The sequence below is a fragment of the Nymphalis io genome, chromosome 1 (assembly GCF_905147045.1).
Source record: "Nymphalis io chromosome 1, ilAglIoxx1.1, whole genome shotgun sequence".
Classification (NCBI taxonomy): Eukaryota; Metazoa; Arthropoda; class Insecta; order Lepidoptera; family Nymphalidae; genus Nymphalis; species Nymphalis io.
Genome location: NC_065888.1, coordinates 3,465,845 through 3,578,127, shown reverse-complemented (window position 1 = coordinate 3,578,127; position 112,283 = coordinate 3,465,845). Strand labels below are relative to the sequence as shown.

The 112,283-nt window shown below is 32.9% G+C and overlaps 13 protein-coding genes across 29 annotated transcripts; 8 read left to right on the top strand and 5 right to left on the bottom strand.

The window, feature by feature from the left end:
* The first annotated feature begins 855 nt into the window (after positions 1 to 855).
* On the top strand, positions 856 to 19,987 carry LOC126781451 (sodium/hydrogen exchanger 6). Of its 7 annotated transcripts, XM_050506444.1 has the most exons (17): positions 856 to 1,287; positions 1,548 to 1,703; positions 1,862 to 2,022; positions 2,576 to 2,791; positions 8,489 to 8,562; positions 10,492 to 10,635; positions 11,463 to 11,566; positions 12,370 to 12,572; positions 12,869 to 12,980; positions 13,356 to 13,515; positions 14,085 to 14,136; positions 16,019 to 16,048; positions 16,478 to 16,546; positions 16,872 to 16,946; positions 17,954 to 18,139; positions 18,242 to 18,325; positions 18,530 to 19,987. In XM_050506444.1, exons 1-17 carry the CDS (start codon positions 1,059 to 1,061, stop codon positions 18,566 to 18,568), a joined length of 2,094 nt encoding a protein of 697 aa, XP_050362401.1. In that variant the 5' UTR covers positions 856 to 1,058; the 3' UTR covers positions 18,569 to 19,987. The 7 variants fall into 7 exon arrangements, with proteins under 7 accessions (XP_050362401.1, XP_050362409.1, XP_050362413.1 ...); XM_050506452.1 differs by lacking the exon at positions 16,478 to 16,546 and having other exon boundaries at positions 18,691 to 19,987; XM_050506456.1 differs by lacking the exon at positions 16,872 to 16,946 and having other exon boundaries at positions 18,691 to 19,987.
* Positions 19,988 to 20,176: 189 nt separating this feature from the next.
* On the bottom strand, positions 20,177 to 21,456 carry LOC126781533 (metallo-beta-lactamase domain-containing protein 1). Its single transcript, XM_050506463.1, has 4 exons — positions 21,077 to 21,456; positions 20,807 to 20,971; positions 20,537 to 20,650; positions 20,177 to 20,423 (listed from the first exon to the last, which is right to left on the bottom strand). The coding sequence occupies exons 1-4, from the start codon at positions 21,168 to 21,170 to the stop codon at positions 20,218 to 20,220; spliced, it is 579 nt and encodes a 192-aa protein (XP_050362420.1). The 5' UTR covers positions 21,171 to 21,456; the 3' UTR covers positions 20,177 to 20,217.
* Positions 21,457 to 21,666: 210 nt separating this feature from the next.
* On the top strand, positions 21,667 to 36,100 carry LOC126781429 (aspartyl/asparaginyl beta-hydroxylase). 4 transcript variants are annotated; one of them, XM_050506410.1, is made up of 17 exons: positions 21,667 to 21,807; positions 21,934 to 22,046; positions 22,130 to 22,318; positions 22,513 to 22,622; positions 23,045 to 23,317; positions 23,562 to 23,852; positions 24,428 to 24,566; positions 25,582 to 25,706; positions 27,214 to 27,319; positions 30,449 to 30,526; positions 30,689 to 30,930; positions 31,048 to 31,399; positions 31,770 to 31,867; positions 33,884 to 34,118; positions 34,540 to 34,645; positions 34,745 to 35,455; positions 35,697 to 36,100. In XM_050506410.1, exons 2-17 carry the CDS (start codon positions 21,995 to 21,997, stop codon positions 35,845 to 35,847), a joined length of 3,258 nt encoding a protein of 1,085 aa, XP_050362367.1. In that variant the 5' UTR covers positions 21,667 to 21,807; positions 21,934 to 21,994; the 3' UTR covers positions 35,848 to 36,100. The 4 variants fall into 4 exon arrangements, with proteins under 4 accessions (XP_050362367.1, XP_050362373.1, XP_050362381.1 ...); XM_050506416.1 differs by having other exon boundaries at positions 21,705 to 22,046; positions 23,045 to 23,160; positions 23,197 to 23,317; XM_050506424.1 differs by lacking the exon at positions 23,562 to 23,852 and having other exon boundaries at positions 21,707 to 22,046.
* Positions 36,101 to 36,289: 189 nt separating this feature from the next.
* Positions 36,290 to 39,533, bottom strand: LOC126781517 (sodium/potassium-transporting ATPase subunit beta-1-interacting protein 4). The gene is made up of 5 exons (XM_050506462.1): positions 39,334 to 39,533; positions 38,934 to 39,071; positions 38,766 to 38,846; positions 38,097 to 38,349; positions 36,290 to 37,870 (listed from the first exon to the last, which is right to left on the bottom strand). The coding sequence occupies exons 1-5, from the start codon at positions 39,385 to 39,387 to the stop codon at positions 37,224 to 37,226; spliced, it is 1,173 nt and encodes a 390-aa protein (XP_050362419.1). The 5' UTR covers positions 39,388 to 39,533; the 3' UTR covers positions 36,290 to 37,223.
* A 297-nt stretch (positions 39,534 to 39,830) lies between these two features.
* LOC126771643 (ubiquitin carboxyl-terminal hydrolase isozyme L3-like) lies at positions 39,831 to 40,905 on the top strand. Its single transcript, XM_050491649.1, has 2 exons — positions 39,831 to 39,969; positions 40,041 to 40,905. The coding sequence occupies exon 2, from the start codon at positions 40,047 to 40,049 to the stop codon at positions 40,737 to 40,739; it is 693 nt and encodes a 230-aa protein (XP_050347606.1). The 5' UTR covers positions 39,831 to 39,969; positions 40,041 to 40,046; the 3' UTR covers positions 40,740 to 40,905.
* Positions 40,906 to 41,217: 312 nt separating this feature from the next.
* Positions 41,218 to 48,276, bottom strand: LOC126770888 (major facilitator superfamily domain-containing protein 12-like). Of its 2 annotated transcripts, XM_050490508.1 has the most exons (9): positions 48,127 to 48,274; positions 47,547 to 47,618; positions 46,752 to 46,959; positions 46,469 to 46,553; positions 45,802 to 45,990; positions 45,089 to 45,386; positions 44,586 to 44,736; positions 43,699 to 43,826; positions 41,218 to 43,078 (listed from the first exon to the last, which is right to left on the bottom strand). In XM_050490508.1, exons 2-9 carry the CDS (start codon positions 47,587 to 47,589, stop codon positions 43,023 to 43,025), a joined length of 1,158 nt encoding a protein of 385 aa, XP_050346465.1. In that variant the 5' UTR covers positions 47,590 to 47,618; positions 48,127 to 48,274; the 3' UTR covers positions 41,218 to 43,022. The 2 variants fall into 2 exon arrangements, with proteins under 2 accessions (XP_050346465.1, XP_050346457.1); XM_050490500.1 differs by having other exon boundaries at positions 41,219 to 43,078; positions 47,547 to 48,276.
* A 2,006-nt stretch (positions 48,277 to 50,282) lies between these two features.
* Positions 50,283 to 52,275, top strand: LOC126770839 (GPI transamidase component PIG-T). Its single transcript, XM_050490441.1, has 3 exons — positions 50,283 to 50,574; positions 50,653 to 51,939; positions 52,007 to 52,275. Exons 1-3 carry the CDS (start codon positions 50,418 to 50,420, stop codon positions 52,225 to 52,227), a joined length of 1,665 nt encoding a protein of 554 aa, XP_050346398.1. The 5' UTR covers positions 50,283 to 50,417; the 3' UTR covers positions 52,228 to 52,275.
* A 3,850-nt stretch (positions 52,276 to 56,125) lies between these two features.
* Positions 56,126 to 62,883, top strand: LOC126781318 (ankyrin repeat domain-containing protein 12-like). The gene is made up of 7 exons (XM_050506253.1): positions 56,126 to 56,171; positions 56,985 to 57,123; positions 57,476 to 58,817; positions 60,955 to 61,059; positions 61,335 to 61,512; positions 61,926 to 62,064; positions 62,160 to 62,883. The coding sequence occupies exons 1-7, from the start codon at positions 56,126 to 56,128 to the stop codon at positions 62,881 to 62,883; spliced, it is 2,673 nt and encodes an 890-aa protein (XP_050362210.1).
* A 757-nt stretch (positions 62,884 to 63,640) lies between these two features.
* LOC126771593 (ras-related GTP-binding protein C) lies at positions 63,641 to 66,530 on the top strand. The gene is made up of 8 exons (XM_050491569.1): positions 63,641 to 63,821; positions 63,927 to 64,060; positions 64,151 to 64,379; positions 64,490 to 64,585; positions 64,698 to 64,916; positions 65,146 to 65,288; positions 65,774 to 65,922; positions 66,205 to 66,530. The coding sequence occupies exons 1-8, from the start codon at positions 63,819 to 63,821 to the stop codon at positions 66,375 to 66,377; spliced, it is 1,146 nt and encodes a 381-aa protein (XP_050347526.1). The 5' UTR covers positions 63,641 to 63,818; the 3' UTR covers positions 66,378 to 66,530.
* A 1,597-nt stretch (positions 66,531 to 68,127) lies between these two features.
* LOC126768250 (phosphatidate phosphatase LPIN3) lies at positions 68,128 to 96,495 on the top strand. Of its 4 annotated transcripts, XR_007669227.1 has the most exons (17): positions 73,945 to 74,132; positions 78,431 to 78,767; positions 82,746 to 82,978; positions 83,584 to 84,072; positions 84,584 to 84,679; positions 85,911 to 86,293; positions 86,381 to 86,525; positions 86,600 to 86,792; positions 87,105 to 87,223; positions 89,755 to 89,984; positions 90,521 to 90,642; positions 91,937 to 92,085; positions 92,755 to 92,893; positions 93,184 to 93,399; positions 94,100 to 94,203; positions 94,632 to 94,762; positions 95,244 to 95,392. XR_007669227.1 is itself a non-coding variant. In XM_050486271.1 (16 exons), the coding sequence occupies exons 2-16, from the start codon at positions 78,579 to 78,581 to the stop codon at positions 95,389 to 95,391; spliced, it is 2,955 nt and encodes a 984-aa protein (XP_050342228.1). In that variant the 5' UTR covers positions 68,128 to 68,283; positions 78,431 to 78,578; the 3' UTR covers positions 95,392 to 96,495. The 4 variants fall into 4 exon arrangements, 3 of the variants coding, with proteins under 3 accessions (XP_050342228.1, XP_050342220.1, XP_050342238.1); XM_050486271.1 differs by lacking the exons at positions 73,945 to 74,132; positions 94,632 to 94,762 and adding an exon at positions 68,128 to 68,283 and having other exon boundaries at positions 95,244 to 96,495; XM_050486263.1 differs by lacking the exon at positions 94,632 to 94,762 and having other exon boundaries at positions 95,244 to 96,495.
* Positions 96,496 to 97,645: 1,150 nt separating this feature from the next.
* LOC126768399 (mRNA turnover protein 4 homolog) lies at positions 97,646 to 100,265 on the bottom strand. The gene is made up of 4 exons (XM_050486431.1): positions 100,098 to 100,265; positions 99,370 to 99,614; positions 98,715 to 98,963; positions 97,646 to 97,918 (listed from the first exon to the last, which is right to left on the bottom strand). Exons 1-4 carry the CDS (start codon positions 100,123 to 100,125, stop codon positions 97,706 to 97,708), a joined length of 735 nt encoding a protein of 244 aa, XP_050342388.1. The 5' UTR covers positions 100,126 to 100,265; the 3' UTR covers positions 97,646 to 97,705.
* A 1,099-nt stretch (positions 100,266 to 101,364) lies between these two features.
* Positions 101,365 to 107,070, top strand: LOC126768316 (14-3-3 protein zeta). 4 transcript variants are annotated; one of them, XM_050486359.1, is made up of 5 exons: positions 101,365 to 101,507; positions 103,966 to 104,301; positions 105,081 to 105,204; positions 105,624 to 105,787; positions 106,126 to 107,070. In XM_050486359.1, exons 2-5 carry the CDS (start codon positions 104,002 to 104,004, stop codon positions 106,279 to 106,281), a joined length of 744 nt encoding a protein of 247 aa, XP_050342316.1. In that variant the 5' UTR covers positions 101,365 to 101,507; positions 103,966 to 104,001; the 3' UTR covers positions 106,282 to 107,070. The 4 variants fall into 4 exon arrangements, with proteins under 4 accessions (XP_050342316.1, XP_050342293.1, XP_050342300.1 ...); XM_050486336.1 differs by lacking the exon at positions 105,624 to 105,787 and adding an exon at positions 105,359 to 105,522; XM_050486343.1 differs by lacking the exons at positions 101,365 to 101,507; positions 105,624 to 105,787 and adding exons at positions 101,624 to 101,789; positions 105,359 to 105,522.
* A 1,437-nt stretch (positions 107,071 to 108,507) lies between these two features.
* Positions 108,508 to 110,881, bottom strand: LOC126781310 (uncharacterized). The gene is made up of 2 exons (XM_050506241.1): positions 110,746 to 110,881; positions 108,508 to 109,470 (listed from the first exon to the last, which is right to left on the bottom strand). The coding sequence occupies exons 1-2, from the start codon at positions 110,879 to 110,881 to the stop codon at positions 108,572 to 108,574; spliced, it is 1,035 nt and encodes a 344-aa protein (XP_050362198.1). The 3' UTR covers positions 108,508 to 108,571.
* Between the last annotated feature and the right edge of the window lie 1,402 nt (positions 110,882 to 112,283).

Genomic DNA, 112,283 nt, shown 5'->3' with positions numbered 1-112,283 from the left:
CTACTATACTGAATATGCCCTTATCTTTAAGATGTCATATTGTATGGACTTCAAAGTAATGAAAAGAAGGTGATAAAAATAATAATTCTTAATATACTGCGTCGTAGCTACTAATGCCCTCCAATTCGACAGCAGATTTATTTATTATTTTTTGTTCAATGCAAACATAAAATAGAATATAATTTAATTTAGCAAAATATAATAGGTAGGTAATATAAAAGGATTGGGTAGGAAGGAAAAATAAGTTAGGTCAGTCTCATCATAGCCCAAATTGAGAAGCCAGTTGGTCATTTGCATTTTACGTTGGTAAGTAGTAGTAGTGTAGTAAGTGAGTGAATATTGATCATCTTATTTATTCTGTTATATAGAATCGAGCTCAAGTAATTATATTGTTGACTTGTTATAGCTGATTTCAATTGAATGGTCCGGTAAACCCTATCAGTTATGCGTTTGTTAGATGCAAACTTAGAACAAATTATAAGGAATATTTTTATGCTTCATAAGAATTTTTTAAAATTCAAAACAATCATACACAATCTCAATCATATCAATCCATAGTTTATATTTTACACTTACCCTCCAAAATTAAATTAAAAATATAATTTAAAAAATCGGACCAAAAATATTAATTGATAACGTAATAAAAAGTATTAAAAAGGAAATGCTATACAAATTATAATAAAAATATCATAATTTTTGTATTTCCTTATAAAATGGTTAAGTCATTGCAGCATTCATGCGTTGTGTCATTTTGTCACTTATTTTATTCTGAACGCTACTTATTGTGTTGACGTGACTTTGAAACAGATGTCGTTGTTTGTTTTTCAATGTTAGATATCTTCATAACTTGTCAATTTGACAAAATTTAATCTAACAGTATTTTAGTTACTACATTTTAAAGACGTAAACACAGTATAAAGTATTACTATCTGCTCAATTTATTTTACCTATCAATTACGTCAATGAAGAAATAAGTATCGTGCTGAAAGAATAACTAGTAATGAGACTTCAAAAATCGATTTTCTTCTAGGTGTGATATTATTGTTCATTGTGCAAGAATGAAACTCGTAATCGGGTCCGTGCCTCTTTTATTTTATTTCGTTAAATCATGTCGAGCATCAGGAGCAGATATTGCGCTCGATGCGAAAGCTACTCTTTTACATCGTATAGACAGTCTTAACTTGTTAATTTACACCTGTCTCCTAACGTTAACAGTTTTAACTATATGGGTATTTAAGCATCGTCGTGTAAGCTGGCTTCACGAAACTGGTCTGGCGGTAATATATGGTAAGCTATTTAATTTGATAATATAATTGCTTAAGGTTGTAATTAACTAGTCATGTGATTTTTAAAAATGGTCATTAAAAACTCATCCTTGTGCGTAGATCGCAGTGATACTCTAAATTATTTGATATTTATTTATTATCTTTCTGTGTAGGGTAAACATTTTTATCCTACTTTTAAAAAAACAGATGCATTCAAGTATCCTTCATAAAATACTAAATAAATTATTGTTTACCTATTGACGTTATTTTTTTGTACCTTAGGTCTTATAGTAGGAGCAATCATTAGATATGCAGGGAGTACGAATCAAGTCACATACCTTGATGCCCACCCGGAGCCCAACGCCAAGTATAACTTGTCTGTACCACCGGATATTGTGCGCTTCCACTTCCCTGACAAAATCCAAATATCCTCAGGAGGTACATCAATGGCACACTTACTTATACTTTATATACATAATCATACTTCATTATAATTTATTTAATTATTAATACTAGTTGTACTAATAATATTATCTCACTATATTTTACTACATATACTTTTTCTTATTATTAATATCATTTTGTTGATGTTTTAGAAATACCTGTACCAAATAAGACATATGCATACAGTTTCCGAGGTGAGATAGTGAATTTGGAACAAAATGAAATCGACCTAAAGGCAACATTCGACCCTGAGATCTTTTTCAATATTATTCTACCACCCATAATATTTCATGCTGGTTATTGTCTTAAAAGGGTAAGTGTTATAATTTAGCTATTAATTTATTTTGTCAAAAATTTATAAATACAAAAACACAAACTTTGTTTCTTTGCTGGTTATTGGTTTAATAAGAATATTTTACTATCAGAAAACTGATTAACAATAACAATTATAGATGATAAGTCTGGTCTAGATGATAAATTATTTATTTATTATTTCAATATGATTAGTATTTTATTTTTCACTGCCATAGTTAAAAAATCTAATAAAATACTATAGAACTAACCATAAAGTAGTAGTACATTAACTAAAATTAATATACATTATTTAAATATTTTAATTTATTGATTTCCTTGTTAACTGTGCACAACAAATGTGATTAAATAAATTACAGTCATTTGACCTCCAAATAACTATATAACCCCTTTGTCAGTTTGAAAGTTGAGTGATTAATTGTAATTTTAACACAAGGAACATAATATCTTAGATCCCATTTTTAGTGGGTAGAAAAAGAAGAAGTACAAGCCACTCTTCACGCCAATGACTCATGAAAAATAAGTAAAAAATAATGTATGATTATTTATTACAGAAATACTTTTTCCGAAACTTAGGTGCAATATTGACATTTGCCATGGTTGGCACAGCTCTCTCCGCTCTAGTCATTGGTTCCTTAATGTATGGTTGTGTGCAACTGATGCCGGCGTCTCTCGCAGCCAGCTTCACATTCCTGGATACGCTATATTTTGGTGCATTGATTTCACCCACCGATCCACTAACTGTGCTTGCTATATTTTCACAACTCAAGGTATGTTTTATCATTATATAATGTATATTTTATCCGTGCAGTGACGGAGAAAGAATACATTTCACTGCCCCTCTCTTTCCCATGGGTGTCGTAAGAGGCGACTAAGGGATATCTGAGCGACCATCTGCTCACCTGGTGGTAGGATGCTAACATCCGCCTGGCTTGTTACCACCGTACGCATGGTGAAAAACTCGTGAAGTGGCTTGCAGCCGCGTTTCGAGGTCAGCCAGCGTACAGCCAGAGCCCGAGCGAGTATTGCCGCGATGGGTGTTGGTCCGGTTGGAGACGGCTGTTGAACCAATGCCGGGGGAAACTGTATTGACCTGCCGGTCAGGGAGACCCGAAGAAACGGCTGTTCCGCTGGCCGCCCGTGGCATAGTACAGGGGCCCGAGCGTGCCTAACCAGCTCGTGAGGCTGCCCCACCAGGCCACGCATAATCTCGGGGTGGACCGTCGTGCCGGTTGGTGACCGGTAGGTGGGGTCCCGGCGGCCACTTCCGGGGGGGTTCGGGGGCCCTTCCGTCCGGCGGGTCAGTGTATTTTTCCTTTTGGCAACCACTTGGGGAAACACGCCTCCACACTTTGCCCATCCCTATCGTGGCAATACATCGCTCGCTTCACGTCTCTTTTCCATTTAATTTCTCCCAAATAGCGCAACAAAAAAGAAATAACGGTCGTACAGCGGTGCTCACCCCCACCATACCCTCGCTGTTTGAGGTCGAGTTCTCTAACATCCGAGGACTCCACACTAACCTCAACGCTGTCCACCACCATCTCGAGACAGCACGGCCAGCAATGTTGTTTCTCACGGAGACACAAATACTCCGTCCTGCCGATACCAGCTACCTTAATTATCCCGGCTACACGCTTGAAGAATCCTTCAAAGCGAAAGCCGGAGTATGCTTGTTCGTCAGGACGGATGTTTGCTGTCACCGACTGCGCTGCTTGGAGGACCCCTCCTTCTCCATGTTGGTGGTACGTGTGGACCTGGTTCGTCAGAGCCGAGTCTACGTGTGCCTCTACAGATCCCACAATGGTGACTTGGAGACAAGCCGACTATTTGACCATCTTAGTCGGGTGGCAGATGCTGCGCAAGAGCAATTTCCTAACGCGGAATTGGTGTTTTTGGGGGACTTTAATGCTCACCACGAATCCTGGTTGAAATCCCTCAAAACTGACCATGCTGGAAGGACTGCTCATGCTTTTGCTCTCACACATGACTTGACCCAACTGGTTGATCAGCCCACCAGGATCCCAGACATTGATGGGCAAGCACCTTCTCTACTGGACCTTCTGCTGACTTCTCACCCGGTAGAATATCAGGTTGTGGTTCAGGCTCCTCTTGGCTCTTCGGATCACAGCCTTATTTCTACCAGAGTGCCACAGGCCAAGCTGCCGCCACTAGCGGTATGCAAACGTCGCGTTTGGCACTATAAGTCGGCGGATTGGGACGGTATGCGCGATTACTATGCGTCGGTCCCTTGGAAGGAACGTTGCTTCAGTGGGAATGACCCGACAACTAGTGCCGCTGCTGTTGCTGGCGAGATCATGCTGGGAATGGAATACTACATTCCTAGCTCAGATCTCGTCAGTAGGAGTACGCGTAACCGTTGGTTCACTCGTGAATGTGCCGATGCTGTATCAGCTAAGCAGGCGGCATATCGCAAGTGGATCAACGGCTGCATTAGCGGGGCATCTAACATTGACTCACTGAAAGCAAACTATAATAAAAATTCCAAGTCCTGTAGAAAGGCATACACGAGAGCGGATGCACAGCGCATTGTACAGATTGGTCATGACCTTGTTTCGCATCCTAGGGGCTCCCGTAGCTTCTGGCGTCTGACCAAGTCTGTGCAAAACAACTTCTGCCAACCTTCGCTGCCACCGCTCAGAAATCCGGACGGATCGCTAGCTCACAGTCCGCAAGAGCAAGCTGATCTCCTGGCTAAACTCTTTGCCGACAATTCCGTCATCGATGATTGTAGTGCACTGCCACCTACAATACCTGCATGTGGCCATACGATGCCTGACATTAAAATCAGGCAACGTGATGTGCGTGCGGAGCTGCAATCACTTGATGTACGGAAAGCTAGCGGTCCCGATGGAATACCAGCCATAGTGCTGAAGAAGTGCGCAGCGGAGCTGTCTCCTGTGTTAACGCGCCTGTTCCAACTTTCTCTCTCTTCGGGAAGTGTGCCGGAGGCTTGGAGAAGAGCTAATGTGCAAGCGGTTCCCAAAAAAGGGGATCGGTCTGACCCGGCAAATTATCGGCCAATAGCTATCACCTCAGTACTTTGTAAGGTGATGGAACGGATTTTAAACAACCAACTGATCCATTACCTAGAAGATCACTGTCTAATTAATGATCGTCAGTACGGTTTTCGACCAAAACGGTCCACAGGTGATCTTCTAGCGTACGTAACACACCTCTGGGGTGAAGCTATCGACAAGCATGGAGAATCGTTGGCTGTCAGCCTCGATATCTCCAAGGCTTTCGACAGGGTCTGGCACAGAAGTCTTCTCTCCAAGCTACCGGCATATGGTCTGCCTGCTCAGCTATGCACCTGGATTGCCAGCTTCCTACACAAGCGTAGCCTTCGTGTTTTAGTAGATGGTTGCGCTTCACAATTCTATGTAGTGAATGCTGGGGTCCCCCAGGGATCTGTGCTATCTCCCACACTCTTTCTTTTGCATATCAATGATATGCTCTCCCTTGGGAACATACATTGCTATGCAGATGATAGTACAGTGCATGGTGGATACCACGGACGCGCAGTGGCTGGGCGGGCGGAAACTGAGGAGAGGCGGGAGAATCTTGTCATTGAACTCGATAGGACGTTAGATCTCATCGCCAAATGGGGCTCTGATAATCTTGTTGAGTTTAATGCCAAGAAAACACAGGTATGCGCTCTCACGGCGAAAAAGTCAACATTTTCCCCTCTTCCCTCCCTCTGTGGTACTCCGCTGGTGATGCAAAGCAAAATCGCCATGCTGGGGATTGACGTTCGCTGCGACCTTAGTCCAAGGGATTACATCGAGGCTGTTATAAAAACAGCTTCACGGAAACTCGGAGTTCTGAACAAGGTGCGGCGCTTTTTCACGCCACAACAACTGTGCCTGCTGTACAAAACACAGGTACGGTCTTGCGTGGAATATTGCTCGCACCTTTGGGATGGCTCCGCTAAGTACCTACTTGAGGCCTTGGACCGGTTGCAGCGACGTGCCGTACGCATTATTGGCGACGTAAAGGTCACAAACACCCTTGAACCTTTACAATTGCGTCGTGAGATAGCAGCACTGAGCGCTTTCTATCGACTGTATCACGGCGAGTGCTCTGAGGAATTATTCTCTCTAATTCCTGCTTCCCCCTTCCTTCTTAAGTCCACGCGGGCTGGTTCTCGATGTCACCGCCTAACTGTGACATCAATTCCATCGCGAACAAAGAAATTTGGCAACTCCTTTCTTTGTCGCACTTCCAAAAAATGGAATTCCTTACCAGCTCACGTATTCCCCTCCTCTTACAACCTGGGTTCCTTCAAACGAGGCGTGAAGAGGCATCTTGCGGGCCGGCAAGGCGAAGGCGGCTAGTGCAGAACGTTTTTCCCGTCTGTACTGGCCGTCGTCGCGTTTGGACTCTACTACCACTTACCATCAGGTGGAGTAGAGTCATTTGCCCTCCCGGCGATATAAAAAAAAAAAAAAAAAATGTTAAGAATTTTTATATATATTAATTTTAAGTAATATAACAAAAATTGTTTGATGAATATTCAATACCTTTTTAGAAAATTCCCATACTAAATATACTCATAATATTTTAAATTGAGGTTTGGCTGAAAATTCGACAAAATTTTCTTTCTATATAATACTTTATTTGTATGTATGTATCTTATAAAAAATATCCTAGCAAACATTCGGTTCGGTAAAATTTTTACCTAGCCTTATATAAAGACCGAAAATTTGTATGGGGTAAAGCCAATTTTTGGCCTAGTGAAATATGACAAATTAAATGTTGTTTACATTTTTTTCTATAGACAAAATTAATTTGATACATTATTTATAATTATTTTTTTATATATTGACTTGTAATTATTATTTTATTGCTTCGATTAATTTAGATTAATTGAACGTAACATAGAATGGGGAAGACCCAAAAGAGATTATTGAATATTATCGACGTTAATTGAATTTAGAAATCAAGCATAATAATACTAAGTAGTACAAATTATTAAGTAGATAAAAAATCATTTATATAATAAAACACAAATATTTATAGGACAACTACAATATTGAGATATATAAAGTATATAAAGTATATAATGACAAAATTTTATATTTTAGTATAATATAAAACATATTTAATAATTTAATATATAAGAAACTTTGTTGGTTAAGCGTTAATAATATTTCGTGTTTTATTTAATATAATTATAACGTTAGTTTCCAAAATAAATAATAGACCAACAGATTTTATCGGTTTTAGCTTTATCCTGAATTAAATTTTGAAAGTACTTATAAAAATCAGTAGCAGCGTTTATGTCTGCAGTGTCATTTCCAAATAATCAGAAAATCTTCACTAACTACTCCTATTTTAGACTATTATACACTCGACTTGAGCATTATTAGAAGAAGACTCAATAATTCCTAAAATGTATCTTAAGGCGTTTTTATTGGATTTTGTTTAATTTCTTCGAGATGACTTTAAGTGGTTTTAAGACAAACAATCAATAGTCCTAATGTCTACGAGCTATTGCATTTTACAGCAGTTTAACAGGTTCTCTATCGTTATCATATTATATAGAATTGGCAAAATAAAATACGTCTAAGACATATTATTATCTGTCAAATGTGATAAGCACAATAATTATATTTACATGTAAATGCTATCTAAATTCGTTATAAAGATAAAAAATTTAAGTTAAATTGTAGGTATTATTTCGTTTATTAAATTCCACAAATAATAATTGAATAAAGAAATAATGTTTTTGCAGTAATTTTGATAATAATAATTGTTATAAAAAAAATATTTTAAAAGATTTCTGATAAAAAATTTAAAGATATTTTTCCGAAAATGAAAATGTTATAATATTGACTTTGTTCCTTCGACTATAATTACAGTATACACAATAAGATGAGACTATACCATTAATATAACAGATAAAAGATACTTAAAAAATATGAATGACCAAAAATATCTCTATCCTCTTCTATACATATAAAAGAATAACCGACTGGCTTATCAACACCCAGCTTAAACTACATGAAAATTCGCATACAGGTTCTTTTTACACAGTTAGACTAAAGAAGTATTTTTGAAAATTTCACCCCTATGTAGTGATTAAGGGGATGAAAGTTCGTATGAAAAATCTTTTGAAGAAAGAGTTATGGAGAGTAATATTAAGAGTATTAGTAGTATTAGTATTTAGCAATTCTGAATTATGACGTGAAGAAAATTTTGAATGAATACATCTTGAAGCTAACGTTTAAAAATAAAATGCAATTGCAAACAACATATTCATTAGTGAAATTAATACATTATTTATGAATCTTGAAAATAAACATTATATGCGATTAAATAATATTATAATTAAGAAATATATTGGAAATGTATTTCCTATTTTATAGTAATATAATGTTTAGTGAATTAACATGATAGACACGACGCTAAATTTTATATTGTGTTTTTTGTTTTTTCATCAGGTGGATGTCAATCTGTATGCAATGATATTCGGCGAGAGTGTCCTCAATGATGCAGTCGCACTTGTACTCAGCGGGTAAATATTAATAGTATTGTACATACATCTATACCGTAACAGCCTGTGAATGTCCCATTGCTGAACTAAAGGCTTCCTCTCCCTTTTTTGAGGAGACGGTTTGAAGCTTATTCCACCACGCTGCTCCAGTGCGGGTTGGTGGAATACACATGTGGCATAATTTCAATGAAATTAGACACATGCAGGTTTCCTCACGATGCTTTCCTTCACCGTAAAGCACGAGATGAATTATAATCACAAATTAAGCACATGAAAATTCGGTGGTGCTTACCCGGGCTTGAACATACGATCATCGGTTAAGATTCACGCGTTCTTACCACTGGGCCGTCTCGGTATTCAATTCATACATCTATAAACAGTTATAATTAGCTCAAAGGCTATAATTTTTAAAAATAAAACACATCGAAAATGTCGTGTGTTGAATCACTTTGTATCAAATTTTCATTTCTCACACATACAATACAAATATATAAACCACAGATTTTAGTTGTGCCGACAGGGCACTTATTATTTTGCCCATGTCACGTAGGACGGACAATAATCGATTGAAAATTTGAAGACAATGTAAATATATATATAAATGAATACAACGTGAAACCATTCACTTGAACATATGAAGTCATTCATTCATTCGTTCATTCATGTTATTGACTATACTAAATAATATATTCCTATTATTTTCTGTGACAAAAAAGTAACCAGAATAGATTTTTTTAATACATATCTCGCCCTTGAAATGCTTTATATGATTTCGTACAAACGGTTTCAGTAACTAAATTAAATATAAGGAAAGTCTTATAATAAACTAAGTTAATAATAGATTACGTTGACCAATAGCAATAAAATTGTGGTTTTCCGTGTGATAATGATTATATATTTGAATATATAAAAAGCTATTAAAATGAAATTTATATTTAATTGACTATTCAAATGAAGTTGAAACATTACTATGTAAATACGATATGTTTTAATTCACATAGATTTTTATATTTGCACCTTATCTTAATACATTATATATATTTTTTTCCAAATTTAAATGAACGAATGTTTCAAACATTGCTATGTAAATTCGACATGTATTAATTCTCAAACCTTCTACTCAAAATGGACAGGACGTCATAGCCCAGCAGTGGGACATTAATAGGCTGTTACTGTACCTACTGGTGGTAGAGCTTTGTGCAAGCTCGTCTGGGTAGGTACCACCCACTCATCAGATATTCTACCGCAAAACAGCAGTACTTGTTATTGTTGTGTTCCGGTTTGAAGGGTGAGTGAGCTAGTGTAATTACAGGCACAAGAGACATAACATCTTAGTTCCCAAAGTTGGTGGCGCAATGGTGATGTAAGCGATGGTTAACATTTCTTATAATGCCAATGTCTATGGGCGTTGGTGACCACTTACCATCAGGTGGCCCATATGCACGTCCGCCTTCCATTTCTATAAAAAAAAAACTTAATACCTAATATATATATTTTTTTTCAAAATTTTGTTAATACGTTAATTGCATTAGATGAGTATCTATGAAATAATTTTGATGTCAAAAAATATTATACCAGTTGAATTATCTTTCATAAATTTATTTTTCATTAAATCGAATGTAATTTTTATATAGATGATAAAACGCCGATAAAATGCATTTGTTTGAAATCGTTCGAAGGTTTGAATGAGTAACTACTTACTGGGTTGTTGACTATTTAATTTTTCGCGGTAGAATATACATTCCAAATGGGGGATATATATAATGATATTGAATAACAAAATGGTTGACATACAACTCAGTTAATTTAACTATAATAGTTTTTGCGTGAAAAGAAATTAACAAGGCAATTTTAATATTTTGCCGCCACTTTTTAAATCGTTACTTTACAAATACCTTACAATGGTGTTCTTACTCGGTTTTCTATTTGTTGTCCTTTTTTATTTTTCAGTGCCATACAGAACTATGAAAAGAGGTACTCGACTGATGGTGGATTTGAAATAACGGCATTCCTAGCAGCAATCGGAGACTTTATCGGAATATTCAGTCTTTCTCTCCTCGTCGGCGCTTTCATAGGCTGTCTGACTGCATTGATATCCTTTTTAAATTATTTTATACCTTAAATATTCTCTATAACATAAAATTAGAAAACATTTTCAATCTCGAATATTTTCTTTTTTAACCACAAAGTTAAATATAAAATACTCGCTCGCAGGTAGAGGAAAACATCGTCAGGTAACCTGCATGTCTCGGGTGAAACTTTTTCTAAGTCCATTCATCAAGCCAAGGAGCATTGTGGTCGAATAAGCTAAAACCCTTCGCTTCAAGAGGAAAGGAGGCCTTAACCCAACTGTGGGCATGGGTGGCTGTTGTAATAACTTTACTCAAGTCGGTTGCTCTTATTTAGCACCCTTTAATCATTATACAGTTATGTCATATTAATGAACTTAAGTCTATATTTTTTTTAATGAATGCTTTTTAAAATAAATACTATAATTTTATTTGTATGCGTTCACGCTTATTCGATTTATTCGATATCTATTATTATATATTGATTGCTTATAAAGTATATATGAAAATTGATTTATTTGATAATAATAATAATATCCTGGGACATTAATCATACACGGCCATCTGGTCCCAAACTAACCAGAGCTTGTACTATGGAAATAAGACAACTGATATACGACGTATACTACTCTTGTTTTGTAAATACATACTTATATAGATAAATACACCCAGACTCAGGACAAATAGACATGTTCATGTACACAAATGTCTGTCCGGGGCGGGAATCGAACCCAAAACCTTCGGCGTGAAAGGCAAGTATCTACCGACCACGCCAACATGCTCGTATTTATTATATAATATACATTTTCAATTATATAACGATTCAAATAATTCCTTAACGTATAAACACATGACCAAGTTCACGCACGTCCGTGATTGGCCGCTGCTGGAGTCCGCGTTGTTCGTGCTCATGTCGTATGCCGCATTCCTCATAGCAGAAGTTTGCGAATTAACGGGTAAATATTACGAAGCATTTTTGTTTTGTTTGGTGGTTTAGAAGTGAAAGCGTGACAAACAGACAGAGATACTACCGATAGATGGCGTTGTACGAACAGAAGTAATTCCAAAAGTCCTAAAAGTAATTGTAACTCTGCAAAGTCATGGCTAAATTCTTTTTCTTGCCGATAAATTATTATTAAGTATTTTTCATCGGTTATGTGTAGTATATATTTCTTACTAATATTTTTTTAATAAAATAAAGATTAATTGATCTCAATAAAGCTCGTTTAGCTGATTTATACACTTTTCTGCAATCAAGTACGATCTATACGGGTAATAGATACATTACAGTCAGTCAATTACCATCAGTTATAAAAATGTCTTATTCAATTAACTTTTCGATAATCTTCCGACAATAAATGGAAATTTTACAGAATTACATATAGTGCAGTCTGAATTAATATAAATAAAAATTAATATTGATAACAGAAGCTGTTCATACATTACTTACTACAGCGTTAAAAAATTACCAAGTTCTTTTGGGTATCTTGCTTTTGGAATGGTAGACGAGCATATTTGCCGCCGTCAATTTACCACCCACTTTTATACGTGAATTCTTATATCCCTATAATTACACTAGCTCACTCACCATTAAAAACGGAACGCAGCATTATAAAGTATTATTTTCTGTCGGTAGAAAATTACCAACTACATACATAGAAGACCCTACCACTGGTAGAACAAATATATAGTAATATTATATATGACAAATGTTGTGTTTTTTTTTTTAATTATTGCTATGTTATCTTCCAATGTTCAGGTGTCGTTGCGGTGTTATTCTGCGGTATATGTCAAGCGCATTACACGTACAATAATCTTTCGTCGGACTCTCGGAACAGAACCAAGCAATTGTTCGAGCTGCTCAACTTCCTCGCCGAGAACTTCATATTCACATACATTGGTGTATCGATGTTCACTTTTCCGAAGCATCACTTCGATCCGTGGTTCATAATTGCTGGCTTCGTATCCTTTGATAAATATTGAACTAATTACGCTTACACAGAGCTGAAATATTTACTATATACCAATTTATTTTATAACTTCAAAAAAAGGAAAAGTTTTCCATGTTGTCGGTTTTTTTTTTTGTATATTTAACCAGTTAATTTTATCACGTTTCCGTTAGCAATTCATTTTATTATATTACTCAGGTAAACATTATTAGATAACGATATTTTAGTTTAATAAATATTGCAAGGTACTAAAGGAAGATAAACCCACAATGTCACATTGTTATAAAAATTTTCTTAACGTCATAACAGCTCACTTCGACTCTCGGTCGTGCGGTAAACATCTACCCGCTGTCGTTTCTACTAAATCTAGGAAGGAAACCACCGATCCCCATGAACTTCCAACATATGCTTTTCTTCTCGGGTAAGTCGACGTTGTAATGAAACATGCATTTATTTTTATGAAATAGGTAGACGGACGCTCAAACGTCACCTGGTGGTAAATGGTTACGCTAGACTGTAAGAAATATTTACCACTTAGCTCCATCGCCAATACGTAACCAACCTTGGGAACTAACTGTTATGTGCCTGTAGTTTCACTGGCTCACTCATCCTTCAAAACGGAGCACAACAGTTCTAAGTATTGCCGTTTGGCGGTAGAATATCTGACGAGTGGGTGGTACCAACCCGGACGGGCTCACTTAAAGCCCTACGACCGACTAATCGCCATAAGTCAAACGTGTAAATCGACCAAGCCTGACGGTATCGCGGCCGAGACAATAAAGTCGACCGGTGGCAGGTCTGCGCGGCGCGATGTCGTTCGCGCTGGCCATCCGCAACACGGTGTCGGAGGCGCGGCAGGCCATGCTGACCACCACGTCGCTCATCGTGATCGCCACGGTCGTGCTGCAGGGCGGCGCCGCCTCGCACGCGCTCGCCTACCTGCGCATCCCCACCGGGTGAGTCGCGCCTCCTCGCTCCCTACCCACACTTGGAACTATCTCGACGGACTTTTGCAACCGTACGCTCCATTACTTACAAATTCAAAGATAATTGATATCATAAAATGTACACATTTTAAAGCTCCGTCATGTAATTTAAGTAGCGTCCGAAAGATTTTTATAAAAACCTCGAATTGGTCTTTATAAAAATAAAACAAAAAATCACACAAATTGATGTAAATGACTTCCTCGATTACACTTAAAAATCCAAATGAAACAATAGAACACATTTAACAAATCACAAGTCGCATCGATGATGAATTAATTACTTTACCTTTCTATCCACCAACGAAATGGTTTTCAATTCTTTTAACAACGCTGTTATAGTTAGTAATCTCCTAACTATATCAAATAACGAAATTTCGCTAAGACCGTCTAGCTATTCGTAAACCGCGATGCGTTTCTCGTTTCTTACTCGTTTATCCCTTGCATCAGTTTCTCTGCAGACTTTCAACCACACTTATACTTCTACTGATGGAATTAATTATTATATATATATATATATAAGTATATACTTGATTTTACAGTCAAGGTCAAAACGACGAAAGCGAAGCCCTGCCCTACCGCGACGTGAGAAGTGTAAGTAACTTTATATTTCTTGATTATTTTATTTCTAAAGCATTTTATTCACTATAAAATTGGTTCCAATGCACATATTATCGATTATATTAAATACCACAAGTAAATAGGATTTCGTATTTATAGTTATTATAATATTCGGTTATAAGAAGTAGTGGTTTTTAAACGTGTTTTGGGTAAATATATAAACACATTTCAGCTTCTAAATCGGTAGTTTATTAACACTTGTAATATCGTTTGTAATTATCATGAGCACATGTATGTCTTTGGGAATAGTTAGTTCGTAAAAAGAAAACATTTTTAGTGATATGTTACTCTTAAATTGTTTTAAGATATAATTTTTGTTTTTTTAATTATAATGACAATAACAAGTTGAGATAAATTATTCAATTGAATGGAATTGGAAAAGGTAATTGAAATTGTTTAAAAAATAAAATTAAGTTAAAAAATTTATTTATATGAATATTATATGTATCTGTTGAAACGGTTATAATAAAACGATTACATATTTGGTTTCAGAAATTATATTATACAAATTGCCATTGTTGCCATTGTTTGTATAATATAATTTAATGTTACTTGACTGCCTCGTTGTTGTAGTGGCTTGATGTAAGGCCGCAGACCCGGAGGACCTGGATTCGATTCCCATGTCGGGCCAATACAAAAGTTATTGGGTTTTTCTTGCAAAAAATTCTCAATAGCAGTCCGGAGTCTAAAAGTTGGAAGTGTGTATACTCCCGTGCCTCAGAAAGCACGTAAAGCCGTCGGTCCTGCGTGTGAACTCTCCGGTCGTGTCGGATTACCGTCCCATCGGGTTATGAGAGTTAGGGAATAGAGTGCGCCTGTGTTGCGCACACACTTGTGCACTATAATATCCCTTGCGTAGTTGGCTAATCTCTCTTGAGATTGGCCGCCGTGGCCGAAATCGGTCTGGAGGACATTATTATTATTATTAATGTTACCTATAACCTATTGAAATCACAAGAGGAGTAAACAGAGGCAAATAAAAAACTTTATGTATGTATGGATCGCTAACAAATGTTGTTTTGAATGTGGGAAAAAATTTAAGAGGATATAAGTAATTTGTAGTGCTTGCAAGCCAATCGCATGGAATGTGTAAATTTAAGGTTCCTTTGATTGGAATTTGAGTGTAACTTATTATTTATTCAATTATAATAATTAAAAACAATAACAATGCTATTATTATAAGATGAAGTTAAATTACATTGAATATTTTATCTCAGCTTGCTATGAAAATCCATTTACACGGTACATAACCACTGTCTACTATTAAAGTGCTGACTTCCTTTGCTTTTTTTTGTATGTCGCTTTCGAATAATCACTCTTCATTTCGTTTTTTGTTTGTAATAACGTTCATACTTTGTATAAGTAAACATCTATCGTGTTAAAACATATTAATTACGCTGTTAGTCATGTAGTGAGTTTTTAAAAATTCATTAATAGTAACGATGAAATATTATGCACATCCAAATGTATATAACCTCTTTATAAATTTTTTTTTTCTGATAAAAACAAAAAAAAAACAATAATAATAACACGTATTTTTTATTATGATTATAAAAATATTAATTTAATTAAATAAATAATGATGTTAGATAAAACAGGGTTGCTAAGCTATTTAAATTATGGTCGACATTTATATGAAATTTATTTATTTTATTTGAACGTTTGGAAGTGTTTGATATGTCAACGCTTTCTTATTAAAGCCTGTTTTTTTTTTTTTTAAATAAAATTGTTTCGATTAATTTAACCGTTGTAATAAGATTCATTTTATCGCTGATCTTCAATGACACAGGTTTTAATATTAAGCGAGCTAAATACAGGTTTCGCGCATGTGATTAATCATATATTATTGTGGCAGCTCTACCAGGCCACGGACACAGGCAGACCGGTACGTACATAATTATACACGTATCATGGCTTTACGTGTGCCATTCGACCGCTTTCATTATCCATGTAACAAAACTCAAATAAATTAAAAACTTATTTGATTGTGCAATAATAATCAATCATTAAAAAAAACATACTACGTATACATTTTGTTTACAAACTAATTTTTGGGACTTACATGTTAATATTAATTGCTAATTTTATTATATGGTGGTATGTATCGTATCAGATATAGATATTTATTAATATCATAATACAACAACTTCTCACAGAGGACATTTATATTTTTTAATCGAATCTGTCTTTAATCTATGCTTCCCAGTCCTATATCATTTATATTTACATATATACAAATAAGATGTATGTGTTACCCTTCCCTGAACCTTTAATACCTTTATTGAGACTTATGGATCAAAATATTTGTTATCAGCCAGCTGATTTAAGTTACGGCCTCCAAAACATGGACTCCACTAATTCACCCAGTAGCGACAGGGCATCTGTAAGGAAAACCCTTATCTGCATGTCAATTATGCCAACTATCTTAACTTAACCCTCCTGCAAATTACTAACAATGGCATGACGACAAAATAACACTAACAATTGGTCACAGATTCTATTTTTAATAATTTCATATGCATGGATATTGCAACCAATCTTTTTTCTATAAGTGACTATAGTGCGATATATTTTTAACTAAATTTAAAAATAAATACATTTTGGAGATCAAAAAAGACACTTCGATCATTACTCACAATATCACATCTAATTTTCCGCAGTTTGCATGTTTATCTTTATTTTGTTTTTTATTTGGTTTCAATGTCTAGAACGGCCGCATGGTAGTTAAGTGGGGCAAAGACGAAAATGGAGTGATTATGCCTTGGCAACTAAACTCTTACGAAGTATGTAAATTCTTCTTTCTTCAATTTACTCAAGATATAGCAAACGGCATGACGTTTAATGAAACACAAATGCATGCTAATGCTTACTATACTTAACAACATAACTCGTAAAAATTAAGTTGAAAGGCTATAAGATGGAAATCTTGTTTTATTAAAATTACTAATTAGTATCATTATTCAAATCTCACACGGGTGATGTTGTTATATATAGCACTCTTAGAATTCTCAATCGGAACGAGTTGTGCAGAAATATTCAACACAGAGACATTAATAAAAGTTACTAAGATTTAAAAGAGAAAACCATTGTAGTAACAATAACTCTGTTGCTTAGTGTTATGTTTAAAATAATTCCTTTAAAAAATATAAAGTAAATCATTCACTATAAAAATAACTTATATTCGTGTTTCTGTGAATTGAAATGGTCACAACACGGTCCAATTGTCTAATTCTGATAACAAAGCTTTAGGGTATTGGCGACTTATTTATCTGAATATATAAACAATGTAATAACTTTTTTTTTTAATTTAAAAGTTTCGTATAATATTTTATCTTTATTCAGACCATACGAGGTGATCCAAAACGAATGATAATCGTAACTTTTTATTACCTATAAATGTAGTATAATAGAAAAACAAACGACGATACTCTTTTTTTTTTTTAATTACTACTAAACATATTTACACTCTGTCTTGTTGGATATACTATGGGAGTGTTCTTCGGTATTCAAAATTCAATGTTCATATTTGATAGACGTTCTAAAAACTTCGAAAATCAGCGACGATAATAAGACTAAAATATATCAACAATTAAAAGCTATAGTTGTTGATTGACATACTCGTTATCATTACTTTTCGATCATCGTTTGTACAAAGTCATATTTTGTATTTACAAACAAAAATAATTTCTTCTCAAGTAACAATATTCAACTTAAATTTATAAAATATTTTTAAATTTTCGAAACTATATGTGATAGGATTTTTTTATTGATCTTCTATATTTTGCATCAGGATACTCCACATAGCGGGGAAGGCGGGGGGGAGAAGGCCAGACTCGCACGTCTCTGGGGCGCGGTCGACTCAAAGTTACTCAAGCCTTTGTTGACACATGCGCGGCCACCACTGACGGAGACGCTTCCAGCTTTTCTGAGACCGCTGGCCAGGCTCTTAACAACCACAAGGCAATACACGCAAGGGGTAAGTTTAGGACATACCAAATTTTTATTTTGAAATAAATTTTTTTGTACAATTAATTCTTAATGTTTTGTAACCACATTTTATTTATATTTTATTATTTAGGATAACAGCCTCAGAAGAACCGACTCAGATTCTGACCTATGTATTGATGAACCTCAGCCTGTTCCGACAAGTATTGACCCTCAGGTATATCTATAATTAACTTTAATTCGACAAATTTACAACTGAACTCATAACCGAGCATATTTATATATTTCTTTTTAAAGACCGCAAATCGTACGTCGTATGTTTTATATATGTTTATATTTATATATTATATACCCCAAAGCCCAACTGTTTAGCTAATTTTAATATTTTAGTTACACTGTGTAATTTTTTTTTTGGTTGCAGCTATCTTATAACATACGGAATGGATATGGAAATGTATAAGCGTTGTAGCATTAGTGATCGTCGGCTGTGATTTAAGGTCTAGAATTGTAGATGTACATAGACTACATCGTATTTTGATTTTTTTAATAGGAAAATTTTGTTTTTTTTATTATTGCACGCAGCAACTTTGGCCCGGACTTGTGGATACAAGAATCTCAGTAGAAGGTATCACCGGCAGTAACATATAATATTAAGTAGTTAAAAAATTCTAACGCTCTTTGTGCCACGATCTCCTAATGAAATGTCTTAATGATTAACGAATGATGCGATGACGTCAGATTGTATAATGTATTTTGCTGTTCTCGGATTGATGTAGCTACAATGTTAAGGGGTCCGCGTTAAGACTAGTGTAAGTAGCGGCCACGCCTACCCTTAGTATTTAAAGCTTTTGTAATTTTTTTTTTTGTATTCTTAGTTGGTCATACGTACAAGTTGCAATCCTGTAACTTTGCACCAAATCTAACATGTATATTAAAATATATACCTATCCACCCCACCAAACTGCAATCGTGTAAAACTTCTCACTTAATATTTTTATGGTGTTTAAAATCAAACCAAAATTAGTGTAAACAAATATTTCTTAGTTATTAGTATTTCGCTTTTCATGTACCTTAATTAAAATATCTGTAAAACTTCATCCGTAGTATATGTGCTTGTTTGTGATTTATACATTTAATGTCTAATTATAACGCAATGTGCTAGTTTGATTCACAAAATTTAGCTTCGTAATTCAAAGTATGAAATTTATCTTGATATGAAATATTATATATAGTTTGTCTTGTAAAATAAATAAACACATAAATATCTTTTCTTACTTAAATGTGATGGTAACAATATTATGTGCTACCTCCATTAGAATAAAGTTTTAAAAAACATGAGGTGTATAAATATATTTTTTTATTTAAAATTCAACAATATTTGTAACAATATATGCAAATATATAATTCTTTCATAACCATCATATAAAAAAATATTTTCTCAAAGCTATATTTATACTTACTATATTTATTTAGCTATCGTCTAGTCTTTTAAATATATTTCTTTAAATGATTTTTTTAAACATTCAATAACTTTAATAAATTGGCTCTCCATAAAATGGGTCTTCATAAGTTGCTATTAAATGGTTGTAAAATAGTATTCGAATTTATTTTGTTAACATTAAATTATTTTGTAAATAATATCGGAAATTTATAATTGGTCTGCGAACCTGTTAGGAAGACTATAAACACTTTTCATTTTAAATGCAACATTCGATATGTAATTTTTCCTAGATATAAGAGTTTGTAAAACACAATCATTGTGTTATTTAGCTAATTGCTTACGATTCTTTTATATCCTCTAGAGATGTATTACACCGAATTTTAAATGGAACAAAGTGATTCTTATATATTACATGTAATAAAATTTGATTCTGAACAAGTGTTTTCATTCTTATCCTATGTGAATTAGCACTACTTCCATTTAATGTAAAAGATTTCTTATTATTAATTTTTCTCTCTCTCTCTTGATCTTTAAAACATTTTCCAAATACTAGAAATAAATCGAAATTTGTATAGTAATCATCTTTTTTTTTGTAATTTAAAAAGTAAGGTAAGTAAAAGAATGATGCAATGAAATACATTATGGAAATGTAATTTTCATAAATAATATTAAGGCTGATCCTTAATAATTTGTTGTAATAAGGACTCCCTAATTTTATCTGTAACTTTAAACTTTGGTCCATGTCCTGGCACAATCCAATCTGCTAATTGAGCTATTTTTGATCTATTTTTTCTTTGCTGAATATGATCTTCACTACCTGCATCAAGCCAAACACTTGGATTTTCTATATCCTCAAGTTTTTCAAATAAATCACCTTAAACAGATTAGCACCTATTTTATTAATATTCATTAAAATATTTTTTTAAAAAAAGAACAACATTTTTGTCTTTGTCCTCAACATACATAGATTATAAAAAATTATGTCACCTGTAATAGCAACAGTTTCATTTCCACTATTTATTACCAGAACTGTGACATCTGAAAGTGTATGTCCTGGAGTTGGAACTACTTTCACATTATCATTTATTATAAACTCTTCACCTGAAAAAGAAGAATACTTTCAATCAATTTACTTTACTTAAATTTAGGCTATAAAGAAGATCCCATATTAAATTTAAAATAAGGCTTAGTATATGTATATACTAAGCCTTATTATATATATAATAATAAAAAGGATCATAATAATTAAATAATTACCTTCCTGAAAAGGATGTAAGTAATAATTGTCTTTATATGATACACTAAAACCAACAATATGTTTTGCTTTTAGGAAAAGATTATTATTGCCTGTATGATCTGAATGTCCGTGTGTGGATATGACATAATTTATATCTTCAACAGAGAGTTCTTCTTTACTTAGAGCTAGAAATAAAAATGATATTAAGATAGGCAAGCTACGTAAAATTTTAGTAGTAATAATCCTATAATTTTTAATAAGTCATTGATTAACACAATGATCTTACTAACCAGAAACAATTTTATCTGAGTCCCATGGTGTCATAGTATCCACTATTATGTTGTTGCAACTTTTTATAAGCGTACAACTACAATTTGCGCTCATTTCCAGTTCGTTTTTGAGATAAGAATACCCAACACTACAATGTCACACATAGTTTTAACTGAAATTATTTTATTAACAGTTATATGATACTATATGACCGAAATTTCCTTTTATCATTTAAAAGTTTTAAGTTATTCAATTGTAGTCTATCCACATTTTTATTAGATGTCACACGTTTGTAGTAGCTGATTTTCTTAATTTTAATTTGATGAAAAAATTATTTAAATTACTAGTTTAATATTTGTGATGTGCTTATGCAATGCCATTGGAATGTTTACAGTTTTGTTATTAACGTGATAACCTTATCATTTTGACATTTGAAGCAAGCCCCAGACAGCAGTTAATGTCAAATGACAGAAACGCTAAATAAATTGCGATGCATTCGTATTTCGTTAAAAATTTACAAACAGAATGTTCTATACAATTTTTATGTATATTTACAATAAAATTTAAAAATATTTCTTGTTATAAGTATCAATATTATTACTTTATATTTTATCGTAAATTTTACTGTCAAATTAACACTTCTAAGTTTCAGTTCACCTGTCGATTTTCTCTTTTCCCAGCTGTCTTTCTCGGTTATTTTTAGGTTAAATTCTAAAATAAATTCAAGAAACGACCAGTGAGACTTTGTTATGTAGGTTATTTTAATATTTCAACGTGCGCCAATATACATCTATATCTTCATGAAAATTGCGCATTTGCAATCTTTTACGTTTCGCTCCTGATTTGCAAGTTCATTGTACTTCCATTGTTTACTCAGGGTTATGAAACAGTAAGGAGCTATCTTCTGCCGCCTAAGGAGCGTCAGATCAAAGTAAATCATGTCAGGAGATGTACAGCCAAGAAGGAGGAAAGATAAAAAGAAAAAAAAAGGTATAATAAGATAAGACGATAATAATAACCACTATTAACTTTAAAAAAATATACTCATATACGTACTTATTGTATAATTTCAGATGATTTGGGCGTAGAAGAGCCTCGTGGCACGGCAGCGGCTCTTGGGGAGGGGGATGTCTTTATGCACTCCCATAATGACCATGGCACTGGTGGACATTGGTGTGCTAAAATAATATTTTTTTCCCTTTTGGCGGTACTGATTACACTTATTGGATTGATTATACTAGAAAATAGAGGTCTCACTGAATGTAAGTATATTAAACAAAATATTGGTATATAAAGTAATCTTTTATAATGAGTATTTGAAAAAATAAAACTTAATACTTAGAAATAAGATTTTATTTATTAAAACTGAATTATAATTTTAATGTATTCTATAACTCTTGTATCTATAAGCTTAAAACTCTATTTGTAACTAAAGAAAATATGTTTTTATTTTCAGTGGAAGCCAACTCTGTAGAGTCACGATATTCTGGTGTTCTGGAAGGTTGGTTAGAAGATACTCCTGATGACGACCATCATGACGAACACACCTTAGAGCTGAAACATCCTGTAAGTTACTCATCATAACATCAATCTGATTGGATATGATTTATAAAAGTTTATAAACATTTGTTTTATGAACGTTAGCCATCATTTGGTCATGCATGATTTATTTAGACAGATGTCCAATGTTACAACTTTGTTAATTTAATTATATTTTCACTTATTTCGTCGTTTAAAATATTTCTGGATTATTTTCATAAAAAAAATATATGCTACTAGTATTCATAACTATTTTTACCATTCATGGACTAGGATTCATGTAGATACATTTGTTAACTGCAAATATTTGATGATCCATGATGAAAATAACTTATTATTTTCTCACCATTCAAAAATATACTTTTTGTCTATAAAAATTATTTTATTGGCTATTGTTGGAATAGATAGAAAAATATTTTATAAAAATATTTGTATCACTAATAATTTAGGATGATGATAATGAAGAACATGTTGAATCTGAGCTTGAAGATGAAGATGATGATTTAGACGAAGAACATGAAGATGATGAAGAACATGAAGATGATGAGGAACATGAAGATGATGAGGAACATGAAGATGATGAGGAACATGAAGATGATGATGAAATAACTGAAAGTAATGAAGTTGATGACGATGATGAAGAGCAACAATACATTCAGAATGACGAAAACGAAGACGATAATGATGAAAGTGTAGAAAATTTACAGGAAATGGATGATGAGGTGTGAATATGGATTTATTTGTATATTTTACCAATTCGGTTTATTATATATATTTTAATTTGTATATTTACATTTGATATTTCATGCCTCCTTGCCAATCAATTCATATAAAAGACATATGAAAAGGCTGACCTTTAATAATTTAGAGTGTAAAAAATGTTTTTCCCCCTAGTAAAGTATTACCTTAACATAACCTGACTAATTATGAATTAATAAATATATTTAAAAAATATACATTAAACAGGAGGTTGATGAGAAAATAACTTATAGTCGATATAGTTACGACGAGCAAAAATATAATATTGATGATAATGATGACGACGATGACAAAGGTAGTCGCGAAATTCAAGAAATTGAAGAAGATGATGATAATTTAAGTAAAGAAATAGACAATAATGATGACCAAAATCAGGATGACTCTGGTGACGAAGATAACCATGATGAACGAGATGATGAGGACGAAGATGAAAAGGACAATGATGAAAATGATGTTTATGAAGCCAATAGACAAGATGAGAGTGCAGAACTTGATGAGGTGCAAATCAATAATACTGAATGAAACCGCGTGATATTGAAAATTGTTAACTAAATATTTTGTTTTGATTGGCTACTAACTATTTATTAGAGCTTTGATTGTTAATGCAATGCAATTTCGGTAAAATTTCCTTTTATTCGTAAATAAGAACTAAATACTATTACAGTTAATAATATTTGTATTTAATTTTATATATTTATAACGAAGTATATATTTTTTGTTAATTTTTATTTATAACAATTTTCTTTTTTGGTTTTATTTTTAGATATGGCAATAATAACAATTTTTACTAGCATTTGTTCAATTTCTATACGCATTTTGATGTGTTTAGAAAAAACAATTTAACGCAATTTTGTTCAAGCTATAATATATTTGCGAATATAATTACTTATGTATTTAGATTTTTGATTACCGGTCTATATATTATATATGGAATTGTCTATCCTAATGGAATGTTTAATTGATTAACAAATGCGAACGACCAGCAGTATTTGATTAATATTTATTTAAGAAATTTAACTCAATTTATGAGATTTTTAAAAGTATAAGCTAATTTTACTAATTTTTCACTATAGGAAAATCAAGAGGAAGACGGTGATCCAGACGATGACGACGATGAAGAAGAGATAGAGAAAATCGAAAGGGAGTTAAGTGATGACGACATTGGGTCAGAAGAAGTTCCATTGAAATCGTCTCTTCATGACAGTGATGAAGGTAGATAATAATTTAATAATAATATCTTGGGACATTTTTCACACATGGCCATCTGATCCCAAAGTAAGCTTGTACAAAGCTTGTGCTATGGAAACCAGACAACTGATATACTACATATACTACTTTTCTTTTGTAAATACATACCGTAACCGTAACAGCCTGTGCATGTCCCACTGCTGGGCTAAAGGCCTCCTCTCCTCGTTTTGATGAGAAGGTTTGGAGCTTATTCCACCACGCTGCTCCAATGCGGGTTGGTAGAATTCACATGTGGCAGAATTTCAGTGAAATTAGACACATGCAGGTTTCCTCACGATGTTTTCCTTCACCGTAAAGCACGAGATGAATTATAATCACAAATTAAGCACATGAAAATTCAGTGGTGCTTGCCCGGGTTTGAACCCACGATCATCGGTTAAGATTCACGCGTTCTTACCACTGGGCCATCTCGGCTTTACATACATACTTATATAGATAATTACACCCAGACTCAGGACAAAGAAACATGTTCATACACACTAATGTCTGTCCTGGGTGGGAATCGAACCCACAACCTTCGGCGTGAAAGGCAACTATCTACCAACTACGCCAACCGGCTCGTCATAGATAAATTGCAAATAAATAATATTTATGCTACTGTTACAATTGCGTTAACATTATAGTCCCAACTGACAATTTAACCATAATTATTGAATCAAAAATGCTTTTTTAACACCTGATGGTAAGTGGTCATCACTGCACATGGACTTTGGCGCCGTAAAAAAAAATAACCAGTACTTTATCAACTTTGGAAATAAGATATTATGTTGCTTATGTCTGTAGTTAAACTGGCTTTCTCACCCTTCAAATACTAAGTATGCTGTATTGCTGTTGGTCAGTAGAATATGTGACGAGATGGTGGTGTCCACCCAGACGGGTTTGCACAAAGCTCTACCTCTCGGTGGTAGTGTGGCATTTACTTCAAGAATATAGTGTAACATATTTTAGTATTAATGTTTCTTTCATGTTTTCTCTTTAGATGTATCAAAAGAAGATGCTGCACAAGAGGAGGCCGAAGACGACGAAGATTTCCTAGAGGCGGACGATGATGAACCACCCGTGGAGCATATCACAACTCCACCCGCAGGCAGACCTTTTGTTGAGGTAAAATATACATTTAATTCGCTTGATAGTTTGAAGGCACAGTGTGTTATAAATATACAGCACAGTGTGTTATGAATAATGAAGGTACAGCACCTCAGGGAGGATCACTGAAGCAGCACATAGCCGCGAAGTCGCCGCCGCGAGTCAGCTCTGCACATACCACCTAAATTAATCTAATAGATGAGCATTTTATATATTAGGATGGAATAATTATATGTATTATTCAATATGTGATCCAGCATCGAGCAGTATTGTATCTTAGGATTAAGTTAACTACTAACTGTGACATCAATTCCATCGCGCACAAAGAAATTTGGCAACTCCTTTCTTTGTCGCACTACCAAAAAATGGAATTCCTTACCAGCTCACGTGTTCCCCTCCTCTTACAACCCGGGTTCCTTCAAACGAGGCGTGAAGAGGCATCTTGCAGGCCGGCAAGGCGGGGACGGCTAGTACAGAACATTCTTCCCGACTGTACTGGCCGTCGTCGCGTTTGGACTCTACTACCACTTACCATCAGGTGGAGTAGAGTCATTTGCCATCCCGGGGCATATAAAAAAAGTTAAATATAATATTTAGTAATTAATTAAAGTGTTAATAGAAACTTTTTCTCGAATCCTCCGGCTATCGTAAACGTAATTAGTGTCTAAACTACATGGATATATTGACGCCAGTTCTCTTTGGGAATGTTTTAGCTGGTGGTATGTTTTCCGATACATATCTTTGAGCGCTTACGGACAGGGCTGGATGTGTTTATCATAAATACGATTAATCTGCTCATATTGAATTGAAATAAAAGAAATAAAATTCTTGCTATACATTATTGATCACAATTCACTAAAAATTTCATTTTAATACTTTTATAACTTTTATCTAAACCGTGTCTCTATTATGTTTAATAGATTTATCAAAAAACGATGCGATTTCATGCGTTTTCAACAGGTAGATTAAGCTCAGTTTGGAGCAACATCTTGTTTCCTTGAAATGGGATGCAAGTGAAAAAGTTATCGGTATTAAGACAAGACCCTAAGTGCGACAAAGCGCGTTATATGCAGTGTCCTACTCCTACGTTTAATTGCAATTCCATCCGTAACAGCCTGTGAATGTCCCACTGCTGGGCTAAAGGCCTCCTCTCCACTTTTTGAGGAGAAGGTTTGGAGCTTATTCCACCACGCTGCTCCAATGCGGGTTGGTGGAATACACATGTGGCAGAATTTCAGTGAAATTAGACACATGCAGGTTTCCTCACGATGTTTTTCTTCACCGTAAAGCACAAGATGAATTATAATCACAAATTAAGCACATGAAAATTCAGTAGTGTTTGCTCGGGTTTGAACCCACGATCATCGGTTAAGATTCACGCGTTCTTACCACTGGGCCATCTCGGCTTATATTTTAGCAATTTATCTCGGCAATTCCATCAGAGTTTATTAATTAATACAATTTCTAATATCACCAGTATGTATTTATTAATACATATATATTAATATTATCTATAATTCAACAGATAGAAGAAGAAACAATAGTAAAACCTGTCGACACATTAGCGGAAGAAGAAGAGTATGAGAGGAACCAAGAAGAATTGCGTAGAGAGGAGGCTCAAGCGTCTCACAGTGAGTAATATTTAATACTATTGCTTTCAGCTTCATTTTTGATTAACTAACATTAAAAGGCCGGCCGTTTAGATAATGCGTTCATGACGTGTCACTTGAAACACTATACAAATAAACATTATACTAGGTATACCTATATACCTTGTTTATGTTACGGAGCGCTGTCGGTTAAAAATATATTATTTCCTAAAATATCTTAAATTTTATAACCTCAAAATCATAACATTCATTTTTGTTAATAATCATTTACGTTAGTAGGGCTAATAAACGTATAGTGCTTAAGAAATAAAACACGGAATTTGATGCATAATATTTGCTGCTCAGACACGAACAACTGTCATGCATACTTTACTTTTTTACTGGTGGTAGGGCTTTGTGCAAGCTCGTCTGGGTAGGTATCACCCACTCATCAGATATTCTACCGCAAAACAGCAATACTTGATATTGTTGTGTTCCGGTTTGAAGGGTGAGTGAGCCAGTGTAATTACAGGCACAAGGGACATATAATCTTAGTTCCCAAGGTTGGTGGCGCATTGGATATGTAAGCGATGGTTGACATTTCTTACAATGCCAATGTCTAAGAGCGTTGGTGACCACTTACCATCAGGTGGCCCATATGCTCGTCCGCCTTCCTATTCTATAAAAAAAAAAATACTTTTTTATAATGCCCCCGTTACAAACACTATAAACGATTCTAATATTTTTTATCGTTAATTCTTCGCCATTTGTATGGAAGGTCGTCCATTCGATCGCGGACCTCAGCAATGCATTCTTTCAGCGACCGGATATTAAATTTCATATTGAAAATATATGCTTATATTTTAAATAAGCTGCACTATTCTACCTTGCAATGAGTAGAGTTTCACAAGATTTAATTTACTTGATTTTTTAAAACTAATATTATTAAATAAAAAATATATCAAATAAAAATATAGTACTTATAAAAATATATATGCAAAATTGCAATAATATGGTGCTTTTTTATACCTTCCAAAAAAATTATCTCTCTTTCTCTCTCATGTAAAAAGAGAGAGAGGTATAGAATAGTCAACTGCACAGGATATTATGTTGTATTTCAATAGAACTGTCGGATTACCGACAATAATGTCCTAGGCGTGGTAAAGTATCACGCTCAAATTCCTAACTCCGGGTTTTGATTGGTATTTTGTGGATGGATGGATCTATTACGTTTCTTGACCTTATATGGTATTCGAACCCTCGAGATCTGCTACCAATATACGCTAGACAATAAAAATAAAAGTTGCATTCTATGAATGACTCACTGAAGGTCTAAGGACTCTCTTTCTCTTTGATGAGAACGTTTGCAGCTTATTCCACCACGCTGCTCCAGCTTGCAGACACATGTGGCAAAATTTCAGTGAAACAAATACAGGTTTCCTTACGATGTTTTCCTTCAACGCCGAGCACGAGATGAACTATAAACACAAATTAAGCACATGAAAATTCAGTAATTTGTCTGAGCTTTTATCGGTCCCGCGATTATCGGTCGGTTTTTTATGATTTAATAAAAATATATAAAAATAATTTTATCTAAATAAAGATGTTTATTGTATACGTGGTAATCGTGCATTACCACGATTTTAATATTACATATAAATATATAAAGACTAATATATGTGGCCAGGATTATAGCATTTTTACTAATTAGATAGTTGCATGTAGACTTTTAGCAATCAATTGTTCTTGTCTATGCTTTTACTAAATGTTATTTTTTATGCATGGGTTGTGATCTTTAACAATCAATTTTTGTGTAATTTTTCATAAATACATATATAAAATATTTACGTTACGTTTAAGTCGATATAAAATAATTAAAAATTAACTGTCTTATATATGCAATAAAAAAAATATGCTAAAAATGCTTTCTTTCATTTCAAACCTTACAAAATTCTTACAGTTAATATTACATTTAATTTTTAAATATGATTCGTAGTAGATATTTATTAGAATCAAATTGTAATGATTAATACTATTACATTACTTTCAATTACTTTCAGTTTTTTTATTACACTGACGACACTGTTATAAAGTTTATATAAAACATAAGAATCATTCGTGTAATGGTATATAAATAAAGTGTATTATTAAATTTAGAAACACGTTTTTTTTTAAAACAAGTGGTCGTATTATACGTAGAAATCATGTTATCGAGATACACGTAACTAACACGAAAATATCATATCGTTCATTGTCGTAATTTCTGTCGACGCCCACGCGTTACGGCTACATTACACACGCTTATTTGTGTCCACTGCAGCTTCACCGGTGCACGTATGAATTATTTCATATATTTACAAACGAATACGCAAATATGAATTCGTTAATAACGCTTGGTTTAGACTTATTCCGTGGCTTCGCTCGATTGGAAGGTAATCTTGAATGTTACGTAATGTTGCGTTTATACAATCATGTAAATTATTTAGACTTAGTTGTCGGTCCGCGGGCGGTTTATTTCTTACTCAATCGAAATAATTACATTGCATTCCAAGAATTTTGTGTTAGGTGAATGATAAATATAATATCGTTTATTTTGTTATATCACAATTAGTTTTCTTAAATAAAGTAAACTGGCTCGGTAACAATTATAAAAACAAAGTTAAGATTTATATTTAAGATATATAAAAACACAACAAAAGGTGATATCGATTTATAATTATATTTTGGAAAGATAGAAACGAAAAGATTTATGTAAAATAACGGTCGTTTTAAATGACAGTATGTCATCCATTCCACATTCAAATTATTCTTATTAACTGAAAAGTATTCGAAGTTTATTCCATAACTACGTTATATATAGGGATAGCAGGATTTTTAAAAATTATTTCTAAACGTTGACACGAATAAAGTACTGAAGTTCTATTTATATATATATCGGTAAATATAAATAATTTGTCTTATTGGTTAGGAGTGTGGGTGAGCCAATATAATTAGCATGCACAAGTGGAATTGCCAGTGTAAGGAGTGGTTTATACATGTTGCTGTGCCAGTGTATGAAGGCGAAGGTGGCAGGAAACTATCCGGTGGCATAAAAAAAATGCTCTGCACACCTCGGCTGAGGTCGCGCGTTACTTAGCGTTATGGTTAAAGCGTGTGGCGCGTGTGTTGCAGTGTGGCTGAAGCTGGCGGTGGGCGGCGCGCTGCTCGCGGCCACGCACGTCGTGCTGCGGCGCGCCACGACCCGCGCCGGTGCGTATCTACCTACCTCTAGCCATAAAACTAAGTAATGACCCGCTCCCTTTGAACTTGTGGCGGATTTTATTTGATATTTGAAAAAATAGTGAGACCGTTCGAGATAAATCAATACTTCGCACAATTGAAAGTAGTTATAGTATAAACTTCCCACAATAGATGTCCCTGAACCGGAAGAGCCGACTAGAGAGGACACGGCGTCTGTACCCGACCGAAGGATGACTCTTATTTCTGAAGAACCGTCGACTAATGTAGCACAAAGGCAACCGCAACCGACTCCACGCCCAGTAACTGAGGAGGAAATATTCAAAAAACCGGCTCCAGTGATGAAGTCAGCACCAATATCGAAACAAGATATTGAACGGGAAGTAAATGAAAAAAAAACATTACGTGATGATGAGGTAAGTAAATAACTACCCATTTATAAAAAATAACATTTTACAAATTTAAAAAAATGCATAGAATACTTTTAATCGTACACATTGCGTGTTGGTATACTTACAAACGAAAATATTTAGATTTCAGAAGCTAATGCAAAGAAAGAAGAAGAAAAAGAGCTGTACAGTGATGATGAAGAAATTGAGGAAGAGGAGGAGGAGGAAGAGGATATTGTTATACCAACAAAAATTATTACCCAACAAAAGTCTCCAGTTCTGAAGACAGAACACAAGGAAGAAGAATCAGAACCTGAAGAAGTTCCCGATGATGTTGAAATTATAGACGAGGAACAAATTGAAGAAGAAGAAGAGGAGGAGGAGGAGCAAGATGAAGATGAAGAAGAAATTTCGGATGTTGATGATACGGAATTGTTAAGTCGATTAGAAGCTAAATATGGTCGTATACCGGAACCGGAGAGGCCCGGAAAGCAGAGTAAACAAACGTTGTTAGAGTGTGTTCTTTGCTATGTAAAAATCGCGGTTTTCTAGCACCAGCATGAACGAACGTCATCACCTTAATGTTCGATTTAGCATGACTAACAAAGTGTGAGTGTATTAACTATACTTAACATATTTTTTATCATTTTGTACTGTTGTGTTTTGTTTTGAAAACCGTAAGCGAAATTATTCATATTACTTAAGGTTTTCAGAACTTTTTCGCATAAATTGGCCACATACCAAATAAATATCTTGTTTTCTAATATTCTCGAGAAAATGTTTATTATATAAAATGCGTTGTTGAAAATTTAAACACTTTGTATATTTCTTTTTATACAAATAAATTGTTAACCATTCGTTTACAGAGGGAGGCGGAAATAGCATAGAGGATGAATGGCCAGGTGAACCAAGTGATTCGTACTGGCGCGAACAGCTCGACATCGCCGAAGAAGAAATACGCCAGGTAAGATAGTATTAGCATCATATAGTATATAGTCATAAGCAAGATATACTTTTTTTTTTATAGATTAGGAAGGCGGACGAGCATATGGGCCACCTGATGGTAAGTGGTCACCAAACGCCCTTAGACATTGGCATTGTAAGAAATGTCAACCATCGCTTACATAGCCAATGCGCCATACTTTGTTAAAGTAGGTTCTCACAAGCACTTGAATCGTCATTTTACAATTTTAATATAAAGCTACCACTGGTAGAAACGTGGATTCTACAGAAAATAACCGACCTAAAACTCTGTAGTCATTATTTTTTATCAACCAAAAAAATTTACGAACATCAACGTATACTAACTCCATGCTCTTCACTTTCACTGGTGGTAAGGCTTTGTGCAAGCTCGTCTGGGTAGGTACCATCCACTTATCAGATGTTTTACCGCAAAACAGCAGTACTTGTTATTGTTGTGTTGCGATTTGAAGGATGAGTGAGTCAGTGTAATTACAGGCACAAGGGATATAAAATCTTAGTTCCCAAGGTTGGTGGCGCATTGGCTATATAAGCGATGGTTGACATTTCTTACAATGCCAATGTCTAAGGGAGTTTGGTGAACACTTACCATCAGGTGGCCCATATGCTCGTCCGCCGTCCTATTCTATAAAAAAGCTCGTCTATCATTTATATAATTCTGTACAGTAAAACAGGCCTTGTTTATTAAAAAAAAAAAACATATTTTTAAATTTAGTATAATTGGTAAATGTTAAATTTTAAAATGAGAATTATGATTAAGTTCTAGAAAAAAGTTGTAGAGCTTGATAATACCTACAAAAAATTCAAAGACAACATATATCTAAATTTTATATTTAAATCACAAAAAGTAGTTTTTTATATTAAAAAAAATATTTAAATCGTTAGGTCATGTTTAATGGTTATATTATCAACAATTATGAATTCTTATCAAAATAAGTAAACTTTTTGTTTAAAGTACTTAAAACAAAAGACTTTTCCCTTTTACTTCATACAATTTGGACCTGGAAATACGACATAGGTATGGAACCGCGACCGTGGAATAATCTATTAAGTGATATTTCTATTAGACGGGTTTTTCATATACAACACGTCAATCTATTTAAAAATAAATTGCTTTATTACCATGAAAATTTTATTTAGATAAAATTTATTTTTTACAGTTTGTTTCTTGGTTGCATAGTTTAAGAGATAATTTAATTTACAAATACGCGAGACAATTTTGTTAATATTCGGCCAATCGATCACAAGTAAAAATGTTTTCCGCCCAACGAAGTGGACACGGGTCAGCTAGTTGTTAATAAAAGTGAAATACAAGCACCGATTCGACTATAGTACTAATAGTTGGTGTATTCTACCATTTATGTGACTTTGTTATTTGAGTTCGCTTTCTAATTTCTTGCACGTTATTAACTCCAACGCATGCATTGAAGAATACACCAACGTATTATCTAAAAGTAGATAACTTTTGAGAACATTATTTATATTTGGAAATAATTTTAGTTATATTTTCAAAGCAAGCTTATTTTATATATATAATTTCAATTATATTTCTCTACGAAATGAATATATGTTCAGAAGACAACTTGAATAACTTTAACGATTCAAACTTTGTATTTCATTTAAAAAATTTAATAGGTATATATTTTTTTCAATTTCCAGGACTGGCTAGACTAACCTTTTACACTAATTTAAAGTTTCTTTGCTCGTTGTGCCATTTTATCCCCGCGAACTCTTCGATATACTTTTTCGGTTGAGTTTTACGCCTGCACCCCGCGTAACGCTCCCCGAACAGCCTATCGACGATTTCAATAGTTTAGATATCCCCTAGATATATTAACATACATTTATAAATAAAAAACCTTTCGTTTCTGGTGACTTTATCTGACATCGAACAAGTAACCTCATTCGCCTGTACCCAAGTTTGACCAATCTTGAGCATTGACATAAGATGTTTTGCTGTGTGAATATTTGTGTGAGTGTTAATTACTAACATGTGGAGGGCGCGTGGGCGTCGTGCGAGGCGCGCGTGTCGGCGAGCGCGCTGGCCGACAGCGCCCGCGCGCGCTGGCTCGCCGCCCGCGCGCTGGACGGCGCCGCCGACGCGGAGCGCGACAACCGCCTCCTGTCCAGGGCTATAGCCGCTTACATTCATCTTCTCAAAATGAACGAGCGTCTCTCGGATATCAAGCTTCTGGAAGTTGCCCGTCGAGCCGTAGATAGAATTCAATTTCGAGGTGATATTGCTTTCCATAAATATTTATTTATTTATTTATATTTATATACTCTTTATTGCACACCAATATAGACAAAAATAATAGGAGTAAAACAAAACAAAGAAAAGAAAAATGTACAATAGGCGGCCTTATCGCTAAAACAGCGATCTCTTCCAGGCAACCTTTGGTAGAGGAGAGAGATAGGATGGTAGGGGTGTACAATTATTTAATACATAAAAAAATAAAAATAGATACAATATATATATGTATATATACGATACATAAATAAATATTCCATAAATATATAATTATATAATAATATAATATACATACACATTATAAATATATAAATATTTATTTTTAAAGATTTTATTCTCTCAGGTGTTTTTCTTTGTTGTTGTAATCGATTCATGGCCAACACATATCATTTTTTGATTAACAGGGACGTACCTGAGTGCTGAGCCTATTTACAGAATTTTAATAAGAAGGTTTCCTCACGACATCACCCACCGTAACAACCTAACCGTTGCCCTTCTAATGGCTAACAGGTAAATTCAGCACAAACGCCACTACTTACATTACTTTTACAGTTACTATTAATATAATAAAGAATAAGTGCGTAAATATTATGTTTTATGTTCCTGCAGAGCCGACTTGGCCGGTGAGGTCCTCGAAGATACGCTCCATTTCTGGCCACAGGATCGCTTCGCTCTAGCCCATTACGGTTTCGTCATGAAGAACCACCACAAAAACCTGGAGGAAGCGGTCGCCTACCTTCAGAGAGCGCTCGAGGACGACGCCGGCCCGCCGGACGCGGCGCGCTTTTACTACCACCTGGGCGACGCGCTGCTGCAGCTCGGCCGGCCGCGGGACGCGCAGCTCGTGCACGCCCGCGCCGCCGCCCTCGGACACTTCCTGTCCGCCGAGCAGCGCTCCCTCTACAACGTGCCGCGCCTACGGGCCCGGCCCTGGTGGCCCGTCGAGGACACCCCGTACGAGGGCCTCGCGCGAGCGCTGGAGAGGTCGTGGCGGGCGGTGCTCAGGGAGGCCGAGGAGGCGGGCGCGGAGTTCGAGCGCGAGAAGGAGGGGCTGATGGAGCGCGGCGAGTGGTCGCAGCTCGAGCTGTTCGTGCGCGGCCGCGAGGTGCGCGGGCGGTGCGCGCGCGCGCCCGTCACGTGCGGCGCCGTGCGCGCCGAGCCGGCCGCCGCGGGCTGTCGGCGCGGACAGGTCAAGTTCAGCGCCATGCGCGCCGGCACGCACGTGCGCGCGCACGTCGGGCCCACCAACTGCCGCCTGCGCCTGCACCTGGCGCTCAGCAACACCGACGGCACCTATATACGCGTGCACAACGAGACCAGGTCGATTATATTTATTGTGCAGATTAAAATTTAGCGAAAGCTTCCAAATTATCTTTTTTTTATGTATTGAAAGAACATTTGTTTTTTCTATTTAATATATCTTATTTATATGCACTTGGTGAAATTGTAGTTAATCATTAAAGCGGAGGTTTTTTTTATATTTGTTTACAAATATTAATATCCGTCTGTTTTTATTACTATTTCCTGTTAATTTAACGTAATTGTAAAATATTTATTTCAGACAGTGGCAGATTGGTAAAACTTTCATATTCGATGATAGTTTCGAACACGAAGTCTGGCACAACGGTACAGGGACCCGAATCGTACTCATCGTCGACTTGTGGCATCCAGATCTTACAGCTGCTGAGAGGCGGCAACTACCCGCAATTTGAAAAACCAAATATTTATTTAGAAAACTGGCTATAAGTATAGTGAATTGATACAGTTTACAGTCTGTTTACAAAATAATATGAGCCTGTAGTCGTTATGTAACGAGGATCAAAGATGTGCTTTTATTGGAATCTCATGAATATTTGAATCTAAACTGTATTGACTTTTTATATTTGTAAATCATGATCATGCATTTCTTGTGCTATTATTTATTTTAATAAATTCCGTATTAAGTAAATATTTATAATATCAAATGAGGTATTATTTACTATAAGAATATTTATATATTAAATATAATGTTTCTATCATCCATTTACTAACAATTATTATTAAAATCGATTATTTTGATTTTATTCTGATTTTTTTTTTGTATGTATTAAATGTGTAGTTATAAAATACAATTACAATGCTCGAATGTTTGTTTTTATTTAAATAAAAAACATAAGTTTTATTGAATTATATTATTTGGTATAAAACGTCAAAGTTTTTTTAAAAACATAATATAATTACCCTTACTCTAATAAAGCTCGTTTTGTATTTCACTTATAAATTATGGTCCAAATGTGATTTAGGAATGTAAAACTATGTGTTTGACTAAAAACTGCATGTAAATGTACAAGTATGAATAATCGTTTGTGCATGTTAATGTATAAACTCCTTACAAACAATTCTTGTTTATAATATCTTACAATTTCAGACTCTTATTCAAAATTCATATACTAATGGACGGATTAGTTTACCAATGATATTTTATTAGAATTTATTTTTTTATGAATATATGAAATATTTAAATCATGAAAAACTGGTTCAATACATAATTAAACATATTCTATGAATTATAAAAAATTAAGAATTGAAAATTGTATAAAAAAACCCTACACAAGGGACATTAAATATTATATAGTACGTAAAGAGTGATATATGGCAAGTTAACTAGAAACTAAAGAAAAGTTAGTGACAAACTGATATTCCTCTTAGCTGAAATTATGTTTTGTACAATTGTGTGCGTGCTCATTGTAAAATTGTCACTCAATGTATAGTCTTAACACAATTTCCTACAATAACACAATAACAATGCATTTAATCATTACATAACAAGAAAAAAGATCTTATTAAAAATTTTAATAAAAAAAAGACACCTACATTTTTTGACTTGTACAAAAATTATCCTCACAACTTTCTGTGTTTCGTTTATAACTATATGTCACTTAAAATATTAAAGCTTATTCTAAATAGTCATCAAGGAATGTATCTCATACAACAACGGCAACGACTTTAAAGAGATTCTAAAGTAATACTATCATTAAAATAGGTAAATATAAAAATAATAGCTACTTAAGTCACATATGCATTAAACTTAACAAGATAAAAAAACAGATTACGAAGACTTGTTGTTAACATTGAGCCGCAAGTAGTAAGGGTCGTCGGCGGGCTGGTAGACGGACTGGTAGGCGGGCGGGCCGGGCGCAGGCGGGGGCGGCTCCCATGCGCCGCCGTACGCGTACCCGCCCGCCTCGTACGAAGGCGACTCGCTCGCCGCCGCGCCCTCGTAGCTCACGACGCCCTCGTACACGCGATTGTTGCTGCCGTTCGGCTCATTGTACGGTCCGACGACATCTCTACCCGTATTTTTGCATCGTCTTATTGTATCGCTTCTGCTACTTATTGCTGGAATAGATTCCAAAGGCGGCGGTGGGTCATAGACTTCTTGGGAGCGAGTGATCGATTCCCGGTCGAGCACGTGGTACGAGGAAGGTCTAGCGCCATGGAAATTGGAGTACGACGAATGTGCCGAGGTGGGTCGAGATGGTCGAGATTCGTGTGGCAGAGATGCATTAGATGATAAGTAACCAGCATTTCGATATGATCGACGTGATCTTCGTACAGATGAGCCGGCTCCCCTGGAACCTGAGCGACGTTTTACTCGGCGAGGTGTCATCGGTTTAAGAGAGCTTTCACTTACGTTTGTTTCGGTGGGACTTAATTCTATGGTATAAACTGGACGGCGAGTTAATGTTCCTTTATCTGAAATAATAAATATTAGACAATTTAAAATTTGGTTACAAAAAGTAAATATGATTATTTTTATTAGTTACCCGTTTAATAAAAATAAGAATTAATTTTATTTATAGAGGAATACTTGAACTTTAAATTGACTTTTTATTTAGTAGTAGTACTAAATAAGAGTTTGTGTTAAATGCTTTTTTTGTATGTTTTCTATTGAAAAGGAAATTGCTTTACTTTTTCTTACCTACTACAGTATTATGTTTCTTAAAAGATCTATATGTTAATAAAATAGTAAGTGGCAATGCTGTAGCAGTGAGAGCTGCAGCTACTGCAGACTGTGCTAACTCTACATAAGGCCATTGCAAAAAGCATCCTTCAACTCTTGCAGGTCTCCATGTACCGGGCCCATCGGCTTCACCCCAGACTGGTTGGCATCCCCAGCCATTCCCTTCCCACCAACTTACACTTCCCGTCCCTAAGGACAATAATCCACTTTCCTACAAAAGGACAAATGAATATAAGTGACAATTTATTAAAAAAACATATTAGAAAATACACACAGTTTAAATTGACTATTTTACAGCCCATGCTGAAGAAACCCTTCTCAGTAATGTACTGCTAAATCTCATTGCAACCAAACAGAAGAATATAACACGTGACGACTAAAAGGTAGTAGTGGCAACAAATTGTGTGCAAGTTAATAATGCAAATCTGATTTGATGACATTGGTGTGGTCCATTGCACACACTTATAAACTGCTGTCGTGTGTAAGACCTATCATTGAAGCTAACAATTAATTAAAATTATTATAAATTTATCACACTTCAATTTATATGATTGAAAAATATCAGTGGTAATGGTTATAGAACAGTCAGTCATAAATTACAATATTGATTACATATTTAGTACTCACCCTGTTGAGAATTCCAAGATTTAGATAATAACAAATTAAAAATATGTTCCATGTTAACCACATGAAACTCCATATTGCATACTGGAAAGAAATAGTAATTCTCATACATTTTTTTCTAATAGCAGAAACTTATAAATCACATGTCACCAAAACATTTAGTCAACTTACTGCAAGAAGATATTTTGTTATATACTGCACAGCACCAAATGATCCAAATATTATTAAAATAATGTTTACGAAATTTGCAATTATTGGTAACCACATGTATCCCAGAAAATCAAAGACTTGTCTTTGTATTGTTACTATCTGAAAATAAAAAAAATTATATATATATATAAGACCAAATAATACTTACGAACTAACAAAGAAGTTTATCGAATTCCGTTTCCAAAACTTTTTCTTTTAACTTTTGAGGTCACAACATAAGAGGTCTTAAGAATATTTTTTAGAATTATAAAATAAATAGTATACTAATACAGCTCTAAAGTCAACATCGTAACAATTTAAAAAATTGTATTTAATATACACAATTTTTTTTTAGTTTTATCGGAAAATATGAATAACGAACCAATTCCAATATGCAAACAATTAATAACAATGTCCGAAGTCCACAAACAGCCATTGCCAAAACTTATAATAGTTTCATTTATGACGATAATAATAAATCCATTGGGATTTCAGTAAAATTTTCATTATATGCGAAAACAACGCTGCTACTTAATATGTTAAATTTTGACTTGATAAGTGAAGTGACAGTTTATAATAGTGATGCCAATAATTGCCATGGTTTTGCATAACCTACTTTAAATAATAAGTTAAATATATTTTTAAGTAATCGATAATAATAGTTATTGTGGATAACTTATAAATATGTAATTTTATTTATACCATATTTATCACTAGATTTTCATTTAATTCAGATTTTTACAGTAAAAATAAAATTTATTAATAAAAGCACTAAAAATAATAATTAAGAAATTAACAGAATTTTGGAATTCAAGTACCTGCTGTTTCTGTCAGTAATTCAATTAAAAAATTATATATTAGAAATTGGCAACCCAGAATGTGACTTGTATATTCGAAATTTTGTGATTATTGATTTAGTAGGTAATTTGTGAAACTCGCTCAACCGTCTACGACCGGCATATTGTATAGCGGCTTTGAAGAAGTATTTTCTTAAATTTCTAGTCATAAAAAAGCAAAGGTGAGTAACATGTTTATTAACTTATAGGAAAATGTTTTTAATTCCTTTATTATAGCATTATAATTTTGCAGTTCGAAATGGCTACTGAAACATTAATTCCTCTGGAATCAAATCCCGAAGTTATGAATAAATTTCTGCAAAAACTTGGCGTGCCTAACAAATGGGGTATGGTAGACGTTATGAGCCTGGAACCTGAAATGCTTTCCTGGGTACCGAAACCTGTAATCGCTGTTACGCTTCTCTTTCCTGTTTCTGATGCTTATGAGCAACATAAACAAAAAGAAGAAAATGATATTTTATCTAAAGGTCAAGAAGTTTCTAGCAATCTTTTCTATATGAAACAAAATATAAGTAATGCATGTGGTACAGTAGCACTTGTGCATGGAGTTGCTAATAATATAGATAAAATTCAGTTAAATGAAGGCCCTTTAAAGAAATTCTTAGAGGAAGCAAAAGACCTAGACGCTGCTGCTAGAGGAACACTTTTAGAAAAAAGTGAAGGTATAATTAACGCTCATAAAGAGTTGGCCCTAGAAGGACAAACAAATACTCCTAGTGCTGAAGATCCTGTCAATCATCATTTTATTACATTTGTGCATAAAGATGGAGTTTTGTATGAATTAGATGGACGTAAAGCTTTTCCAATTAATCACGGCAAAACAACACCTGATTCCATGTTGGAAGATGCAGCAAAGATTTGTAAAGAATTTATGTCACGTGACCCCGATGAGGTCCGTTTCACTGTGGTTGCTTTAGCTGCATCTGAGTAAACTTATGAAATGATGCTTTACTTAGAGCCTTTACATGCAATGGTACATTAACTGTATGTGCTTTTACCATTGTGCTTTTTGATCTTCACACTTGAAAGTATTTTTATCAATTTCATATATTTGTATGCTGTGCAAGCCTTTTGTGATAATAAAAAACTTATTTATTTATAAATGTTTTATTTATCATGTCTGTTTGTTGTTGATATTTTTTACACACAAATACTATTGTAGGTTTTAGTTTTTTTTATCAATTTACTTAAAAATAAAATTCAACTATAATCAATAAATTATAAATATTTCATAACAATAAATTATACAAGTTTTTTATTTTATTAAATTCTAGTAAACATACCCAACTTATAATTTTAAAAATCTTCTATTTACAGAAAATTCAGTTGTAATGTTTCCAAAAAACCTATTAATTTATATGAAATTGAAAAATAATCAACTACAACCCATTTTTCAAACAATAAAAATGCAGTTAATTATTTAATTGTAAACAATATATAATACTACTTCTTCCCTGAAAAGCAATTTAATAAAAACATTTGCTATGAACCCATTTAATGTCGAGGACGCACATCGGCATCCATAATATGTATATACACATGCCTAGGCCACCCATCAGCGTCTGAATTACAAATTACCTAGGTGGAATGTTAATAAAAAAAAAAAAAACAATTTTAGTAAATGTTTAATTTTATTATACAAATAACTAACATCCATCTTCGTCATATTGGCGTCTAAAGTATTTTATCGATAAAACATAAAATTAAAAAATATAAATATATCTTGTTAAGTTACTAAGTACTTGATACATCCTTTTAAAACAAAAAGTAAACAAAAAAAATAAAATGTTTGAGTACCTCCGACATTTTAAGACCGTGCCGAAAACTCTGATAAGCGCCTAAGAATAAAGACGCTCATGGGCGGCTGCTTGCAAATGTATGACAGAGGTAACGTACCTATATTCCGGCAATGAATGAATTACCTGTGTTGCATGAATATTCCCTGCTATAAAAGAAAAACGTAGCAGAGGATATTTTTGTAACGCAGGTAGTAGCCGTTTTCACTTCTTTCATTTACTTATTAAAATTAAAACTATTGAAATAATAATATCAGAAATTAAACCAGTTAGTTATACTACTTAACAGTATATAACTCACATTAGCTTTGATTTGGAAGTTCCTTCTAACGCGGTTTGCCCATATGTTATTCATTTTAAGAGAATTATAATATTTTATGTACAGACATTTTTATAAAATAAGTACAAAAATAAAATAAAAAGAACAAAATACACATTACAAATTTAAAGCAAAAACTCGCCGTCTAAAAGGTTGTCCTGTGGTATTGTACCTAAGACACTGCGATATTGCTGCTTGAGCTAAATAAGCGCCAGCTCTTGGGTCACCAGAGGTGTGGACCAGTTTCTTAGAAATATTTTTTTTGTATCGGACGACCATGGACCTTGTTTCAAAACCCAGCCGCGCAAATTCATATCCGTTGGATAATAGTGAATATTTGTGGCGCTTGAGTATTTGAGCAGCTTCAGCGGCTGCACTGGCTTTAGGAGATGTATTCCTGATATGAGATACTGCCAGCGTATCTACGCAAGTTGCATCTCACAGAAGAACACGTCCCATCGACCATGGCACTAATGTCGCTCCATCGGGTCTCTTGCCATCATCTCTGCATAAACCATTCGCTTCCAAAGTAGCTTAGGTATTACATTTTCATTCTATTAAAATTATTGTTTCCGTACCATTTTCATATAATATTTAGTTATTTTTTTAACGTCACAGTCCAATTACTAAGAATAGTACTTTTAACGCCTAGTCAATGTGAATTCCTATAATAATATATCATAAGCTTTATGAACATAAGAACCATATCTTAGTTTTAACAATAGTGTTGTAACAGGGCCTATGCAAAAAAATGTGCATACATAAATGTATAGGGGTCGAAAATATAAAATAAATACTATACCGTAAACGAATTATTTTTTCCTTTATATTTTTTTATATATCTTATAACTAAAAATAAACTCATACAATAACTCAATATACTCACTAGTTAACAAAATATATTTTGTTAAAACATTTCTTTAAGAATACTAAAGATACATCACAATTTTATTTAGAATGTCTTTTAATATCTAATTACAATTATATGATAGTCATGTTAGAATGTCTTCTAATATCTCTGGTAAAATAGTTGTATAAAAATCTCTCGATTTACATAATATTTTTACACTAAAAGTGTAAAAAATATTAGATATTTTTATTAGGTATATTCTGGTGTTAATATTTCATCTTCATCTGCATTGATGGGTGAGGGATCTGCAAAAAAGAATATTTTTTTGATATTTACCACAGTCATACACAAGTTTTAATTCATACTTAATCTACTTAAATTAAAACATTTACTTGTAAGTTTCAAAAACTTAGGAGCAAATAGTTTTCTTAGCCTTCCACTTCTAGTAAAATACTTTTACATTTTAATAATTACATTTTCAAGTATTTTATAAATATTAATAATCATTTCAAGTTATAATTTTAAATTTAGTAGTTTTTATTTTAAAACTTTGTATTCATGATTAGAACATTTTAAGTTGGAACAATGTCAATCAAAGATTGCAAATTAAAGCCCGGGCAAGCACCACTAAATTTTAATTTGTTCAATTTATGGTTATAATTCATCTGCAAAACTTGCATATGTCAGTAGGGAAAAAATCTGCACGTGTATCTATACAGCAACAGAGCAGCATGGTGGAATATGCTCCAAACCTCCTCAAAAAGAAAGAAGGCTTTAGTCCAATTGGACATCTACTGGAAATTACTTTACTTTTTTTTACAATTGATATGATTGATTATTGTGTCAAATATATGTTTTTTATTTACTGAATTATTAAAATAGCATGTTGGGAAAAGAATAAATAGTTTTTCTTAAATATGCTTACCATTTGCAATCAAAGAGTTATGTGGTCGGTTTGGTAAAACTAAAGTGAGTGCAAGTCCCAGTATCGTTGCTGCTCCGCACACCCACGATAATGCGTCCCGATAGTAATATATGCCACCGTTATCCGCGCTGTAAGCGATCATGTTATTCGTTTAAATGCATACCTAAATATATCATACCACTGTCAGAAACTTCGGCACAAAAGGTTTAGATTTATTTAAGTACAGTTTAGTTCTTATCTCATTTGAAAGTACTCTTTCTTTAAGACATTTTGATTTCTTTATTCTAAAAATTAGGCAGACTGACGAATAGGCCCTCTAATAGTGAGTGGTGGTGGTACCACTGCCTATAGAAATTGGCACAATAAGATTTAACTCTTGCCTTTTGTAGCTTTTTCTTTGTTATTACCTGTAAATATTCTTAGGGGACAAGATTAAAATGCACGAATATTCAGAGGGACACAGTCAGAAATCTATCATTTTATGTTATAAACTAATAATATTAAAAAAATTACTGCCTTTGTATTGAGATAATTCTATTTTTGAGAAATGAAAAAAAATATTAAATTCTGTGTATATTTTGTCCGGTTAGAGAAATGGACCGCCTGATAGTTGCAAGGAATATTCACTTCTTACAACGCTAATGCGCTACCGACCTTGGGAACTTGATGTTATGTCCCTTGTACATGTTATACTAGCTCACTCATCATTCAAACCGGAACACAATAGTACTAAGTATTTCTGCTTGGCGGTAGAATATATAATGAATGGTTAGTTACTCACCCAGATGGGCTTGGAAAAATATAGGAAGCCAACAACAATGCAAGACAGAAGAATGACGACGCTAATATTGTGCAAGATATATCAGTAATAACTAATAAAAACTTACTACATCTGAATCAAAGCAATAGCTACTCCACAAGACAGCTTATCACAAAAACTCATTAACCCATACACAAACGCTGATGCCCCTGTTCTGTCACCAACTAGATCAGCCGTTAGGGACAGACTTGTAACAAGCATTTGTGCTCCTCCAAAACCTGCAATAAAATTATTAAAAACTTGATTATATGCCGCATTATATTATATCATAGACATATGCTTATACTTAAATATAATAAGGAAATATCGATCTTAATTTATTATGTATATTTATTGATCAATATATAACACAAGAAATATTTGTGTTCCTAGATAATATTAAAGATTATATCAAAAATGAGGTTAATTGCAATATTTGAAACAATATTGTTCTAAATTTTATTACTGTGTAAACATTAATTTACAAATACAGTTGAATAAGAAATAATACAAATTTTAAAACGAAATAAACATGCAATTCAAACATTGTCTCCATAGCAAACAATGTCATCATCTATAGAGGTTACTAACCTATCAATACAGCAACTATGTAAATAAAATTCACTTTGTAATTATGGTCTGAATCGATGTAAACCCATATAAAACCACTTAATGCACATGCAGAACCCAATAAATAGCTTAGTTTTCGTGTGAAAGATCTTGGGGCCAACCTCTGAACACCAGCTGCGACCAAACTTCCCAGATACATTGCTAGTGGCACTACAGCCAGGGCTCTAGCCGCTAACCCAAGGGTACGGTGAAGATACAGAGGAATAAGGACCTGTGATACATTGACCACAAGTCTTGTACTCATGTATATACCAGCTACCTAAAATTTTACAGACATTTCATCAGTTTATTTTTTATTAATAATTGTCTTTACTCTATCTGTTAATCCATACATTTAAAAACAGTAAATGACCCAGTGGATCTTAGTTATTGATTGTGGGTTTAAACAAAACACAATCAATACCCTTATGGTTAATTTGTTTCTGTAAATCTTCTTGTAAATCTTGGTGAAAGATGTTTTCTGAGAAAACTTTCGTTTGTTGGATAAAATTCAGACATATATTTATCTACCAGCCTTTACTAGCTCAAGTGCATGATGAAATGAAATCCAACACATCTCTAGAAGAACAGTAATTTGGTACTTACAATGTTTACATGATTATAAATATGAAGATATTGACTAATACTCTTATTTTAATTCTTGAAAATATAAAACATTTATTTTGGTGACTCACTTGATATAATAAGAACTTGCGAAGTATATCACAATGTAGAGTACTACTTCCATATTCATTGTTTGATATTTGATTCCGTGATGGCTTTTCAGACACCGCAAAGTGAAACAATACTGACGCCACAGTTCCAACACTTAAAACTATGAACATTATTTGTCTAAACTTCCAAGCATCAGCTGGTCCTACTTGCTAAAAAAAAGCATGTTTTAAAAATAAATTCAATTAAAATTAAATTTATAAATGACACTTGTTTTTATATATGTACAGAATTTATGCAAATGAGTTTTACCCATATTTGGCTTGGTGTGAACAAGAAATAAAAATATGCCAAAAATATTAGTTAAATTATGAATATTGATCATTTTATAATACAGTTAATTAAGAATATTAACTAATAAGTATGTCAATTCTTCACATATTTCAAACAGTTTAACAAAACACCCTGTTTCCTTTCCTTATAGATTAATTTAGTTTTAAAACTAAGCATTGAAGAATCTAAAAGTTCATTTACTTAAGTTTATTACAATTTTATGCTTAATTAAATTGTCACTCGCATTAAAATATTGTTATTAAAATTTAATATTTATTTACAAAGTGAATTTTATTAAAATTTAATAACAATATTTTAATGCTGCTGACAATGTGCTAATAATAATAAAATACCTACGTCTTTATCACAATTTCCTGTAACGTGTAGTATTATCCATGTCATGATATAAACAAATATATTAGAGAACACTGTAAATCCATATCTGAAACAAATATACTGATGTAAAAACTATAATATAAACAAAAACTCCATACTAATGACTAGTTTCAAATTTATTCTTTTTTTAATACATATTTTGAGTTTTTAATTTATATTTATTTTTATAGTAAAATGAATATTATTACAAATATTTTATAATCATAAAAAGAGAAATTTTGCTATAGTTTATAATATTTTTTACCTAATGGCGGTGAGATGTGTCCTAACATGAGGATCTTCTGCCAATTCGGGAATAAGACTAAGATGAGATATTTGCACAGCAGCCCATCCAATTTGAAATACAACAATAAAAGCAGCAAAGTAAAACATTTGTGCCCATTTATGTGTCAATGTACAGCCCACACACTCCATAAAAATGAACGGGAATGATATAAGCACACACACAGTACCTGGAAAATATATATTTGTTTAAAAGTTGATTGTACTTTATGAATTTATACAGTAAAGTATAAAAAAATAAGGAAATTAATAAATTTTGAATAAGTTTTCATTGTAATAATTGTTATTATCAAAACAACCAACTTATTTTAATTTTCAAAAATATTAATATTTTTATATATGACTAATGGCCCTGATTGATTCTGAGCCATGATTCTTTATAATATTTATGTAATAATTTGTTTAAAATTTAGAACACAGTTAGTTCAAAATAATAGAAAATAGATTAAATAATGAAACAAAATAAACAATATTTTTTTGGGATTATAATCATGCTACAAAATTGTAATTGAATTACTGAAATACACTATTATTTTTGAAAACACAGAAATGAATTCAAATTCTATAGAAAACCTAGATTTAACAAAGATATACTTCGTTTAAATGGTGTTATTTAAAACTTATCTGAAGTTTTGTCTGAATCTTATATGAGGTGGTGGCTTTAGTACAAATTTTAACAACAAACAAGAAAATAAATGCGAACTTGACCTGACATAGTGATAAGCATAATTATATATATAACATCATGATCACTTACCAAATAAATGCCAAAGTTTTCTTTTGCCATATCTTGAGCTCATAAAATTGTTTGTGTGATCAGAATGATAGCCTACAAATGGAGTAGATAAGGCATCTACAATTTGACCTATTAACATTAAGTATCCAGCTTGAGAGGCACTGAATTCAAGTACGAGGTGGAAAAATACTAAAAAATATGTAAACCATAAACTTGCACACACATCATTTAATATGTGTCCAATGCCATACGCAAGCTGTAGCCTTAGGCTGGTTGAAATGTCCAAAAGTTCGTTATCCATTTTTGGATTAAGCTTAAGAACCTCCCACAATTTATTTTAAAAACTAATGAGTAGAAAATTCGCCCAATTGAAATAAATAATCCGTAATAACGTAGATTATAAAAATCAAAAATTTTGTATAAATTCAAATTATATTATGGTTCTCAAAAAATGCCCAGGTTAATTATATATCACAATTCTAAGTCAATTTTCACTTAACTAACAATTGACAATTTATAATTTTACAAAATTTATAAATATGTATATAATTTTGACATTTTAACAAAAAGTTAATAATTATGTTGTTTTTTAAAACCATGCCTGGATATTTAACTATTTTTCTTGAAATTTCTTCCCGTAATAAACATTACAATCACAAACTTTTCGAAATTGTTATTGTCATTTGTCATGTTATACATCAGACTCAAACGTAGGTCACAGTCACTAGACAGTAGACAGAGAAACTAATAGACCAAGGGGCCGTGAAACCGCGATTGAGAAAGAGTTAGTTTGTCAATGTGTGCGTAAAATATTGCCATAGTAACTGCATTCCTTGTCTTGGGAGATAAATAATTTTCAGGATTTAATTAAAACAAAATGAGGCTTTTAATTATACTTTTTAATATTTATTAGATATTTTTTTACATTTTTATACAATGGTGCATTGTCGGATTATTTCATGTTAAAGCGATAGCAAGAAGAAAATTGCCAGCATGTGTTTTCACGCGTAAGTAATAACAATAATAATATCCTGGGACAGTATTCACATACGGTCATCTGATCCCAAACTAAGCAGCAGTGATGCCAACTCCTACAGAATAATCCCCCTAGAACCAACTTCAAATTCCCCTGAATATAAATTAAAAACCCCTAATTTTTTTGTTGTACACTCATTTTGAGAGGTAATTTCAAATACAAATAAAAAATACTTGTGTGAACAAGTATAAAATTGCTGTTGTATTTATGCGGGTGCATTTTACACGTTTACATACATTATTTAATAATATTAGTGATGATAACAATGAAATTAAACGATTTTTATTTTTCATTCGGTGACCAGAAATCTCCTTACGTGTTTTATAAGCACGCTGAATAATAGCTCAACGGGAGCTATTATTTAAATCTCAATATATTATAGTATTTTGATATTTCAGTTATAGCCACGCTTGAAGTTTATATTTAGTTTAGTTTGTTGGTTGGGTTCGAGGCTTAATATAAATTGTATAGAGTCGTGCGCTTTTTAAGGAAAAACAAAAAAAAACTTGAATAATAGATCCCCTAAAAATCCCCCTAAATAAATGTACCCCCTAAAAACCTCCTAGACGTCTTGAATTTTAAATTTCCTCCTAGACCCCTAAATTTGGGGTGAAAACCCCCTAGTTGGCATCAATGCTAAGCAGAGCTTGTACTAAGGAAAACCAGACAACTGATATACTACATATACTATTTTTCTTTTATAAATACATACTTATATATATAATTACACCCAGACTCATGGCAAACATACATGTTCATGCACACAAATATCTATCCTGGGTAGGAATCGAACCCACAAGCTTCGGCGTGAAAGGCAAGTATCTACCAACCACGCCAACCGGCTCATCAATGATCAAAGTCGGAGGTCAAGTGCCCATCAAATACTACGGTTTGGTCCCTAAATATAGTTTCTCAGTGATGTTTATTTATGCCAGAGCATGACGGAACCTTATATTGCATTAAAATTCAGAAGATAATAAGATTTTCCAGTTTTAATCATTCATAACCTATAATTATTTATCATGAAAGTACTGCCAGCGTCAGCTATAAAATTGTCCCGATTTTCAATAAAAAATGTCGACAATGTAAATAAATAAATAAGAAGTCCAATAATAGCCTAAAGTGCTTCGTTATATATAAATATGTTTTTTTAATTTATTCGTTCTCCTATTAATAATTTCCTAACGACAACATTATTTAACATTCTTCATGAATTTATAATATTATTAGATTCCGAGTTAAGAGGTTAACATAGAAATATATGTGGCAACCATTCTTTATTAATAATTTAATTGAGTGTTTTAGATTTCAACATCTAAGGAGTATGCTAAACCAGTACCATATAAAGATGCTGAAGTACTATTGATAACGGAAACAAAAACAATCATTGCAACGGTTTTTGGGTGTAGTTGGAAAACAAAAATATGATCTAATTAAAAAAAATGTATAATAAATAATAAAAAGTAGAATTTAATAACCTCAGTTTGTTTTAATTAAATCCAGAAAATTATTTATCTCCCAAAACAGGGCATGCAGTTACTATGGCACCATTCTACGCAACATTGACAAACTGTCTCTGTCTCAATCGCGGCTTCACGGACCCTTGTTCTATCAGTTTCTTTGTCTACGGTTTTTGTGATTAAATTGTCAAATGTCAATGTTAAACTTGTCAGTTGTCAGTACGCAGTTGTCAATTGTCAATCATTATTCATTTCTTTATTGTAACTGTAAGTTGCATGTTTACGAATATAAAACCCATGATATATCTAGGTTTAACATAGTTTCGAATTAAATGTTATCAATAAATAATATTCTTTGAAAATACTCATGATAATATAATTAATACATATATCAAAATGTTAAAGTTAGGAATTCCTATCTTTTTCTTATTTACTCTAATACTGCAAATTAAAGGGGATGCCTTTAAAGAAGAAATATTTATTAAACCGCTACCCCCGTCTCACCTATACGTTAATTTTCATTTCGTAACACTAGTAAATGGAGAAGCGTCATGTAAGTGAAGAAATGTCATCATTATTAAATTACCTTTAAAATTAATCAATTAGTATTATTTCTTTTTTTTATCTTCAGTTGAACATTCTCATCTTGCTCCAAGATCTCTGGGCGAAATTATGTCTCGTTATCAAGTAGAAGAGTTACATCTGACTTTAACAGAAGGGCAATGGAAACATAACCAGTGGGGCTATCCAGTCTTAGATGCTGCTCCCGGAGCTGAACTATATGCATGGTTTGCTCCAGAAGTGATTGATGTTGACACTCATTGGAAAAAACTAAGTTCTACTCTATCTGGACTTTTTTGTGCATCATTAAATTTTATCGAAAACTTCAATACAATAACTCCTAAAATGTCTTTATGGCCAACAGGTGCACAAAAATTAAAACAAAATTATACATCTCAATTAAGATATGCATCTCTGCCCAGGGAAATTGTTTGTACAGAAAATTTGACCCCTTGGAAAAAATTACTACCATGTGAATCGAGCCATGGATTTTCTTCTCTCCTAAATTCTCGTATGATTCATAATACAAATTATCATTCCATCGGAGTTCACGTAAGAAGAATATGTGCTGATAACAATTGCTTAGGAACAAACTTAGAAATAAAACAGACTGTGGCTCTTGTTTATGATTTCAAAATTATTAATAGCATTGATTGGTCATTTAGGAAGTTATTTGGGCAAGGATTGCCGGGAGCATGTCCACTTTCATCTTCTAGCAAAATTTATGTTGACATTACTTCAAATAGCACTTACCGTTTCACACTAAGCCCAGAGCCAAATAGCATTGTATTATCACAAAGAGGTGGAAGTGAGACTGAATTAGCTGTATATAATATTAATAATGCTGCAATGATGAATATTGTTGCAAAATATGAAACAAGGAACAAAATATTTGTGAATATACCCCCACCATTGTCATTTACACGATATGTTCTCGGCTATGGCAAAGAATTTGGTGGAATTGTGACTGAGCTCACTAATAACTACTGGGCTCCTATAGATGTTGTTCTATTAGAAAATGCACCTTGGTGGCTGCCTATCCAACTAAGTTCATTGAGGATTAACGGAGAAGCAGAGAGTAAATTAATAATGTCACAATATTATTCTCCCGGTAAAAGCAGACAGAAACCATATCACTTGGAGCTTTTGTTAAAGCTACCTCCTAAATCTACAACTACTTTGACTATAGATTTCGAATTTGTATTCCTCAAATGGCAAGAATATCCACCTGATGCAAACCACGGATTCTACATTGGTTCTGCATTAATATCAGCAAATCTCCCAACTGCTAGAAATTATACCAGTCTACCAATTCATGGGAATACATTTGATTCTGTTATAAATGCTTCAAAACCATGTAAGTATTTTTTTGACTATTATCAACTTTCAAAGACAACCGAAATTAAACCATACTTTTATTTCAGGGTACCCAATGATATTCAGAACAAATGGAGCTATGGTGTCATTACCAACACCTGACTTTAGTATGCCATATAATGTAATATGCTTAGCATGTACTGTAGTTGCTTTAGCATTTGGTCCTTTAAATAATATTTGTACAAAAGAACTAGTCTTAAAAGCTGCTGGAACACCTCTTTCTTTACGTCAAAAGTTATTTAATATATTTAAAAAGAAAAAAGACTAATATTGATAACAAGAGTTTAATTTTATTATATACCTTGAACCTTTTTAACCTCTACTATATGAAATTTCTGTTGCAAATTTTGTAGTTTAAATCATGGTTAATAGATGTTTTGTATAAAAAAAATGTATTTTTTAACAAAAATTATGTAGTCATTATAATTTTCAAGATGTATTGACGTAAATGTAACTTAGTTCAAAGGTACTAGTTAAATTATATCCTTTTGATTGGTATATAATAAATTGTGCCTATTAATTGAATAATGAATATATTGCAAACAATGTTTTCTTTTAATGTTGTCTATGGAACAGACCCGACCAAATGAAACAATTTTATGAATTTGTATCTGTTCTCTTTTTAAAAATGATGCAAAATTGAGTTAAACAACTAAATTAATTTTTATTGAAAAGTTGGAACTTGCTTTAAATAAGTAACAACGCAAACTTTTATTTCAATTTTAAAATCTAGTTATTAATTTTACCAGATTTTCATTGTTGTTAATATCTGTAAATTAATTTATAAAACTTAACTTAAAAATCGAAATCACCCTCAAAAATAAATTTTATAAAGCAACTAGCGCTAAGCATTATCGCGTTTGTATTGTAATATGTAAATGAAATAGCTCTACTACAGTTCTTTGCCAACTGTCAGAATAACGTTGTAGATGTGGGACTATGTCGATAATTATTGGAGTCGGAGTTTGGGGCTTATGCCAGACAAGCAATCGCAATAATTCATTCTGCAGCAGCGTCTTGTTGCCCTCTACACCTTTGCTTTGCTATTTAAGATTTAATTAATGAGTTTGTAGATGCTCTTTGTTTTTTTTGTTGATTTACTGAACTAAGCAGTGCTCGCAAACGGCATTTCAAAGATACGATTTAGCAAATTATTTTTAAAGAATCGATAAGTTGTCGTTGTTTTAGGATGACAATAAGTGATTTGTTCATAGTCCTAGATGTGTCTATTCGGAAATGGCCGACATTTTACTTAGTGATTTTGAGCTGTACAGACTTACAAGAATCTTAATATTTTAAAACGACCCCCCCTCCCCCTATCGAATGCGTCTAACATTTATTATTTCCATTGGAATTTAATAGACGTAGATTTTTTACTATAGGAGAAAATAATGATAACCCACCATTTTTTTAAACATACTGACAGATTATTTTTCTGTAGTTTGATACAATGTTAATAATCTTGTTAGTAATTTCATATGCTTAATTGGTTATTATAATATTCATTTCGTACTCTGCGGTGAAGGGAAACATTGTGAGGAAACTTGCATGTGGCAGATGAAAACATGCCACTCGAAAATGAGAATCTTACTTTTTACTATTATTTAATTAAATTTGTTATTAAAAAAAGTTTAATTAAAATAAAAAAGGAGTCATTAACATATAAATGGAAATCGCATGTATCGACTTCCTTTCAGTACCTAATGCGATTATATTTCGATTTTAGCAACAATAATTAAAAACCGATTTTTGAAAAGTGTCAAATGATCAGTTTGACGTTGTACGTTATTTTGGATTGTGTAGTATTTTTATTATTAAGTATTTTATTTACTAATAGATTTATAGCAAACGTTTGATATGCGACCAAAAGAGAAGTAAGTTTCATAATAATAAAACACTTTTTATCATAAATTTATTAAAAATATTGTTAAAATATACTGTCTTTATTTAATTTAGATCAAACTGCCGATGTTGTAAGGATTGTTCAGATTTCAAACCAATTATTGAACTTAAAAATGTAGGTCTTGTTATATACCGCTATTCTTCTCCCGTAAAAAAGGTTAGTATTTATCTGAATTTTAAAACGTTTTAATATTACAAGGAAATTTCACAGGTACTTTTAATAAAAAATATATGTAGGTGATCACGAGACGACTATTTTAATTTCCATCGAAATAAAACCACCGAACTACGTGAATATCCTTATGTTATTATAATTGAATGGAACAGACTTGATAAACTTGAGCAATTATATTTCTCTTGACATCAATTGAACGAAAATTAATAAAAGCCCCAATGGTACCAATGGGTTCTAAAGGGCTTAAATTAATAAAGGGTTTTGTAGCCAACTTAGGCAATTAGACGTGGTTTATATTTATTTATAAATAATATATTATATATACTTGTACGTGTTTGATAAATTCCTGTATATAAACAGTCTATTCCAATCAAAGAAGGACTAAAGATGAAGAAACCATCTATATTTCATGCGATTTACTAATAGCTCTGCTGTATTATGAGCTACACACGTTGTTGATTAATATATTTTTACTTATAATACAGAACTATTCCATTAAACTACTTATTTTTTATATTCACTTTAATTTCCCTTCTAAAGTTCCAAACGCAACTTTGTCGACATTCAAAACGAATCCATAATGAATATCATAGATTATTCAAAATCTCGGCCAATGATATCGCGTCATCACTCCTCTTGTTGATGAAATACACGGGATAACGAGACGAAAGGTATCGCTCTCCTGCTGCGAACCTTGTGCGCCTATAGGCGCACCACACTCTACAGAGTTTGCGGCATTTCATGGCAGCGTTGGTCTATTTCTGCGAGAGTGTAATGTCGCAGAAAGAAAGTTATAAATTAACTACCATAATTGAAATTTCATTAATAAATACCTACTATATATTGTTAAAAACAATTATTTTACCTAACGATACTTAATTATAATCAATTATTTAATTTACTTCTGTAACATAAAAAGTGCGGACTCAAAGTCCTTGTAGTAATACGATGTTCGTTATTAGAAAAAGAATCACATATCATACATGCCGCTACACATGATGTCATCGTTCGAAACAGCGATAGTTCTAATAAGAAATATTTAATTTGAAACAAGAAGCAGCATCCAGTGATGGCATGACTTATTCACTACATGGTCCTCTCGAACAAAGTGAAGTTATTAGGTGACATGGTGACAACGCTCTAAAATTATTATTTGTAGAAACGACCGTGGATAATCTAAATGAGCGAGAGAGAAAGGTGTAAGAGCGAGATAGCCGATAAGAATATTATTTTTTGTATTATTGGTTAATTTTTATCGCTATTTCTGTATACACGCTTTATTTTTCAATAATGCATTTTACACGATTTCACTCAATTCCACTACAAACTACGAAGAAAAAGTTTTTATTATTCTGCTACTTTCCTCCTAAATGCTGTAATGAGCCTTCTTCACTGTCCAACCTTGGAAAAAAAACAGCAAATCCAACTTAAAAAAATAGCAGAAAACACTAAAACGGTAACCACTTAAAAATGTTTCTTAAAATAATCGAATTATTTAGTAAATGCAATTTTTTACTGTTTGATTTAACATTTTTTTTTATAGAATAGGAAGGTGGACGAGCATATGGGCCACCTGATGCTAGGTGGTCACCAACGCCCTTAGATGGCATTGTAAGAAATGTCAACCATCGCTTACATAGCCAATGCGCCATCAACCTTGGGAACTAAGATTTTATGTCCCTAGTGCCTGTTATTACACTGGCTCATTCACCCTTCAAACCGGAACACAACAATATCAAGTACTGCTGTTTTGCAGTAAAATATCTGATGAGTGGGTGGTACCTACCCAGACGAGCTTGCACTAAGCCCTACCACCAGTAAATTATTTATAGCTAAATATTTAAGACATTATTAAGGAAAAACAAAAACTAGAATTATTTATTATTATTTCAAATATTCATACAAAAAAATCAAATCATTATTAAAATATCTTTTTCCCATAAAATATACAAAATTTCACCAAACACTTTGTTCGTCAGCGAAATCAAACAAGAAATGATTGAGAGAACCCGGTTTTACTTTTCAAACAGAAACAACGCCTACCTAAGCTGTTTTTTTTTACTATTTGCCAATGGCACTGCGTAAATATATGGGGAATCCCCAGAGCGCGCAGTTCCATAATCTGAGGAAATTTGGTATTTGAAGTAAACGCGTGATACAAGCAAAAAACTTCTGTGTTGCGTTAAGTTAATGATTATTTTGGTTTATCATATTGTCTATCACTTATTGCGTTTTAAACTTAGATTTAATTCTGATACATGAAATCCCTAAAAACAGTAGAAATTTGTACTAAAACAGAAAACAGGGATGTTTTATTGAAAACAGTAAATTTACTGTTAAAACAGTGAGATTGGCAGCACAGCTTCTTCAATATAGAATTTTCGATCCATCATTTTAATTTTAACATATTGTTTTAGGCTGATGGAAAATCAGATTATATGGATATGCCTACTGGCGATGTGTATATCGTTCATAATACTTCAAACATTGATATCGCTACAAATAAATATTTTTCTGAATTTGGTAATTTGAAACGCTATGGGCATTTTTTGTTTTTTATACATACGTATTTTTTTTATATATTTTATTAACACAAGTGCAATTTGCAGGACAATATATAAAATGTTCACGTTGCAAGTACTTATTTGAACAAGCAGAGAAATTAATGAAAAAGGTATCTCATATTGATAAATTTGGAATAATTGGTCTTTGTGACTACTGTAAAGATCAAATACCTTGTGAACATTGTTATGAAGTTCTTAAAAAGTTTATTGCAAGTAAAAATAAGGAAACAAAAAAAATAAATGATTTTATTCAGTGGTTAAATAATGTTAAATATTGTCTCAAAAGTAATAAACTACAATCACGTTCTCTTTCGAATTTACATTTAAACAAGCAACGTCATTTTATTACTTTGGATCCTAAAATAATCCATGAGCTTCGGAAAGGTCACTTCCTAGACTTAGAAACATCACGTAATGCAGCACAAACAGAAAGTCAGCAACATGATATATCAATTACCGGTAGTTTAAACGCTACACCCATTGGTGGTGAAAAAACTGAAAACGATAATGAAAAATCGAAAAGGTATTTCTTTGATAAAAATAGTAATCTGAGGATACAGCATTCAGATATAGGCTATAATTTACAAAATAGAAAAGAGTTGAAATTTCCTTCGAAATACACGCATATTTCTCAAGATGCTATTAATGTCAACGTACATGATTTTGACTTAAAAAATTTACTACGCAAAAAATATATCAATTATCTCCCATTTAATAATTTAGATAATAGATTTTCTGACGACTCTCCGTTTAAATGTGACTATCTTCGAAAATCAAATTTATCTCAGTCCCAAATAGAGTTAACCAAAAATTTAGAGATAAAAAGAACGAATGTAAGCTCAATAGATTTAAATTCGCAGGAAGCATTTGTAAAGTTTTGTAGGCATAGCTCAAAGGTCTCTTCAAAAAGATTTCAGCTTTTTTTTTATTAAACCGGATAATAAACAACTCCAGACTCCTAATAAATATAAAAGTTCATCAGAATTAATTAAGGAAACTAAAGATATGATCCGTGAAAGATCAGAAAAAGAAAAAACAAAACAATTACCAAACATCAAATTTAATGAGAAGGAAAAAAAGCTTTTGAAAGTAGATGACAGTAAACATAAGAAAAAGGACAAAACGCTTGAAAAAACAAAAGAAAAAATGTCTCTTGGCAACGAGCAGAAGTTACTTGATATTGAAACACAAAAAATAACGACAGACGAACCTGAATCTGATAAAAAAATTAAAGAGAATATAAAAAAAGAGAAGGACAAGCAAATTAAATCAGAAAAGAAAAAAAAAATTGATAATAAAGATCTAATAAATGCCGACAAAGGTTTAACTAAACTAAAAAAAGAAAGTGATAAACGAGAAAAAGTCGAAAAAACAGTAATTGAAAAGGAACTAAAAAATAAAGTCAACGAACAAAATAATAAGACAAAGAAAGAACCACCTGTCGCTGTGAATAAAAAAGAAGAATTAAAGGATGAAGAAAATAAACCAAAACAAGATACAAATAAAGGGTCTAGCACGAAAGATAACATAGAAGAATATAAAAAACTATTAGCTGAGCAAAAGAAACAAAAAGAAGAAGAAAAATTGAAAATAAAAGAAGAAGAAAAAATAAAAAAAAAGGAAGAAGAAGAGAAAATGAAAAAAAGAGAAGAGGAAAGGCAAAAAAAAGGACCCGTGAACAAGCTTCAGATTGATAAGGAGCCTAAGTCAGAAATAAAATTTGAGCTTAAAACAAAAACTGAAATAAAGAAAAAAGAAACGAGCGAATTAAAAGCAAATCAGCCAAAGGTCAGAAATCCGTCGTCTGACGACCTAATTTTACAATTAGTAAAATTAAAACAATCCCAAAATAAACAAAAACCAAGAGTACAACCGAAGCGATTATCAGAAATTAAAATTGATCCTACCGTAATCAAAGCTCACAAGGGTCATCAGGAACAAAAACAATCCAATTGCTTAATTTGTAATGACTCTGAATTAGAACTTGATATTGAAAATATTGAAAAGAGTAAATATCAAGGCAAGGAAGTGACTGACATTATTATAGGACAACAAATATTTAAATGTAAACCACATTTAGAAGAACATATGAATAAAACTTCAGTAGGTCCTATACTTTTTACATCAACGTTTCATGACGATGTCGACCGAAGTCATGATGTTATTTCCGACAGTGCTGCAGGAGATATGGAAAGAAAACCTTTTTCCGCTAAAATCGTAAGTTTTTTTAGATCTCAATTAGCTATGAAGACAAATCATATTAATAATTGCATTTATAGTTTTATACGTAATTATAAATTTATTATTCAGCTTCCGAAACTGATCTATTATTGATATAGATATAATATATAGTAAGGAATCTCATCCATTTTATTTTAATATTTTTTAATTGGAAATCTAAAATAATTCCGAAATAGTGAATTTTGCTTAATGTTCTTACCCATTTGTTTTATGAATTGAAGTGAAAATAACACAGCTATGAAAGTGAGCGCTATAGGTAGTAACTTTTTTTTTATATATTTGGAACTTAATTCATCTTAAGTTTAATTGTCCACCTTAAATTCATAAGCGTTGTAATAAATGATAAGTACAAAGTTGTTAATTTTCAATAAAGACTATTTTAAGTATTATTTAAGAAAGTTAAGTATTATTATTAATAGGTGCTCTAGAATAGGTTAGATAGTTCCTTACATATGAAATTAGCGTTTTGTCATATTGACCACTTTGATCTGAAATATCTCCTCTTTGGTTAAGAATTCTAAATTCAAATTTATAAATTCATTTAGTTGGTACATTTGAGTTTTGAAAACAGTCATTTATTTGTTTTTTCCTCATTATTTTTTTCTTTGGCGTCGGTTATTATCGCACAATGGAAAACATGAAATATCGGTATATTTACGAATACGAGTTCTACCGTGGCACCAGTGCTGCAGAAACAGCTCGTAGGATTAATGATGTGTACGGCGCTGGTGTCGCAAAAGAAAGCACGGTACGTTTTTGGTTTCAACGTTTTCGTTCAGGAAATTTTGACCTTCAGAACCAACCGCGTAGACGGCTGGAGACCAAAGTGGCAAATGAAGAATTAAAGGCTATTGTGGAAGCGGATCCATCACAAAGCACTTCAGAGATAGCTGCAGGCTTCGGAGTAAGTGATAAAACTGTATTAATCCACTTGAAGCAAATCGGGAAAGTAAAAAAACTTGAACAATTGGTACCTCATGAATTGAGTGAATTGAACTTGCAAACACGCGTCGACTGCTGTGTTACTTTGCTCAACCGACACAATAATGAAGGGATTTTAAATCGAATCATTACTTGTGATGAAAAATGGATACTGTACAATAATCGGAAATTCTCGTCGCAATGGCTGAACCCTGGAGACCCAGACAAAACCTGCCCTAAACGAAAATTGACTCAGAAAAAGTTACTTGTGAGTGTTTGGTGGACTAGCGCCGGTGTCGTTCACTACAGCTTTCTAAAATCTGGCCAAACGATTATGGCAGATATTTATTGTCAGCAACTGCAAACCATGAAGGAAGAACTAGCTGCTAAATAACCGAGATTGGTCAATCGCTCTAGGCCACTGCTGCTTCAACGCAAGACGACACACTGCACAACAAACAACCACTAAGTTAGATGAGCAACAATTGGAATGTCTGCGACATCCACCGTACTCCCCGGACTTTGCTTCAACAGATTACCATTTTTTTCGGAATTTAGACAACTTCTTACAAGGAGAAAAATTCAACTCCGATGCGGCAGTCCAAACCGCCTTCAAAGAGTTCATTGATTCTCGCCCCCATGGTTTTTTTTAATAAAGGAATCAATGAACTATCTATGAGATGGCAAAAGTGCATAGATAACAATGGTGCATGCTTTGATTAATTAAATATATTTTCCAAAAAAAAAATTTACTTTATATTCCTTCCGTACAAAACGCCAATTTCATATGTAAGGACCTAATATTTTAATAACCTTAATATCAAAGCAATGAGTAGTAAAGCGTAATTTATCGTACAGAAATAATAAAACCTTAAAGCACGCTATTTTTTCATATGTTTTTATCACCTTTTTACAAACTACTTAACTGACATCGAAAAAACTGAAAAATATTTTATTTGACATTTAAATATATTTAAGTCATCGTTTTTACTTGAACTGATTTTTGATTATTTATTTCGTAGCCAATATTGTATATTTATAAATTGCTTTTAAAAATATGTCAAAGTCTAAAAAAACAGAGGTATTTTATTTTTTAATATAAAAATTGTATAATAATTTAACTATATTTTATTTTTTTAAGGTATCTTTATAAAAAACGAAAGTCACTGGTGACTATTATTTCAATTTCCAGGTTGATCAAGAAGTTCCAAAAGGTATCATACGGTATGCCTTATCGGACCGCACATTTATTGATAAGGGCTGGACTATGTTACCCACTGAAAAAGTCGTGCGAAAAGTAACACATTTTTATATATATATTCTTATTTGATATATATAACTATTATAAAATATATAATACTCGTTGGTTAGATTTCAAGGGTTTCGATCCCGAGGTCGTGAGTCTGTGGGTTAAAATCCTGGGTAAATAATGAATATATGAATAAAGTTATTGGATGGATTTTTCACCGTGATAGAAAACCGTCGGTTAGACGTCATCATGAAAAATATGTAAAAAAAATAATAAAGTTCAGGTTCTTAATTCATAATATTTTAAAATTTACTCCCACACAGATGAATGTATATCGTATGCGACCAGCTCATCCTGAATTTGATTGGTTTGAACATAATAAGAACAAAAAGTTAATGCACTACGATACAGGTGAAAAATTAGCTGAATTTGATGATGATGGTCGTGGCAGATGGTTTTATAGAAATGGAAAGCTGGCATTAGATTATTACGACGCAAAAGGTAAATCGACTAAGCAAGACATGAAATACAATTTTCGACTGGAGAAAATACGTAATCTACCAGTAGAGTTATTTTGTAAGAACAAACTCGAAACTCACCGTAAAACACGATCCTGATTATACTCGTATGTCCGACGGTGATACGCGATATTTTACTGTAATAAATAATTATAACATTTAAAAGATACAGGCATCACAATAGCGTAACACCGTAAGTAAATATGAGTTCTTACAGAATAGAACTACAGTAGCATTTGTATCTTTTAAATTTTACGTCGCATTAAGTCCAGACACTAGTTCTACATCGCTGTTGTCTGGCAATTTTTTAACTACTACTAATTAAATAAATGATAAAAAATATTTTATGTTCAATCTAATTTGGAGGTTCTTGTAATTTTATTGTTGATTTTTTAGAAATAAATGCACAGCAAAGATTTGTCATCTACAGCAGCGGTGAACCTGACGAACGAGGCCACTCCCGACCATTAGTTATACTTGCAACATTTGATTATCTGGGAAATGGTATTGTTTTTGATCACGCTGGTAAAATAAGGTACGAGTTAAAAAAAAAGAATTGTTAATTGAAGATATGATGCATACTTCAACAAATGCTTTAAAGCAAATTAAAACAATTTATTCATTTTTAAGGCTAAAATATAATCAAACCGAAGGAGTTATCTTAGATCGAAACATTGGTCCTGTGTCCCATTGGAAATGGCACACGTTAAATGATCCACCAGTGTTACAACAAGTTATGATAGATACTCAAATGGCACATAAAGATCCCGAAATAATCAAGCTCGGGGGACCCGGAGACGATAAACCACGGCCTGATAATGAAGAGATGCTCGCAATTGAATTCGATAACTTTATAAAAGAGAAGAGTAAAAAGCTATCTCAAAAGTTCAAGCCATTTCAAATTAAAATGAAAGCTTTAAAAATAAATGAACATTTTTCTTTGAGAGTACTTGATCAGGCTACTGTTTATTTAATATTTAGAGACGGCTCTATTAATCTAAAAATAAATATCGGAATGATTTTAGACCATAAAGAAATCGTCGACACTGATACCGCTGAAGTAGGAGAAGTTTCAAATAGTTTAGAAAGATTTCCAGCGCGGACAGATAGCTTAGCTGGTTTACAAAAAAGCGTGGCATATGCGCAACGAGTCGAGCGAGCTCGAGTAGAACGCGAACGTCGACTCCGACCTACAATGTCGTATACGGATAAAGTAAACACCATGGTTTCTCGGCCTCTACGCACTCCACTAGATAGAGTGCCTTCTAGTTCTACTGTAACAACTTCGGCGTACAGTTGTAGATGTAGGAAATCCTCGTCTTGTCATTTGTACTATGACACACGCCTCAGTTAATTATTAAAATCAATAAACTATATTATAAATATTGGTTTTATGAAAATACATACCCTTGCTTTTTTTTAATATCAGTTTCACCATATACAATCTATTAGTAAGGTGCTAACTTACAAAAGTTTCAACATAATTGGCTGGTATCGATTATTACTCTAATATTATACTCAGGGGAAATTCATTATCTTTAAACGATATTGTTAGTTTTAGAAATTTGTAACAGGAGATAGTGATAAATTTCGTTGAAGCTTAAATTAAGCTGAAGTAAAATAAAATAGTTTATCGTTGTACAATAATACTATATTTTAGGAATAAAATGTAATTACGGCTTATTTTTCTCGGTTAGGTAAGTATCGATATTGGTGACCAATACAATAAATACAGTTAAACAATTCAATCGAAACTAACGATGTATGCAAAAAAATACAGCCTTTTCATAATATATTCAATTAGTTGTTTCGTATTAGTTTAACTTGTATTTCTGTGCCATGAAGTTAATTTAATTAATAAATAAAATAATCGGTACTATATTTTTTTTCAATTGCAATCTCTTTACTCAGGTTAGAAGTTTAGGACAGCTTAAGTGCTTAAAAATTAAATTATTTTATTTTTACTCTCCATATTTAAAAATATTTTCTACTTTTAATTCGGCTAGCTATAAAAGCATGTTTTTTAGTTTTTTAAGCTATTATATTATATATTAATATAAGTTTTTGTAGTATTACTCCAGAAATGTCAAATTAAATTAACTTCAAACTGACAGCTTGCTTTAGCTGTCACCTTGAGACTGAGTAAAATGTTTCGTTTTAAACTTATTTTCATACGTAATTGTGAGACCATTTTATGTCTTTAATTGTTCTTATTCCTAGAACGCAATGTAAAGTTGATATGAACATTTTGTTAAAACTAAATATTTTAAAGAAAATATATCAACTAATATGGTATGTATTTAAGTATAGGTGTAACAAATACAATAAATACATTGATACCTACCATAGGTATTTTATTATTACAATGAATCACAAACTTATCACTTATTTCCGTAGAGTTATCAGGACGAATACGTGGGTTCGTTTCCCAAGGATTTCAGTTATGGTCCCTTTGAACAAAATGGTGAGAGTGATAATGCATCTCTACAGGAAGATCACAAACCTCGAATTCTACTTATGGGCCTTCGCAGGTAGAACGTTTGATTTTGTTCAAATAATTACGCTTGACTGCTTTATTGTTTGAGTATTAAAAGTACAATAATTGCATTCAATGTTCACAGGTCAGGAAAATCGTCTATTCAAAAAGTTGTATTTCACAAAATGTCACCAAATGAAACTTTGTTTTTGGAATCTACCAACAAAATAGTTAAAGATGATATTAACAACAGCAGTTTTGTGCAGTTTCAAATATGGGACTTTCCTGGTCAAATTGATTTTTTTGATCCAACGTTTGATTCTGATACCATTTTTGGAGGATGCGGTGCTTTAGTGTTTGTTATAGATGCCCAAGTAAGATAATAATTTTCTACTAATCATTTAACTATGAACCTTGGGTTATGATATATGTTACTCTGTTTTTATTATAATAAAAAAAAATTATAATAAATATAATGTTACAGGATGATTATCAAGATGCATTGGATAAGCTACAGCTCACAGTTACAAAGGCATATAGAGTTAATAGTAATATAAAATTTGAGGTGTTTATTCATAAAGTAAGTTATTGTTAACATTGAATTTTAGAATTCTTGAATAATTATACATTCTATCCATAATCTTTAATCATTTTAAGTAACCCTGTATTTAACAAAAATATTTTATATACAGGTAGACGGCCTTAATGATGATTACAAAATGGAATCCCAAAGAGATATCCACCACCGTGCAACAGAAGACTTGGCAGAGGCTGGTTTGGAGCATGTTCACCTATCATTTCACCTAACTTCTATCTATGATCATTCTATTTTCGAAGCCTTCAGTAAAGTTGTCCAAAAGCTGATACCACAATTGCCTACGCTAGAAAATCTTCTAAATATACTCATATCAGTAAGTTCTAAACAAATAAGTAATGGCCTAGTAAAAATAAATTGCCATCATCATTATTGAATATTAATTTTAAATTAAACAATTTTGTTTATTACATAAAGTCTTCGATCATTCATTTTTATAAGTTTATAATATTTTCTTACAAATTTATAAAAAAAAGTGGTTATTATCAACATTTTGTATATATTAATAATGTGCAGTGAGATGATAATAAAATTTTATTTTACAGAATTCTGGTATTGAAAAAGCATTCCTCTTTGATGTAGTATCCAAGATCTATATAGCAACTGACAGCTCTCCAGTAGATATGCAAAGTTACGAATTGTGCTGTGATATGATTGATGTTGTTATTGATATATCATGTATATATGGGTAAGTATTTTAATTTAATTGAAAATATGTAGGCAGACCTGATTATTAGTGGCACTACTGCCCATATGGCATTGGCACTAAGAAATATTCAGTAACAGCCTGCGAATATTCACACCAAAGAGGCCTTAGCCCAGCAGTGGGATATCCCACTGCTGGGGTATCCCACTGCTTCAAGTCTTCTTTTTTTTTTTAAGAGAAATTGTGGAGCCTATTTTCCATGCTGCTAATATTAACGATTCATAAATGCTTCTTTGGGATCTGAGATATTAAGTCCTTTTTTTACCTGTGGTTACACTGGCTCACTCACACTTCAAACTGGATCTCTACTAAGTATAATTGTTTGGCAGAAAAATGGGTGGTCCCTACCTAGACAGACTTGCACAGAGGCATACCATCAATTATCTTACTTTAAAAACACCTTAACAGCTTAATATTAATGGTTTAATTAGTTTCAATTGACAATATCTGTATTTATAATATTTTAGGATGGTAGATGAAACTGAAGTAAACACATTTAACAGTCAGAGTTCTAGCCTTATAAAGTTGAATAATGGAACTGTGCTGTATTTGAGAGAAGTTAATAAATTTCTTGCACTTGTATGTATTCTTCGTGAAGAAAACTTTCAAAAACAAGGTACATCATTTATTCCTTTATCAACATTTATCAATGAATATTATTATTAGCCTGACCGTCATAATTAGAACAGAAATCATCTTACTTAAGTTTGTACTTTTAGCAGCTGTTTACTTAAACACTGATTTCTCTCTTTCTTTCTATTGATTTGACATTCGAAATGAGGATAACATAGCCTAACTAATTACCCACTAAACAATATTTACTAATTTGCTTGTAAAACTTTATGAAAAAGTAAAATAATATTAAGAACAATAACAGATATTTCTTTCGTTATTACAGGTGTGATTGACTACAACTTTTTGTGCTTCCGGGATGCGATTACTCAGGTCTTTGAGTTGCGTAGTAAATCCCAAAACGCAGCGAAAAATCGATCGGATATTGAGCTCTTGGCCAATGGCGCAGGAGATTCAACTGAGACTACTACAGACAAACTGCAAGTCCAGATACCATAGCACAATATACATTATTCTTATTTTTATTGTATAAACTGTAGAAAAATTATCTTTGTAATATAATTTGTTTGTACTACAGCTTATTCCAGATATATCCATAGTACTAATTATTGTAAAGAATATTTAAATAAAAGAAACATTATTTTTATTGTACTTGTTGTTATTTTTATTTATATACTATATAGTATAAAGTGTATGTTATTTGTAGGCACTTATAAGCACAGAACACTTTTTTGCTTGCATATTTTCATCATAATATAGAGCAGGGCTGTCCAGACCAGATTCGATCGCGGGCCAATACAAATCACTGTGTTTCCACAGTTCGTGAATTTCCCCAATAGTGAGACTGAGTGACAGTAAACTGTTGTTATACAAATAAATATTTTATTTTTAATGTACCTAATGACTTACGGCACTGAATATGAGTCTTAAACCAGTTGTACAAAGAAATAAATACTGAAGTCTTTGTCAATTAAGTGAACTCCAAGTAAAATGGAATAAACTAATTAAAACACTTTAATTTGATTTATTTGAGATACTATAAAAATAAAATAATGTAATTTTACTAAAAAATTACATTGGAAAAATTTACATTTACCAATGGAAAATTTTGCGTAATTATGCCTTAGCCTTCCCTGCTTTGGACAGCCCTGATAAAGAGCAATATCAAAGAGTAAAACGTGGCATAACATACTAAATGACGTGGAAGATGTCCAGTAAAAAAAATGGGTATATACGTGTTTAAATAAAATATATATAATGACAAACATTACCAAAATCATTTTAATACGTTGATTTGTTTAATAACGGTAAAATGACATAGACTAAACAGCAGGATTGTAACTTTATTGAAATACATATAGTATATACCCATACAATGAACTAGTTTCCGCAGCGACTTCGTCCGACAGGTGTTAGTCCTTTGTCGTTTTCTGTATCCAGAATAATGTGTATACAAAATTTCATGATAATCGATTGAGTATTTTAGATGTAAAAGTGTAACAATCAAACTCACTTTCAATCACCGATGTTTCGCAATGATAATAATTACCGCAAAAAATACAAACATATTGTGAAGTAAAGACGATTATATAATTGTAATTGATACAAAATACGGAAACAAATACGTACGTTTTAATTGTAATCTGCTTTTTCTGTAGTCATAATACAAAACACACACCACCATTACACATACACCATTTACTAGTGGTAGGGCTTTGTGCAAGCTCGTAGCTGGGTAGGTACCACCCACTCATCAGATATTCTACCACAAAACCGCAGTACTTGGCATTGTTGTGTTCCGGTTTGAAGAGTAAGTGAGCCAGTGTAATTACAAGCACAAGGGACAAAACATCTTAGTTCCCAAAGTTGATGGCGCATTGGCAATGTAAGCAATAGTTAACATTTCTTACAATGCCAATGTCTATGGACGTTGGTAACCACTTATCATCAGGTGATCCGCCAACCTATTCAATAAAAAAAACCATATGCTCTAATTTCATTTACTTACATATTATTGACGCTAATATATAAAAATCTTCCCTACTATCTGTCCTTAAAATATATTTAAAAATATTGTGCTTTCGTGATGTAGTCTTCTTTTTACAAGTATTATATTGTGTACTGTACTTCTGTACTTTCAAACTAAACGATGCATTTATTGCCATCCTAAAAAACAAATAATCCATAACAAAAACGAAGCGATAGATGTCTTTGTCAATACCAAAGCCAAACAAAGTTCTCCGGCCCCTCGATACCTAATTGTCATTTGTCATAGATCGAATTCGACACGACTCTTTGTTATATTGTTATTTGAAATTACAATAAAAATAATCAATATAGTAAATCTATTAAATACACTGTATAAAATTTAGTGAAAACGAGTCGTCATCAATGGACACTTAAAGTAAGTACCAAATTAATCATATGATTTCTGCGAAAAATAGAACCTCAATGGATTTAATATTTATAGAAATAAATTAAATTAAGTAAAGGTATTAAGTCAATTGTATATTGTAATATGTATTATCGTTTTAAAAATAGCTCATATATATGCATCTCGATTTTTATTACTGATTACAAATAAAATAATTTAGTACAATAAACATGTACATAAAACTGAAAGATATAAACAAGATTCGTTTAACATAACAATGAACGATGATCATACTTATGGACATTATGTACATATAAAACAGATTCACATATTTTTTACTTGATACAACTTTTATTGGTGTAATGATCTTTTGTGAAAGGTGTTTGGACCAGATTAGCTTAACAATTTATATGATTTAGTTTTTGAATAGATTCTAGAATAGGGAAGATAATTAGTACTGTAAAGGAAGACTTTAAATTTACAATTTCTTTGGATAAATCGCAGCTGTTCTACCTACTATTTAACATTGATTAAGACATTGAGCAAAATTAACCATGTAGTATTAAATAATTGTATAAACAAATTAGCTAACAGTTGTTATAAATAACGGTTGTATTTTTAATATAATTAGTGATTTGTCATAAGTAAATCTAATATTGTATTTATTAAACTAATAAATAAATAAAATATATTCAAAATGTTGATGCATTATATAATATAATGTATGACATAAAAATCACTCTCACACATGTTTTCATTAGTTTGTGAAAAATCTCTCCCCCTTTCCCTCTCTGTCTCCTCCCCCTTTTTGAGGAGAAGGTTTAGAGCTTGTTTCACCACGTAGGCCCAGTGCAGTTTGGTGGAATACACATGTGGCAGAATTTCAGTGAAATTATACACATGCAGGTTTCCTCACTATGTTTTGCTTCACCATAAAGCACGAGATGAATTATAATCACAAATTAAGCACATATAAATTCAGTGGTGCTTGCCCGGGTTTGAACCCACGATCATCGGTTAAGATTTACGCGTTCTTACCACTGGGCCATCTCTGCCCATATTTATGTATGTAACAGTAACTGTTATTGTATTCAAATTCTTGCTTTAGAATCATCTTCACGGTAGAATCCACAATCTGAATTCCTTTAATTTTTCTAAAGTACATATAAGAAACAGCTTGAATAAAATAGATTTTATTTCTGAAGTTATAGTAAATTTTTTTTAATTTACAAATTTTATATCAGTTTACCAGTACATTCTATAAACATATTGTATCAAATGATATATACATATATGCTTCTAGCATAACTACTAATAAACTTAACCATATTTACCTAGTATTCATTAATGGTATTAAATATATGTGTGTGTACTGTTTTTTTGAGCGAAACTTGATAGTTTCATATTTTTTAGACATATCTAAATAATAAATGTTATACATATTTGAGATATTAATTGCAAGCAACTGCTGCATCTAATTTATTCTAATACATCTAAAACTTAAATATGTATTGTTATCTGTTATTTTACATAACTCTGAACTGGTATTTTATACATCTTATACATTGTGCTTAAGATATATTTATAAAAATGATAACTTTAACTTATATTTTTATATTTACTATAACATATAACTGAACAGATCATATCTGTATATTATATACCTATGCAGCTAAAGATTGATGTAAAGCATATTAAAAATCATAACTGCTGCGGAACAAATTGCATCAACAAAATACCATATTCTAAAAATGAAATTATTTATGACAAATATTACAGTATCTTGTATTTAAATGAGCCTTAGTATATGCAAATATGACATGGTGCTATAAGAGTTAATTTAACTACTAGTATAAATATTATACTCTAGTATTATCAAATCTTATTCGGTTTACTTTCACTTTTGAGTGTTTCATTCTGTTTCTAATGTAATTTGTTAATTAAATGATCGTATCTTTTAGATTTATTTTCTAGCGAAAGAATAGCTTTTATATTTGCTTAATTAATAATTACTATGTTATGTAATGGCTACTTCGATTTTTTTTTTTAATATTAAATATATATTTGTCACAAATCTGTTGGAAAATTTAAGAGAAATTGACTACATCGAGTTGTATGGAAACCAACACAAACCTTAATGTTGATCCATTTCTATTCATTACATTACATAAGAATCATACTGGAATATTATTTGTATATATACCTTATTTATACATCACAAACACTATTTTTCAACAATGATCACTGTACATACTGTTGAACGGAACATATTCTATACAACTGAGTTCAACAGTATTTTAGTCGAAAAATAAACTATGAATTAAATATATATGTTAGTATATTTTTAATGAATCAAAATATCTTCTTCAGCAAGACAACTACACCTAAAGAGTTTTTACAGTTTGATACAGTACAATAAATTTAAGTTTTTGTAATTTCATTATCCTTTTTTTTTCATTACGTCACTGGTCGAGGTTGATATGCATATGAAATTGAGCACTGCACAAGTTGAAAACATACAAAGCCCAATACGCGTTTTTTCATAGGTGGTATACAATATGCATACAATAGTTGTATGCGTATTGTAGTGTAGTGTATGTGTGTGAAGTGATTTTGAACTTAGCTTTCATCTAATTTATTAATTACAATAGCTCAATTGTTGAACATGTGATAAATTGAATGTTTATTTATGTCATTTCTATACATTTGGACTTTTAACAAACGATATCGACAATAGCTATGTGACTTTCTAGGCACGAGGGTGTCTTATCCATGTAATTTTTTTGTCAACCTACATATTTAGATTTTTATTTATGTTTGCTTAATAATTTGTCAGTTATCAATTTATAAGCCTAGTCTTACTATAAAGAATAACGTTATATTTATTTTATATTTATGCGTCGTCACTATTGATTTAGATAGATAATGATATTATGTATTAGATAACAATTTAATGCGGATGCACGTAGTTCAGTAAACATGTTTTTGTTTTCAATAAGCATTCGTAAAAAATAATCGCATAATAAGATTTTGCGCGTGTAAACTATATGTTATCGTAGTACAATTTTATGACTTAAAGTGAAACGGCATAAGGTTGAAAGTAGGTCAGCGTGAAACATTGGCCATCTAGAAATGGCCTTGTATGATTTTAATAATACGCAACAGGCTTGTAGTGTTTTAGACGCCAGGTCTTAGTAGTAAACAATACGTCATGACACACCCATTTTTAAACAAATAAGGTAGTAGCTAATAATGTAGGTACTCCAACGTTCAACTGAAATATTAGAATGATTATTAGGTTTTTTTTTATTATGACATAACTACTGGATTTATATACTTTTTACTAAATTGTGTTGTTAATTAAATGATCAGTGCTTATTTTAGATTTATGATTATTATTAGTTTGTCTAAATAGTTTTTAACAATTGGAATTGTAGTTTTTTAAATTAAATTTATAGACGTTGATTAAATTTTTGATTAAATATTTAAGATACCAATTTATACAATACTTTTTTTTGTTAGAATACTCTTTATCTTTAATATAAATTCCTATGTCCAAATTAATATTCCTAACCAAATTTTATACGTAATGTAAAATGTTTTGTTTGTGTGCGCGTAACCTTGTACTCTTGCTCGCGAAAATAACTGAACCATTTCGAGGACAAATACCGTCTAGTGTCACATCTTTGTTAAATTAGTAAAGCAACAGCCCGTAATTTTCCCCCAGCTGGGCTAAGGACCACTTCATTTTCTTCCACCACGCTACTCCAATGCGGATTGGATACACATGTTGATTTCTGTGTAACACGTGTATACTCACAATATTTTACTTAACCGTTGAGGACGAGTACAATATTTATAAACACAAATTAAGCACATAAAAATTCAGTGGTTATCCAGGCATGAACCCACGTTTTCGCTTAAAATTAAGGTTTTACCACTGGGCCATCATAGCTAATGGCGTTAACGTTACTATATAATTATGAAATGAAATAGTTCATATGTGAGTGACATGGGTCTCTTCAATTATCTTCCGATTTTATTAAATTTATTTTCTCATCTCGTTTGATTAAAATTAACGTCAATCATGAGTGTTCCCATTAGACTTATTGAAAGTTGTCTATTACCAGCTGCTCTTAAAAAAAATAGATTTTGCATTTATATCATTTGATAGATTTAAAACTTCATTTGCATGATGAAACTAACTATTTCATATTTTAACACTAAATTAACCTAATAATTTTATATTTTTTAATTTGAACATAAATATTTTTACTATATACTACTATTTTAATAATTAGCAATCAACTTTATCGATGGCCTCTTGCTGCAGTGGCAACGGTACCTGTTTACAGTGCCAACGCTTGTGGGTTAAATAAATTCGTCTCGGAACGGATATTTATATTAAGCCATGTACGGACGTTTCTTTCAGTCTGGATTGTGTCCTTGTGAGTTTTTTATTATTCTTAATCCGCTGCCCCCAATTTATTAAAATATAAAGAATCTTATACTATCATTGAATTATAAGAATAAATATTAACTCGAGCTGCGAAAACTTTCTAAATTGAATTTAATGGAAAGAAATTTCGGTAGTTAGAATCATACAACTCAATAATTATTAGCAAACCTTTGAATATTCTCTGAAAGAGCAAAATAAGGGAATACATTAATTTAATATTTTTGTATAATTATTCAACTAACAATTCTTATACAAAGAGTCTATTCTTTAACACTAAAGCATGACCATTGATAAGCTTTATGTGTATTGTTTATTATTGGGGATTATACTTGTAGAATCAATACTTTGATCATGTAGGGATATTTAGTATATACATATCTTATAAGATAAATTTTACTATGTCGACGTATTTGGAGAGAAAATTGTCGACAATGGGCCCGTTCGTGACAAACAGATAAAGTATATGAAACTGTATGCGTAAGTATCCATTATCAGCATATACAGCATATATAGATCTCAAATTAAATGTCTGCAGTAATATCCGCTACGGTACATAACTATGTAACTGGTAATAATTAGGTCACAGTAACCACTTTTAGGTTTGAAAAACAGTGGGAAAAATAGGACACTATCTCCAGTTTATTTTTAACACGAAATAAAGTATATGTGTATTTTAAATAAAAAATATTTTGTAATTTGGCTCATTGGTTTGGGTAATTTCAAAATAAACATTTTGAAGGTTGTGTAATAAAAATAGAAGAGAAAGGAGCTTTTTAATGCAGTATAGGTATATAAACATTATTTATAAAAATATTTGAAACTAATTAAACCTTAATAGAATTTTACGTTTGATAAGTGATTTACAACGTCATATACAGTAAAATATAATTAAAAATCATTTTATCGCAAAGTATGCCTTTGACATTTGGAGGCAAGTTTAAGTTAAACAGCAGAAGATACTTTCGCAATAAAATGGTGCGATATCACGCCACAACATGCGATCAACACGTTGCGTGGAGCGGCGTACCACCTCACTGGATTTCCTATAACACACAGTCGTTACATATAATTGTGTGTGTAAATTTTCAATGTAGGCGTTCATCGTAAGACGAACATAATTGTGTGTGTAAATTTTCAATGTAGGCGTTCATCGTAAGACGATGTCGACGTCATGAAGTAATCGTTTTGAAGCTATCGGTTACTGACGCACCCACCATTTTCATTCAGTACCTACCGAGTTACCGACTACCAGCAGTGTAAAAGTATACTTGGTACTGATAGCACGCGTTTGATTAATTTATTGATAGTCTCATCGTGTTTAATCGTATGAGAATTCGCACATTTTTATAAGTGACAAATACAATAAATATTTTATCAAGTGTCTAGTGACTTATTATATTTATAGGCTATTTTGATACAGGTATGTTACGTGAATAAAATTAATTAATTATCTTTAAAATTATATTATTTATGTACCTAATATTAATGTTAGCATAAATTTACATAATTGTTTTTTTTACAAGCTGTAAATATTTTTACATTGTTGCCAATTTAATTCTAAGCAAAGGTTTTTTATCTCATTATTGTAATTATAATTTTTGTATCATAATAATAGTGGATTATTTTTTTTAAATATATATAATAATAGTGGATTATTTATTTTAAATAAATTGTCTACGTTGTTTCATTTTAATTCCAACGTTAAAAGGATTTTCAAGTTATTCATGCTTCTTTAACTTCTTTTGGTCCTTTGGTCTCAATGAACTATTTTGGTTAATTTCGTGTTAGTTGAGTGTAATTAAATTAATACAGTTTAATAAAATATTAATTAATGAACTTAAAAACAAACACATTAATTATTTATTGTCTTTATCTTGTTATTTATCATTCGTCTACGTCAATACTTTCCGTATGTATAATATATAATAATAAGTAGATTTTATATATTTACATACATGTTTTAGGAAATACTTTTTTACATATGCTTAGACATTCATTTAACATAACGACTATCAAACGCATTCGTTTTTTTTTAAATTTAAACGTACAACTGTAATATTTCCATAATTTTGACCCAATTTAAAAGTGAATAAATTATCTCATTGCAAGCGTTTATTAAAATGTTTATTTAAAATTTAAACATAGTTGCTTGTTCTTTAAAATTATTACTCATATATTAGTATCAAGGCAAAATAATCCCTATTATTTTAGGGCTCTACAAAAGAGGTCAATGCCCATGTTATTGTGTGTGACGATTAAATTTCTCAGTGTTAAAAATATTCAATTATTTATATCCATTTTGGCACACACTTGTGGTAAATTTTCTTATATTTGAATACAATGTAGTTAATCTCTTTTTGGATTAGATTCACACAAAACATCATTACATTTTTAGTCTTTTAAAGTAACTAAATAACACTAGTTTGATATTATATGGAATTCAATGGTATATTTTTTTTTATTTCAAAAATATAATAGGAAGTTTTAAATGGAATTCCTATTTACCCCTCTAATACAGCTTGCCTTGTAAGGGAACAGGAGCCCAAGGGTCACAATCGCACCTGTTCCTCTACATCTCGTTACAATTTATATTTTATTTTATAATTTCGATCCTAAATAAGCAGGTGAAATAGGTTTTTATTCATTTTAAACGCCTGAGTTTGGTGTAAATTCAATCACTTGCATCCGTATATGAATGATTAATGAAATAATTTTACTTTATGTTACCTGGAAATAGTACGGTTTTAAGTTTCGCATAACAACTGTTAGTAACAAGTCGTAGTATTGGCTGCCGTCCAATAAAATGGGTTTACTTTAGAAAACTGACATGTTCCAAGGACAATACTGAACATTTAATTGGACATTTAACCGCTGTTTTTTATTTTATTTATTAACTTACACATTCTTGCGAATTTTCTGATGTAAAGTAGTGATTATAGTGAAAAGAAGGAGTTTAATAAAAACACTTTCAGGGAACTTTAGTTCCTGAAGTCTTTTAATATATTATTTTTATTTGAGATAGGAACTATAAAATAGTCACGACCGAAACATGTTTCACGGACTCGGTTTAATTTGTAGAAATAAAAAAAAATCACATTACTAACATTTACTATACATACTAACATTTATTTTAGTCATTATTTTTATTACTCTCGATGTCAGTATATTATGACAGTAAAATTCTTTATAATAACAGTTGTATTAGATAATTATGTGGTTGAGGGCAGTCTTCTTCGGTGGTTATCACGACCACCCACCGGGTAACCTGTTGACAAAGAATAACCAAATAATAATTAAGTACATTGCGCTCTTTAGTATGCACCACAAAGACAATTCAACGATATTTAATATAATATAAAAAAAATATTGAAAAAATACGATAGCGGTTTTAACGCTAAGTAAAGATATCTTCCAGAAGAATCTCCTTCCAAAATCTTAAGAAGAAAGAAAGTCAGTATAAAATAGATACTGTTACTACTATTACTACAACCAATGTTATGGCAATGTCTAGCGGTCCTATTAAAACTCTAGGGGTGGTATTCTAATACAAAGTCTCGACAAGTCATTTGGTGCCTGGAAAACAACCCACCAACAAAGGTGTTCCCAAGGAGAGTTGGAATCTTTTTTTGTCAGATATATATGAACGCCACGTATACATACAATAGTTATGTTTAAATTAGTGTGTTTTACTTTGTAAAAAAAAGTACAAATATAAATTTTTCTTTCTCTATTGCAATAACCAGAGTAAATATTTAATTATTCATTATAGTATGAACTGCTTCGACCCGTTAATTATTTAATTTATCTATACCGATAGTGGTGACATGCTTTGTTCTGAGTTCCCGGATATCGTGGCCTTATAATGTAACAATATATAATTACTGTCTGATGTTGTTATTGTTGTTGTCTGGCTATTGACCACGACAAAATATTTATCGTTCTCTTTTTAGGACGTATCGTCTGTCGTCATCGTTTCTCGTGTTTTATTTTTAACAAACAACATACTGGGTACATTGACTATTAAAGATAAGAAACTGTGCCGAATCAAAAGAACGATAATGTAATTCTTTTCATAGATATTCAATACACATTTCATAATATCCATAAAGATAATACGAATTACGTTTAGATTGTTAGACTGATTTGCTTGTGTTGTTTTTTTCTTATAAAGAATTCGAACTAAACAAATATGGGTATAAAAAACAAACTACGCGGTTTGCCGCGTGGTGAAAACATGCCTGTAAAATTAATTTGTATGTTCTATGATAGTTATATTAGTCATCAATTCAGCATTTCACAATATATTATGCATTTAACAGCGTGTCATTCGTTCTTGGAAAATTCATTAGACGCATTCATTCGTTTGATTCAATAGATCGTTCATCGACAGTGATTAGAAATACTAACATATCAGCATACGATATATAACATACGACATTATATCTGTATTATTGGTTTTTACATAACAAGTAATTTTGCTTTTCATTGAAGGTCATTCTGTGGTAGTGAAAAAAACAATATCAATTGTCATTAACAGCGTACGCAAATGCTTCAGTATTCTTCCGATCTTTCGATTAGATTACTAGATTACATTTGATTGCTAATATTAAATATTTCTTGTTTTTTTTTTTAATAATTAAAATAATGATTACTTCATTTTAAAATGGAAACCACTATTGCTCACCTCAATAACATGTTATAATAAAAAATACATTAATAAAGATTATACAAGCTCACAATGTCATGGCTATTATTCATTCATAAATAAAGTTAAAACTTGCAAAAAAAGATAAATATTGAAGTTTTTATTTAATTCTAAAATATTTAAATAGTGATTGGCAATTTGGTTCTTAGCCTTGAAAATCACAAACTATTAAAGAAAACTTAACTGTTTATCGAAAGTAATCGTGTGTTTTAACTTAAAAACGAACATGAATAGGGAAATTAATGTGTCATTACTAAATAAGTTGTTAAAAAATATTGAATGCTTAACTATATTAATTTACACAACGTCAATGTTAAAAACTGTTAAAACAAAATTTCAGTTAAGTTTTAGCTAAAATCAAAACTAATGCCGCAATTCGGTTTTCACTAAAAATCGTTTTTCGGTCTGTTTCTCAAGTTAATCAATTCAATAAGTATTATATTTTTCTTAATAAGTCTTTGCCGAGATAGCCCAGTGCACAGTGGTTAGATCACGGGAATTGTTACCAGAACTTTAGCCACACAAAGGTTTAATGTTTTAAAATGTTTTACTGGTGGTAGGGCTCTGAGCAAGCTCGTCTGGGCAGGTACCACCCACTCATCAGATATTCTACCGCAAAACAGCAGTACTTGTTATTGTTGTGTTCCGGTTTGAATATAACATCTTAGTTCACAAGGTCAGTGGCGCATTGGCTATGTAAGCGATGGTTACAATGCCAATGTCTATGGGCGTTGATGACCACTTACCATCAGGTGGCCCATATGCTCGTCCGCCTTCCTAAACTAAATAAAAAAAAATGTGCTTAATTTTCGTTTATAATTCACTTCGTGCTCGGCGGTAAAGAAAACATCGTGAGTAAGCCTACAGGAGCAGAATAAAATTTTGACAGATCTGTTTCCGCATTAGAATAGCGTGATGGAATAATCTCCAAACCTTCTTAAGAGGAGGCCATTTATCAGCTGTATATAATTTCTCTTCCTTCATTTAATAATATATAAATGTACTTGTTTCAGATACTCCAACTAATTAAACACCGTTTTAATAATGGGGTAATTTTTAAAATAGTTAATCGTAGACTTGAATAAGAACTGTAATCGGACATTATTCGATCGTTATTAACAATTTTTTGTGTATTGTGAAAGTGTAAAAAAATTGGTAAATATGTCGTCTATGAACTATATCGGTAAATTCTTCGCGAATTTTTACGAATTTTACAATGAGATAAACAGTGCAACACTGACGGGAGCTATAGACGTCGTCGTTGTGGAGCAGCCGGATGGGAGCTTCACCTGCTCTCCGTTCCACGTCCGCTTCGGTAAACTCGGCGTGCTACGCTCCAGGTTTAAAGTGGTAAATATATTGTTAATTATTATTTGTTGAATATTTGCACATTTCAATTGATGTCATTAATAACTAGACAAAAGGACTGTTGTTAATTTATGATGCTTATTTAACATTGAGGTTGAATTATTTATTCGTATATTTTATTTAAACCTTTGTATAAAAATAATATGAATCATAAGTGAACATTCTGAACAAATAAAGTATTTCTGCGCCAGCTTAGTATAATTTCTTTGAAATAAAACATAGATTATTGTTGAAAAAATATTTTTACTTCCGCAATAAATGAAACATATGACCCATTACACAAAACATTGGTGTTAACTGAGCTACGATCATCTAAAGTCTATTCCAATTAAAGGATTAAAAAATACATACAAACAACTTTGACATTGAATTGTCATGATATTATTTCGGTCGAGATTTTGAATAATATTAATAAGATACCTTTTCATTATGGATTCGTTAAAAATGGCATTTAGAATGTCGAGGGAGGTTATTATCGGAAACTTGGAATAAAAGTAAAGTGAATATGAGCAGTTAAGTGGAACACTGATCTATTATTATTGAAAGTTCAACAAGAACTTTGTAGTGTATTATATATCAGAGTTATTAGTAAAATCGCATAGAACATGTAAACCTAAGGTTTTTTGTATCTGTATAGTTACAGGAGTAGTCCTGTGATTGGAATACGCTATATTTATACTAATAGAATAAACGCGGAAGACATTCTCTCTGTTTGTTTGTTACTTCATCAGGATTAAACGTCGTCTTGGGATTGGTAATCGGCATAGACATAAAATACCGGATTTACAGGAAACAAAACTTGACGCAGCAGGGCAATAGCTAGGAGTTAATATTCTTATGTATCGGTTATTACAGATCTCGTTTCATTATTATCTAAATAAGTCGCGACTTGCGATAATATGAAGAAATACGGGTCGTTGTATTATTTAAAATAAACATGACCTTTCATTAACGTCATACGATTATAATATAGTTTTTAAAGAAATCTAAATCATCGATTGATTAGCTTTATTGTCCATAACCTATGAAATACTTATGTAATAAATAATTATCACATAACAACTAAAATAATTTTGACATAATATTACAACATTGGGTTATGTATTACGTTATCATTATGAATGTGGGTCATAACAGCTTTACTTGACTATTTTTTTTTAATATTCTTAAGCTAGGTAAGTTCGAATCGCTTTTAATCTTACGTTAAAAAATCAACTTTTTTTTTCAATATTTCAAAATTATTTTGTTTTAAATTAAGAACGTGATGTATCTTATATATCTTATATACAAGATGTATCTTATATACAAGAAATATGATCTTGTTATTTTATAAAATGTATCTCTTTCTTTATGTTTTTATTTAAACTAAATTCTTAACGTGACAAATGTGATGTTATTGTTATACACGTAACAATTTAAGTAAGTAGATATTAAAGAATTAAATAAAAAAATTGCCCAAATAAAGAGACTGTGCATAGCTTTTTATAACCCAACTGAGTCCTTATCAATATTTCAACATTCAATTATACCAATATATCATGTTTTTATTTGTTTAAAAAAAATAGGTGTAAAAGTAATTTTATAAGCACCACGCTTCTTGACGTTCGCTGTTTTTTATAATTAAAATATATATTTTTTAAATGTAATCTATATTTTAAAATGTTGTTAAATGATCTTTCCGAAATTCTGTTTGCCGTATTATTGAATATATATTTTTTTGAGGATGTAGTAGTAATAATAAATTCATTACCATAAATTAAAATATGCATGTTTTCCAGTGCACAGATTATTTAAAAATCAAGGTCGATCGACTTATTATTAATACATTTGACGTAACCAGATAACAGCTTCAATGTATCTAATCACATATTACGAATATTTTTTTTATTTTGTAATAAAATATGTAGTTTATATATTTACACTAAAGCGCCATACTTCATCGCCTAAAGTACGGACATGTTCGATTTTATAGTATCGTCAATTACCAAATATTTACAAATCTGGTCTGTCTGGCTTCAAGCAGTTTCGCAGCGCAAAATAAGCGTGGCGACGGTCTGTATTATAACAAAACGAACCTAGACATAATTCTATAGTGATTGACTGATTTCGTTTGTAGAAAAGACCAATGTGTATGGAAATGACATGTGTTTCATTCGATTTATTACGTGAACAACAGTTGACGTCGACAATTGCTGATTTATAAGCGGTCAATCTCTTAGACATTGTCTTTCGACATATTGAGAGACGAATTATTTGGACTAAAGCTTAGTTCGTAATTCCTACGATTATTTTCAAATGCACTTGGTCTAGCATTATATATCTGCGTATTTTGGTCTTGTCATACCCATCTCGTTACACAATCTTCTTACGATCATAATAATTATTGAGAATGTGAGGAAAACATTAATGTTTCGAACATTTCTTTTCTACTATTATTATTTTCAAAACTGTTTTAATGATAACATTATAGTTCGATCGAGACAATACAACTACCAAACAAAAAAAAAACGAAATTGGTTTGGATGGGAAAAAGATACTGAACCGTTTTATATTTGACGTTCATTTATATATAGACGATTCTATAATCTAAGACTTAACATATTGTAAGATAAAGTCTAGCTAAAAGAATCTTGTTGCGGAAGACGTATAAATTATTCTGTGGCTTCACTTTTTACGATAAACTTATTAGTATTCCAATCGCTTCAAGGCTTTTGTGCCAATTTAATCTATATTCTAGTTGTTTTTTTGCAATCTGTAAATCATTTATAACCTACACTTAAAATATTTTTAAAAAGAAAATGAGTTTCCTTGATAAGATTGCCTAATTAAATACGATGATTAATTGAGTTCAGAAAGTTTATCAATATTAATTATTCTAATTAAAATCTAGTCACATCAGTATCAGGCAGTACAAGGAAATGAACAGTATTATGGTAAAAGTCGAAAATATATTAAAATCAGAGAGATTAAGATTTGATCATTATCAGCTATTAAGGAATTTTCTATTTAATTACGTTGCTATATTTATGACACATTTCCTTTTTTATGTTATGAAAGATTATAATTGTACCTTACCTGGTTTGGTATGTAAATTAGAGCAAAATTATTACATATTCATTAATACAATGTATAAACCCAAATGTAATATTGCTAAGGAAATGACGAATGCAGTTGTCGTCACATGATTTCACGCATTTCGTAAAGAAGACACGAAACACTGTACGTACTGAATTGCGTGCATGCAATATTTGCCACGGACACGTGTGTAGAAATGTGTCCAGTTAATAAATCTACTGCTAGCTTCATACTCCGTGGGAGAGGTTATAGCTCACTGCATCTAGAATGTTCTGGGAAAGAATTTGTTTACGCTTGTTCCGGTAAAACGAGTCCAGCGTATTTATAATCATAGAGTTCATTAAACGAAACATAAAAAAAAGAAAGTCGATCAGGTTATTACAGATAATGTGTCATCTAAATTTTGATTGTTATTTGACGATAACGATATTATGCTGTTTGTTCTGGTTAGCATGTATTGCCAAAACAAGATAGGAAACGTACGACTGATTCACTGTGAAAACTGGAATGCTGCCAAAGTAGACAACAATTCTCAATACGAGAATTGTATGAAAAATTTGGCACAAATATTTTGTCTTCATGAGGCCACTTGTTATTTTTATAAAAGTTTATTAAAGATATCATCACTTAAGTGTAACGGAGTTTTTAAATACTATATAATTAAAATAATATCAAATCTAAATCATGAATAATACGAAAACCCCGTCCTTAAGCAACCAACATAGCTAAGAAAATAAATAAAAAAGCAACAAGGACAATGTAAACGTGATTAATGTTCGTAACAATGACTCGACGAAAAAATTGTTGCCATACAGGATGATGTGTGAGTCTATTACATAAGTTCATACAGATTTATAAAAAACTTAAAAGCATTGCTATTCACAGGTCGACTTGGAATTAAATGGGGAACCGCTGAACATTCACATGAAGCTAGGTGAGTCTGGCGAGGCGTTTTTTGTTGAAGAAGTAGGTGAAGACGAGGCCGAATGTGCGGCCCATCTCGCCACCTCACCTATCCCTGCCTCACGGTTTGACGAATTGTATGAACCGCGTCGTCGTAACTCGCTGTCTGCTGTCGAGCCGGACCACGGACAGGCATCCGATTACACGAAAAGAAGGTAAACAAAGGAGCGATTTCGATATAAGTAACAGCGAGTACACCATTCATTTACTTATATTGAATAGCTTTGCTGGACGACAATATATATAAAATCCTATTTATAAAAAATACAAACAGTACAAAGGGCAATAGTGCTGTAAATGACACCGCATACGTGACTCATTTTCATTTATATGTTATCTTTGTAATATACTTATAAGAAAACAATTACGTATGCATTGTTACGATCTACGTACATATAACTTTTTATTAATAATCAATTATTGTTACAAGTATGAGATATAAAACACTGTAACCCATTGTCTCTTGCTTCGGTAATAAAATTCGTGAACGAATCATTATAAGAAATATCCCATAACAAGCCAATATTGAAATATATTTCAATGTCAACTATATTCTCACCTTTATGTTTTGAAAATTAATTAGAAAGTGAGTTAACACGCTATTCCACGGTTCACGTGAATGTAGAAGTCTGTATATATGTATTGTATATGTAAACAGACATTCGCAACAATGCATTACTTTATTTCCTTGAGAGACCTCTGTGTTAATCAATCACATTAAGTGTTGCATAGATTACTAACTTTTTTCGTTAATTCGTAGATACACCGCTGATGGCAAGTCGATGCAAAAACCCGATTTAAGCAAAATCACAAAAAATAACTTGAAAGATGACAAAAGCAGAATTAGTGATCATGAAAATGACGCTTTATTCGAAATGGACGGTTTAAACGAAGGATCGTCAGACTGGACTGACTCTAAACCAAAGACATTCGCAGCGACGCAGCTGGGCGCAGCGGGCAGTGAAGCCAATCAGACTGTTCAGAAAATAAGCGAACATAATGATTTCCGACCCATCGATGTGGTGCTAAACCCAGACGAATTCAAATCGAACGGCAACGGTAAGAAGAAAAAGAAGACGAGGAAAGCCAGCTCAAAGAAGAAGCACCAAAGAAAATCTTCGACTAGTTCAATTTCTAGTCAATCTGATCTCACCGGCTCCGAACAGCGCGGTTCGCTGCCGGCCGCTATACCCAACGTCACCGATATTAACTTCTTTAGTGACTCCGAAATTGCATCAGGAACTCTTAGGTAAGTCTATAAAATTTGACACTTTTATGTTAAATTATGACAATGACGATGTCCTCTTGTACGATTTCGGTCACGGCGGTCAATCACCAACGAGATTAGCCAACTCCTCAGGACATATTATAGTGTACAAGTGTATGTGTAAACACTGATCCCTCATTTCTCATAATCCGACGTAACGGTAACAGACACGGAGACCGGAAAGAGTTCAGTCGCAGGACCAACAGATTTCAATGCTTTCCGAAGCACGGGAATGTATGCAGTTCCAAGTTCCAGACTTCAGGGTGCTACTGAGAAAATAAGTTTTTATTGGCCCCACTTGGGGTTTACACCCAAGACCTCGGAATCTGCGGCCTTATAAACTAGACTAACGAGGCAATCCATGTTAAATACTTAACAACCAAATATTCTGAAGGACTCATTCCTTCAAAGTGGTTACGATGATGCTTTAAATAATTAGCTCTTTAAGTATCACTGCGTACTAGTGTTTGACAAAGGTGTTGCCTGGTTGCAGTGAAGAGTTATCCAACTTGAAGCTGAGTGGTGACAATCGCATCCCACTGGCGCTGTCCGACACAGCGTTCGAGGTGCACGCTGCCTCCAGACACTCGTAAACTCATTGATTTATCTCAAAACGCCTCGCTTACTGTCTACTCTTAAACTTTATTCTTATATGTAGCTCAATCCACTTACGAAAATAGAAAAGTTTGAAGTATCTATTTAATGTATCGCATCGCAATTTCAATTGCCTTCTATATTGTATCCCGTGTATATTTAGCTAAAAGTGTTCGCTTCGTAGAACTTTCATACAACATTTAAAGAAGTATTTCGATAGATAACGTACTTGTATTTTGTTCAATATGTATTTCAGTAGTAATTATTTTTCAGGCCATATTTTTGAATTTTTCCATTTTTTATCGAACTTATATTATGAATATTTATTCACTTACACGGAGGTCATAGCGAAGATAAAGATGTTTAACGTTGCAAATTTAAAAGAAAAACATCCTTGCCAATAAATAATATTAATATAGCGCCATGTACGTACAATGACATTATCGGTGTCCAAGGCCGTTAGTTCGAATTAATAGTGAATTTGTAAACCACGGTCAAGCAAGGTAATAAGGAACAAGTTTTCAAAATAGTCTAGTATTTTTTTAAATATCAATTAGATACCGTCGAAATAGCCTATCAGAGCTTTTGAATCCGTTACAGGTTTCTTTATTAAAAGCCAGACTTCGACATGTCGGTGATGTTTTGTAACTTGTAATGTAATAATCAGACCTATGTACGTGCTGAATAATTCGTGTTAAAACAATTTAGTCCAATCAGCTTCTTATTGATATTAATGTAATTGTAGACGACTGATGTGGGTCACGTTTAATCGTAATATAGTGTTCTATTTCGCTTTATATGTATTGTATTAATCATATCCGTTAAACCAACCAATATATTCACTTCACAATTTTTTTAAACAATTATCTGATACGATTGAAGCGCCACCTATTGTGATGATAATAATAAGGATTTATGAGGCAAATATGCCATAGACCTTCACGCAAGTGGATGAATGATCTATGCGTGAATGGATACAATCCAGAAAAAAAAAACATTTGTTTTGATACATAAGTTGAAAATAGTAGATTAACATAGAATTAGAACTTTGTTATTTATACTTTTGGCTAAAAATTATAATAATGTATGCAATTTACTTTCATTACATATTATTAAAAAAATCAATATATGTAAAAACTTGAGGATTGGTGATTGATTATAATCACTTTACTTTACGTTACTATAAGCTTTTAATTTATATTTTATAAGTATCCGTTTCTATTCAGTAAGGAGTGTTCCGGAACGCCGGTCCAATCAGACACGGAAGTGGAGCTGGCACGGGCCGCCGGCACCGGCGACAAGTCCTCGCAGTCGTGGCGATGGGGGGAGCTCCCGGAACCGCCAGTTCGAGGCGCGCAGTCGATCGAATCACCCGAGACTCCCGAATCTCCCGCCTCCCCAGCCGAGCCGGCCTCACCCACGGAGCCTCTCAGCTCCGACGAGGAGCGCACCGAGCGCGGCGGAGTTCTGAGGGGCATGTTCCGCTTCATGTCGAACCGGGAGGCGACTGACAACGCGCCGGAGGGCGTCTACCTGGACGACCTCGATCGCGGTCAAGTCGATCCCGATCTCTACTTCCCGAAACATCACGCGGAACGGTATCGCTCAGGTAAAGATCGTTCGATGCGATCAAATCATATCAAAACTAGTATCGAAACGTAAAACTGATTCGAGCCGTCTGTTATCGGTCGGACAGTCGGCGGGAGCGGCGGCGCGGGGGGACCCACCGAGGAGGAATACGAGTCGGGCAACGGCCCGTCCCTGCCGCAGTCGCCCAACTCGCCCGCCTCGCTCGACGCGCCCGCGCTGGACTCCGACGACGACGAGAAGCTCCTCGCCAAGTGAGTACGCCGGAGGTGCCGTGTGGGCGTGGGTGCGTGATCGAGTGCACGAGTGTAACGCGAGCGCGCCGCAGGGGGCAGGTGACGGTGATGGCGCGCGAGGGCCCGGTGTCGCGCGCGCTGAGCTTCGAGGAGTTCTGCGAGCGCGGCGCGTCGCTGGCGGGCGCCGAGCGGCTCGAGGTGCGGCTGGGCGCGCGCCGCCTGCCGTGGCGCAGCGCCGGCCCGCTGCTGCTGTCGCTGCTGGCCTACCGCCGCCCGCTGCCCACCGTGAGTGCGCGCCCTATACTCATACATGTATCACTATTTGCGTGCCCAAATGTATTGTTTTTCTATATTTGATAGGAAGTAAAACCCTCTGTCGTCCGATGAGCCGATCAGACGATGCGTGATCACCTCTGTCCATAGACATTCGTCGCGGCCTGTTTAATCGTTTGTTATAGTGACGATAATCTGGCATATACCCTTTTCCTGTAATCGCCTCACGCACGTATGTAGGTGGTCATAGATTGACTGATATGTGGATGATGATGATGATGATGTCTAGTGCGATAGTGCTGTGACTACTAATATATTTCGTAGAGAGTATTGGAGGAGCTGGAGAAAGGCGAGAAGGAGGACACGCAGATCAATCGGGGCGTGGACGAGGCCAAGCCGCGGTACTCGTGGTGGAGCTGGCGGAGATCCAACCAGGATAAAAGGTGCGGTCACGTATTAATGAGGAACTAACAAATGCATTAATCGTAGTTCGCTTGACCATTTGAGGTCTACTCAGTAACCACTGCCTAGCAGTGCTACTCTACTTCTGCTACGTGAAATAGAATTTGACTTTTGATGCTGGCCTTAAAAATTTTAAGGCCAAAAAGTGTTACTGTTGGAAATATCTTGTTCTCGCTGATACCTAGATTTTAATACAATGTAATACGTCTTACGCGGCATTAAACTTAAAACGTTGTGGGCATAAGTCCCACGGACTTGGCAACATTTCGCCAAATAAAATTTAACAACAGACGCGCTATCTAAACTTGGACTAGTCATTACACCATTATTTTACATAAATATTTTCTTTATTTTGATGCCAAAAATCTGTCAAATAAAATTATACTTATTTATATAATTTACTCGGAGAAAGACTACAATTAACTCATTAGTGTACTTTTTAAATATTAAAAAAAAAAAAACATTTGAACGACTTTAAAATTACCATAAGACGAAAGACGAGTTCGTTAACATCAATAACATATGTTATGTTTACTTGATAAGTAAACCGAGCGACACGAGTCGTCACCGTGACGCTGCAAGAGAACATTCTAGTCATAATAAAACATAACGATCCGTATTTTTTCTTTAAGAACAAACTCAAAGCTTAGAAAACGATCGTGAAATGTCAGAAGGTGATATGCGATATTGACCATTATAATAATAATATTACAAGAGTACACGAATCAAAATAGTATATCATCATAAATCGGTTGGTTATACATTTCACGTGTGAGTAAAGTGAGTTCTCACAGATTATTAATGCACTTCGTGAAATCGGAGTCAAAAACACAACTAATATTTTTCATAGTCTATATCGTGCTGGTTGCGAATGACGATCTTAGGGACACATTGTTACGATTTTTTTTTTTATATAGAATAGGAAGGCGGACGAGCATATGGGCCACCTGATGGTAAGTCACCAACGCCCATAGACATTGGCATTATAAGAAATTTTAACCATCGCTTACATCACCAATGCGGCACCAACCATGGGAACTAAGATGTTATGTCTCTTGTGCCTGTAATTACACTGGCTCACTCACCCTTCAAACCGGAACACAAAAACAGCAAGTACTGCTGTTTTGCGGTAGAATATCTGATGAGTGGGTGGTACCTACCCAGACGAGCTTGCACAAAGCCCTACCACCAGTAATATATTATACTGTAACCATAAATAGAGACACTCAGTTTATTTATATAAGAAATAGTATCCGCCCGCAACATCGCCCGCGTTAGAGGCAATGAGGAAAACGTTAGGTACTCCATACCACGTGTATGTAAAATTTGATAATGATTGGTTGAGTAGTTAATACTTGAAAGTGTAACATATAAACAAGCTCACTTTCCCATACATATTATTAGTTAGGATTTATGCATATGTTTTTTGCGTGAATCTTAACCGATGATCGTGGGTTCAAACCCCGGCTAGCACTTAATTTGTATTTATGATTCATTTCGTGCTTGCCGGTGAAGGAAAACATCGCGAGGAAACCTGCATGTGTCTAATTTCATTGAAATTCTGTCACATGTGTATTCTACCAACCCGCATTGGAGCAGCGTGGTAGAATAAGCTCCAAACCTTCTCCTCAAAAGGGAGAGGATGCCTTAGCCCAGCAGTGGGACATTAACAGGCTGTTACTGTTACTGTACTGTTATGTACATGTCTTATTAGTTAGCATGTTTTAGTGATTTAAAACTATTTATAGTTTAATGTAGGTACTCGTACTTCAAAGAGATAGATTATATCCGCAATGACTCGTGCACGCCAGTCACAAGGGAACCGTGCCAACACTTTATATGATAGAAACGAACGCGATCCAAAATTTCACAGATGTAATGTTGGAACAGCGACAATTTCCCAATTTGGATATTCACATAATTATGTAAGTGGATAAGCTATGTCCACATTCCGTATCTATCTGTTTTTCTTCTTATTTTTTTGAAAATTACATAAATGATAATAGGTTTAACGTGCAGTCAAGGTGACTGCCTCGTTGGTCTACTAGATATAAGGCCACAGATCCCGAGGTCCTGGGTTCAAACACCAGGTCGGGACAATAAAAAGATATTGGGTTTTTCTGTAGAAAATTCTCATTAGCAGCCCGGTGTGTGTAAGTTTGTAGTGTACACACCCTTGCCTCGGAAAGTACGTAAAGCCGTTGGTCCTACGCCGGTACACTTTCCGGTGGTGTCCCATAGGATTATGAGAGTGAGAGACTAGAAATTGCATCTATGTTCGCGCACACACTTGTGCACTAAAATGTAACTTCTCTCTTGAGCTTGGCCGCCGTGGTCAATTTCCCTGGTGAAATCTGTCAGTCCTCCTGACACTCCTGTCCTCCACCATCATCATCACATATAAAAACACTCATTCCCAACATCCTGTAAAGATTTATTAATTTTAAGAAAAAAAAAAGAATTATCCATTTGCCAATAATAAAAAATGCATTATTTTTGTTTTATATATTAGATCTGAATCATCACAACCTAAAGATGAAGACATAAAGGATTCAACTGCCTTACAAATTGAAGCTACTACCAAAGCAATAATAGCTAAAGCTGAATCAACGGACGAGGATCAGGCGGATCATTGGATCGAAGAGAAAATTGAAAAGCCAAAGGAAGTTCCCGTAATGGAAGTAGCACCGAAACCTGAAGTCACTATAGAGCCCAGGGAATCCACTCCAATCATACCTAAAAGTAAGTTAAACAAAACACATATTTAAATGCATATGCATAATTAAATTATTTTGTTATGACGCCGTCTAAGCAAGTAACAAATCGATTTCATATATGTTAGGAATATGTTAAACCAGTTATGAAATAGCGTATTGTTTATGGGATGATCGTAATATCTATGTTTAGTTATTACACCAGAAGGTTATTAATGAGGTCTGTGCCGGATATATCTTCAGTAATACGTATATATTTAATAAATAGATAAATAAGAGTAAATATAGTGTTTATAATATTAAAAAAAAAACTTTTAATTAGAGTATTTGATCTATCCCAAATTTAAAGAACAAACAAACAAATTGTATGTTTACATCAGAAATTGTCTTTTCATTGTTTTTTTTTTTAATAAATTTTTGCTGCATATATTTAATAGTTGCATTGAACTGTGTTATCGAAAAAAATATTGTTTTTATTTTTTTTATATTAATGGATACAAATACTTTATACAGTTATCTATAAGTGTGACTAATATTTTAACGTAAGATATTTAATATGTTCAGCTAAAATATCTGACAGCCAACACGACCAGAGCTCGTCTGATTCGGATCAAGAGAGCCATCAGCAGAGTTCTCGCCGAACGTCCACCTTCCGCAAGACGCTACGTCTTTCGTCTGAACAAATTGTAAGTATTTATCTTAACTTTTATAATATAACTAATAAAATCCTTCAAAATCTGCCATATTAGCCAACCACAACGCCTATTTGAATTATACATACAGCATTAGTCTTAAACAAAAAACATGGTTCGTTTGATTTTGGTAACTCGCAAATAGCCATATTAACTGAAATTGAGGCAGTTGTTCATTGGTTCTCTGCCTGGATTGGCTCTCTGGACTGCCTCATTGGTCTAGTGGCTTGATATAAGGCCGCAGACCCGGAGGTCCTGGGCTTAATTCCCAGGTCGGGCCAATAAAATGTTATTGGGTTTTTCTGTCAGAAAATTCTCAGTAGCAGCCCGGAGTCTGGAAGTTGGAAGTGTGAACACTGCCGTGCCTCGGAAAGCACGTATAGCCGTTGGTCCTGCGCCTGAACTCTTTCCGGTCGTGTCGGATTGCCCTCCCATCGGATTATGAGAGTTAAGGAATAGAGAGTGCTCCTGTGTTTGCGCACACACTTGTGCACTGTAATATCTCCTGCGTAGTTGGCTAATCTCTCTTGAGATTGGCCGCCGTGGCCGAAATCGGTCTGGAGGACATTATTATTATTATCCTCATAGTCATATGTTTGACATCAATAAAACTTAAATGAGATTGCACATATTTTTGATATTTAATATCAGACTTACATTATTCCAATAACATTGCAATTATCTCTAGAATAGGACTCGTATTATCTAAACAAACGCTGGAATTAATGTATGTATAATACATAGTATGGCATGTAATCCCCTATTAAGTAGCCGTTATATCAAATAAGCACGTAAGCATCAACCATTAATATGGTGACTATCAAACATTACCACTAAAAACGGATTAGCGTCAGGCGGTTTTCCATCCAGTTCATTTATTTAAACGGATGGAAACGAAACGAATAAATTGATAACGGTTAGCTATTATTGATATACATATTTATTCATTTATAATTCAGTAAACAAACAGTATAATAACACAATTAAATAAAATAATACAACAAATACAACATAAACCAATAAAGTTTCCGATAATAAATAAAACATTAAAATAGCAAAAAAGCAAACATTAATAAATTTTATTTTAAAATTCAATATTATAACAATACAATCATAAAGAAATATATAAAATAAATTAAAATTAATCATGCATGTTAGAATTAATACAATTATTAAATAATGAAATAAATTTAATTACAATTCACGAAATCTATACGATTAACGACAATTAACAAAATATTGCATTTCTTATTTCTTGTTTTATCTGTATTTGTATCTGTTCTCGTAGAAAGAGCTGAACCTTCGAGAGGGCATGAACGAGATGGTGTTCAGCGTGACGACCGCCTACCAGGGCACCACGCGCTGCAAGTGCAACGTTTTCCGCTGGCGGTACGACGACAAGATCGTCATCTCGGACATCGACGGGACTATCACCAAGTAAGGCCACCCTTTTTTTTAACGCTGGAAAAAACGCATTACGCATTTCCCCCACGGCAACAGTGGGGGGGTATGTGGGTCGCAGGTGTCCAAGGCGCCGAGTGCGCCTCGAACATCAGAATACCCACTAAAAAACCAGCGGTACCCTTTCCGTCTTAACTAGGAGCGCCACGGGATCGCTTACGCATGCTACCGTGGCGCTCTGACGAAGTAAGGCCACCCTAGCAACCTTGTTCGTATATTTGAACGTGCTCATCTCAGAAACTAGAAACTACAATATATACAATGCCTACAGTCTTTCGTTGATCAGATAACCTCGACTGTATCACACTCTATATGATGATTATTTACTCATCCATTGTATGAAACAGGAAATTGCAGGATCCAACAAATTGTTTTTTTTTTATAAGTGTACTTTATACAATTTGCACGAAGTTCACGCTATGCTATGTACATATATACTCTTAAACATATCGATTCCGTTGCTTACAAAATCAATTAAGGTTTAGCTTTTTTTTTTATTTATACACATATGTATTTTTATTTGTATTGTATATTCGATTAGTATTATTCTTAAGCAGCATACTAAATTTTTCTCAATAAAATATTTCCTACAATTCCACTAAAAGATTACTATTATCGAGGTTCTATATCAGATGTGATTTACAGGTCAGATGTGCTGGGCCATATATTCCCACTTGTGGGTAAAGACTGGGCGCAATCTGGTGTGGCGCAGCTCTTCACAAAGATTAAGAACAACGGCTACCAGCTGCTCTATCTGTCCGCGCGGGCTATCGGCCAAGCCAGGGTTAGTAAGGGTCTTCACAATCGTTAATCTAATATAAACGTGTTCCTAACCTGTTTAATTACTAATTAAAATTGTTTACGCATTGAATTAACCTGACCTCTTTATCGTCAAGATTTTATAGGTCATGTTTATGTTACTGGAAAATTAATCAAAACAATTCATTGACCACAATAAAATACATTTGTACTCAGTATTGGTTGTGACAAATGAAAACGTATTTTTTTTAACAATTACTTTTAATTTATTCTTTTTTTAAATTGTAATCATGTTTATTTTTTTTTTATTTAAAGGTAACCCGGGAGTATCTAAGGTCGATCAGGCAAGGCGAGCTTTGTCTTCCGGACGGACCACTGTTGCTGAACCCCACGTCGCTGTTGCGCGCGTTCCACCGAGAGGTCATTGAGAAGAAGCCGGAAGAGTTTAAGATACAATGTTTAGCTGACATTAAGGCACTGTTCCCGTCGGGCTCGAACCCCTTCTACGCCGGTTATGGCAACAGGGTCAACGTAAGTATTCTTTCTTTTTAATTAATACAGGAAGGCTATTGACTTTCTATCTAGGTAATAAGTTGTCCTTTGTTCTTGTAATTTGTATTGAGTCAATTCCTCCAATCATTTTGTCGTCTCGGTTATCCGTTCTTTCGTCTAATGAGAGCGAGAGAAAAGTGAGCACCCAAACTCGAACACTATAATATGTTATTTGAGTTGAGAAATCAGCCAGGATACAAATATCTGACACAACTATTTTGACATCATTTATTTATAGGGCCTTACTTATCGTGGCTTAGCAACTAATTAGTTAAATGATATACCCCTTTCTGACATTATTGATTTGACATTCGCAAAAAGAAGACACTTTTTTTTTTTATATGTCCGGGATGGCAAATGACTCTACTCCACCTGATGATAAGTGGTAGTAGAGTCCAAACGCGACGACGGTCAGTACAGTCGAGAAGAATGTTCTGTTCTAGCCGTCCCCGCCTTGCCGGCCCGCAAGATGCCTCTTCACGCCTCGTTTGAAGGAACCCGGGTTCACACGGCATTGTTTAACTAATGCTCCCAATTATATACAATGTTTATAATTACGGTCGTAGTTTTTTAAATATTTATTATGTTTGTATACTCTGAAGAATACTTTCCTTGATTTTTTTTATATGTACAATGTATATATTTTAAATAGTAAGTATTGTCAATTATGTTTTTACAGGACGTTTGCGCGTATCAAGCTGTCGGCATTCCTATAGTGAGAATATTCACCATCAACTATAAGGGTGAACTCAAGCACGAATTGACTCAGACATTCCAATCGACGTGAGTAACGGAACTTATAAATGTGTGGTATATGGATCGTTTTCAACGCCATCTATGTCATTGTCAACTAACACCGTGTGTCTGTACGATGTATGTACTCTTAGCCAAAGGTGAAGGTGGTAGATATTTGTACATAATTGTTCCAATCCACAGAAAAAATAATCACACTAAAAGAATGGTGTTTGAAACATTTCTGCAAAACACTATCCATTTTGTCATCAGCTTTTAATTCTATCAACAATACACTTTATGATGAATCGCTAATTTTTTTTTTTAACTATTTATTTTATAATAATGTTAAAATAGAATATGGAAGGTAAGTACTACACGTGTAGTATGTATCGTGTATTGTTGATGTCATAATACAAATCTCGTATTAAAATTATCCTCTGGTGAAAATGCACTAAGTCATATATTTTTTATTTCAGTTACCACGTGCAAAGTGACATGGTCGATGATTTCTTCCCGCCAATGAAACGTGATAAAATTATTAGCTAGCGCGATTCGTAGATATTAAATGTAGTATTGAATTGGATTTATGAAGCGTACACCGTTTCCGGTAAGCCGTACGGCATGACATTGGGTTTGACGCGCTATCATCTCTCAGTCACATCCTTCTAAAGCAACTTCACGCTCCCTAATAAAACTGACAAGTAACACAGTAATCATCGACATGTCATATAATAAAAGCTTTTTTCTTTTTTCTTAAATATAATTATTTCAGATAGCTTTTCTAGGTGTGAGAGTGAATAATTTTGTTCTTCGTTTATGGGTCAGCCGTGTGTCTCAATACTTTATTGTAATTTTGGTGTCGGTCACATTCGGGCTCCTAATTATATGTTTAATACGATTAACACCACTTGGACATTTTCAAACAAATATATTACACACATTGCTAAGTATTATAAAAAATATGTTAAGAACAAATCCCCGTACGTTCTAGTCGACGAGCGGGAGACATTTCTTTCCATTTTTATGAGGACCCATTGACACATTGTCGTTGTATGATAAGTACGAGTAAAGGCGTGTGGTTGCCGCAGGTACTCGCACATGTCGGTGCTGGTGGACCAGGTGTTCCCGCCGGCGCTGTGCGAGCCGAGCGCCGAGTTCTCGCAGAGCGTGTACTGGCGCGAGCCGCTGCCCGCGCTCGCCCTGCCGCCCGCCGCGCCGCCCCCCGCGCGCGTCTGACTGCGCCCGGCCAGGCGGCCGATGCCTGCGTTAAAGGAGATGGACTTATGAATACGATTGCATTTTTTTATGATTCTGATGATCGATGAGCGCCAACCGTAACGAGGACTAGCTTACGATATGTGTATGAGTGTTTGTTCGCTTTATTATGTAGCGTCGTCGGTGTGCACGTTAGGTAATTCCGTAGTTGACATAGTATGCTTTAAACGAATGCGTAATTCACGGCTCATTAGATATAAGTTTGGTAGTTATTCCATGTTGATATTAAGGTCACTGAAAACAGCATCCTTACCGCAAGTAGTTTGCAATATTGTTTTGAAGATTTAGTTACCTTTGTATTTAAATATGTATGGTATACGTAGAATGGGCATGACAATTTATTATTACATTTTATTCAATCACTATACATATGGAACACATTAAACTTGCTGTGATACACAGTGATCTCAATCTCAGACCTATATCAATACAGGGGATTTGTTAGTTTGTCTGCGCTATGAAAAATATGTTTTTTTTCATATTACACTAGTGAAATTGTAATCCTACTCCGAGTTCTTTACCAGTTACATTAGATTTTTAATAAATAATTACCCTCGGATATAGAAGTAGCTATAATTACTTAATTGTCAATATATTTATTAGAAAAAATAGAATAAATATTACTTAATTTTAAATGTTTAAAATTGATCATATGCATTGCATTGTCTTATTTTATTAACTGAAAGACGTATAAAGGTTATTTTGCTAATTATAGTGTAGTCTGTGATGCTGATTGAAGGAGCAATGCTTTACTTTTGTACTGTGATTATATGTTTGTATGTAAGTTACTTTGTGTTATGATAAACACAAACATAATTATAATTTTCCCTTTAAGGCAAAGCCTTTTATTAAATGAGTAGTTTATTTTTGTATAAATATAATTAGGATGCTTATTATATTTGCTTTGTAATGTATTATTTAAATTAGTTATTATATACTTGATCACACAACAGTATCGCTGGTGTAATCTGATTAATTTAGATTGTAATTTTATGAAAATAATTTATTACCACTGTGATTATTAAACATATTTGTTGGAAAATTAATTCGCTTTTTAATTATATTTCTCGGTACTTTAGTGATAAATTGTCACTCGTAAAGATATTGAAACTTTCTTTCTGGTATAGTTATTATTTTTTTTTAATATTAAGATTCGTAAATATTTACATATTTCAAGATTATACATAGTATATTAATTTACCTTAATTTATAATTTAACACTATTCTACTTACCTAGTTATAACCACATTAATTTAACTTTCGAAGTTCCGATTACAACTTCGCGGACATTGAAAACGCCATTTTTTCGCGAATCCGAAGTGAATAATGAATATCATAGATCATTCAAGATCTCGACCAATGATATCGCGTCATGGCTATGGGGTAAATTTGCTTAAAGCGTCGCTAAATCTTGGGTTTTAAAAACCCAAGATAAACGAACAGAATTATGAAGAATTTATTATTCAACATCTCGACGAAATAAGTATATAAATAAGGATATAATAAAGATATATTATTTATTGACAGTTTTTCGTATTGTGTTTACCATGGCTTATTTCTACTCCGGTGTTGCCATCTTTGTCAGTAAAATTTCATATACTTTTTTTTTAATATATAAAAATTACGAATTACCATTTTCATTACACAATGCCCGTTGAACATAGGCTTGGTTTTATCCTGAGACCGTTACGGCATTAAGTCTCATTTAAGCTAAACGGCATATTGATAAGTCGTATCTCGTGCAATCAAGGGTCTCGAAGACGCATTGCTGAAATTTCGGAGTTTTAAAACTCTCGCTAGGCGATATGTGCCGCTAGTAAATAGTAGTTAACTATTAATTCGTCCAATAATATATTTTTTTTTGTAGATCTTTATATCAAATTACCAATTATGAAATGGTGCTACCATTTCAAGTAAAATTATTCTATTAGTGATAATTTTTCTTGAACTCACAGTATTATTGTTACGTTAAAGTAAAATTTTACGAGCACTGCAAATATACATTCCTTTTTTGCTTTTAGTTTAAAGGTATAGTAAGCAAGAATGCTAAGTCTACATTTATGAAGAGTCTAAGTCTATATTATTAGAGATATACCATTGCCATCAGGTAGTCCAATGGATACTTCTTTAAAGTGAAAAAAAAAAAATTATCTTTCAGGTAAAATAAATTATAAATAATGTTATTAAATATTATTCTGGAAATGAAATACTGAAAAATATTTTATATTAATATATAATATGGTTAAATTGAACAGCGTGGTTCAAATATTAAGAGCTATGTTTCATCATCTTCCATGTGTTCATCTTCAACAACTTTTTCATCATCATCGGCAGCTTCATCATCACTGGGCATATCAAGGTCTTTGTGAAATCCTTTCCCTTTTGTCCAATGACATTTAATAACCACTTTAAATTTAGCCATCTGTACGCCAAGAAGTTTCAGTATACTTGCTTGTTCTGGTGTTAATGGAGCATCTTTTTTACAAACCTAAGTAAGAAAAAATAAAATTAGATAAAAAAGAAGTTACTTTAGATAAATTTAGATCACTGAATAACTGATAAATATGGGTATATAAAAATATATACATCACAAACATCTGGGTGGGTGTGCCTTACCGGGTGGTACCCAGAATCAATAATAATTCTTAATAATATCGCTATGTTCGGTTAGTAAAGGCCGAGTGAACCAGCAAATAGACAGACACTAGTGATATATCTTAGGTCTGATTATTAGCAGTTTTGAGGGTGTAAGGTGCTTTTGCAAAGGTTATGTCTAAGAACAAAAGTGACAACTTACCATTTGTTTGTCTGCCTTCATAAAATATTTCTGAAAAGCTTTTTTATGCTTGTTGACACAGATGTAAATACATAGTGTATTAAGTATACGGTAAGTGCATAAGGCTGTATGAAAAGTTAGTGCCACTTTTCTAGTAACTACTGTAATATCACATGTATATAAAACAAGATCTTTTCTACAACATCTTTTTCTTTATATATTTGTCTTTATTCAGGTCCTAAAGGTAAATTTGTGATGCAGTAACAAACAAAGCTGAGCTTGAGCTGTTTTATCAAGGATCATTGAACAAATTTTACTAATACCTGTTGCATTGGTCCATCACCAAGTAAGTGACTGAGAGTGGTTGACTCAAAACTACAATGGACAATTATACAAATGGGATTTAAGTTCTTATATCACTACTATATTACACACAAATGAGGCATCCAATGTATGTTTTCTGCGAGTATCATTATATATAACAGATATTATAATTGTATGTTTTTACCTGATATTCTTTTATTAAATGAATAACACCCCTTTCTAGAGTGGTAGGCAGACCAAGTCTTCTAAGATGAGGTTCTATAGTGTGTGAAAAATCTTCAAGGGGTCCGTTAGGTAATATTACGTCCCGATTTGCAATAAATCCAGCCCTTGCATATTCTGTTTCACGAAATGTTTTAAACCATTCCAACACCTCACTAACATCTCTATTTGTCATCAATAACCCACACTGACCCTTTAACTTTTTGGAGAGCTGATAGTAGAAAATCATAAATAAAAACCTCAAATCAACAAATCATAATTTATGGAAATATTATTGATTTTTTTATATAACTATTCCATTCTGACTTTGTACAGATGAAATTGCAATAAAATATTTTTCTATTTAAAAAACCTGGAACCCAATTGCAGCAACACCTACTGGGTCCAATCTAAACCATCCAGGGATCCACTCATAATCACTAATCAGTTCAACTGTTTAGGAGTTCAGTGATTTACACAAATACAGAAGAATTTTAGTTACAGATGGCGTATATAGACTGTATTTGTACTATTTATAAAACTATATTATTATTTTAGAAAGATTTATATTTATTAACATTAAATAAATCAAACTCAACAATAACAATAGCATACAAATGTATTAAAAAAATGCTTACCAAGTTAAGCTGATCTTCCACTTCATCACTTTTTGTTCTTCCAAGAGCTACTGCCATTACTTTATTTTTGCCAAAGAAAAATCTAGAATCTTTCCAATCATTACGCAAGTCTTTCAATGTTGTATTACGCATATTGTCAACAGTAAAAAGAAATATGTGTTCATATTTGGAAAGTGTATTTCTTATTTCTTCAATAGTTTTCTGTTTGAGAAGAAGTCCCTTTTTGTTGGTTTTAGTTAATGATACTGTAATAATAATAAAACTACTTTATTAATAACAATTTATATCAATGAAGAAATACCACAACTACAAATTTTCTATGTTAGTAAAACATGTTAGAAGGATGGTTATATATATAACATTTATCCGGCACACACAGGATTTCTAAGGATGTTTGCCTTTACCCCGGGACACAAGATGTATTATAAACACAAATCAAGCCCATGAAAACCCGGTTTAAGCTCGCAATCTTAGATAAATACATACTTTGTAGCCACTGAGCCATCTCGGCTCATAGTATAGTTTATTATAGTATTATATTTTTATAATATCGAATCAATATTACGAATGAGGAAATTATAATATAGTTAACATTTCGAACCTCCAAAATTACCTACCGATTTGTAAAGTAAAATTGATAGGTAATTATCATATTTATTTTTCTATGAAACACGATTTAGACTATTCGAATGTGTTGTTGAATCTACAGGTTATGCTGATAAACTTACCTTTCTTGTCTCGTTTCGATTTAGGCATTTTGATTATTTAATTATCTATATTAAATTAATAGAACAAAGTTTATTATCTTATAGAAAAATTTGAATTTTTTAAAATTATAATTCACGCCTCACGTGTTTACAATATTAACCAAATTCAAAATAATCGTGCTGGTGCATGTGTCAATTACAACTGACATTTGACAAATGTGACTGCTACACTTTAGAATCCCTCAAGCCTTATCTATGTAGTAAAGAGAAGTCTCTCTGTGCATAAAAAATGCCTCTTAAAATGTATAAAATTTAGATGGCGCGCTGTAGTTAAAGCTTGAAATTTAAAAAAGCACGCAAATACTCAATGAATTACGGTGCTACAGTAGCGCCATTTGAGCAATTTGTGGAAGCCGTATTTCAATAGACAATTGTTCGTGTGAAGAATATAAAATACTTCTTAAATGAACACTCCGTATCAGAAACGTAATTAAAAACTTTGCACATTACAACTATACTTGCTGATGATAATTTTAAGCTGACATGACGATAAGCGAAGCTTGATAAATTAAATATCAAATAAAAATAACGATGTTGTTGATCTATTGCCTTTTCAGTTTTCTTAGTTGGAGATTAGAATAATAGTGGAAGCACATTACTAGCATCTTTGCTACTATTCTGTTTGGTCATAAATTGTAGAATATCTATTTTTAATTTAGAGTTGTATTATATATATATAAGGTAAAAATTTAATGTAAAAAAATGTGTCTGTCCTTATACACTTTGATCATGAGCTTGACATACATTTCCAATTGGGTTATCGTATTAAGTTAATGGGTAGCACCGTTTATTTAAAAAAACAAACATAATATTTTATTTTATTTCGGTTCAAAACATTCAGTGTAAACATATAATTTCGTCTTTAAGCTTAAAATGATTTTATATTCTTTAAATTTGTTGTCTATGCCATACTTTGGTAGGCATAGTTATGTAATAGTGATTAAGATATCCATATTTATCATGTTATATAAATTTTAAAACAGTATTAAACGAAATAATTTAATTATTATAAATTTAATTTTTAAAGCTACAATTGTTATTATTCGTTTATTTAAAAAAGCGCGCGTTTTGTTTGACTTCCTGTACATGTTGAAATAGAGTGGTGCAATTTTTACTTTATTCTTGTATCTCTTTTCTTTTAAATACATAAAATAGAGATAGATATACAAGAGGCAACTTCAACCTACGTTGAATCATTTTACTTCCTCTTTGAGCATTTTAAGATGGCCGACCTTATATGAGAACCCTGTTCCGTTTTTTGTTTCCCCTCTGGCCCCGCTGCCGTCAGTGTAGTGTATCGTTCACCGCAAGAGAAAAATTGATATTGTGTCGCAATTTGCTGGCTTAATTACTTTATATCCCTTCAAACAAGTAAGTGTATTAAGATAATATTGAGTGCGAAAAATTTGTGATATATTTGAGTGTTTTTGTTCAAATATTATACCAACATACATTTGTGACTGTGACGCATAAAAGGAGTGTCCCTTGCAGCAGCCATTTTGCCCGAACCGGCGACACGGTATTGCGGTGCGGTTAGAGATTTTCTTAACTTTGCTATAGAATTCGGTTGCTAGTTTCAATGATTACCTATTTCTAATTTTGCCCAATTTATAACATAAATTTTACATCACAACCTGACTTGAAAATTTTACAGTAAGTACAATTTTTGCTCGTAACACTTTGTGTAATTAAGAGTTCGGATTTTAGTCAGTTTTGAGCTTTAAATGGTGTAATTAATTCTATTGAAATATGATTCTCATTTCAAATTTTTAATGTAATAATATGATTGCTGTATTTGAGTTTCTAAGAACGGCCTATCACATAGTGCGTCTTAATTTTGTCGTGCGTATTCAGTCACGCCGTTATCTTTGTCGATAACGATTTATGTCATTGAAGTTCCTTTCCGTTTTGAGGGTTACAATAAGGTATTCATTTTATAAATCCTACAATTCAATAGTCAAAAACGCGTAATAATTATATCTTAAACACATTGCATAAATTTTATCCTATGTCGCAGCCTTAACTCCTCCACGATACGGGCACGTGCATAACTTAGGGCTAAAACTAGATTGCTCTTTTGCAGACACATGTTACTAGTGGGATACAGTATTGTCCACATTGATGAATTTCCATTGTTGCAATTAAACTCTTGTTTTATATGAAGCATTTTTAAAATTTTAATTCTTAATATTTGTGAGTATAATCCTAGTGAAAAAAACATGAGTATATAATTGACCCATAGAAACAATATATTTGCACATTATAAATTATGGTTAGTTCTATTTTTTATATCACTTGATATCCCTATTAGTAATATATTAGTTATTAGTAATAAGTAATACAATCTGCTATAGAAGATAGCTCTACTAAAAACTTGGTGACTGGTAAAATATATTCGTTAATTTAAATAAGCTGTCATCTAGCTTAAGTCAAGCTGTCAAGCTAGCTTAGCTTTGCCACAAAAAATTAAAAAATATAAATTTTCACCAATCAAAAAAATATATTTATATCTTAAAAAATTTCTATAAATGTTCACTAAAATACTCAGCTTACAAATATAAAAGATATTATGTATTACAAATGTACCTTTACTTCTATATTTTTTATGACTAAAACAAAAAAAATTTGTGAAAACCATATTATATGGTTTGTAATTAGAAATTGTGATGATGCAATTTCATATTATCGTCATTGAAAATGGGTATGAGGCGAGAACTTAATTAAAACATATAAGAAAAACTTTTATCTAATGCTGCAAAAATATGTAAATTCTAAATCCATAATTAATACATAAAGGTTGAGAAAAGAATATTTTTCATTTATTTTTAAAGAAATTAAGTATGCTGAGTAAAACTTTAGTAAGCTTACTCAAAACTCAAGACTAAATTTAGATTTAGTAATGTTATTTAATAAAACTGATTTGAAAATAGCTGCAATTTAGTTGTTATATAAACAGCAAAAATATAAAAGCAAAAAATCAATAGTAAAATATTGGTGAAATGTTAAATCTGAATATGATCATTCATTTTTGATATAAAAAATGCAGTTTGATAATTATATGGAGCACATGGTCTAAATGTTTTCTTATAAAGTCATCCTTCTACACCATGAACCACACCCTTAATCTGCATAATATACATATATATTGGTTATCTCTTTGAAAATGATTACTTTAAATGTTTTAGATTTTGTGAAATCTAATATTTTGCATTAGATGCTGTGCTATTTGCACTATGCAAATTATCGTATAAAGAAAAGCCTAGCAACAGAAAAGAATTGAAGATAGATTAATAGATAGGTAGATAAGGGTGGGTAGAACGAGGTGGGCGCCGGGCTGGCGATCGTTGGCGCGGGTAAGGGTGAGGGTAGGGTGCGAGGTCGATGCGGTGCACAAGGGGGTGGGTGGTGGGAGAGGGAGAGGGGTGTGTGCAAGCGTCGCGCTAGTCGTATTTCGTCTGGAGTGTTTATCCCGTGTCGCTGGATCAATACTGTTGGCGCAGTGTCGGTGGCTCGCCAGTGGCTAGGCGGCGGCGCGTACCTTGTTAGTTAGTCGAGTCTGTGAGATGCTGTCAAACCGAACGGACGCCGCGTCGATGTCGCGTTTGGCGTGAGGGTCGCTCTTGGAGCTACATCGACTTTTTACATTGCGCTTGTGCGCTCGTGAGCCTCGAGCCAAGGTGCGCCTTCTTTCATGATGACTCATACCCAATTGGATTCACTTTGGTGAAAGTGACGCCCAAACGATTAGTCTTTCTGAGAAAATATTCTCATTCGTTTCAACCTTTCATTTTTTTTGCACTCAGTTGACCTCTTTTAATATTTATTGCAGGGGCATCAGTAATATAGTCATCTCAAATCATCAAAAATGTCCGTCGACAAGGAGGAATTGGTGCAACGCGCCAAGCTTGCGGAGCAGGCTGAGCGATACGACGACATGGCGGCCGCGATGAAAGAAGTCACCGAAACCGGAGTCGAGCTCAGCAATGAGGAAAGGAACCTTCTTTCCGTCGCCTACAAGAATGTTGTCGGCGCTCGACGGTCGTCATGGCGAGTCATATCCTCCATCGAACAGAAAACCGAAGGTTCGGAAAGAAAACAACAGATGGCAAAAGAATATAGGGTTAAAGTAGAAAAAGAGCTCAGAGAAATCTGTTACGACGTCCTGGTAAGTGGAAATTACTTATTTCATTTTTTTAAAATTTTTATGCTAGATCTTTAAAAATTATTATATAATTATTTATTATAATTATTTATGCTCCGTCATTTTTATTTAATCATTTTCATATAAAATACAGCTATACCAGGGTTAGGGCGTACGCATTTAACACAATTTTATTCGCACATTGCCAATTTGAGGGATGATGCAAGCGATTATTTGTCGCGATCGTTTCATACGTATCCAGTAGTTCTTCTTAATCATTGGCTCAATATTACGAGGTAGCCATGCGAGAGCATGCAGGGCGCGGTGCGGCTTTTCCGCGGAGGGGGCGGGCGGGGTGACGTATTGCGCCGCGTCACTGCGCGCGCTGCTATTCCATTTTCGTTCGTTGCCCTAACTCTGCCTATTTCGTTATTTAATTTTGAGTTAGTAAATTTTAACTAATAACCTAATTTTATAATGGTCTAATATGGAATCATCGACATCGTCTTCTTTATACAGCATTCTTAGCCTTTCCAAGGCAATCAATACTCTGTAGTATGTTCGAGATTCATCCGCCATCGTGTCGTTTTCTCGACCTTTTAATCGAGTAGTCGTCATCGCGAGTGGACTGAATAAAAAAAAGTTGTAATTATCGCGAAAAATTAAAGTGTACAATAATACTCTTAGCTATTTTTATTTTAATGCTCTTTAATTACCTTTTTGATTTTTTTATAAAAAAAATATTTTAAAGTAACTTTTTAATTCGAAATTTTGCAATTACTACATTTTTTTTATTGTTTCAGGGTTTACTCGACAAACACCTAATTCCTAAAGCTAGTAATCCAGAAAGTAAAGTATTTTACCTCAAAATGAAGGGTGATTACTACAGGTACCTCGCAGAAGTGGCCACAGGAGAAACCAGAAATTGTAAGTTTTTATTATCAATTATACAAAGTTTTATAGTTTATTTATAGCAAATGTTAGTTTAATTCTTTAAAGATTTTTTGTGATGTAGTATTTCATGGATGTTGTAAGTAAACAATTTAAGAATTTTACCCTTTAATGTGCATTTATATTGCAGCTGTTGTAGAGGATTCACAGAAAGCATACCAGGATGCTTTTGAAATCAGCAAGGCGAAAATGCAGCCTACACACCCAATAAGGCTTGGGCTGGCGTTAAATTTCTCCGTCTTTTATTATGAGATATTAAATTCACCAGATAAGGCGTGTCAGCTCGCCAAACAGGTCAATATTTGTGTCAGTTATGCATAGGTTCTGTGCTGGCTGGCACGAGGTATGAGGGTCCATCGTAGGTTCGGTGTACTAAAGTACTTGCTTGTCCCCAGCCGTCGTGGAGGACTCACAGAAGGCCTACCAGGAGGCGTTTGACATTGCTAAGGCCAAAATGCAACCCACCCATCCCATCAGGCTCGGTCTCGCGCTCAACTTTTCTGTATTTTATTACGAGATTATCAACTCCCCTGCGAGGGCGTGTCACTTAGCCAAACAGGTTTATTGAATTGCCTAGAAATCTGCAGTGTGAATTTTCAATAATATAACTCCTAACAAACTAAACTTTGACATCCATGTCTTTTAGTTTCTATATTGCATGAAAAAAAAATTGTCACTATTTGATATCTCAAAGAACAATTCGACTAATATTGACTGCATGGCAATGTTGCAATGCAATTAACCTCTTAATCCTCGACCCAGCCAGCATCGGAGTGTTTTAACTTTGTTAAAGTTCAACACAATCTTAAGTTGTTGATGAACATTAAATTTGCTCGTAAATATTGGAATTTACTCTTAATTCGAATAGCGATAAAATAATGAAGGACAAAATTCCAGGCATTCGATGACGCGATTGCGGAATTAGACACCCTGAACGAAGACTCGTACAAAGACTCGACGCTCATCATGCAGCTGTTGCGGGACAACCTGACTCTGTGGACGTCGGACACGCAGGGCGACGGCGACGAGCCTGCCGAGGGCGGCGACAACTAATGCGGCGCCGCGCCCACACGCATTTGTTCTCATCGGTGTTTTATAAGAAAACGAGTAACATTCGAGAACGTCGCGCGGCGCGGGTCTCCGCGGCCGTTGCGAGCCGTCGCTTGTAAAAAAAATGTTAAAAATGTCGTTCGCAGCGGACCTTCACGTTCCGTCTAAAATTAAATGTTATGTGTCATCTTTGACGGTTTTGTATTTCTGTATTTACACTGGATTACAGATATCGAGCTGACCTGATGAATATAAATATTTATAACTTAAGTTATTAAAATTACGGTTTCTTAAGTTAAAAGTGTTTTCCTTTATTGATTAGATACGACTACAGCCCGGTCGGCCCCCAATTAACATTCCTTTCGCCGCATGTCCGCAGTGAAATGGAGATCATGATGGTGAATCTTTTGAAAATAATGAAATAGTCATTAAAATTGTTAAATTTTCGCCCAATAACCCAATGAACTTCGACTTTCATATTTAATAAATTTGCAAATAAATGTAATGGCTGTATTAAATTAGGGCACAAAAAACTTGTTAGTGTCTTTATGTGGTTTCGTGATGTCCTCAACATATAAATACTTATTACCAAAGCAAATCTTATCGTTGACATTAACCATTTTGTTGTGCCCATCACTAATTTTAACATATAGCATTTTGGATTTTTCAGGCATTTATTAGCAAAATAGTTTTGTGATGGACAAATATTGTAACATTTCTGCTGCATTTTATCAGCCATTAATCTATTATATTTTTCATGTTTTCACCAATAAACTTTTGTATTAAATACAATTTTTAGTTTTAGAACCAATATTTAAATAAACCGCCACCTATTAACCCCAAAAAGATGTTTGTCTAAACTATGTAACTATTGACGTAGTTTTTTCCTTATCCGATTACCGTTGACAGACTCTACCTTTTAAAATTTAAATACTTAATTGAATACGCATTATCTTTTGAAACGAAAATGTATACAAATTAAGGCGTTACCCTGTTTGTATAAAGATAACTATTTATTCAAACTTCATACAATAGCCTTCATTTCATATTTTTTGCTTTAGTACCTAATTCTTATTCTATTGAAAAGAAACTAAATAATGTAATTGATAATATTATAAAATGGCAAGATTATATATTCTAACCTTACAATAATATCGTAACTAAAATATCATTAACGAGCTGCTAAGACGTCCGAACCCATTTATTTCTGGCTATCCTATTTATAATATTGAATTTCGTTTTATTCTGTCAGTGGTTTTCACATAAAGCATACACAGACTGACAGTGTAAAAAATACTTCGAAAAAAATTTACAAATACTTTCTTGCTATATATATATATATATATATATATATTATATATATAGCTACTATATAAGAAGTTAATTATTTCCATAATCTCTAAATGAAGGGATACTTTTGCCAGAATATATTTAATAACATTCCACATAAATACCATTTAACGAGAGTGAATTTTATATATCTAGATTATTATGTCTTCACCATAAGTAAATTTAAAAAGTAATATGCCATACAAAATCCTTACTATTAATTTTTTGGCTATAAATTTAGATCGTACTTGCACTTTGTGTACAAAAAGGAATAAGTTAATAAATGAAAATTATCTGTTCACGCTTAGTATTGAGCAAAAGCTTGCGGATAAGTTTAAGGCTGCTTTAATATCTCATCCTGTTACTACATGCGTATATTGTCTATGATTCTATGTAATAAGAAGTTTTCAATTTGGAATTTACCCTTATATAAATGTTTAACTTAATACGTAAAAATAATAATAAATTAATTGTGAAAAAATCATCATTTTCATTTTCAATAAAAATTAAAATAAGCCTGGCATATAAGCTTGCTAACCTTACATTAAACCGTTAAAACAATAGTTAACTAAAATCATTAAATAACCACTTTCAAGTCCATAATTTTGTAATGTCAAGTTATTGCAATATATAAATAATAATTGAGTTCAATTAGACATTTTTGCATAAGTACATGTTTAAAATTATAGAATGTACATAGTTTTCTAAATAGAATCATATACACCTACACAAAAATGGTAAATAAGGACTTAATAATTTTCAGTATCTCTAGAACTCATTTAAGTCGAACAAGATTTATACATAATAATACCTTAAATCAAAGAGTTTCATATATTTCAATATAATTAACATTTTAAGTATACATTTACAAAAATACTTTATACAATGTTATAATTGAATTGACGTCGAGATCCTTATCAAAAGTTTCAAGATAAGCTTATCATCATGACTAAACATAAAAAAATTAAACATCATCTATATTTCTAAAGCCAAATGACAAGAAAATTCTTAGTCTTGGCAATAAAGTTATGCATAATAAAGGACGTAACAATGTTGCAGCAAGATACATTGCACTAAGTATCAAATTTATAAGCAAAGTTGTGTCATTTTCATATCCTACATTTATTTTACTGTCCTCTAAATTCGTATATAAATTATAAATATAAAAAACAGATCGCGGTGCACAGAAAATAATATATACAAATATTAAGCATATTGATAACTTAAGTGCTGGAATGATATCAGTTCCCTCTATTTTAGATAATTTATTTGACTTTAATTGAGATAATATGAGAATTCCTGCAATAGTTAATATTAGAGATGGTAAAAATAAAGTAAATAGTGCAACCATAGAATGCATGTTTATCCTATGACTGTTGTCTATTAAAGTACATGCGATGACACCGTTATCATGGCGAACAGTCGTAGCTAAAGCGAATTCTGGTATACTTAATGATGCTGCCAAAATCCATACGAAAACTGATGGTGGTGCAACTGGTACTCTATCGTCAACAAGTCGATAGTCCAGATTCATAGTTCTGGGTGGGGTAGATGTATCACTGCAAGCAACAAGACTGTGACGCGAAGATCTTATTTCTTCATCTTCATCGCCTCCATTCCGTTTATTTTTAAGTATCATTGCATTTTTTTCTATATTTGCCGTTGATAACGTATGCAAAGCCATAGTAACAGTTAAGTACAAAGATGCTGTTGTCGCAAATATACTGAGTCCTCGATACGCTATGCAACTGCTTCTTCCGAAGACCCATGTTCTAATATTGTAGGACCATATTTCGGGACCAATAGAAAATCCTAGTAACATGAAATCAGTAACTGCTATCTGAATGATGATTGAATACAATCCTGAAATGAAAAGAAATAATGAAAATTAGAAATAGTGCTAAGAAAATAAAATATTAGGTATTTAATCGACAAAGGAACAGAAAGTACCTCAAAGTTGACAATAATAAGCGAAAAAGTATATATGCTTATTTATACAGTAATATCCGCCAATAATGCAAAATATTGTTGTTATTTGTATTTCTTTGTAGTTATTATATTAAGGACTTAACTATACTAGATATGTTTTTTTGTGTATTATACTAATTATTGTATATTATCGTTTGAGATTACTTATTGTCCTTATTATTACCCGACTGCTAAGGAAGGGTTATGTTTTTCGCGGGTATCTTTTTTGCACGTATATTTGTAAATTTCTTTAATACCTCGTATCTTCCAAACGGCTGGATGGATTTCGACTGTTAAGTATCGATATATTCGTCTTAAAAACCCAATTGTCCTTAGATAGGTGTGTGATAGGACGAAAATAAAAAAATAGCGGTCTTTTGGCGCAAAATGTGAATTCGTACGTAAAAAAATAACCAAACCTATCTAGAAAGGTATCAAAATAAAAGGAATTAAAAGAGGATTACAAAAATGTATATCACTTTAAATTGATTAAAAAAAGTTTTTGATAGCTTAAAATATATAATAAATAATAAAAATATGTAATAGCGGGCCCTCTTCGTGTCGGACTTTGATAGTTATAAATATCCGTAGCCTAATAATATGTAAAATGAAACAAATATATTGTTTTGATTATTTATCATTAAAATATGGAGTCCAAAGTGGTGTAAAAATTTTTAATGGGGCAATTATGGTAAGTTCAAAGAATTTCATATTTTATTTTGAACCGTATGCTTTTTAAGCTGTGAAGAATAATTTAATGTTAAACCGAAGTAGAGTTTATAGTCTATTTTAATTTTGTTTTCTATTCTCAATCTTGTTTCGGTCGTTTTAGTGCATTACTTTTAAATTGTGTTTTTTGCAGTCGGATTTTTGATTTTTTTAAATTAATTATTTTATTTTCAAACAAAAATTCCTAAACAAGCATTGTGTAGGAAACACAGATAAGCCTCATTTTGTCATTGTTTGTCTTTAATAAAGAATATAAATTACGATTCAACGGGAATGCTATCTGCATTCCCGTTTAATCGTAATTTACACTTTACGTTAAGCAATGGTTTATCGAAATGATAATTAATAATTATGAATTTTGCCTTCCAATTTAAACAACGAAAAAAAAATGACACATTTAGAGACCGGCCGATAACATGCATTAATTATGTTAAAATTTACCGTTTCTTGACCGTTTGAGAAGTGCAGCTAAGACAGCACAGTTTGCGAGGGCTCCGGCGCCGGCGACGCATGCAATATAAATCGCGAGGACAAGTGGCGGGAATAGCGGTTCGGTCGCGGGTGCGAGCTCCGACATGGCGTCGGCAGTCGGGGAACGCACCGGGATCAATGACTTTACGCTGCGTCACTTGCGTTCTCCGCCGTCCCTCACTGTTTTTTTTGCCAGTGAATCATCAACAAGAACATGTGCACGGTTCACTATATCGGCCACAGCGGAATCCTTATTTTCTTCTTACTATAGTTAAGTTTATGTAAGTGAGTGGATATTGGATACTTATATCAATATGCCGCGGGTTTCAGTTATAATATTAAATAATTTGATAGATCACACACATTGTTGAGTTATAAATGTTAACAAGAGTGTGTGCGAATATTGACGAGGGCTTTGAAACTAGTAGTCATTATTATTCAGTAGTCGTTAAGTTCTTCCTGTCGGTGACACACTATGTATGAGGCTGGTCCGCTATGGTTTTTGTAAGACACTCTTCTTGATGGTGGTAAAAGCTTACTTACGCAAAATATTAAAAAAAAGAAAATAAACTGCTGTCAATAATTTAATCCTAAGATACTAATGGTAATTAAAATTTAAAAATTGATAATGAAAAAACATTAACTAGGCAGGACCTATCTCATTGTTATGGGGTTTAAATTGGAACTGTGTGGGGAAGCCATAAAAATTTCGACAGTGTCATGTCGACGTTGTATATGTCGTCGACGTGTTGTATTGTAAGTACTTGATCATGTTCACTTGATGCTAAATAATATAATGCAAAAAAATATGTAATCGTAGTTTACTTACAATTAGCAAGCTCATATAAAATAAAATCGTATAAATAAGATAAGCACCCAAATTTTTCATTATTAATCTCGTATCAATACTCTAAGGTTATGTTATATTACGTTATACTCCTAAGTGTATTTGTCGTGACACTCGAATACTTAAATACTACCTTGTATTTAAAACCCAAGAATATTTTGCTATAACACACCCACTTCTAGCATGGTTGATGTTGAAATTAATTTTTTTTTAGAGTTAAAATAGCTAATAAACAAGCCGTTTCGAGTCTATTGTCGTACCCTTCGATCAACAGTAGTAGTAGTATTGTTGATCGAAGGAGGTAGGGCTTACTGGCTTACGTACATTTTTTTTATTAAATTCTACATAATCCAGACCGCTGTTGTCCAGTATCCATTATGTGGTATTCAGCCTGTTATGTTGTAGATTTTATAAAAAAAATCCTTTGCATTAATGAATATGGGAAACTACCTTTACCAGTAAATTACAAAAGTTTTGAATTATAGAAAAAAAAAAATCAACAATAGAAATATGTATTTTCAAATTGAAAATTGATACAAGTTTTTACACAAATTATGAGTTTTCCTCTGGTAAACGTAAACGTTTTTCACAAAAATGAATTTCTGGACTCGTTCAAAATTTTAGTACGGGGTCTGTACATTACTTTGTATTAATGTAGGCA

Excerpts from the sequence above, each read along its gene's own strand:
- LOC126781451 (XM_050506444.1), top strand. The coding sequence starts at position 1,059 with ATGAAACTCGTAATCGGGTCCGTGCCTCTTTTATTTTATTTCGTTAAA. Across the intron at positions 16,947-17,953 it reads GGCAACTAAACTCTTACGAA|GATACTCCACATAGCGGGGA; the intron begins GTATGTAAATTC and ends ATTTTGCATCAG. Across the intron at positions 18,140-18,241 it reads CAAGGCAATACACGCAAGGG|GATAACAGCCTCAGAAGAAC; the intron begins GTAAGTTTAGGA and ends TTTATTATTTAG.
- LOC126781533 (XM_050506463.1), bottom strand. The coding sequence starts at position 21,170 with ATGAGCGCAAATTGTAGTTGTACGCTTATAAAAAGTTGCAACAACATA. Across the intron at positions 20,651-20,806 it reads CTTACATCCTTTTCAGGAAG|GTGAAGAGTTTATAATAAAT; the intron begins GTAATTATTTAA and ends CTTCTTTTTCAG. Across the intron at positions 20,424-20,536 it reads TGAAACTGTTGCTATTACAG|GTGATTTATTTGAAAAACTT; the intron begins GTGACATAATTT and ends AATCTGTTTAAG.
- LOC126781429 (XM_050506410.1), top strand. The coding sequence starts at position 21,995 with ATGTCAGGAGATGTACAGCCAAGAAGGAGGAAAGATAAAAAGAAAAAA. Across the intron at positions 22,047-22,129 it reads AGATAAAAAGAAAAAAAAAG|ATGATTTGGGCGTAGAAGAG; the intron begins GTATAATAAGAT and ends GTATAATTTCAG. Across the intron at positions 30,527-30,688 it reads GCGCGCCACGACCCGCGCCG|ATGTCCCTGAACCGGAAGAG; the intron begins GTGCGTATCTAC and ends TTCCCACAATAG.
- LOC126781517 (XM_050506462.1), bottom strand. The coding sequence starts at position 39,387 with ATGGCTGTTTGTGGACTTCGGACATTGTTATTAATTGTTTGCATATTG. Across the intron at positions 39,072-39,333 it reads TTGTTTGCATATTGGAATTG|ATAGTAACAATACAAAGACA; the intron begins GTTCGTTATTCA and ends TTTTATTTTCAG. Across the intron at positions 38,350-38,765 it reads ATCTTGGAATTCTCAACAGG|GAAAGTGGATTATTGTCCTT; the intron begins GTGAGTACTAAA and ends GTCCTTTTGTAG.
- LOC126771643 (XM_050491649.1), top strand. The coding sequence starts at position 40,047 with ATGGCTACTGAAACATTAATTCCTCTGGAATCAAATCCCGAAGTTATG.
- LOC126770888 (XM_050490500.1), bottom strand. The coding sequence starts at position 47,826 with ATGGATAACGAACTTTTGGACATTTCAACCAGCCTAAGGCTACAGCTT. Across the intron at positions 45,991-46,468 it reads CAGGAAATTGTGATAAAGAC|CAAGTAGGACCAGCTGATGC; the intron begins GTAGGTATTTTA and ends GCTTTTTTTTAG. Across the intron at positions 43,079-43,698 it reads TAACTCTTTGATTGCAAATG|ATCCCTCACCCATCAATGCA; the intron begins GTAAGCATATTT and ends TCTTTTTTGCAG.
- LOC126770839 (XM_050490441.1), top strand. The coding sequence starts at position 50,418 with ATGTTAAAGTTAGGAATTCCTATCTTTTTCTTATTTACTCTAATACTG. Across the intron at positions 50,575-50,652 it reads AGTAAATGGAGAAGCGTCAT|TTGAACATTCTCATCTTGCT; the intron begins GTAAGTGAAGAA and ends TTTTATCTTCAG. Across the intron at positions 51,940-52,006 it reads TATAAATGCTTCAAAACCAT|GGTACCCAATGATATTCAGA; the intron begins GTAAGTATTTTT and ends CTTTTATTTCAG.
- LOC126781318 (XM_050506253.1), top strand. The coding sequence starts at position 56,126 with ATGGGGAATCCCCAGAGCGCGCAGTTCCATAATCTGAGGAAATTTG. Across the intron at positions 56,172-56,984 it reads CCATAATCTGAGGAAATTTG|GTCACTTCCTAGACTTAGAA; the intron begins GTATTTGAAGTA and ends AGCTTCGGAAAG. Across the intron at positions 58,818-60,954 it reads AACCTTTTTCCGCTAAAATC|GTTGATCAAGAAGTTCCAAA; the intron begins GTAAGTTTTTTT and ends TTCAATTTCCAG.
- LOC126771593 (XM_050491569.1), top strand. Across the intron at positions 64,380-64,489 it reads TGTTTGTTATAGATGCCCAA|GATGATTATCAAGATGCATT; the intron begins GTAAGATAATAA and ends ATAATGTTACAG. Across the intron at positions 64,586-64,697 it reads TTGAGGTGTTTATTCATAAA|GTAGACGGCCTTAATGATGA; the intron begins GTAAGTTATTGT and ends TTTTATATACAG.
- LOC126768250 (XM_050486271.1), top strand. The coding sequence starts at position 78,579 with ATGTCGTCTATGAACTATATCGGTAAATTCTTCGCGAATTTTTACGAA. Across the intron at positions 87,224-89,754 it reads AGATCCAACCAGGATAAAAG|ATCTGAATCATCACAACCTA; the intron begins GTGCGGTCACGT and ends TTTATATATTAG. Across the intron at positions 92,086-92,754 it reads ATCGACGGGACTATCACCAA|GTCAGATGTGCTGGGCCATA; the intron begins GTAAGGCCACCC and ends TGTGATTTACAG.
- LOC126768399 (XM_050486431.1), bottom strand. The coding sequence starts at position 100,125 with ATGCCTAAATCGAAACGAGACAAGAAAG. Across the intron at positions 98,964-99,369 it reads TGGAAGATCAGCTTAACTTG|CTCTCCAAAAAGTTAAAGGG; the intron begins GTAAGCATTTTT and ends TTCTACTATCAG. Across the intron at positions 97,919-98,714 it reads ATTTAATAAAAGAATATCAG|GTTTGTAAAAAAGATGCTCC; the intron begins GTAAAAACATAC and ends TTTCTTACTTAG.
- LOC126768316 (XM_050486359.1), top strand. The coding sequence starts at position 104,002 with ATGTCCGTCGACAAGGAGGAATTGGTGCAACGCGCCAAGCTTGCGGAG. Across the intron at positions 104,302-105,080 it reads AAATCTGTTACGACGTCCTG|GGTTTACTCGACAAACACCT; the intron begins GTAAGTGGAAAT and ends TTATTGTTTCAG. Across the intron at positions 105,205-105,623 it reads CACAGGAGAAACCAGAAATT|CCGTCGTGGAGGACTCACAG; the intron begins GTAAGTTTTTAT and ends GCTTGTCCCCAG.
- LOC126781310 (XM_050506241.1), bottom strand. The coding sequence starts at position 110,881 with ATGTCGGAGCTCGCACCCGCGACCGAACCGCTATTCCCGCCACTTGTC. Across the intron at positions 109,471-110,745 it reads TCTCAAACGGTCAAGAAACG|GATTGTATTCAATCATCATT; the intron begins GTAAATTTTAAC and ends TTTTCATTTCAG.